The sequence below is a fragment of the Ursus arctos genome, chromosome X (genome assembly GCF_023065955.2).
Source record: "Ursus arctos isolate Adak ecotype North America chromosome X, UrsArc2.0, whole genome shotgun sequence".
Classification (NCBI taxonomy): Eukaryota; Metazoa; Chordata; class Mammalia; order Carnivora; family Ursidae; genus Ursus; species Ursus arctos.
Window position 1 is genome coordinate 2,030,683 of NC_079873.1, and position 144,179 is coordinate 2,174,861.

The following is a 144,179-nucleotide window of genomic DNA, read 5'->3' on the forward strand; positions in this document are numbered from 1 at the left end:
ACTATGCCTGTGGCTTGTAAAGTACGCCGCGTTGCATTGCCCTGAAAGTATGTGTTTTTCATTTATATAAATAGCACTGCACTATAAATCTCATTCTGTTTCTGAAACACTCAACAAAATGTTTTTAAGACCTCGTCATGTTGCCAAATTTCCGACTACTCTGCTGTACATCTCCAGGCGGCATGCGCTGACCGTGTTTTATGAACTTTACGTGCCGATGGTTACCTAAGCCGCCCTTGATTTCGTAAAGGCATGTGTAATACGCTGGATGTGTCACACACGCTTCTGTAGGAATTTCTCCGGGATATATACCCAACGAGGGATACTGCTGGGTCATGAGATGTCTACTTACTTAGCAAAAATCTAAAATCTGGCCGGAATGCTCTTCAGAACGTCAACCCCAACACTAATCAGCACTGTCAGGGCAGGAAAGGTTCCATTTTCTCATACTCTGGAGGCAACGAGGTGTGTTCTTGTTTTATGTAGTTTGCAATCCCGATTTTTTTTTTTTTCTGGTTCATTTTCAAGAGTCGTACCTATAATCTAGATAAGACTTCCTTCTTTTTTTATATTTGGATATTACAAATAATTTCTTCCATCCTTTCAACCATACATTAAACTTCCCCATGATGCCCTTGACACAAAGCCTTCATCTCGATGGAGTAAAATTCCTCTTGTGATTTCTGTTTTCAGGATCCTGTTTAAGACATCTTTGTCCACTCTAAGGCCAAAGGACATCCTCCTTTATTTCCTTTTACCTTATTTGAGCATCAATATCTAAGTGTTTAAACCACCTAGAGGTCATCTCTGCAGGCACGGAGAAGGTGGGGATCCAGTTTTGTCTTCCTTTATATAGTGAACCAGCTTCTCCAACACCATCGTTTCAACAATTCTCCCCTTTCCTTACTCATGCACAAGGTCCTACTTCTCAAGCATTAAAGGGCCATTTCAAGAAGGCGCTAATTTGGGGGAACTCCCCTTCTCCCCATCTTTCTTTTGCTGCCCTCACCACCAATGCCAACACATTCGTGCTGCTTTGCCATTTAGGGATACCATACTAGTGGGACAAATCCCCACTCTTCACCTTTTCCCTCACGATGGACTTGGCTCATTTCAGATGTGTTTTTTGTTTTTTTTTTTTAATATCCTTTAAACTAGTCCAACAATCACTCAAAAATCAGCGTCTTTGCTGGTAGCATATTTGGATTAAACGTTAATTTGAGAAAGAATGTTCTTCTTTATGGTAACTTGGGGGAGGCCCCAAAGGAGAGCATGAGATGTAAGCCACGTGCGGGCACATTGTCGTGGGATGTGGTCCAAGGGAGCACACACAAGGAACAGAAGGGGCAAAGCAGAGGAGGACGCACCAGTATGAGGATGCATTACCGGTTTGCCCATCGCCATGATGGGACCCTTTGGGGTGGAACATCACGCAGAATGTCATGGTTTCGGCCACGGGTTGTACACTTTCTGCCGGGTCCAGGTATTACCTCCTTTTAAAGCCTTCCTCGCATCTCACCCCACCCCACCTGGTCCGTCAGGTGATGGTCTGGATACAGCACACACCACCTAACCGACAAGAAGGGAGTTGGGGGAGTTTAGGAGGTCTTTTTTCCTACAAATTCCCCACATCACCAAGCACTGCAAATAAGGACCATGTGTTCCGTGAGAGTTCTCTGAACATCGCTTTCCTCTCCAACAAGACGTGCCTTCCTCCTCTAAGCAAGGACTTCACAACTCAGCTAAAGTCACCCAAGTGCACAGATGGGCCAACCCTTTCTCACTCCTTGTTCTTCCCACGTGCCCGTATGGACAGCGAGGTTCTGGAAATGAGGTTTTGCTGGACTTCAACTGTTATATTCTCATACGGAGGAGCCTTTCATACTTGTAGTACCGCATCCTCCCCCCATACACAAAATACGCATTGTTACTAAGATACACGTTAAACATGACTTTGGTTTTTTTTAAATCACTCTGAAATCATACCACATTTTCCTCCAACATACAAACCTAGGACGTGTTCTCTGCCCTACACTATTTCAAAACAGCACAAAGACATAATCTTACTATTACCTTCCTCCCACAAGAGAGGTCTAGAGTAGCTTATTTTTCAAGCATGGTCCTGGCCACCATGGCATCAGCTAAGACCAGAAAAAGAACAGAGAGAAAAAGAAAAGCCAGAGCAGAGGGTAAAGTCCACAGAATTAGGGTGGGTGACCCCTCCCACGCCTATAGTTCGCATGTCGTCCTCCGTAGGATTTTCTGATTCCGCCTCCTCTGTCTTCTGTATACACCTGTTGCCAACACACTGCTCTCTGTGTCTCTAGCATCCTAAACCATCTGGTCACCTCTTAGCCTTCCTGTCATCTCCCTCCTTCTTTCCTTCCTCCCTTCCTCCTTGACCCACGTTGCTGAGCCTTCTCCTAACTCACTTCCGCCTTACAGCTCATGGCCCCACCTGCCAATAAAGTATCGTAAGTGAACACTCCAAAACCCCGTGTCCTCTGGTCCAGAAACAGCATAAATCTAAAGTAACCCAAAGAAGGATCTGTACCATTATTACTGGTCCAAACTTCTTCTTTTATTAATGGAAACCACGTCTGTGGGTTGGAGCCATCCAACCCGGACGTCTCCGTGGTGACCATAAGAAGAGACATACTCTGGGCTCGTCTGTTCTCTTTTCTAGAATCTCAGTAAAAGCTCAGTTGTCCTCAATGCTCTGTGGATGCACACAGTGTTATCTGCTGAAACACTCCATCTGCAAAGCACATTGTACACACCCTTTCTGCATAATGTGCGAGTTCTGCCACTGCTGGTGCACGCCTACAGAGTCCCCAACAACTACGCTGGGTGCTTGTCCACGCAAAAACCACCGCACTGAAAGCACGTACGCCTTTCTCATGTTGGCCATGCTCGGATTAAATATAGACTTTTGCCTTAGCTAGGTCACTGGTGTACCAATACGAAATGTCACAGCAAATGGAAAGCCAGCTGCTGAATTTATTAATTCAAAATGCTTTCCTTTGCCCAGAGAAAGAAAGCCCACCTGCATAAACACGAGAAGGCCAGCCAAGAACTGTTCGCAAATTATTATAAAGCGTTAAGGACAGGAGGAAGGGACTCTCGTATGTATTTTTTCAACACAAATTAATATGTAAATCCACGGCGCTGGGAGGACGAGTGTGAGAACCCGTGTGGATAGGGATCTAATGAAACATTTACGAAATCGCACAGAATACCTTGTCTGGTCGTTACTCTACGTAATGCCGGCATCATTTAGCGTTCCTTGTGGGTAGCAGGACGTGCTTGCGGAGAATGACCGGTCCTCACAGAAGTCCAAAGTATTTTTTTCTCTCCAACGTTAAGAGCTCTGCCAAATCTGGGATAAAAGCCAACCTGAAAAATTTTGCACTCTTAGCAAAAGAACTATCAGGGCATCCCGGGTTAGGATAAACTTATGGTGTCATTCTTTGGGCTGTTTTATAGTGTTTGTGAAGATTTGTTTTCTTGAAGTCGATCTTATTTAGACTTCTTTCTGAGTAAAAGCATATGGAGATCACAGCATGGTTGTCCATCTGTCACAAACAATTTGCAACAATGCCCTTTGTGCATGGCTGCCGCCGGTCGAGCGCACAAGAATACGGGATGCCCTCCAAGTACCAGTATATCCCAAATATTACGTGGGACATACTTACCCTCACCACTAATACATTAACCAGTTAAATTAGGATTTGGGGAGAACGGTGAATGATTTTTAAGTAAAAGTTTGAAAACATGAGTAATTTTGACAGTAACAGTATGTTCCATGTAAATTTGCGATATGTGTAAAAAATTATTATTTTCTAGTAAAAGTAAATAAATTTTTTTTAAATGAATAACTCGGAAAGTAGAAGTATGCCCCATGCCAATGTGGGACATACATACTTTCACTTTAAAATTATTCATGACTTACCCAAAATTCAAATTTAACTGAGCCGCCTATATTTTATCTGGCAAACCCAGCTTTATGAGCAGAAACTACAGCTTTTCTTTTTCTTTTCTTTTTTTTTAAGTAACAGATGATAGTATAATAACACCATCTTGGTGTTGAGAGACGACTTAAACATTGTTGTTCTGAAGCTACTTTTGGAAGTCAGACATGATGTTGTCTTAAGTATACGCCACTGCTGCCACCAGGGACAATTTGCTCCACAGGTGTCTGCAGCATTAGAAGCCTACGCCAGGGGCGCCTGGGTGGCACAGCGGTTAAGCGTCTGCCTTTGGCTCAGGGCGTGATCCCGGCGTTATGGGATCGAGCCCCACATCAGGCTCCTCCGCTATGAGCCTGCTTCTTCCTCTCCCCTGCTTGTGTTCCCTCTCTCGCTGGCTGTCGCTATCTCTGTCGAATAAATAAATAAAATCTTAAAAAAAAAAAAAAAAAGAAGCCTACGCCACTCACCACACGTGTGACCATCTCATTGTGCAATATGACAACAGTCAGCCATTGCAATTCTCCAGGAGAAAGCCCACAAAGAGAAAAAGGACCGGAAAAAAAAAAAAAAATCTCTTAAGGCAGCAAATGGCTGTCCCACGTGTTTGCACTTGTCAAGCCCTACAGTCCTGATACCTCGTTTCCTAACTCCTCCCTGCTTTGGATTCCCCTGGCCACTTCTGCCCAAGCTTGTCTGGGCTGGTCCCAGACAAGAGCGGGCTCAGAGCACCACTGTGTTCCATCACCGAAAGATACACTCACGGAAGACCCACCGGGTACAGCTTAAAAACGAACACGGTCTCATCCCCGCCGATTCAAATTGGGAAAGTGGCCTTTCATTCTCTACGACGGGATAAAGGGACTCGACCGGTTCCCAGCACCATGATGGAGCTCGAGGCATTTATGGAGAGAGTAATGCTGTAGGAGTTGCACACAGGCATTGCTCCAAAAAAAATATAAAGCAGAGTACAGAAGCGTCATGACTCCTGTATGATTCAGGAATCTGCTGTTTCTCATTGAATAAAAGTTCTAGAAATTCTGGGCGCCTAATGAGCATCCAAAGCTCATGCCTTTTGCAGAGTGGAAGGCAGTTACTGGGGAGGGTGTAAACAGCAAGGAGCGCCGTTGGGACTCTGGGCATTGCAGAGGCTCTGGATGCTGGGAGAAATTCTGGATTCTAGCTCGCTGGGTAGACCTGAGCTCGAGAGGAATGCAATCTGGAAAACATGCCCAACAATGCCCCTCCTGCAGTGGTTCCTGCGGGACGACGTGAGAGAGAGGGATTTGGAGGTCACCTTGTCCCCAGTGAGCCTGGTCGGCACTGCTGCCCATTCAAGGAGGGGCCGTGTCCAAAGAACGAAAGTGGCCAGAGGTTAGCTGGACACAAGCCAGGAGAAAATAAGACTTGTATCCGTTGGTTCCCAATGTCCTTCTTGGGTCCAAACAGAAATTAAATTACTTTTCAGGGTATTTCTGTGGTGGGTCAAGGAAATGCAATAAGATACTTGTACAAGGCTCTCAACAGAAGTGGTGAAAATTGCTTTTGGCATTAGAAGGGCCAGCTTTCTGGAACTGTAACCAATGAGAAATAGCAGATCCTTGAATAACGTAGGAGACACAAGGCTTATGCGTCTTTATAGTCTTTATGTAACCGTGTGTGTTTGAGTTGCTAAAATCACCATTACTGGAAGAAATATGGTTTCTGCCTTTATGGACCCTGAAAGCATTGGTAAGCCACCGTTAAGCTTAGGACACTATACATAATTATACGATCTACCGTTGATGTTGAAATTATTGATTAGCATTATATTGTCCTAGCAGCTGGGGTGGGGGAACTCTTTTCTCCCCATGGTCCCTTGGCGACAGCCAACACAACCACAATCAACCACCAAGACCTCTTCCGAGCAGTTCTGTGTGCGGATGACACACACACAGGGTGTTCCTCCTAAAATCACAGCTCCGGTCTATGCATCGGTCTGTACTATTTCCCATCCATTCGTGATCGTTGCACCGAGGAGAGAATGTCCCTGATGAACGTGTTTGACCTCATTGGAGATGAGGAACCAAAGATGGCGTCATGGACTGTCCCAAGCGGGGCTCAGCCTATTGCCGTGTCGTGCGGCTAAAAATTATTCATCTGAAGTTGTGCGATCATCTGTCCCAGCTGGGAAGAGGTTCGGCGGGACTTGGCTCACAAATAAAATGAATAACGTGGACCAGCTTCCCTAATGCTAGATGCACTGGCCCCATGGAAGACGTACGTATATTCCTGCATGTCAGGGAACATTAGCTCAGAGTCGAAGGTGGTGTTTTCACACTTGACCACGGCTATTGCCCTTCGTTGGAGGACGTATGTAACACTGGATACTCTGAAGCCCAAACCAGGGTCGAGTTTTCCCTCCAGGCTCTGTGGCGTGGCCCAAATACTACAAAAGTAAGAACACATCTTTCAAGCACATGCGTGGAGACTTGCCTTGGAACTGAAATAGATTTTTTAAAAATTTATATTATTTTTTAATTGTAATAGGCTCCGCGTCCAGCGTGGGGATTGAACTCATGACCCTGAGATCAAGAGTCACATGTTCTACCGAATGAGACAGCCAGGACGTCCCGACCTCAAATATATTTTAGAAATAAAAGGTGCCTTCCACTCCCGGCGCCTTTCTGTAATAAAATATGGGAGTTTCTGAGATGCCACGGGCACCTCCCTATAACCCAAAATAGAGTCTGAAATGATGTAGCTTGAGGCGTTTATGAAATAAGGAGACTTCAGGGGCGCCTGGGTGGCACAGCGGTTAAGCGTCTGCCTTCGGCTCAGGGTGTGATCCCGGCGTTATGGGATCGAGCCCCACATCAGGCTCCTCCGCTATGAGCCTGCTTCTTCCTCTCCCACTCCCCCTGCTTGTGTTCCCTCTCTTGCTAGCTGTCTCTCTCTCTGTCAAATAAATAAATAAAATCTTAAAAAAAAAAAAAAAGAAAGAAGGAGACTTCAGATCTGATAAGCCCTCTTAAAAGAAACCATGAAAACATACACAAGTAATAACTACTCTCCTTCCAATGAGCCAAAATGAAGAGGTACATGGATCCCCATAACTTGTCATTACCTGGTTGGTAGGAAAAAAAAACCGTTGCATAACGCACACGTGGGACGTATACTTATGTGGACGGAGTGTTTGCATAACTGTAATTCTGCAATTATTCTGCCGTAAGGGGACTCCTCTACGTGTTTCTAAGGAGTGTAATGGATCCTTTCCTGATGGTCTCCTTCGGCACGCGTGATTCTCATGCCTTCCGTATGCCTGCACCTGCCCCTCGGGGGACAGCATGGCTGCCAGAAGTCGCGCATTCCATCTAAGTCTTTGGTCGTGGAAGGCGCGAACAGTACACGTGAACTGTGATGACATTTATAGAGGGAGCCAACACTGCTGATGGCCAGGGATGTACAGGGCATGAGAGGCCGCTCCAGAAACGCCCCAGACACGGGGGTCTGCCCAGGTGGCCGAGCACATCAGCGGACGGTGGCGGTGTTGAACTGATGTTTTGTGGTCAAAGCCCAAACGACAGAGCAGTCACCGAGACTCCGTTAGAAGATTTCCTCGACAGCCTGCCTCAATTTCCCTCCACTGTCACCTGCTCCGTGTGTGTTTCCAGACCTTGTCTATGGATGTGGGTCCCACAGACACACACGGAAAAATGTGAGTTCCTACGCGTGCGCCCTCTTTACCCCAAAAGCAGGCGCTGTACTCGGAATTTGGCGAGCCACTCTTTCACATGTCGATATGTCGTAGAAATATCTTCCCCTGACCCAAAAAAGAGATCTTTCCATTTTGTTGTTGTTGTTTCTTCTTCTTCTTCTTCTTCTTCTTCTTCTTCTTCCTCTCCTTCTTCTTCTCCTTTTTTAACTACTATAGTTTACTCTGTATATTGGATGCACTGTGGTTTCTTTTCAAATACTCCCCTAATTTGATGGTTATTTCTGAAGCCGCTGTATTCTTGTTTTCGTTACTTTCTTAGTAGTTTTCAGAGAGAACAGTAAAACTAACCAAAGGATCTGATCATCCCGCCACAGAGAAATTTCTGTTGCCCTTTTGTTTCAGTAACAGATGCATGCCCACGGCCAGAGAACTCAAGCGTATGGATATTGTCTCTTTATCACGTTTGCCTTGCAAACAAAAATCACTGAGAAAAGATAACCCACAGGAGGGACAGATAGCATAGACAAACATTTTACACACTTAAAAGCAACATGCAGAAAGTAACATATCAGAGAGGGTGAAGTTGGTTCATTTAAAAATGCCACCGTTTTTTTTTTTAAGCCACAAATCAACATGAAATAGTGTTTGCCTACAAAATTGGCAACAAAATATTTTAAGTATAATATTCTATCACAGTGTGGGGAAAACGTTTTTTAAACGATTCACTGAGTGGAAACAAAAGGAATATTTTCTGGAGGTTCATCAGCCAATCTTGGCTAAAATTGGACAGGTATCTTATAAGGAGGACCTCCGGAGAAGGACGTGGAGAAGGGGTGGGCATTTCTCTATTTTATATGCGTGTGTGAATGCTTAAAGTTAAAATCCTGGAGGCAGGGAGACAAGGAACGGTGGGGAAGCCACGTGGGGGTGCAGGGTGCACGCTGACCCCGCCGTTCCTCCTCTTCCTTGCACGCGGGACTGTCTGTACCACGGGGAAAGCACACAGACCCTGAATGAAGCCCCGTGAGCTACAAGATACACCAGGAGGTGAGGAAGGGCAGAGACACTGTCCATGCTTCCCTGTCCCTCCAGGGGACACTAAACCCATCCAGGACCCATGCTCCCCCCATTCCTTTTACTTCCAGTGCTGGCTTGTTCGAGATCTCCAAAATGGGATGGTGCCACCTTGCAGGATTGCGTGAGCCAAACCGTTGGCAGCTTGCAATCCATTACGGCGGGCATGAGTCTTTACACCAAGGAAATGGGCAATGGCTTCAAGCGTGGGCACTATTTTCCCAGGGAGGAACCGGCTTACCAGCACACCACTGTGGGAGACCTAAACCGATCCGCAACAGAGCTTCAAGCAAAGCATATGGCGGGGTGGTGTGTCTGCAAGCCACAACCTGGTGTTCACGGTGCAAACGGGATGCTGGTGGTGGGGGTGACAGGCGCAAAAATGAATATGCAGTGGAAACCTGGAATGCCTCTAGGAAAAATTCTGAGCTACCAGGATGTTCTGAAAGTGAGCTAGTAGACCCCACAGCGTAAACACAAATGGAGGAGACATATGCCTTCCGCCGTCAGCATCTACTTAGACACAAAGCAGACGGGTAAACCTGAAAATAGGAACATGTGCAATGCAGAAATTCCACCCACTGCAACCTCCCTGTGGGTTAGAACAACTGCCAAGAAGGGCAACAACGTTTTTCAGAAGATCTGCTAATTTAGTCTTTTTTTTTTTTTTTAAGATTTTATTTATTTATTTCAGAAAGAGCAAGAGAGCACGGAGGGAGAGGAAGAAGCAGGCTCCCCGCTGAGCAGGGAGCGCCATGCAGGACTCGATCCCAGGACCCGGGGATCATGACCCGAGCCCAAGGCAGACGCGTCACCAACTGAGGCACCCAGGCGCCCGTCTGCTAATTTACTTTCAAATGTTATAGAAATATGCTGGGCCCACACGGGCGAAGGCACTTCCCAACACTACACACAGACTGTACTCAAAACACAAAGTGGCCGCCAATGAAAAATGAAATTAGTAAAAGTTTTATTTGGCATTCATAACCTAAAATAACAAGCAAGCCCCTCGCGAGGGGAGCAGTGGCCAAGTTCAGAAGTGGAAGGAATGGTGAAGAGTGATTTATGATGATTTCTTTATAACGTTGGCTCCACAACGTGACTCTACTTGAGAGCACATATTTCAAGAAAAGAGAAGCTAAGTATCGGGCTGGCAGACAGACTCACAGAAGCACACAGAGAGTCTGCAGTCTGACTCGGGTACAGTGGGAAGCCGGAATGTGGAAAGCAGGGAGTCTTCTATAATCAGCGAAAAGGCAGACTCAGGAAAAAGCATGGAGAAGAGAGAGAAGAGGTAGAGCAAAGGTCCTGTGGCAGGAGTCGCTGTGGGATGTTCTAAATGAGCAAAGAGTCCAGGGTTTCTGGAACTGGAGAGACCAGAGGGAGTCTGATATGCTGGAGGGCAGATTACAGACGGTTCTCCACATATTGTGAGGCTACTCTCTTTTGCTTGGAATGCAATGGGTAGGCACTCCAGGGTTGTGAGCAGAAAGACATGCACAGGAATAGCAGCCATCACCAATGAGTCAATGGCAGCTCAGGGTAGCTAACTCGCCCGCCATCTTGGCTCCAGGTAGGCACAGAACCTAGACTCAAACCCAGGTCTCTAACGGTCCAGGGTTCTTCCAACAACCCAGCCTGATTCCTGCTCACGATTCCCCACACTGCTCTTGTAAATACTTTCGGCTTTGCAAGAGACCTAATGCTGGCGATATTTAGAAGAAAAGTCCAGGGAACAGAATCCATCAGAAAATGCCCTTTGCGTGCCCACTGAAAAATGCAGACTCCACACGGGCATCTTCAACACCTCCTTTCGCCCCTATTGAGTTCCTTGCCTGCGGGCACTCTCTGTCTAGCTCTGCATTGGGAGCTCTCGTTGTATGAACTGATTTGCAATTTTTCTACCTGGTGTCTCTAGTTCCATCCAGCTGCAAGGCTGCACAAGCCGAGCTCACACTCTCGGTTTGCTGTGTTGGAGAGACATCTCCTGGCTTTCACAGTGTGACGATTCGAGCTCTTGCTCTGACACTAAGATCAATCGTGTTGTAAACGCTGAAATGAAGCTTGTTTCTCTCTTTGCTTTGCTTTCTTTCTGAGCAACCCTCGAATGCTCCCCAACGTCAAAATATTCTTTAAGACCATGGTTTTCCAAGAAACCCAGTCAAGAAATGGCCAGAAGAGGGGTGCCTGGGTGGCACAGCAGTTAAGCGTCTGCGTTCGGCTCAGGGTGTGATCCCGGCGTTCTGGGATCGAGCCCTACATCAGGCTCCTCCGCTATGAGCCTGCTTCTTCCTCTCCCACTCCCCCTGCTTGTGTTCCGTCTCTCGCTGGCTGTCTCTCTCTGTCGAATAAATAAAATCTTAAAAAAAAAAAAAAAAAAAAGGAAAGGCCAGAAGACATGAACAGACATTTCTCTAAAGACATACAAATGGCCCAGAGATACATGAAAAAACGCCCAACCTGAGTATCGATAGCAGTTTGAATCTCTATGTGGTAAGTAGGTTTTGTTTCTGTGCTATGTTTAAGACATAAGTGCACTGTTTAAAATTATCCTATTAGGCCTTAATAGTATAATATTTACAATATTAATTAAATATAATTCTATCTATATAATACTTAAAACTGTTTTTAAATACTTAATTTTAAATATTCAATATTACCAGCTTGAGGAGTGAACCGAGTGCCTCTTAAAAAAAATATAGAAAGATTTTTAAAAGTGGGGTTATCCATATGTATCTTGCAGGGCTAGAAACGAAATCTACGACTGTATTAGAACCCTACCATGAGGTTTATTTGTCATTATTTAAAGAATTTTTTTTAAGATTTATTTATTTTAGAGAAACGGGAGGGGCAGAGAAAGAGGCAGCATCTCAAGCACACTCCCTGCTCACCATGGAGCTGGACACAGGGCTCAGTCTCACAACCCTGAGATCACGTCCTGAGCTGAAATTAAGAGTCAGGTGGTCAACCGTCTGAGCCACCGAGGGGCCCCTTAGAGAATGATTTTTAAAGTGCAGAAGCCGACTTTCTGTTGGTGGGAATGCAAACTGGTGCAGCCACTCCAGTACGGAGGTTCCTTAGAAAGTTAAAAATAAAATTACCATATAATCCAGTAAATCCACTACTATTTAACCAAAGAAAACAAAAACACTAATTCAATGCACAGACCAATGCACAGAAGACAGGAATCGACAAATGAGATCAAAGAAGGAAAATAAAAGTATGGGGTTCAGACGCAAGGAGGTGGATAGTATTTCAGGGTCTTCCATCCTGACAAGCATGGGCTGGATTCTTCAGCCACAAAAGCTAAATCTCTGCTTTGAAACGGTGAACACAAGCAAAAGGAAACCCGCCAATACCTCTTTCCCCTTGGAAACAAGAACACACCCGTGTATCGAGAACTCCAAACGCCCATGCAGATGCTCAGCAAGGATCATGGAAGGTTCGTGCAGGGGCTGCGGAGTCACCAGCCGCCAAGAGCTGACCAAGATATTCCACTACCGTTAGGAAAGGAAATCCATCCAACTGGATTCCCCAAGCAGACTGTAAAACGTAATGGCAATATCCAATGACCATGGCAATGTTGACCCAAGTTGTAAAAAACAAAAAAACAAAAACAAAAAAGCTGGACCAACTTTCTGTCAAAATACAAATTTAGAGATTGGGAATAAGAGCTGTGCCAAAGAAAATATTACATAATGAAGGGCCATTACTAACTGCCCTATAAAATGCTCATGTGATGGCCCAGAAGGCTGCCATGTCCCACGTGGGATAATGGAAAGAGAGCCAGACAGCGAGAGAGGGAACACAAGCAGGGGGAGTGGGAGAGGAAGAAACAGGCTCCCAGCGGAGGAGCCTGATGTGGGGCTCGATCCCATAACGCCGGGATCACACCCTGAGCCAAAGGCAGACACTTAATGACTGCGCTACCCAGGTTTCCCCTGAGCTCTGATTTAATGTGGAAAAGTAAAGAGATTCGGAACAGGCAACTAGGGTTTGTGTAGAAAACTGTTTTTGTTACACAAAGCAAGATGCAAGAGTGGGTCATGCATTCAACTTGGGGGGTCCCTACTAGTACTAAAAATAGTAACTTGAAATAAAATGGTGCTCTATTTAGACATTAATAAAGCCATATTTGAGAACACCGCACATTAGCAGTATCGTAAGTTAGGTGTGTGTTCTCACCATTGGTTTCGGGTGTGTTTGTGTGGGTGGGTTCTGGAGAGTTCTGCTAAATACGCCACAGTGAGGGTTTGAAAATCACAGCTTATAGGATCTCATGTTAAGCCCCGGTGATGTTTAAGATTATACTCTGTGACTAAAATTTTTAAAAAAAGACAAGAAATAACAAGAGTCTGTGAGGATGTGGAGAAAAAGGAATCTTATGCACTGTTGGTGGGAATGCAAACTGGTGCAGCCACTCCAGTACGGAGGTTCCTTAGAAAGTTAGAAATAAATTACCATATAATCCAGTAAATCCACTACTATTTACCCAAAGAAAACAAAAACACTAATTCAAAAAGATATACGCACTCCTATGTGTTCAGCAACATTATGTGCAAGACCCAAGATACAGAAGCAGCCCAAGTGTCCATAAATAGACGAATGGATGAAAGAAGATACATCAAAAAGGATGAGAACTTGCCATCTGAGAGAACGTGCATGGACCTAGCGATCCATTTCACGTATGCTAAGTGAAATAAATCAAAGAAAGACAAATACCATGATTTCACTCGTATATGGAATCTTAAACAAATGAATTTAAAAAGAAAAAAAAAGCAGAAAGAGACCCATAATCGCAAAGAACGCACTGGCGCTTGCCAGAGAGGAAGGCGGGGGGAGATGGATAAAATGGGAGAAGGGGAGTGAGAGATTCAGGCTTCTGGTTACAGACTAAGTCACGGGGACGAACGGCAAAGCATAGGGAATATAGTCAAAGGTACTGTAATAGCGTTGTACGGGGACAAGATGGCGGCACACTTGCGCTGAGCATAATGGCGGTAACATACAGAGAAGCTGGATCACCGTATGTGCACCGTATGTGCACAATGTAGTGTTACACTCCGTGCCAACTCTACGCAAATAAATTAAAAAAATTTTTTTGAAGATATATTTGAGAGAGAGTGAAAGCTAGAGAGATCAGAGAGGGAGAGGAAGAAGCAGACTCAACACTGAGATGAGAGCCCAATGTGGGGCTCGATTCCGGGACCCTGAGATCATGATCTGACGCGAAGACAGACGCTTCACCAACTGAGCCACCCAGGAGTCCCTCAAATAAACTTAAAAAAAAAAAAATATCCTGAAAGCAGCAGATTTCCCAAATTCGATCTGCCAGGGCCACTCGCCTTAAGACAAGGGATGGTACAGAGCTGGGTCGGAGAGACAAAGGAACGCATGAGAAAGAAAAGGCATCTATCATCACGCCAAATTTGCCCATCCTGGCGTTTCAGACGTTTGGGTCATTATTTTCCTCGGCAAAACTCAGCACGCTGCAGAATGACCACAAGAACTGACATCCGTGAGGGGCGGGTGACCTTTGCGCAGTTCCCACTTACTGGACTGACCTTGCTTTTGAATCTTTGCCTTTTGTGGGGCTTCCCCTGCCCTTTTTCCAAGGCACTTGTTTGAAGCAGCCTGCACACAGATTCTGATTCATTATGAAGAATCGTTTTTCGGCCAGTGGCTTTCTGAGACATTGCTCCCAAGGGCACTGTAAGAGCTGGGTTTGCACCGGGCTTGAAGCCAGAGGCTTATAACGAGATACTAAAGCCCAAGTCTTTTCTCCATCATGTCCTTGAGAACGAAGATCGTTTCGGGTGAAATTCAAGACCCAGGTGGGCAGGTCCCCGCCTTGGCCAATTGTTGGCTGGGGGAGAGACAGAGAAATGGGGGGCTGTTGTTCGACGGGCATGAAGTCTGGGTTCTGCATGATGACTACGTCTCAGAGATGTGTCGTCCACACCATGCCTACCGTCAGCTACGCCAGAAAAGTGCACTGAACGCTCTGCTGAGGGTAGATTTCATATGCTGTGTTCTTTACGGCAACGAGAAAAGAGTTTATGTCACGTTGTAGCTTCACAGCATTTATAAGATGGTTTCTTGCATGGACTTTTGGAAGGCGACTGGCCCGTGAAAATAGACCTCGGATCGGCTGACTGAGCAGAGGTTAAGTAGATCGGTTTCCTACGTAAAGCAAAGCAAAGCATCAAAACCGAAATTCTCCCACAAATACAGTCATTGACGGTCTTCAGAGTCTGAGTTTTATACAGCATCTCGTGTTTTCATCAGAAGAACACAGAGAATCTGGTTCTTAGTTTCTTTAAGTCTTGTTAGTTTTATTATGGAAATGTCACATGGGTCATCGGAATGAGCAGGAACCAGAAGGTACTTAAATCTGAGCTCGGAGATGGACGAACTGTGGGATCTCCAATCAGTACCTGAGTCTTTCTCAGGCTCCATTCTGCTACCTTTCAAGTGGACAGATACCCTACACTTGGCAGTATTCTGAAGTATTAGATGATGACATGTACCCAGTACTGTGACTGCTCTACTGTAGGGTAGTTCTGTATTTAACTTCTTGAGGACACTCCACACTGTTTTCCACAGTGGCCGCACCAGTTTGCGTTCCCGCCAACGGTGCACGAGGGTTCCAGTTTCTCAACATCCTCACCAACGCTTGTTACCTCTTGTTTTCGATGACAGCCCGTCTAATGAGGGTGACGTGACACCTCACTGTGGTTTCCATTTGTCTTTCAAAGAGATCCCTGCACTCCCATGGTCACTGCGGTGTTATTTACAACAGCCACGATACCGAAACAACGAATGAGTGGATAAAAAAGAGTTGATACATACATACAGATCTTTTCCTTACTGTTTTGGGGGACAAGGTTATCAGATCCTTTTAACAAAAATGCAAAATGAGCATGGCTTCTGGGGAAGTGAGACCTGGATGAACAGAATGTGTGGTTTAAAAAAAGAAAGAAAGAAAGAAAAAGGAAAAAACCCTATGAGCTATGAGGGCATCCAAAAAAAGTCAAGGACACACTCCCTCGATCATGTCTATCAGTCCTTCAAGAACCCTCTGGTTTTCCCCCGAAATGTATACGCACGTGTGCACACACCCACCACTCCTTCTCCCAAACCACAATGTCACCACCTAAGCACCTACTCTACGGAAATTCTGGAGCCGTCCCTATCTGGAAGGTTTGGAACCAGACCCTCAGTTGCCCCGCCTGTCCCTGAGGATTCCCTCTTGCAAGGGGTTTCCATGAGGAGAGGTGGACAAGCTTGGTCACCAGGTAAACAGGCTCCTGTGTGACCCTCAGTCTGCTGGCACTCCTGCTACCAGGCTGTAGCACGTGCTGTCCGTGTTATCGATTACACGGGCTGACCTGAGTGATAAAGGCGGGATATTTGTAGCAAGCAGCAGGTGACCTGGAACGCCGGGTGTCAAGCTATGTGAGTAAAGAGAACGTGCAATCAAGGAGCTTATTTATGGACAGTGCTGATGACGGCACATTTTTTAACAAGCTGCCACGGCAATGTGCAAAGTCACCCTCAGGCACTGGATTAGAATCTGGCAAAGCATGGCCCAAGCAACAAATCCGGCCCCTGAACTGTGTTTTTGTTTTAATAAAACTTTATTGGAACACAGCTTGTCCATTTACATATCATCTAGGGAAGCTTTTGTGCTCCCGACAGACACTGTGTATCCTGGCAACATTGAAGTATTTACCATCTGGCACTCTGCAGAAAAAGATACAATGATCTTCTATCATATACTTGAAACTTGCTTAGAAGAAAGAATTTCAAGTCCTCATCACGAGAAAAATAAGTTCACGATTATGTGTGGTGATGGAAATTATTAACTACACTCATGGTGGTTATCATTTTGCAATATACACAGATATCAAATCATTATGTTGTTCACCCAAAACTAATACCGTATGTCAATTATACCTCGATAAAAAAATTAAAGATTAAATTAAGAGACACTGCTGACCCCTGAACTAGATAAACACAGACAAGCCTGCCCCATAACCAAAGAAGCAGACCAGCATCAGACGTCTTAAAAGATACAAAGTTTTATTAAACAAACCTGGAATGAATAGTATTATTACATAAATTAGGCAGCAGTACAATTTTCCTAGGGTATATATACAAATCACAGTGATTTTCATTGTGCAAGAATTGAAAGAATTAGCAACAGACTATTTTTTTTTCCACATGAGAAGCTGGGACAACCCCACAGGGATCCCAGCGCGGGCTCGCCGGGGTGCACCACACCTGCAAAGGCACTCCGTCTCGTGTCTGCGGCATCCCACGGCCGACCCGGGGCCACCCCGCCAGGCCGCCCGCAGCACAGCGCAAGGAAGAAGGAAGCTACGACCGTTCTGCAGAGCTGAAGAACCGCCTCAGAGGACAAGACGCCCTGAGTGTCAAAAGGCTTGAAATCCCATCTACTCACACACACATGTAATGACTTTTACTTTAAATTAACAGCGGCGTCCACCAGGGAAGAGCCGAGGGAAGCCCAACAGAATGCATGACAACACAATAACTTATAGGAAAGCATGACAGAGCGTTTCCCTTTTACTACGAAAGACTGCGAAGCCCACGGGGTCTGCAAAGCACACTTGATAGGAATACGCGACGCTTGGTGAAAACACCACTCCCGCACTCCACCGCCACCAACACACACACCAAACTACCCAAATACATTATTAACACAACAGTTCATGTGCTTGTCTTCTTGTTTTTTGGTAAGTGGACATCGTCCCCTGAAGGTGAAGTAAAGCGAAGGCCTTCTCGCCTCCGTGAGAAACACAGACACACGGTACAGGTACACAGGACTTGCCCAACGTGGTGGATGCACCACCAGAAAAAGAACTCGGGCGTCACATTCTCAGTCTCCACCATGGGAGCCGTCAGGGGCTTCTGTGAGTCTGTTCATTTTGGGATGTATGATCGATTGGTTGGGGGGAAAAATCCAACCAAGAATTTTCCCTGCACTACAATAACCAAGTAGCTAGAATGAGAATTTTGACGTGGTCATGAGATTTGACGCAGCCCGGAGCGCTCCCCAGGAGGTGGGCAGCCCTCGGTGCCCAGAGAGTGGGGGCAAACTGGGGTCTTTAGTGGATGGCACGGAGCCATGTTTTCACAGTTAAAGTGGTCCAAAATCTAGAGGCAGCTTAGGTCATACATAGAAATGGCAAACGCATCCCACATCCCGCGACTGTCTAGCGGTACTGGTGATTCTGTCGTTGGTAACAAGGAAGTCTTTACGTAGGGAGTACAGAATAAAACAGGACACTACCAGACGCTCATGGACAGGTGGGTGGGCAGGGATGGGAAGAAGAGTATGAAAGCATCACGAGGACGTTGAGCTGGGTGCACGGATCTTGCTGCTGGGCTTTGACGTATCGTCTCATCGACCGCAGAAATCGCAATGTGCCCATTGCCACACCAGATACGTTTATGCCAAGCAGGGTTCTAACGTGTGTTCTGCAAGAATTGGAAGCTGGCCAACGCAAATGGAGGACACGCTGTATGGCCAGCTGTGATTTAATTTCCTTCTTAACTTTGCAGATGTGTGTTCGAGCGGGTTGGTGACAATCCCCTTAGAAAAACACCACCCACCCCAACGTATTTAATTTGCAAAACATGCGTTTCCTGAGGATTTTCTTTAATTGGTATTTGTATTTACGAAAATATTGCCAACTCGTAAAATTGCATAGAACAAAAGAAGCCTATCTTTTTTTTTTCCTGATGCAAATTTTGCGAACATTTCCACGATGTTTCTTCTCATACGACTTTTGGACACAGGTATCTAATCAGATATCTGAAGATTTCAGAGTGTCCCCACCGAATAAACTCTTTTTCAATTATATATAGTAAGTGTCCCATGTGTCTGGGACTCCTTTTGATTAAATCAGTCTTTGCATTACATCACTCTGCTTAATTTAACAGTCCAGCCACGGGCCGTTAGCACATGGCGTGTGCCACCTCGAATATTGAAATGGCAAGGCTGAGGTTAACACCATCTGGTATCCTTGGAATTCCTTTTAGTTTTCAATTTGTTTTGCATGGCTGATGGCCGATGACAATGTTTTTAAAGAACCATGTGATGTGTGCATTCCAATGTTGGCGTGTGCGTGTGTGTGTGTGCGTGCGTGCCTATCTGTCCAAAATTAAGGCATTGCATTTCATGCTTTCTTGAAGCTATTTTCATATCCTATATAAAATCCGGGACAGTGAAAACTAAACCCGAAGATATGCATATGGGTCAGTGTGTCTACATACAATGTTTTAACGTGCTCAAGAAAGGTGTTTCATTTATTTTTATTTTTTTAAGCACAAGGCTCCAAAATAATAATAATTGACTTTTGTAAATCAGAGGATGTGAGATCTTTGCTTTCCCTCATGGGTTTATGTATCAGAGCACAGACACTGCCGATTTAGCCTTGTAATAGTCAATGATGAAACAGTTAAAGAACTTCATGCTGAACTCATAGCCCGTGATGGCCCCCTACTTAATGCAAACGGCACAGGGACTGCTTGGTACAGACTGAAAACACCGTTCTGTTGGAACGTCCGTAGGGCACGCCCTTTAAAAATGTCTTTTCTTTGAGTTACTCATTATAAAGAGTTTATTTTACTGAATCTTGTAGTACCTCTAACCTTACTCATTGAATGTGTATTTGAAGAGCAGGTCATGCATGAGAAAGAGGGAAATCTGGAGTGGATTTGATTTCAGGGTCTTTTACTGCCTGGGTGGGTACACATGTTCTCCATTCCACCTTCCACAATGCTGAGCCCCAGGCTTCTGGTTCCTGAGTGGAATCTGGCCAAGTCTGGTATGTGACTGCATGGTCTTTGACATTTTGCTGCTTAAAGAAATATATGACTTCCCCACACGGCAGCTCTCCACATTCACGGATGTGCTTACAGAAGAGAGGTATGAAGGGTTACATGGAAAGAAAAGGTCTTCCCAGGCACGGCACTGAAAAACAATGTCTACGATGGCCAAGAAGCCACAAGGTGACTCAAGAACACATGAGCTGGAGAAACCTCGAGAGGGTGTCCAGGTTTCCCTCTTCCCCGCACCCATTTCACTGAAACACCTCCCAGGGCATGCAGTGCTCCCATCCCCGCTGCCCACGGAGCTGGACTTTTTCAGGCCAACCACGGGAAGAAAGGAAGGGTACAGAAGGGGTTCTGGAGGTCTGTGTGTATGTCCCTCCGCAGTCACCAAAGGCTCTGGCAGTGAAGTGCACAGACATCCCTGCAGAAGGTCACAGTTGAACCCTACAACCAGACACATCACAGACGTAAGCAACTCTGTTAGTCCAGCTGAGTCACTGTCAGCAGAGAACGGGCAACCCCTTGAGATTCATGCAGCAAACTTCAGAATGAGGAAGAGAAGCACAAGACAAGGCAACGGATCATGGAGAGCAAGGACCCCTAGCACCTTTTGCACGCCCCATTTTTTGAGAGGACCCACATCTAGCAACATGCACACTGGAACCCACTCCACATCTGCCTTGCATTAAGTCAATCCCAAGGGGGAAGCATCTGCAGGATGCTCTTCGTGATAGCTTCACGATCAGGTCCAGAGAGGAAAAGACAAAATCTCAGCCACCAAGAAGTCTGCACAAGCCCGCCCTACGTAGGAGACAAGAGTGTGCTGGACACACCCAAACTGAACATTTATGAAGACAGAAACAAGAGAGATTAATTTTTACTTCGCTGAACACTGACGTCCTGTGGCTCATTTGCTTCTTACTTTTCCCACAGTGGAAGTTGAAAAAAAACCCAAAAAACCCATGTTTGCATGAAGGTCATCCGTGCAACTGAGCCAACACGGAAAGTTATTTGTTAGCTCTGCGTTTTGCTGGAGACAGAGCTCAACTGGAATTTTAATAGGTAGCCACCTGCTCCCACCACCCCCTAACGGAGTATGAAATTTCTGGATGCGACGCAGGAAACTTCTGGACTGCATTCCATTCCTTGAACAACGTTATTGGTATTCTCAGACTCAAATTCAACTGTCCTTCTCTTCCCTTCCAGTTTCAAGACCTACAGTCACCAGACACAAAGCACTGAAGAGGGCATGTGGACCACCGCGTGGTGTTTTCTTCACAAGCTACAAAATGCACATAAGACGATAAAAAATGCACACGTCTTATCCGTTTTAGCTTTTGTCCCCAAGAAAGCCAGATTCTTGGAAGAGCAATTTGGAAAAGAAAAGTCATAGGCTCTGCCAAGTATGAAGATTTACAACACGGCACAATTCCTGTGCACCAGTCATATGGTGTTTTTACACACGCGCAACACACGCACACACACGCCATCTGTGGTTATAACCAAACACGTTCAGTTCAAACTTATAAAGATAAGTCTATGAGGAAAACCAAGATATCAACAGTAGGTTCACCACACTAAGAGATAAGATAAAATCTACAACAAAACAATGATCCGAAAGGTCCTACTGTGCAGTAGATTTCCAGTTGCTTAATGATGCTTAATTTCCAGTTGCTTAAATAATGCCAGGTCCGTGACTTTGTACGGAGATCCAGTCTCTTTATATACATCCGGACTTATAGAATACGGAGATGTCCTCATCCTGTGGACACGACCCTTCTTCAGGGATGATGTGCAGCTCCTTGTCCCCAGCAGGTTCAAATCACCCTGTTTGCGGCATGAAATAAAAAAGGATTTTGTTAGTGTTCAGAAGAACTGGGTAAGTTTCGTAATAATCATCCTAATAATTGAAAAATAATAATACACACACAAAAACAAACTTTCCATTGGAATTCTTCTTGCAAAGATCCACAAGCGTGAATTCTAAGGGGAGGGAAATGCTTAATAAAATAATTAAGCAGTGAGATGTCCAGGTGATGCAGTTGGTTAAGCCTCTGACCTTCGATTTCGGTTCAGGTCATGATCTCAGAATCGTGAGATCAAGCCCCGCATCAGGCTCTGTGCTCAGCGTGGGGTCTGCTTGAGATTCTCCTTCTCCCTCTGCCCTTCCCACTCGTGCTCTCTCTCTCTCTAAAAATAAGTATACAAACCTTTAAAAAAACATTTAAGCAGTATTTTAATGGTGGGTCTCAAATGGGATATGATGGCATCACGCATAACATTATCCCATGTTCAACTATGCTGAGAGAGGAGACTGATTTCACAAGCAAAACCAAGTCCTGTCTCGATGTGCTTCACCATAGAACCTTCCAGCTAGATGGAAAACATTTCAACTCAAATGTTGAAGTCAAACAAAAACCAAAGTGTGAGGTCTGTCCCTGCCAGCCGTTCTGACAGTCTGCTCCATGGGCTGAAAAGATGGGAAAATTCACTTTCCAAAGACGAGCGGGTTAGTCATACAGCTATTAATCGGCTCTGGAGGGCAGGAATTAAGGTGCACCTGTGTGTCATCAACGGGAGACAATTTTACTTCACGAGGGTGCCTGGGTGGCTCAGTGAAGCGTCTGTCTTCAGCTCAGGTCATGATCCCAGGGTTCTGGGATGGAGCGCCATGCCAGGCGCCCTGCTCAGTGGGGAGCCTGCTTCTCCCTCTGCCTATCCCTCTTGTTCCTGCTCTCTCTCTCTCTCAAATAAATAAATAAAGCATTAAAAAATTTTTTTTTGCTTCACAAAGAAATAACCTTCCCGCGTGGATGGTCACACCTTATCACTCGGCGCTGAAAACGCCAGATCTCTGTCCCATGTTGTGTGCAAAATCGTGGAGACCGATTCAAATGTTAACAGTCCAGCTGCTCGAGCACGAGACCAGAATTCAGTGTCTTGGAACGAGCAGCAATGTGATCATGAAATGATTTCTTATTTCCCAAGGTTCGTTGAGAAGGTCATCAACAGTGAATGATTCCAGGTGCAAAAAAAATGCCATCGACGCGTACGTTCCCAAGGATACGCACTGCCTTGAGAAAGTTATTCCTATCTACGGAATGTGCTAAAAACATAGCTGGGGCACCTGGGGGATACAATTCCCAACCACGAATAGAACACTATCCACTGGGTACACGACAGACCCCATCGGACGGCAGCTTTGTGCTTCCTTAAGTAAATTTAATAGTATCTCTGTTACAAAAAGGTCCCAGTCCTCTGGCTTATCAACAAAGTGTCCTTCACCAGAAACCAAACCACGTCTTCCATTTCTTTTTTTTTTTTATATTTTTTTAAAGATTTTATTTATTTATTCGACAGAGATAGAGACAGCCAGCGAGAGAGGGAACACAGCAGGGGGAGTAGGAGAGGAAGAAGCAGGCTCATAGCGGAAGAGCCTGACGTGGGGCTCGATCCCATCACGCCGGGATCACACCCTGAGCAGAAGGCAGACGTTTAACCGCTGTGCCACCCAGGCGCCCCCAAACCACGTCTTCCATCATTTAAAGATAACTGGATAAAAATAACGTATAAAATATTATAGGCAAATCATTCAAACCTGAAGCAAACGAGGAGAACAGAAAATAAAACCTGAATTTAGAAACACCTTCTGTTTTTAAAACTCGTTAACTGGCCTTCACTAGGTTTGCAGAAGCTGGAAAAGCTGCAGCTAAAGAGAGTATTTTAAGAAAACCTCAGGAGAACGATCGTTATGTGTTGAAAAGACTAAAACCCATCAAGCAGACGTGTTCCTTTCACATCCACACGGCCACCTGTTTCTCTTATTGAATTTTTGCTTCCACAAATTTTTAACTTTTAGGCAGGTTTCTGCGTGGCAACAGCAGCCGAGAACAGGTTTCCAGTGCACCACGCCTCCCTCCCTGCGAGGGCTCTACCATGGCGTCAATGGGCACATGGTACTGACCAATTATTCCTCCTATTCCTCAGAAGTGCTGTTGGGGGGATAAACAGAGGCAAAAACCAAGAAAAGTCAAGGAGTAGACATATCATTGGCAATATCTTGCTTCTCTTCCTTCCCGCGATTTTTCTTGCCTGCGTGTCGTGAGGAGGAGACCCTGATTTAAGTGGTGGAGTAACCGAAAGGTCTTACTACCCACATTCAAAAATCCTTCAAAGTCATCAAGTCATAGATTGCACAGACACAGAGTCGTAGACTTCCAACGGTTCAAAGAAATGAGAAACTCAAAAATCCCTTCTTTCAAACATCCAGTGGAGCTTAGCAAATTCCACAGGAGGTGTTCACTGCTGGCATCAGTCTCTAGTGACAAGGGAACCTAAAAAAACCCTTCTGAAAATATTTGGTAGGTATCTACAAAGAAGCTGGTGTGGAACTGAGGGCTTCCAGAACGCAGGAACTCAGGGATTTTTAGCAAAGGGGCTGTGCCCCTGGAATGCGCAGACACACACGTCCCTCACAGAGGTCTCAGACGTAGACTGTGCCGCAGCAGGTGTGTCTGGGGAGTGGGGCGTTGGGCGCAATGCTGTCTCTGGGCCACACTGCATGTCTTGAGTAACACACCGTGGGGTGCTGATGAAGTGGACGCTAGGAAGGACTCCATCCAGCCCTGCCCCACTGCTGAGCCCCAGTGGATGAGGGAAGCCCCACTCCGCCAAGGCAACATGCCCTTGACGTGGGGACGCGTCACCCTCACTCACGCGTCATTACTAAAACGAACGGTTTACCTTCCAGATGAAGATTCCCGTCCTCAGAAATTCTTGAAGACTTCCAAATCCTTTGGCGACACTGGAGGGGCCGTGTTCCAGTCATTCTCCGGGTAGGCTTCGAAGTTGGAGGTATCGCCCTCGCCGCACAGCTTCGGCACGATGGGGGGCTGCAGGGCAGGGGCAAGACACAAAGCACAGTCAGAAGGGAACGGTGCGCACCTGGATGGGACGTGCATCCCTTATGTCTGCGACTTTACATAACCATAGGGGTGATTTGGGGGAAAAGAAGCACAAAAAAACAAAGTTGTCCTTTCTTTGTTTACTGAGGTGGAAAGTTTCAAATCGGAGATATTTCAAAAAAGGTTATCTGTCAATGGTGACGTAGGAGGAATGAACGGAGGAAGGGTGGTAGCCAGCCCTTGCTTCTAAATTCTAGACTGGAGAACCACCCAGATTCCTTGTTAATGCAGATCCCCAGGCCTGCTCAGGTCTGAGGGATCTGAAGCAGCTGGTCCAGTGGCCAGAGTTTGGAAAATTCCAGAAAGAGGTGAAGCACGACAGGCTCCAGTGTTGGTATCATCGATGCCAAGCCTCAATCCCGCATCAACGAAATGAGGTCACTGGCACTGAAGAGGAACTCAGCCAAAGGGTCCCGTAGAGGACCAGTCAGCAAATATTTTTGGTTTTGCAGGCTGTAGAATTTCTGTGCTGACTACTCAGCTCGGCCACAGCAGGGGGGGAAGCAGCCACAGACAACATGCAAATGAATACAGGTGGCCGTGTGCTAATAAAACTTTATTTATAAAAATAAACAAGGGGCTTTGGGAGGAAACAGAGGAAGAGAATAACTTACACTCGGTAATGCATACCTTCTAATATCGATTTGGTTTCTGAACAATGAAAACATATTATTATTTCAATTTAAAAATAAGTCATTTAATACAATGAAACACTTGAAAGCAGCTCATTGAGACATCGGTGGTCTGGGCTGAACCCTAGGTTCTGGGCTGGGGGCCGGGCATGAGCATTTTTAAAGTCTTTCCATTGGCTCTAAAAAGTGCAAGGTTGAGGGGCGCCTGGGTAGTTCAGTTGGTTAAGCGTCTGCCTTCAGCTCAGGTCATGATCCCAGGGTCCTGGGATCAAGCCCCACGTTGGGCTCCCTGCTGAGCGGGGAGTCGGCTTCCTCTCTCTCTCTCTCTACTGCTCACCCTGTTTGTGTTCTCTCCCTCTCTCAAATAAACAAATAAATAAAATCTTTAAAAAAGGAAAAAAGTACAAGGTTGAGAACACCAGTATTCAAGTCTCCTGTTAAAAATGCATTTCAATTCTGGGTCACCTGGATGGCTTAGTCGGTCAGGAGTCCAACTGTTGATTTAGGCTCAGGTCATGATGTCAGGGTCGCGAAATCAAGTCCCTCAGCGGCCCCACGCTCAGTGGGGAGCTGGCTTGAGATTTTCCCCCCATGCCCACATGTGCATGCTCTCTGTCTTTCAAATAAACAAACATCTATCTATCTATCTATCTATCTATCTATCTATCTATCCATATATTTTTTTTCAGTTCAAAGAAAGGTGACCTAGAAAATATTCTCCATCTGATCTACCACCATCACTGCACAATATCTGTAAGTGTTGGACAAACGCCTGATCTGTGTTATACCATTTACCATTCCCAATTAGAAACTGGGGGGACGGGACTCATCCTAGTCATAGTTCCAGTGAGGGACAGAGCCGGGTCTCAAAAAACCCAACTGTAAAACGTGGGATCTTAACCCGTTACCTCTAGGTGTGTCTGTGGCAGCCAAGATCTCCACTGAAAAGGGATCTTGGCTAATTAGCGATTTGAGATGATCAGCTGCATTATACAAATTAATTATGTATCAGAGTCAGACACTGCCCCTTGCTGAAGACAGGTAAAGGGCGCCGAGCTGACAGTCACCCACGTACGTATGTTGTACCTTCAGCTTCCTTTGTGGGACCGCCTCCCAATCCACAGTTCGGAACCACCGGTGCCGCTTCACGTCATCCGCTCCGTTCTTCAAAAGAAACAGGAATCATCAGCAGACAGAATTTCGCCAGGACAGGGAACAAAGCATTCCAGAGAATCTCTACTTTACTTAGTACAGAATAAAAAAATAAAATTAAATTTAAAAAGTGTGATATGTTTTTGAGTAATTGTGCCTGGACCGTGAGCTAGGAGGGGCAATGTAAAAAGGAAGGTGTTTGTGTTCTGTTCACCATCATTTATAGTAGAAACCAACCCTGTCATTACTACCCTGGGCCACACTTTTATGAAAGTATGACTATGGCTCAGGCTCCTGAGATAAAACGAGACAGACACATGGTCATTTCTGAGTCTGCCACCTGTTTTGGTCTTGACAGTTTTCTCTGGTATTTAGCATCCTCATCACACAGACCTGAAGACCAAGGTTCACTAAATGATGTAACTGGCTCAGTACTGCAAAGCCGGTAAGTCACATGACTAGGACTCAAACCATGATGCCCAAATTCAGAGATCTGAACAGCTACCCAGCAGCACCTTTCAATTATAGTACCAGTGTGTTCGTGTAATAGTAATGGTTTGTTAGGGTCTGTTTCATTCACAAGGGTGACACCAATAGCCAACTAATGGCATCGTGGTCTTTGAAAATCCCTCCCAGGTGTTCAGCCTTCCACCCGACCCTTCTTCTTCCTTTTTATGGCCCTTGGAGCAACTTTTTTAATCGATTAAATGTTGGGAGTTGTTAAGACAGAAACACATGAATTCTGTGACATAGGAAGAAGCCAATGGATCTGAATGTAACATTAAGTTTGTGAAATGTCACCTGGAACCTGTAAAGAAGAACTTATTTGGAAATAGAGTCTTTGCAGATGTGATGAAGGGAAGGATCTGAGATGAGCTCATTCTGGATCAGGGCGGCCCTAAATCCAAGGACAAGTATCCTTGTAAGAGACAGAAGAGGAGACACGGACACAGAGGAGAAGCCACGTGAAGACAGAGGCAGAGATGGGAGGGATGCAGCCATAAGCCCAGGGATGGCTGGAGCCCCAGAAGCTGGAAAAGGAGGAAGGACCTTCCCCTGGAGCTTTCGGAGGGAGCATGGCCCTGCCCCGCCTGGATCACAGGAGTCCTGCCCACCTGGATCTCAGGAGCCCTGCCCCACCTGGATCTCAGTGGGCCAGCCCCACCTGGATCTCAGTGCTCCTGCCCCGCCTGGATCTCAGCACCCCTGCACTGCCTGGATGTCAGGAGCCCTGTTCCACCTGGATCCCAGGGGGCCAGTTCCACCTGGATCTCAGCGGTCCTGCCCCGCCTGGATCTCAGGAGCCCTGCCCCGCCTGGATCTCAGACTCCGGTCTTTTGTTACAGCACCCACAGGACACAAATACACCCACATCAACAGAGGGTCCTGAGAGCTTGGTGGGAATCAAGCCTCACCCACGGTCTACTGTGTCTCCCAAGACCATAGCAGACAAGACCAATGCACTGGCCCATATTTAAGTTCCTCCATGGACGTCCACAGCTAGAAATAGCTAAGAAGACTTTCCCAGACTCACTTAGATTCAGTGGTGCCACAAGAGAACCAAAACATGCATGTAAGATATCATACCATTTATGCCACAATCTCAATATATTCCCCACCACATAAAAAGCTTGTGAAAACTATATATGATCTACACATTCTGAAATGCTTAGTTCACACAGAAATGTGCTCACCCACGTTCATGGCGCTCCTCACAAGAGCCACAAGGCGGAAACCACGCAAATGTCCATCCACGGGTGGATGAGTAAGCACAGTGGGGTCCATCCACGAATGGAGTGTGACTCGGCCATAAAAAGGAGCAAAGCACTCACACCTGCCAGCATGTGGACGGACCCTGAAACCGCGATGCTCAGTGGGGGGGAGCCAGACACAAAACATCACTCGTGGTGTGATTCGTGGACATGAAGGCCCCGAACAGGGGATTCCACAGAGACAGAAAGGAGATTAGTGGTTGCCCAGGGCAGGAGGGACGGGGGGCTTGGGTAACGACAGCGTAAGGGTATGCGGTTTCTTTCTGAGATGAAGGGAAACATTAACACTGACCGTGGGGATGGTTGCACAATCCTGCAAACACATTAAAAGCTGCTGGACTGCACGCTTTCAATGGGGAGGCGTGTGCAGTATGTGATTTACAGGTCAATCGCGTTATCGGAAAAGTCGAAATAAATAAGCAAAATACCGACATGTTCGAGACGATGGGTGAGTCGTCGACTCGTGGGGGAGAGAAGAGAGGATGGGGTATAGACGCAGGTGGATTTTGCATGCCCAGATACCCAGATTTGAAACTGGATCAACGATTACACAAAACTGCCATGCCTTTTATTTCTAGAAACAGAAACGTACGGTGTCGAGCGACAAGAGGGTCTAAGGGATGATACGTACGGAGACAAACACTGACCTTCATGTTTCCAAGGCGTCTGGTTCTGTCAACAACAAGCAATTTCCTAATGAGGTCTCTATTTGCGGGAAGGAGACAAAAAAAAAAAAGATGCATCTTGATACGGACCCAAGCAAAGACGGCATGTCAACAGCAGTAAAATCTGCCCACCACGCTACGCACGGGGAGACCAGATCGATTTCCCTTTTGCCTCAACATTTTCCCGCAGTTGTTTCTTCACTGATACTGGTTTGTACGTAATTTATGCAAAGCTGGGTTGGCTACACACAGGGACAGAGCAGAAGGGAAAAGGTTCATTAACTCATTGCGCAGAAAACGAGCCTTCCAACAGAACACGTGACAAAATTCTGCGCCTGCCCCAAGGATGGCGACATTTCACTTAAATTATACCCGTGAGGCTGTCCTTGTCAAAGAGAAGACGTCCGCTTTTACCAAACATGGATGGTCATGCTGTGCGCTAAAGGTCTACATATTTACGGGGTTCTGGTTGCACGCTGCTTGGTCTCCCATCACATCCAAATTTCTGTGACTCCCTTCAACTCTGCTGCTGTACCCACTTCTTCCTCCTGGACAGCAGCCCATGTCAGAATACAGGCCCATTAGGATTATGCCAGGTCTATCAGGATCTGACGGTTAAGGGGACTGTCCAAGACGTTCAGAAGAAAAGGTGAGGAAGTAAAAATCGTGTGTGTGTGTCTTACATACTATACAGAATACATTATGTGCAGTCATAGCTAGACTTCGAATATAAATTGAAATCCCCCAGACCAAGGAAAAGACCCATGGCTCAGTTTCAAAAGACCCATAACACAACTTCAGAAGACTCAGGTGTACCTTATCCCCCAGGGTGAGGAGCACCCCCGTGGACTCATGCCACGGCGTGCACTCTGTGCCCAGCTGCAAAGGCTGAGATCCCAAGGCCCGCGGTGATACATGTGAAGGTCCAGGGTCCCAAGATCCCCGGGCGCCGTATGTCTAGACTGTGAATCACTGAATACCACGCTCTTCAAACAATCCCAAATAACTATGGGTTTTTTCCTTCTCTTTCCCTACCATTTACACCCGTCATCCCCGTTAGTGCATATACTTAAAGTTGTCTATACTGGGATTCTAATAACGATGTTTTATTTAAAACGTAAAATGAAACCCTTACAAAGGGGCCATCTGATATGGCAAAGCTGTGTAGAACTCTAGGACTGTCTGAACTCTGGAAGGGCCTACAATCTGGGCACGGGTCCTGTGGCCACCGGCAATCCCTTGATTCACGGCGCCTGAAATTCTAGATCTTACTTACTATCCTGCCTGGCTTCTCGCTGACCCCTCTGGGACAGGAAGAAACCCTGGTATTTGCTCTACCAAGTTGGTGAGAAGCCCCAAAGCTCTGACGTCCTTTCAGCTGTGTAAGATCCCATAAGGAATCTCAGCATCAATCCAAAGAGACCCACGCCCAGGCAGGAAGGTGACACTGTCCAACGCCGAGGTTGTGTGAACAACGGAAGACCCTGAGAACGTGAGAGTCAAAATCCGACCGTCATGGAACCCAACGGCAGGGATCTGGATACGCAAGACTGCTTAGGGTCCTGCTTCTCAGCCAACTCAGGAAGATCCAGGCAATACCGTGGAGAAGTGAAGTTCTTCTCAACCACCATTTGCAATCAGCAACGACATCCAAGGAGCCCAGGTTCCTGCTCTGGCTGAGCCCCCCTGCTGGGGACATGGGGGTCCCAGGGCAAGAGAGAAGAAGAGCCTGGGGCTGCTAAGACGAGGAGTGTTCTAGACCAAAGGACAGCAGCGGAGTCACTGCTGGTTCTCTCTTCAGAACAAACTAGGAGGAAAAGAAGCAGGGGTAGCAAGACACCAGACGGAGATTGAATTTAGGTTTGTTGTATTCCCTTCTTTTCCATGGAACAGTGTAAACTTACTCAATATTTTCGTACGACCGACTTGAGCCCTTGCCATCAATGATGGAAGAAATGACCTATGATTTAACGCATCGTCCCTTCTCTGGGGAAACTTCTCTAGGAAGAGCTTAAGTCATTCCTTGCAAGAGGAAGGTGAATACATCCCCTGAGGTTCTGCCTAGACTAAGACCTTCAGGGGGTCTCCGCAAGGGGCTGATTTTTAGAAAGCAAGAGACAGTCCACCTCATTTTACCTGGAGCACGTGAACCAACAGCAACAGCTAAGCCACACCTGTATACCTCTTTGGACTGGATTCCACCCGTGTGCAACCAGAGCGAGGCAGATGTTCCCACCCCCTTGATTTACCCAGAATCCCAATGGTCTAAGGTGACCGCCAACTGGCCGATCTACCAGTGGGTGTGAGCCCAGTTTAATCCAAGCAAACCACTGGTAAACTGTTGGCATATACACGAGTAAATTTTTAAAACATCCATGTGACATAACGTCACTCAACTCTAATGGGATCTGGACCCTGGGGGAGAAGATCTATATAATAGTTTTCTTTTCTTTCTAGAGAAAATGAGCTTTTGACTGCTCGATCTCCCTTTGCACCTTACTATCTTACCATTCACGGGACAGAGTGCTCCCCGTTCTGAATGATTATTTTTAAATGGAACCTCGTTTTCTGGCTTAGTCTTCTAAAACTTGCCTGGTGTGTCAAACCTATCACCACCTCTGGCTCAACCAGCCAATGGAAACACTGTCTTCTACCTGGACGGAGAGCCTCTGGGGGGAGTGAGACGACCTTCACCAGTTAGAAAAGCAACTGGATGCAGCCAGTGGTCCCAGCAGCTGACCCAGTGTCATGAAATCAGTTTTCTCTGAACTCGCTGCCCATAGGCTACTTTAAAAAATAGCAAAGAGGGAGAAAAGTCTAGTTCTCGGCTAAATGCAATGAACCACCTTGTCATCAGCAGGACTTGGTGCACTCAGCACCTCACGTGGAAAATGCAGGGAAAGAACTAGAAATCATGGTACAAAAATGTCTACGAGGTGACCAGATGGACGAAGGTAACTGGAACGCCACAACCACTCTGAGATTTTTAAAAACGTAAGTTTTCTCTGTGCTGTCACCACACATTTAATGAACTGCACACCCAAAGTTACGAACATGGAAGCCGTGGAAAGTTCTCATCGCAGGTGCTCATCAGTCTCAATTTTAGCATGAAAAAGGAATTTAAGAATGAAAATAATTTAAGCAGGAGGAAAAAGACAGCCTGCTAAAGCCATCAGCACTCCTGCCAACCGCAAAACCAGCTAGAGGGGGTGGGGGGTTGGGAAGGACCCTTTTCGTCAAATACTTAAACGGCTCTCTTACTCAGTGGGATTAACAAACGCCTTTACTGGCTAATTCCAAAGGTCATTTCTCTCAAAACGCGTAAAATCTGGCCAAGATTCATGTAAAAGTTAAGTATCATTACAGTAGAATCACGACCCCCTTTTCCCGTCCTGTGGAAACGTCGACTGTATGGGAGACGCGAAGCAGAGCGCGTTAAGAACCCAGTGTGCCGTCCTGCTCGGCAGGTGCCCGCCCTGGGATTCCTCGTCTCGTGATTTTAAAAATAAACACCCCCGATGAGGAGGGAGACGGTTTACTTACTTTACACTGAAATCCAAATGTCTGGGGAAATCTATCTTGCCTGCAAGGATTTTTTGATAAATGCCAAATGGGTTGTCATCAAAAAACGGAGGAAACCTGTAAGAAAAATACACATCTATTTTTAGAGGAGAACAAGCACGGAAAAAATCCCTGCTTCGTAGCGGGCACCCTTTCCTCTGGACGTTCAAAATGTCACCCCCTTCAGACCACGAGTGAAGTTCTTCGAATTCTTCATACACAAGGACTATGCGGCACACAGTAGGTGCTCGATAAATGTAAGCAGGGCTAATGGAAGAGGATGGATTACACTGTGTCCTATTCCTTCCTTCCTCTCTCTCTCCCTCCCTTCTTCCCTCCCTCTCTCTCTTTCCTTTTTTGTTTTTTGGTTCAAGTAGACTATACGTCTACAAGCAGCCAGTATCTGAATCTCCAGAGTAGATGAATCCACGTGGGTTACACTTAGGGAGCTGGATGAGAGCTTGTACCTTTAGAACACAAAGACCTAGCAAATTACAGCCGGAAGCCTGTTTTTATAAATATTTATTGACAACGCTGCCATGCTCACTCACTCATGTATTACTGTCTACGGCACAGTTATCAGAATTAAAGACTATAGTCCTAACAGCAATTGCTGGAGAGGATGTGGAGAAAGGGGATCCGTCTTCCACTCTTGGTGGGAATGCAAGTTGGTACAGCCACTCTGGAAAACAGTGTGGAGGTCCCTTAAAAAGTTAAAAAATTGAGCTACCCTATGATCCAGCCATTGCACTACTGGGTATTTACCCCAAAGATACAGACGTAGTGAAGAGAAGGGCCATATGCACCCCAATGTTCATAGCAGCAATGTCCACAATAGCTAAATCGTGGAAGGAGCCGAGATGCCCTTCAACAGATGACTGGATTAAGAAGATGTGGTCCATATATACAATGGAATATTACTCAGCTATCAGAAAGAACGAGTTCTCAACATTTGCTGCAACATGAACGGCACTGGAGGAGATAATGCTAAGTGAAATAAGTCAAGCAGAGAAAGACAACTATCATATGATTTCTCTCATCTATGGAACATAAGAACTAGGAAGATCGGTAGGAGAAGAAAGGGATAAAGAAAGGGGGGGTAATCAGAAGGGGGCATGAAGCATGAGAGACTATGGACTCTGGGAAACAAACTGAGGGCTTCAGAGGGGAGGGGGGTGGGGGAATGGGATAGACCGGTGATGGGTAGTAAGGAGGGCACGTATTGCATGGTGCACTGGGTGTTATACACAACTAATGAATCATCGAGCCTTACATCGGAAACCAGGGATGTACTGTATGGTGACTAACATAACATAATAAAAAATTATTATTAAAAAATAAATAAATGAAAAAAATAAAGATTGCAGTCCTAGCATAGAAACCAACCGTCTTCTCTAATACCTTGAGATAGGGGAAAAAAAAAAAAATCTGAAATAAGCTCCATTAGAAACATACTTAAAACTGCAAAGAGCTAGAAAAATTACATAAAATAATAAATATATGCCAGATACCTACCTACATGCCCCAAGGCACAAGTTGTACTTTTGATATTTGCTCGGAGTGCCGAAGGCAAAGACCCTCAACTCAAAAGGATACCGCTAATTGGATCTTTTAGAAGCAGAACTTCTAATCCACTGAAATAAGCACTGGAAATATCTTACAAAATGGCGTTTTCATGGGATACCTGGGTGGCTCAGTCAGTTAAGTGTCCGACTCTTAGTTCAGGTCAGGTCATGATGTTAGGGTTGGGAGATCGAGCCCTATGTCGGGCTCCAGGCTCAGTGCAGAGTCGCCTTGAGATTCTCTCTCTGCCTCTCCCGCTACGCTCCCCGTCCCCACCCTGCTCATGGCCTCTCTCTAAATAAATAAAAAGAACGTTAAAAAAAAAAAGATGGCGTTTTCAAATGATACCCTGATGGGAGATGGCAACTTAACAGGCAAAAAAATTTCCTGTTGATTTCAAATCAATTTCTGATGTTTAAAAAAATAAACTAAATAAAAACAAAAAAACAGAATACAGTGAGTGGAATGGTGGTCTCCAGAAAGACATATCCATGTTTTTACCCTGACAATCTGTGTGTGTGAGTTTATTTGGAGAAAGAGTCTTTGCAGATGTGATTAAGGGAAGGATCTGAGATGAGCTCACCCTGGATCAGGGTGGCCCTAATCCAACAACAGGTGTTCTGATAAGAAACAGAAGAGGAGACACACAGACAGAGGAGAAGCCATGTGAGGACAGAGGCAGTGATGGGAGGGACGCGGCCACCAGCCCAGGGACACCTGGAGCCCCAGAAGCTGGAAGAGGCAGGAAAGACCCTCCCCTGGAGCCTGGGGTTGGAGCACGGCTCTGCCCCACGTAGATCTCAGCAGTCCTGCCCCGCCTGCATCTCAGGGTCCTGCCCCACCTGGATCTCAGACTTCTCGTCTCCAGAGCTGGGAGAGGATGGACTTCTATTGTAAGCCACCATGTTTTTCGCATTTGTCCTACCAGCTACTAACATACAGAACAGACACCTTAACTCTGCACATACATTATAGAGAAGTGAAAAATTGAAAAACTAAAGAACAGACTATAAAGTATAAAAAAAGGAAATTAATGGGAAACTTGAGGGAGAAGAGGTTAAGTGAACAAGGAAAATGGAAGACATTCAGTAAATGGGAAAGCGTCACCATGTGTGATAAAGGCACCAAAAAGCTTTTTTTCCTTACGAGACATTTCAGATCTTCACTGACGCACTTTGGGGTGAGCAGAGGCTTGGTGCTGAGAAGGGCACCGCAAGGAGAGCTGCTGGTTATCTGGGCTTCGTAACTACAAGTACTTTGGCCGCTGTTGGCTTCTAGAGTTACGAGCTACCACGTCCCGAGAAACCGCCCGGGCCAAGCTGGGGAGGAAAGGTCTATACGCAAAGAGACTCATCCAGTCCGCGCCAGCCGACTACGCCTTCAAGTTAACAGCTCCCAAGTCAACCGTTTCTGGTCGGCCAGATGCTGTGTCTGACAGTGGCTGGAGGAGTCGGACTCCGTTCTTGGGTGGCGGCCCCGCCTGAGGACAACGGGCTGCATGATTTCATCGGGGGAAATGCGCACGTTCACCAACGGCACGTTTAAACACCAGGAGAAAATGTGTCATACATACCTAAGAAGATTTATGGACAATTATCACACAAAGTGTTCTCAGGAAGCCGGCGTTACACGAGTGCTTCATGGGGAAGGTATGTCAGCAGCAGCGTAACGAGCGGAAAGAAATGATAATGAACGAGCAGGACCAGATCGTGCCCAAAGGAAGAAGCAGAGAGAACGGGGATCTGGGAACGAGCCCTGCCCTGGGCAGGTGGAAGGTGCTCTGAGAAATCCGCAGATCTCTGTCTCTAACCCAACGGAAGAGTCCCAGCTCCTTGACAAGCAGCGCGCCTCGTTATGGAAGTGAGCTGAAGATCTCCGCGGTCCCAGCGGCGCTCCGAAGGACGACGTGCTCGTGGGCATGAAGGAAGGTCAAGAGTTTCCTCTCCCGACTCCGCGCCAGCTCTGCCGCTTTTTCCATCATCTCCCCGTGATGACTTTTTCACATATCCGTTCTACCCACCCACACCTTCCAGGAGAACGGGCTGTCCAGAAAGACGCGCGATAGTGGCGGTAACGTCACGCTCCTCGTCCCCCTCTTGGACGACCGCAGGAGGGCCTGGCCTTGGAAGGCGGGCACTTTGGACGTGGGTTCAAGGAGAAGAAGAGAGAGTTTTTGGAGAGAAAAACAGAACGGGGAAGTGCTACCAGTTCACCGTTTCTGACGTCTTCCTCGAGGACCCCCTCCCCCGGGACGTGCGTAGAAAACGAAAAGCCTGTGTCCTTCGGAGAAAGTGGCAAGGACAAAGAGCGGGGATGTGGAGGGCAGAGTGTAGAGTAGGAAAGAGCCCCAGGGACACCCTGTCTGAAATGTGACCGCCATGATTCTCAATACGGTCCCACGGAACCCTGGGGTTCCACAAGTCTCTTTCCGGAGCTCTGGGAGGGTTTTTTTTTTTTTTTTCTGATTGCAGATCTCAATGTGGATGCATTTTTTTCTTACACCTCCAGCAACCGAGGCCTGGTCGCTGTGGGGAGGGGGGGACACCTCCAGCTGCTGCCAGGGAAACGTGGGCAGGAGAGGAAGCAGCTAGAGGGGGCAATGAGGAAATTCAGAAGTGGTCCAGGAGAAGGCTGAGTCTGGCAGGAACTACAGGGAGCCAAGGAATGCCCAGGAGGGATCGGCGAGGCTTGTGGCATGAGCACGGACTTGTGTCTCTCCAGAAATCCCTCCAGAAAGCCTTGAGCCCCCCCAGCTGGAAATGTGTACATGAAAACACATTACAGTGAACACACAGGTCCCTGCCTCGTATGAAATGCAAAGGTCAGCTCATAGTATCGCGGTTGGGAGTGGGTTCTAACGATTCATCATCCATTATTCTAAAACAGCCTCTAATATATTAGATTTTACTTCATTACTTTATAGTCTACTGCTAATCCTCTAGTGTATTATATTAGAAATACACTGTTGCTACAATTCTATGAGAATATTAGAAATATTCTACTTTGTAATATCCTAGTATAGTATATTCTAATATTTGAATGGATTACACCCTAATAATATTCTAATCATTCTAATAATTTTTACATAATAATCCTAATATAGTCACTCTAATACACCTTAATATTATATTCTAATTTTACTCGATTTTATTCGAATTTAATTCCAATTTATTTTCTTATATCCCATCAATATTATTTTCCAAACTTATACTTACTAATAATATCTCACAGTACTATATTCTATATATAGAATATATCCTACCAGAATGTACCGCAGGAATAGGGAAAAAACAGAGCTCGTGAATGTCCTCTATTAAGCCCTGGCCGCCAGGGTTCATTTATCGTTAAACAATGCTGACCTCTAGTGGTCAGTAACATTAAGGAAGGGAAACCTGCTGCAGGGCATCGGAGGAGAATCTGATGAATACGAGCACATAAATATTCACAACTGTTGTACCTTCTTGACGGATGGGCCCTATGCATGATTCCTGTTACCTTTCTGCTCTGCGTGGGACTTCACAAGCTGGGGTGTCAAGAAATTCGATTCTGTGTGAATTGCTAGACACATCTGGGTGAAGAGTAACGGAAAATACGAGAGATCAGATAGATGATAGATGATGGGTGGATGGATGGATAGATGGATGGATGGATGGATGGATGGATGGATGCAATAGATAGATGGATTATAGACAGATGGGTGGGTGGATGGATAGATACATGATGGATGGATGGACACACAGGTAGAATAGACAGATGGATGACAGATGGGTGGGTGGACAGATGGATGGATGGATGTACAGGTAGACAGAATAGATAGATGGGTGGTGGATGGATGGATGGATGATGGATGGATGGATAGGTAGACAGAAATAGATACAGAGATGGATGCATGGATGGATGGATGGCGGATTGATGGATGGATGGCTGAATGGATGGACGTGCAAACAGAAGGATGGATGGATGAATGGGTAGATGGACTGATAGGTGGATGGGATGGATGGATGGAAACACAAAACGGATGATAGATGGGTGGGTGGGTGGGTAGATGTATGGACAGATGATGGATGGATGGATGGACAGACAGGTAGAATAGATAGATGGTAGATACACGGGTGGGTGGATGGATGGATATATTGATGATGGATGGATGGATAACTAGATAGACATAGCTATAGGGATGGATGGATGGATAGACAGGTAGGATAGATAGATACACAGATACATACATACATACACAGATACATAGATATGATGGATGGTTGGATGGATGGATGGATGGATGGATGATGGACAGACGGATGGACAGACGGATGGACAGACAGGTAGACAGAACAGACAGACAGGTGATGGATGGATAGAGGGATTGATAGATGGATAAGTGGATGGACAGACGGATGGATAGATATGACAGATATAGAGAGATAAGTGATAAAAGATGACAGACACATAGATAATAGATACACGGGTAGATAGTTGATAGATAGATAACAGACAGACAAATACAGGTTTTCACAAGACTCCACTCTGGCCACAACCTCAATGCAGAAATACGCCTCTTTCCATCATTCTTTCCAACTGGAAGGGAAGGTTTCCAGGCAAAAAGCTCTGCTCTTGCCCTGCAGGGAATCAGGTGTGGAACGGGGTTGGGCTTTGGGTTCAGCTGGGAGTAAACCGCGAGCATCTTCCAAGCTCTCCCGCAGGAAATAAGCCAGCTGAAGGAAGAGGACAAAGGACAGAGCAGGGAGGGCGGAAGGAGGCAGAGGGGCCACACGTCCGAGAGCCACATGGCCGGCGTCCTGGCACCTCACAGACCAGCTGCCCGTCACTGCACCATCAGAGAAGAGCCTTTCCTCTGTAGGACCAGAAGGAATCCCCACGTCCATGATTTCTAAGTGGGGGCTGCTGGCTTTATGTTTCTGGTAGAGAACAGCACACCTGTCTCATGCCTCAGCCAGACTGGAGTATTTATGTAATAATCACGGGGATACCTTGATGCCTGTTCAACACCTCTGGTATCTGGATGTGGGGGAAGTGGAACCTGGAAAGCAAGTATGGGCACACGGTCTCCTTTCTAGCATAGGACTCATTCATAACGTCCTACACTGTATGCAATTTATTTATTTTTACCCAACGCATATGATCATTACTTAGCTTTCTGCATTGTTCCAAAACAGAACAGAAGATTTAATATTATATTATTATATATATAGGCACATTTAGGCAGGCGTGGAAGACAGGCACATTTAGGCAGGAGAAAGGTCCCAAATACCGGTGCTTCCTGTGTATTTTTGCTCTTATGAAAGCACACTTAACTGTGGGTCCCCACTGCCATGTTGGCACAGGGAAACCGGCATGGGGGGACACCATGAGTATTTGCCATCGAAAAGCACCTAGGTTCTAGAAGCAGGGGAGGGGAAGTGCCAGAGTATGCACTGATTCTCCATGGAAGCCCTACTCACCCCGAGTGCATTTCAAATATCAGGATGCCGAGTGCCCACCAGTCCACGGCTCTCCCGTGGCCTTTGCTCTGGATGACTTCAGGGGCCAGGTACTCAGGGGTTCCACAAAGGGTCCACGTCCTGGGGACAGAGAAGGACACGCACAGAAGTTAGCGGTGCTGGGTGAATGCATGCGTCTCAGAAGGACTGAAAGTGACAATGACGCCAGTGATCATGCCGAAGCCCCATCCCCACCCCGTGGACCCACCGTGCTGGGCAGAAACGCCGACATTGTCTCAAAGGACTCGTTCCCTTATAAACGCTCATTAACCCAAACAGAAATGAAGAAAAGCCCTCGGGATCACAGCCGTGCACCGTGGCTGCTGCTTACCACGGTTACTGAAACACAAGAACGCCACAGTACCTGTTTTCCTATAAAACGGCGTGGAAAAAAAACTCAAGAATTCACTCCCTAACCCCTCAAGAACCTACGTGTCTGCTCCATCAAGGAGCCAGTTCTGTCCTCCAGAGGCAATGCAAAGCTGCTGCTAATTGTCCTTTGCACCTGCTCCCAAAAGGTATGACGTGTTTTCAACGTTTCTGTGGGCTTGTGGTCACTCTAATCTCCCCAGTGGCTTCTAGAAATCCTTAGGTTAAGCAACATCAGGATATTAAGGGTTTACATGGAGCAGGTGGCTTTTGGAAAGGACCGTCTCTGCAGAAGAGGGGAGACTTGCCAAAAATTTAGCTTCTACCCTCACCCAGAGAACAGCAGGCTAGAAGTAATAAGGGATGCCGAGCCCCCCTCCAAACTTCACCCAGACTAGAGGATGGAGCTTCTGGTGGTCAGGTGTGTTGGGTTTTACTCTGGTCACCCCTTCCCTGTGCTGTCTCTGATCTGTCTGTTTCACAACAGGTATACGGACTTCCTTTCCTCTTGTCCTTAGAAGAGAATTCTCCTTATACTTAAAAAGAGGCACCACGTTCCATTAAAATTCACAGATATGTCACGTTTCTGCTGAGATTTCTAAATTTTACGCTCTATGGAAAATTCAAGACCGATTTTCTTCATTTTCTCCTGGTTCACGTGCCTTGGCATGGAGGCGACCCAGAACTCACCTGTAAAAAATACTTGTTTTAGAAAAGGTAGAGACTTCCAAGTATCAGATGAGTAAGTCCTGACATGTCATGTACAACACGGGGAGCAGTTAGTGAGACCGTATTTTACATTCGAAATTTACCCAGACGGCAGATTTTATGTGTCCTCACCATCCCCACCAAAACAGGTAACCAGTTGAGATGACTGGATGTGTCCATTAACTTGAGTGTGGTAATCACGTCACAATCTGTATCAAATCACACTATAAGCCTTTTTAAAAACCATATTATACAATGTAAATACGTACAATTTTTATCTGTCATCAAACTCATTAAAGGTGGTGGGGGAGAAGAGATGAGGACAGGAACACACACAGAGGGAAGACCACTGGGGACACAGGGATGGCGTCTACCCTCCAGGAACCGCGTGAGGTGACCTGAAGCCAGGACAGAGGCTCCTTACAGATCCTTCTTTCAGGAGCCACTGTGGGACCACAGCCCTGAGAAGGTCTTCATTCCCGAGCTCCAACTTCCAGAACCGTGGGAGAAAACCGCTGTCCGAAGCCCCTTGGGCGGGGTGCTGTTATGGCAGCCCTGGGAAAGGCACGTGTTCCCCACCACGCCGACCACGCACACACCTGACCTTCCTTCTAAAGCACCTGCAGGCGTGGCCCCGCACGTTCTGTATGGATAGAACGGAAACTAATTGATGGCAAGGAACAGCAGACATCTGAAATGACAACTTTGGAGATGGCCCTACTGATTTCCACGTCTGCCTCTTTGGATGGCTGACCACACCCCTCACCTGCTAAGACTCTGACAGATGAGAGCATGTCTCTAAGGCAGGCAGCAGTGGCTCAGAAAGAGGAAGCTATGGGGCTTCCATGAGTACGAAGTTCAGGTCCTCCTTGTGGCTTTGCTCCCTGGTTCGCAGGAAGGAAACAGTCAGAAGTGCAGACCACTTCACACCCATCGGGATGGATGGCTGTGAAAAATACAGGAATGTCAGTGAGGCCGTGCAGAACAGAGATCCTGCATGCACGGCTGGTGGGGATACAAGCTGGTGCAGCTGCTGTGGAAAACAATATGGCGGGTGCTTGAGAAGTGAAACCTAGAATCACCATATGATCCAGCCATTACGCGTCCCGGTATATACCCAAAGGACACAAAGGCAGGGTACTGAAGAGATACTTGCACACCCATGTTCAGACCAGCATGACTCACAAGGGCCAAAAGGCAGGTGTCAACCCAAGTGCCCACCAATGGATGAATGGATAAAGAAAATGGGATCCATTCACACCATGGAACAGGATTCAGCCTTTAAAAGGCAGGACGCTCTTGACACCTGCTACGACGTGGATGAACCTTGAGGACATGATGCTCGGTGACATCAGCCAGACACAGAAAGACAAATACTGTATGAAGTCAAGTGTATGGGGTCCCCAGAGCAGGGAAATGCAGAGACAGAAAGTCGATGGCGGGGCCAGGGGCTGGGGCAGGGGGATGGGGAGTAAGTGTCTCGCGAGGACAGAGCTTCGTTTGGGGAGGACGCGAAGTTCTGCAGATGGATGGGGGGATGGTTGCACGGCGTTACAAATGCATCTAATACCACGGAACCGTGTACTGAAAAAGGGGGGAGATGCTCCAATTTATCCTAAGTCTACTTTGCGATAAGCTTTATAAGAAGTGCAGGGACGGAAGACGCCAGGCAGAGCAGGATGTCCTCCAAGGAGGGAAGCTGCAAACACAAGTGTCTGAGAAACAAAGTCAAGATAAGGCAAGCAGGACCTCGGTAGAGGCTGGACAAAGGGTCAGTCTGGGAATTTGTAACCCTAGAGACAGCTGTGCCCGGCTGGTGCTGTATTGCCAGGGAGAAGAATGTCACATGAGGTTCTCCACTTTAGCCATGGAGACCTCGAGCATGCCTCCAGACCACCTGTGCTCTTCTGGCCAACTTACGGGGCCCTTCGTGCTGGACTCCCAGGCTGGGAGCACGCCCAGCTAGCTGGAAATCGAGCTCTTAGCTCCTATTAAAACCAGGTGGAGGTAGTGGCAGGTCATTCAATAGGCATCAGGTATAGCCTCTCCACTTGCATTTGGAAAGGTGAGTCTCTTTCTGGCTCTGCCTAGGGTAAGAGGCACAGGTGGAAGGCTGTGTAAGTTTCCAGCGTCTAAGCTGCCCTGGGTAGCCCGATACTTCTGCAGAGGAAGACCTTCCTGCAAACGGCCCCGGTGCTTCGTGGATGTACAGAGAGGCATAAACTGCTAGAGAGATTCAGACGGCGGCGGTAAAACTGTAAAGATGAGACAAACAGCCCCAGATGTTATTCAGAGAGCGCTGGTCCAGGCTGTGAATTATCTCCATGCTCCCGGTCTTCTACTCTGCTCACGCAGCAATTGGAGAGCAGCAAGGTGACACCCGATGGTCTCAGTGTGCTCACTGTTATCAGTTCCACCGTGGCGGGGGTAGGACACCGTGTGGACGGGATTCTCTGCAAAGTGTATATTTCCAACTGCTCATGTGTTCGTCTCCCATCGCCTGCCAGGGCATCTGTGCGGGGGCGAACTGTGTTCCCCCAAAAGTCCTAAACCCCAGAACCTGTGAATGTGATCTTACTTGGAAACACGGTCTTGCAGATGTCATCAAGTTAAGACGATGTCGTATCAGATCAAGATGAACTAACGCAGTTAACTGGTGTCCTTGTAAGAACAGGGACAGAGAAATCTCTCTCCACCACATGAGGACACAGCGAGTAGGCAGCCATCTAAAAGCCAGCAAGAGTCCTCACCAACAACCACGTTGCCCGGCACCCTGAGCTTGGACTTCCAAGCGCCAGTACTGTGACAAATCAATTTCCTATAAGGTTGTCAATCCTATCAGATTAGGACCCCACTCTCCTGACCTCCTTTAACCTTAATTACCTCCTAAAAGCACTATCTCCAAATACAGTCCCCTCCGGAGGGTTGAAGCTTCAACATATGAATTTGAGGGACATAATTCAGTCCATAGCAATGGTGGTGGTGGTGGTGATGGTGGTGATGATAGTAATAGTAATGACGGTAGTGATGGTGATGACGGTGGTGATGATGGTGATGATGATGATGGTCATAGTAATGACAGTAGTGATGGTGATGATGATGGTGGTGATAATGTAGTGGTGGTGGTGATGGTGGTGGTAGTGGTGGTGGTGGTAGTGATGATGGTGATAATGGGATGATGGTGGTGATGATGGGATGGTGGTAGTGATGGTGGTGGTAATGGTGGTGGTGGTGATGGTGGGTGGTGGTGGTGATGGTGGGTGATGATGGGATGATGGGGTGATGATGGGATGGTGGGGGTGATGATGATGATGGGATGGTGGTGGTGATGGTGGGGGTGATGATGGTGGTGATGATGGGATGGTGGTAGTGATGGTGGTGGTGGGGATGGTGGGTGATGATGGGATGGTGGGGGTGATGGTGGGGGTGATGGTGGTGATGATGGGATGGTGATGGTGGTGGTGATGGTGGTGATGGTGGTGGTGATGGTGATGGTGGTGGTGATGGTGGTGGTGATGGTGATGGGATGGTGGTGATGGTGGTGATGATGGGATGGTGGTGGTGATGGTGGTGGTGATGGTGGTGGTGATGGTGGTGGTGATGGTGATGGGATGGTGGTGATGGTGGTGATGATGGGATGGTGGTGGTGATGGTGGTGGTGATGGTGGTGGTGGTGATGGTGGTGGTGATGGTGGTGGTGGTGATGGTGGTGGTGGTGATGGTGGTGGTGGTGGTGGTGGTGACGGTGGTGACGATGGGATGGTCGTAGTGATGATGGGGATACTGATGATGGAGATGATAAAGTCAGAAGCACCTTATGTCTACTCAATGCTTACTATGTGCCTGGAACTGTTCCAAGGATGTACTTTGCAATTAGCAGATCCACCCATTCTTAGCAACAATCCTACAGAGTAGGAACAATTCTCACTTCACAGACGAGCAAAGCAAGGCATACCGAGGCAGTAACAATAGGCCCAAGCTGACCAGCCTAACACTAACATGGGCCAACTGCGGCAAGTATCCGCACAGCTCTCCTCTTCATTCCTCCTCCTTGCTCTGTGATGCTCCCCTTACTAAAGGCTGATGGTAACAGAAAGAAATTTGACCTGGAAGTCACAAGGGACAACCACTGGGCAGTTGTGGGGCTGTGGGCAAGTCATCTCCCCCTCAGTGCTTTGGATTTCTCATCTATACAGTGAAGATGTGGGGTGGATAACCATCCGTGGTATGAATATACCTTCGGGTCGGTCTTAACCAGTTCACACAGCAGACGGTCTAGTGCAGGGGGCCAGCCAATGTGTCTGCAAATGGCCAGATGGTGAATATATGAACAGCTCATATATTTTCATCGCGCAGAAACTAAATCGGTATTAAAAGCAATGCCCTGGGACATCTGGATGGCTCAGTCAGTTGGGCGTCTGCTCTGGCTCAGGTCATGGTCCCCAGGGTCCTGGGATCGAGCCCCGCACCAGGCTCCCTGCACAGTGGGAAGCCTGCTTCTCCCTCTCCCTCTGCCCCTCCCCTGCTTGTGCTCTGACAAATAAATAAATAAAATCTTAAATAAATAAATAAATAAGGTATGCATTGCTGTCCACGATAGCCAAACTATGGCAAGAGCCCAGACGTCCATGAACAGATGAATGGATAAAGAAGATGTGCTGTACACACACACACACACACACACACACACACACGTGCGCGCACACACAATGGAATATTACTCAGCCATCAGAAAGAGGAAATCTTGCCATTTGCAGCAACATGGATGGAACTAGAGGGTATTATGCTAAGTGAAATACGACAGTTTGAGAAAGACAAATGCCATAGGATTTCACTTGTATGTGGAATCTAAGAAACAAAACAGATGAACATAGGAGAAGGGAAGGAAAAATTAAATCAGACAAAATCAGAGAGGGAGACAAACCGTAAGAGACTCTTAAGGAATCAAACTGAGGGTTGCTGGAAGGGAGGGGAGGTGGATGGGAAGATGGAGTGACTGGGTGATCGGGATTAAGGAGGACACATGATTTAACGAGTACTTGGTGTTATATGCAACTGATGAATCACTAAACTGTACCTCTGAAACTAGTAACGCACTCTATGTTAACTGAATTGAATTTAAATAAAAAAAAATTTTTAAATGGTATGCATTGCCAAGTGTCACTCTCTTGCTCTATTTACTCCCAAGCCCCTCACTTACTCTATAAATAAAGTTTTATTGGCACACAACAACATTCATTTGTTTCCATGTTGTCTATGGCCATCTGGTCTCTGCTGCAGACACAGAACTCTGCTCTGTAGCATGAGAGCTGCTGTAGACAACACGTAAACAAACTACATAAGTGTGTTCTAATAAAACTTTATTTACAAAACACAAGTGGTGGGCCAGATCCCATGGGCTGCTGTCTGTTGAGCCCTGGTGTAGAGGAAAGAATATTTAGAGAGAGGGGTGGATTTCAAAGCCTGGCTCTCATCGAACCCTCAATCTTTTACAGCTTTGGTTTTCGTTTCCACGAAACAAAGGCCCTCACCAGTTTCACAACTTAACTGTGCTTGGTTCTCTGGCTTGTTGCCGAACTACGGGATTAAAACATTCTGACCCACGTCTTGGGCCGGATCATTTCAACTACACTGTCAGTACCAAGGTCAGCTATGTGCAGGACTTCAACGACTTGCTGCTCTGAATAAATGCAGTGGGGTTAGGTCAGAGTTTTGGGGTAAGCAAAGAGGTATAAGAATAATTCATAAAAACGAAAAACCCATGGCCTTAAATACAACTAGGAAAGTTTGGACTCATCGTTTGTTCTTCTCTCGAAAAAAAAAAAACAAAAAAAAAACCACGTTTTTAAATTCTGTCCCCCCAAGAATTCTTATAAGCAATGAAACCCCCACAGCAAAGGGCACCCCTCGAGGGGTCTTTAAATACTATTTCCCACCAACAGTGTCCAGAGTTCCTTAAAAACGTGGCAGACTCCAGGGTAGAGAGGAGACTCGTACAGGGACCCAGGGCTTCCTCTAGTCAATGAAAGCAAGGACGTTCTCAAAGCCAATGGGACGCTGGCAAGAGGGTACAGGTGGCAGCTCGAAGGGGCTCCTACAAAGATGGGACTATTGTTGCTTTTTTTAATTGAGGCAAAATTCACAGAACATAAAATCTGCCATTTTATTAATTGTTCTAAATTTATTTTTTTTAGTAATCTCTACATCTAACATGGGGCTCAAACTCCTGACCCCTGAGATCGACAGTTGTGCTCTTCTGACTAAGCCAGCCAGGCACCCCAAAATTTGCTATTTTAACGCAAGCCACTCTGTGGCATTTGGTACATTCAAAATGTCAGGCAAACACTACCTATCTAGGTTGAAACATTTTCATCAACCCAAAAGGAGAGTCTGAACCCATTACGTGATCACTCCCTATCAAGGGAGTGGTCATTGCCTATTAAGACGAGGGCAATTCAAGCATGGAGGAAAAAGAAAAACAAGATTGTTTTGAATTAAAACCACATGAGATCATGTGTTTTCTGAGTGTAACAGTATTTTTTTTAAAAAATGCTGTGGCCCCCTCTGAGGTCACTAAGGGCCCAGGTCATGATTCTGCAAACCCTTAAACGAAGTGAATGAACGAAGGGGAGACTTCCTGCTCTCATGAAGGACGGTATCTGAAGGTCACCCGATGGCTTATGAGGGAAAGGGGCTCTTTAGAGAAGAATTCCAGCTGAGAAATACAGAAGGACTGACCGAGGGAGGGCATCAGCATTTTGTCACTTCTCACAGAATGGGAGAGCCAGCAGCGCCCCTGCTGGCCCCTAAGCCCACAGGTCACACGGTGACAGTGACAGAGTAGAGACAGTGGGAAGAGAGGGCGGGCAGGGAACACTTGGACCCACATATGCAAGGACAAGCACCAACTGTATGCTTCTTGCTACCAGGCAAAAGGAACATCACCAAAAAACCCTGCACCATGTGTTTCTAAAATGCCAAAAAGGAAGGAAGGAACAGAAGGGAGGACAGAGGAACAAGGCAAAGGACACCATGAAGAAGTAACCCACCCAATCTAGATCACAGGGCTTCCTACGGGGCTCAACCCAGGTTATTCCACAAATGAATGGCATCGGTCGGGAGGGAAACTCGAAACGGGAACTTTACAGATTTAATGGAGCTAAGAGAGAAGCCAACCAAATGTGATGTACAAACCTTGGTTAGATCCTTGTTTACAGAGAAGAAAGAGACATTTTTGAGATGTGGGGGAAATTTGAATATTGACTGGGTGTTAGACGATCTTAAGGAATTTTTCCTTTTATTTTGTAAGATGTGATCATGGCATTGATGTTATTTTTTTTTAATCCTTATCCATTAGAGAGAGCAGGGTGGGCACTTTCTTTAAAAATAATAAGCAACGAGGAACCTGGGTGGCTCAGTCGGTGAAGCATCTGCCTTCGGCTCAGGTCATGATCCCAGGGTCCTGGGATCGAGTCCTGCATCGGGCTCCCTGCTCGGCAGAGCACCTGCTTCTCCCTCTCCCTCTGCTGCTCCCCCCCCCCCACTTGTGCTTGCTCTCTATCAAATAAATTAATAAAATCTTTTAAAAAATAAAATAATAAGAAACGGAAATTTGGGAGAGGTTAAAAGTCAAATAAGGTGGCAGAGCTTTGATGCCTACTGAAGCCGGGTGATGGGCACACAGGATTTAAGGTAAACTCTCCTCTCTGCTTTTGTGGGTGTTTGAGAACGTTAAGTAACAAATCGTTAAACACTGGGTACAATGTTACTTATCCCTAGCAAGAGGCCAGGCATGAAAATCCAAACAACAGCATTGAATGTCTCATCTAAATTTTAAAAAGTACAACAGAATAACGAAATGAAATGTATCGGACCTTTTGTTTTCATCATTTTAGAAAATGAAAAATAATCCTAATGTGTCCGTTTTTCTGTTACGCAGCCTATCTGCATAATAGCAAGTGTGTGTGCCGGATACTTTTGTGTAAGAAAAAGAGCTATCACTGTAATTAAACAAGAGTTCTGTAAGATTATGTCAGAAGAGGAAAAATTCAGGGGCGCCTGGGTGGCACAGCGGTTAAGCGTCTGCCTTCGGCTCAGGGCGTGATCCCGGCATTACGGGATCGAGCCCCACGTCAGGCTCCTCTACTATGAGCCTGCTTCTTCCTCTCCCACTCCCCCTGCTTGTGTTCCCTCTCTCGCTGGCTGTCTCTATCTCTGTCAAATAAATAAAAATAAAATCTTTAAAAAAAAAAAAAAAGAAGAGGAAAAATTCATCCGTTATTGAGAATGAAGAGTAAGCATGAAAACCGGAGTCACCGTGCGCAAACAAGCATACAATTCATAGAGTGGGAATCATATCGAATTAAAACATGCTTAACCACGCTGTACACCCTTACTGTAAAAAAAAACAGGAGAAGCACGCCTTTTCTCAATTATGTGTTCAAAATATTATTGGAGATGAGGCTCTCTTTGGTTCCATGTCTTTTGTAGTGATTCCTGGGGACGTTTCCTTCCATGTTTATGGAAAAGTCACGTCAGTTCTCAGAATCCTGACCTGGAAGGGAGTCCGTGCAAACACGCCCATAGGCACCAAGTCACCAATGCTGGCCCAGAAGGGAGCAACCTCACTCATCAAGCAAACCGAGAAAAACACATAGAAAGAAGGGTGTAAAAACGTTTTTGCAATCTACAAAACCATGACTAAAGAACGAAGTTCTTTGTAATATATCAGAAATATATAAAAAAATAAAATAAAATGAAAAATTTTTAAAAAGGAACATATCTAGATGGTAATGAAGCCTTCTTTTCCAAAGTTCAATGTCTTTTTCTTTTTTGAGAGCGAGAGAGAGAGAGAGAGAGAGAGAGAGCACAAGCACGGGGAGCAGCAGGCAGAGGGAGAAGCAGACTCCCCGCTGAGCAGGGAGCCCGATGTGGGACTCGACCCCAGGACCCTGGGATCATGACCTGAGCAGAAGGCAGACGCTTCACCGACTGAGCCACCCAGGCGCCCCAAAGTTCAACATCTTAAGTAAATTAATTGTTCGATGTGATGTATGAAGCCACATCGTGCATTTAATGCTAAGTACATAGACTGGATTCACTGCAGAGGAACATAGCTCGCCAAACGTATCATCGAGCAAATTTGCGAAATATTTTACATCTGGTGAGTTTGAATCAGACTTCCAAATAAGGGACTTAAAAAAACAAAAAAAAAAAGGGTGTACCATATACCACGTGCTACCAATAGGGGGCAGCCTCAACGTTAGAAACCAATTATTTTGTGTTAATAGGTCTTTGCCGCAAAGGTTATGGAAACGCACTTCATTTTCATGTGCTTTACTCTTAGAAAGGTAATAGGTGAAATCCTATAGGGGAAAATCAGTTTCAATTTAACTGCATTACAGAATGTTCCTAGGATGACCGCTTTCTTAAAAACCGCCAGAGAGATGAGTCATTTAGCATAAAACTGCTCCCCCACACAATCAAGGTTCTCATAAATGCAGATGTTTCCACAATACGGGGAATAGAATTACCACCTTAGCCAACCCCACGTCATCAGGAAATATATTTCTTTAAGTTTTATTTTTAAGTAATCTCTATACCCAGCGTGGGGCTCAAACTCATGACCCTGAGACCAAGACCCAAGCTGAGATCAAGAGTCGGACGCTTGGGGCGCCTGGGTGGCACAGCGCTTAAGTGTCTGCCTTCAGCTCAGGGCGTGATCCCGGCCTTATGGGATCAAGCCCCACATCAGGCTCTTCTGCTAGGAGCCTGCTTCTTCCTCTCCCACTCCCCCTGCTTGTGTTCCCTCTCTCGCTGGCTGTCTCTATCTCTGTCAAATAAATAAATAAAATCTTTAAAAAAAAAAAAAAAAAAGAGTCGGACGCTTAACCCAGCGAGTCACTAGGAACCCCTAAAAGTGTTATTTTTATTTAAGTCATCTCTATACCCAGTGCGGGGCTCCAACTCACAACCCCGAGATCAAGCATCACCTGTTCCACACACTGAGACAACGTGGCGCCCCTAACAGGTGTCGGCCTGTCCAGTATGCGAGCCAGCAACCACATGTACTTTTAGGAGCACTTAAAATGTACTAAGGAATTGGGGCGCCTGGGTGGCACAGCGGTTGAGCATCTGCCTTCGGCTCAGGGCGTGGTCCCGGCGTTCTGGGATCGAGCCCCACATCAGGCTCCTCTGCTGTGAGCCTGCTTCTTCCTCTCCCACTCCCCCTGCTTGTGTTCCCTCTCTCGCTGACTGTCTCTATCTCTGTCAAATAAATAAATAAATAAATCTTTAAAAAAAAAAAAAAATGTACTAAGGAATTAAGATTTTAATCTGCTTTTAATTTAAAATTAAATTTAAAAACCCATACTCAAAGGGAGTTACTGAGAAAGGTTCTGGTATTTCTGGAGAGCCTGGCACGTGAATGTTATTTTTCCAACTGTAAATGTTATGGATTAACATTAAATAAACACTAACGTTAAATAAAGATCAAGCATTTCTGATGAAAATATAGTACCCTAACTGGAATGCACCACACAGGTAAAACGGTCAAGGGATTTCAAAAACTTAGCAGCAGAAATTCATGTACATCCTCTCAATTTCTGCACTGATGATACGTTGAAATAATCCTATTTGAGATACACTGATTTACATAGGCTATATTGTTAAATTTTTACTTTCTTTTCTAAAGATTTTATTTTTAGGTAAGGTGTATGCCCCACGTGGGACTCGAACTCACAACCCCGCGATCAAGAGTGGCACGCTCTACGGACGGAGCCAGCCAGGCGCCCCCAAATTCTTGCTTTTTAAAACAAGACTTGTTAAAGAGTTGAAGCCATACGTGACATCTGTGTTCTGTTTGTCTTGGATAGCACTGCTCTGCAGAGAAATTTTAGGAGCAGTAATTACTCAATGTGTCCAGGGGAACAGAACATACACCTTGATCCTTCTCCGGGGAATATTTTAGGGCTGTAGGTGTGACGGTATCAGCAAAAGACAGCTCTGTTTCCCTCCGTCTGTCTGGGCACGTGACTCTCTTTCACGCCTAATTGTACCAAGAGACCAATGAGCCAACCGCAAATACAGGAAAGAAACCTCATAGTTTAGTAGGGGGGGAAAAAAACACAGCAAAATAACCCCAAAACAAAACAGAAATCCAGAAAACTAAGGCGTGATGTGACAAAGTGTCTACACAGCATACTAGAGAGTTTCAACACCTACCTTTATACCCTTCTTTCCTTTAGTCGCGTCTTTGGACTAAACATCTAGATTTGCATTCAAACCCCAACCTTTCGACCCCAAGACAAGCCCCCAGTGCTTCCTGGAAGGAGTACTCCCGGCTTAAATGCATGGGATTTAAAATATTAAGTTTTCCCTGAATCCTCTATGCAAAAGCTACATTGTTCCTAATGGAGGGAATACGCTCCCTATACATCCTGACACTGCAAGACCCGGGAACACCAACCTACACCAGCTTTGCACCAAGTCCATCAGCCTCTCTGAACTCGAATGCTGTACTTTCATACGTTATGTATTCTATGATTGCACACATGCTGTAAACGTTTTCCCAGTGGAACAGAGGGCAGTCTGGACCACTGCGTGAAGAACGCCAAGAAGGCATTTTACGCCCAACTACGTTACGGTTTCATTTTACAGGACTACGCTTGACGAGAGCAACGCCCACGCGAACGATGATGAGACCGTTTCCTCCTGCGGTGAGCCCAGTATCAGAAATCCACATTACAGAATTCAGCGGATACAGAAATCTGTGGGCACAGTTTTAGGTACCGGGCCTTCATTTACAGAGAAAAACACCAGAACAGATAATCTACTGGTTCGACAAGAGGACTTTTTCGGTGTTTTGTTATTCTAAGAAATAAAAAGCAAGAGAGGGAATTACTTTAGACGACCCCAAGACGACCTCGGGCATCATGTCTTCTTGTCCAAGATGGTGAACTGATTGCATCCAGTTCTGCCCCCTCCCAAAAGGCAATGAGGAATGACAGGAAGAAGTTTTTACAAAAGCGTAAATAAAGCGTGGGGCACCTGGGGGGCTCAGTCAATTAAGCATCTTCCTTTGGCTCAGCTCATGATCTCAGGTCCTGCGATCGAGTCCCATGTTGGACTCCCTGTTCCAAGGGGAGTCTACTTCTCCCTCTCCCACTCCCCTGTGCTGTTGCTCTCTCTGTCTCTAATAAATAAAATCTTTAATTAAAAAAAAGCATATTTCATGAGGATTCAGAAGCAGCAAAGAGACAGCAAGAGCAAAATTTCGGAAGCTGTACCAGGAGGCGAGCCAAGTGTTGACAGTGGTCTTCTGCTGAGAGCGGCAATAAGCTGGGGGGGAGGGGAGAGAGCTCCTTGACGCGCAGTATATGTACGTATATAACTCTGATAAAAAGAATACGTAATCTGAGATACAGCTCCGCACACCTGTCCACGGCTAGTATCAAAAAGGCAAGACGTAACAGGTGTTGGGCAGTACGTGGAGAATGGGGAATGCACATGCACTGTTGGTGGGAACGCAAGCTGGTGCAGCCACTCTGGAAAACAGCATGGAGGGTCTTCCACAAGTTAAAAATAGAGTTACCCCACGATCCACCCCATGACACATCTGGGTATTTATGTGAAGAAAATGGAAACATAGTTGCATGCCCGTTCTCACTGCAGAAGTATCTACAGCAGCCAAGACATGGAACCAACCTGTGTCCATTGGCAGATCAACGGAGGAGGGAAAGGTGCTCTCTACGTACAACGGGCTACGCTTCGTCCTTGAAAAAGGACATCCCGCCATTTGCGACAGCGTGACAGACCTTGAGGCCAGATGCCAAGAAAGAGAAGTCGGGCGCCAAGACAAGCACGGCCCGAGCTGACTTACATGTGGAACCCCAACACAACGGAATTCGCGGGAACGGGGAGGAGAACGGCGGCTGCCCGACGCGGCCACGGGGGCCCGCGGCCACTTACTTGTCGACCAGCTTCTTGGCGAAGCCGAAGTCCGTGAGCTTGATGTGACCCTCCCTGTCCAGCAGTATATTCTCCGGCTTCAGGTCCCTGTAGACAATCTCCTTGGAGTGCAGGTACTCAATGGCGCAGACGATCTCCGCGGAGTAGAAGAGCCCCGTGCTGCTGGAGAAGCGGCCCCGGTTGCGCAGGTAGCTGAAGAGCTCGCCGCCCGGCACGAACTCCATCAGCATGTAGAGGAAGCGCTCGTCGTGGCACGTCCAGAACCTGCGGGACAGCAGCGCGGGAGTGAGAGCGGCTCCGCGGTTCCCCACGCACGCATGTCAGCCAGAGACACCTGCTACGGTGTGGGGACGAACGGACGTTACACATGTCGTCTACGTACACGGGAGGATATGCATGCAGAGGAACGGATGCTAAAATACACAGGTGGGCAGGTGTTAAAATCTGCTAGAGATAGAAGTTAAGATACGGCACCGATAAAACTCAAGGGGCACCTGGGGGGGGGGGCTCAGGTCATGATCCCAGGGTCCTGGGATCGAGCCTGCTCGGCAGGGAGTCTGCTTCTCCCTCTGCCCCTCCCCCTGCTTGTGCTGGCACTCTTTCTCAAATAAATAAATAAAATCTTAAAAAGAAAAATCTTGGCCAACAGGCTGAATTGCGTCCCCCAAAACTGTATGTGGAAGCCCTAACCCCCAGGGCTTCAGAATGGGAGGGTATTGGGGATAAGGTCTTTGAAGAGGGGATAAGGTCTTTGAGGAGGGGATAAGGTCTCTGAAGAGGGGATTAAGGTACAATGAAGTCACTAGGGTGGGCTCTGATCCCACAGGACTGGGGTCCTTTTAAGAAGAGGGGATGAGGACACAGATTCACACACAGAGGCAACCACATGAGGACACGGGGAGAACACAGGGTCTACACGCCAAAGAGGAAGGTCTCAGGAGGAACCAGCCTCGGCCCCACCTGGATCTCAGACTCCCAGCCTCAACCCCGCCTGGATCTCGGACTCCCAGCCTCCAGGACTATGGGAAATAAATGTGTGTTATTTAAGCCCATCAGTCTGTGGGATTTGTTCTGGAAGCCCGAGCAAATTCATGCAGAGTGGACACATCTTTGGGGATCACACCTGGTTTGGCCCCCCGGCCCTATAATCAAGACTGGAAATATACAGTAGATGGACGGACTGCTTCCCAAACACGCGCCAGGGTAAGGTGGCCATTAAAAATGTCCAAGTCAGAACAGGCTCACCAGCCTTACAAAGGCATTCGGAGCTCTGTTACTGGAAGGAGAGGTGGGATGGAGGGAGGCATTGCAGAAGACGCCAGGTACTGTCTGTTTTCGAGAAGTCTTGACAGAAGGAAACAAAACACACACATTGCAGGGAGATCAACGGTGATGGAGGAAGGATATTTTCTCGTAGAGGAGACGCGCGGAGAAGAGAGACAAGCTTTGGAACTACGCCCTGCGTTTCTGAGAGGATGCTGTGTTTCTGAGAGGACGTAGGACATATGCATGTGATACAATCAGCCCTAGGAGACGTCCCCCAGTAAAAGCCACCCCACAGGATGGGCGACGCGCAGGACGATGTTAAGCACGGCCACGCCATGGTAGTCAATGCTGCAAGGCTCCCTCTTGCATCTTCCGTGATCAAGACAATATGGTGCTTCCCTGCACGGCTGCCTCCCCATGAGCCGCGTCCATCTGGGCTTCACCAAAAGTACAACTGTGCCCAGAGAACTGGGCATCCCTGCGGGACAATGCTCAGGGCACCGGCTCTACCAGAGGGTCTCACCTGCTGAGATGGGCCATTCCAATAAAGCATTGGGGGACACAGCCTGCCACGACGTGAAGAATAACTCAAAGGAAGATCGCAAAGGGATAAGCGTATGCAGTGGTCAGGACGGCAGGAGTTAAGGCAAAAAAATAAAAACACGTGATGGAAGAGAGGAAAAAAATCCCAAACCCAGAAATGAAAACCTCGACTATGGTCAAGGAAACCATTTAAAGAAGAATGTGTGGTTTGCTGATCATGGTGTTTCTATGTATTAGCAGAACACGGGTTGTGTATACAAAAGGCTTTCACAAAATGCACGTGGAAACGTGCAGACCCTTTGCTTAAGGATGCCGTGCGGGACGACACGGACCCACAAATGGGCTTTGCACAAATGCCGTCCTCTCTCCAAGCTGCCTACCAGAAACGCAACCACGGGGACCTGCCGAAGGTCCCTGTTTTCAGTTACTGAAAACTGCATCTGTGTCCTGCTTCCCCTTCTCGCTTCTTGCAGCCCCGGAGGCTCAAGATTTGTGGTACGGAGGCCGGACGGATACAGGAAGCAGGAACGGTGTTTTGGGGATTTGGGGGTTGGCTGTCACTTCCTGGAGAAACCTTTACAGTTATACAGACTCTCCAGCCAGCCACGTTTCTTCCTATCATTTAAAGCCCGGAGGAGTGTTTCCTTGCGGCCCCATGCTCTATTTCTTGATTAGTATGGTAAGAACACTCCTTCCCCTGATGCTTCAATACAGATGCTCAGTATCTCAAATGCATATGGCGGCCACACTCTGCTTTCATGGGGCAACTTGGGATCCAACAACGACTTCACTGCTCGAGTGGGAAAATATAGTCTAGGGTCCAAATAACACCGGAGGGGTGAAGTTGTAGAATGGACCTCTATGTAGGCTGGTGACGTTCAGGATTTCTCTGGAACAAGAGGAGTGGCCAACTGAGCTAGAACTCACCAGAAGACAGGACTGGTGTTCCACAATTTGGGGGCAGCATGGAGACCCTGAAACGACCCCAAACGGTCAAAACTATCCAAGTCACAGCACCCGTATTTTCCACAACTTTGTTTCATTTCATCGGAAAAGTAGGAAAATATGCAGAAACCTATCTCCCTACCACTCAAATGCGTAAGTCTGTACACGCACACACATGCACACATGTGCACACTCGTCAATCAGTATGCACCCATTCTTTGTGTATCTTCTACAGCCACTCCTACTGATCCACAGCCAGGTTAATCATCTACGCAGATCCCTTCTCAGCTCTTGAGAACAATGCATCCGCCATGTTGGAACGCAACCTAATTGCACCCTTCAAAGGCATGGGAGATGGTTCACAATGGGGGAGATTACAACAGGGCCAAGCGAGTCAGCCTGTAAGGAATGAAAGAGAACTTTCGGGATTAATCAACCAAGTGGAATGTATTAACCCCCAAGACAGTATGGGTGGAGACCAGGAGATTCGGGCAGGAGAAGTGGGTTGACGATCTCAGAGTCTGTCACCCAGGTTCCAGGTGAGTTGAATTTCGGTCATGGGTACCTTTATATATCTAAAAACTGGGACTTAGTGTCTATCATTCTGCTCCCAATTCCAACACATGTTGGTCTTTTCCCCACACCACCGAGCAAGTCTGTGACACCAGCTGGGCGTCCTATGACTCAACTGAATTCTGACACTGTCTATACCTGGAGACAGCAGAAGATCCCACAGGGTAAGGGTGTAGCCGTACTACACCCATCCAACACACACATTTCAGGTGCCAACCACAAACCCTGTGCTTCCGATAGGGCTGCTACAGGTCCCAGGTTCCAAAGACGCCTCCCCCGGTTCCATTAATCTGGCAGAGGGCCTCACAGAGCTCATGTTACTCACTGGATTACTGGTTTGTTATGAAGAGCTGTAACTCAGCAACAGCCACATGGCAGAGACGCATAGGCTGCGTCTTCTCCAGGTTGGCCACTCTCCCCCAAATCTCCCCGAGCTCACCATCCTGGACATTCCCAAACCCTGTCCTTATGTGATTTCATGGAGGCTTCATCCCAACGGCAAGGCTGATTCAATCACTGGCCAGCAGGGATTAACTCAGCCTCCAGCCCCTCTGGCCTCCCTGTAGATCTGGGGTGGGACCGAGAATGCCAACCCTCCAATTACAGGATTGGTTTCCCAGGCAACCAGCCCCTGCCCTTGGGTGTTCTCCAAAAGTCACCTCATTCACATAACAAAAGGCACCTTTGTCACTCCTATCACTGCGGAAATTCCAAGGGTTTTAAGAGCTCAGCGCCAACTGACAAAGACCAAACATCTGTTTCTTCTTACAAATCACAATATCACAGCAACAAATGTCACACACAAATGACTTGAGTGGGGAGAACTAGACCCATACACATCTGTAGCACATTTGTTGCAGAAATCTCTCAATAAAACCCACCAAAGCGTCAACAACAACCTGAAACGGGCATTATACAGTAAGTGGGCTGTCAATCCTAGGTACACACACCCCACTCAGGTGGCCACGGGTCACCAGCACCCTTGAGAAGTAAGGGCTTTCAAATAAAGGTACTCCACGAGGACTCAAAAACCGAGACTATGAAAAAAAAAAAAAAACAACTCGTGAGGGCCCAGGTTCCCCTGTCTTTCTTCAAGTCAAATAAATATCCTAAAGGAAAAAAATTCCACGGGTACATTTTTCCTTCAAATTTACATGAGCAAGACTTCCCTTACACGGAGAGAATGTGTACCGCATTGGGCGTTATTAATAAGAACCACAACATTCAAGGAGACGCTGACGTTACTATTACGAAAACATTTATAAGCATTAAGTCATCACTTGGGGCTTGTGGGGGGAGAGGCGGAGTCTGGGTGGCCATAAATGAATTAAAATCTGAGTTCAGAAAATGAGAAACAGGACTGATGGCATCAGCTAATGCGCTGGCTAGTTCATTCCCATTCCCTGCAGGACTCCGTCCCTTGCATGGAGTCTAGAAACAACAAAAATGGAAGGGCAAAAAGCCATAAGTGGGTTTGTCACCAGTGGTGTGAGAAAAAGAGGCATTTCTGGATCTAAAATTCACTATGTCTTAGGAGTCCTGCTCGAGCACCACGGATCCATGACTCATGAAAAAACACGCTATCCAGCTCCATACTCAACTTGCTCTTTGCTCCATTTGCTGGGTAAATTTTTTTTTTTTTTAAGATTTAATCTATGAGAGGGGCGCCTGGGTGGCACAGCGGTTAAGCGTCTGCCTTCGGCTCAGGGCGTGATCCTGGCGTTACGGGATCGAGCCCCACATCACGCTCCTCCGCTAGGAGCCTGCTTCTTCCTCTCCCACTCCCCCTGCTTGTGTTCCCTCTCTCGCTGGCTGTCTCTATCTCTGTCGAATAAATAAATAAAATCTTAAAAAAAAAAAAAAAGATTTAATCTATGAGAGAGAGAGAGAGAGGAGAGAGATCACGAGCGGTGGGGGGGGGGGTGCAGGTAGAGGGAGAAGCAGACTCCCTGCTGAGTGGGGAGCCCAACAACGGGCTCTATCCCAGGACCCTAGGATTCTGACCTGGGCCAAAAGCAGATGGTTAACTACTGAGCCACCCAGGTGCCCTTACTAGGTAAATTCTGACCAAGGACCCACTCACCGTGCACCAGGCAACAAGCTGGATACGCAGCAACGGAAAGGGCAGCTCTTGTGTTGATGGTCTTGAGCCTTGCGGGCTCGATGGGGAGCCCAGTGTAAAGAGGAAACACAGGATGGCAGCAAGGAGTCAAGAGCAGGTGAAAGTCGGGACCCGCAGGCAGGATAAACCTCTGGTCAAAGAAGGCTGGCGGTGGGACATCCAAGAAGGCTGGAAACCAAGGCACCAGGCAAACGCTGGGACCTCAGAGATGTGACAGAGAGCTTACATTCCATCATGCACACAGGAAACCTCCCGTTCCCATGGGATCTGACAGCAAAGAACACTGCAGGCCAGTGTTCATGTCAGAAGGAAGCCCTAGGCTGGTATCCAGAGCGGACGCTCAGAAGAAAGCAAGGGACGCGGTGAGCTGCAGTGGCTTCTGTGAAGATGCCACCGGCTGGACAGATCTGGTGATGTGGTTTGGAAGAGGAAAGGGCAGGACCCCTGGCCGGAGTGTACACAGAGGCAAAGAAAAGCAGATCGAAAATGGAGCCCACGGGGCTGGAAGGGCCATTTGGGGACAGGGAAAGGAAGAACTGATTAGGGATAGGAGGTCAGGAGGAAGGTCAAGAATTGATGTTTGTACAGAAGGACTTTGAACTGCCTGGGAGCCATGTGAGTAGGACCGACCAGGAGCAAGTGGGACTCAGATAGCTCCGGGCAGCTGGGGAAGAAACAGCATGGCTTAGCTGGAGTCGTGAAGTCCAAACTTCCGAGCAAGGTGGTCATGGTGGACGAGAGCAGGATTTCTGGAGCACGTGCACGTCCATGCACACACCTGACCAAGAGCAACGTCCCAAATGTGTCCTCCCCAAAAACCCCCATAAGGGATCACACGTAGCTAAGATGGAAACAGCGGGAAGGGTGTGTATAATATGCTGCAATGATACCCGAACCCCGTGTGTGTGTGTATGTGTGTGCACACACACTTTTAAGGACACAAAGATCCGTACCAGACCATCCATGTGATGACCTGGTGATGAGGGAAGGTGGAAGGAAGATAGTTGCCTGCATGAGGCAACCTGAGAAAAGAAAAACCAGGAAGAGAAAATCTTAAGTCCCTCCACAAACAGGAGGGAAATGAAATTCGAGAACTGAAAATGCACTCAAGCAGTTAAAGCAGGGGCTCGAACAGACACGCACACTGCATATTCCTAGCAGCATTATTTATGAGAGCCAGAACATGGAACCAACCGAAGCGTCCACTGATGGATGATGGATGATGGATGGATGGATGATGGATAATGGATGGATGGATGGATGGATGGATGGATGGATGGATGGATAGGTGGATAGGTGGATGGGTGGATGGATGGTTGGATGGATGGATGGATGGATGGATGGATGGATGGATGGATGGCTGGCTGGATGGATGGGTAAGTGGATGGATGGGGGGTGGGTAGGTGGATGGATGAACAGATGGATGGATAAGTGACTGCATGGGGGGTGGATGGATGGGTGGATAGAGGGATAGGTGGGTGGACAGATGGATGGATGGATGGACAGACAGAATGGATGGATGGCTGGGTGGATGGATGGATGGGTGGGTGGATGGGGTGGGTGGAGGGATGGGTGGATGGGGAGGGTGGAGGGATGGGTGCATGGAAGTATGGGTAGGTGGATGGAGGGATGGATGGATGGATGGATGGATGAGTGGATGGAGGGATGGATGGACGGAGGGAGGGATGGATGGGTGGACAGAAGAATAGATGGATGGGTGGGTGGGTGGGTGGACGGGGTGGGTGGAGGGATAGGTGGATGGAAGGATGGGTAGGTGGATGGAGGGATGGAGGGATGGGGGGATGGTGGGATGGGGGAATGGGGGGATGGGGGGATGGGGGGATGGAGGGATGGAGGGATGGAGGGATGGATGGACAGATGGGTAAACAGCATGTTTATCTGTCCACGAACAGAATGGAATATGACTCAGCCTTGGAAAAGGATGTTCTGACACCTGTTATGATGTGGATGGACCTTGAGGACATGGTGCTGAGTGACATGACGGAGACACAAAAGGACAAATCCTGCCTGATTCCACGTATATGGGGTCCCTAGAGGAGTCCCATCCATAGAGACAGCAGTAGGTGGTGGGGCCAGGGCTGGGGACGGGGAGTTACTGGTTCATGGGGACAGAGCTTCAGTTTGGGGAGAGAGAAAGTTCCGGAGATGCTGGTGGGGATGATTGCGCAATAGCGTGAATGTGCCCAATGCCACTGAGCTGTGCACTTAAAAATGGGTAAAATGGCCAATTTTATGTTTAGGTGCATTTTACTACAAGGAGAAAATGAGAATTTTTGAACATATTCAAGAGTAGGTGTGAACCTATGAAGAGCAAAAAAACGGGCTGTGGCTTACAGTGACAAGGAACACACAGGATGTCTGGGCCCCACCTGCCCCTGACCTCAGCTCAGAGCAGTGCTTTCCGCCCTTAGCACTGACCCCTGCCTTTCTGTTTGCAAAGTCTGTGGCAGGGCTCCTACCGGAAGGTGTGAACTGACTCGAAAGTCCAGCCTCCTTCATTTAAAGAATCGGTCGTACTTTCTCCTGATGCTGCAGCAAAGTTGCTCTTCTGCCTTTACAACAAGAAACCGAGACACCGCCCACGCGTGTCACCCTATCGGCTCTTGCTCATCTCTTCGTGCAATTTGAGGCTCTGGAACGTTCCTTCTACTTTCCGACCTGGCTCTGTGGCAGCCAGCTCTGCCCCAAGGTGCCCTTGGCTTGCTCTATCCCTCACCCTGGGGTGTCCTCCAGTTCCTGTCCCCAAGGGTCCCCCGCCTGCCCTCGGTGGCTCTGACGGCCCCTGGCTGGTGGCTGTGCACTTGCTCTCTCCAGAAACAGCCACCTCTTGCTTCTCTGCAAATGCTTATCCACTTGATCTCCCACCCACCCTGCTAGGCGTGTGCCAGCCCGAATACACGGCCGTGTCAGCCGGGGACAGTGTGACCTCTTCCTCGTGATTCCTGGAACCCCCGTCCCCGGCGAGTGCACAGGGAGCCTAGCACACGTGCACCCGTGCTCATGCGTTCCCAGCCCCACACCCCCACGGTGCCCTGGCTGCCCCGTTTCCCACCTGCTTGTCTCCATTGCCCACCAGCACAGATGCTGCCGGCCTGGCCACTCTCAGAGTCCCCAGACCTCCGAGACATATTGTCAGCGTTTTTGCTTTTAAGCTTCACATGGACAGAAGTGCAGAGAGACTCAGAATGTGGTGTTCTTTCCCCCTTGACTACGAGGGCAACAAAGGAACAGCTTTGCCAACTACCCGACTGCAGACTAAGGGACACAGAGAGCAGACCCAAGCCGGTAGACACGGAGAGATGTTTGCTTTAGGCGATGTCAGCACTAGCCTGGCTCTGCTCATGTGCCAAGACGCACCGGGTTAGGGACTGTGGTGGGGTCCACGGGCCAGTCTCACTGACGGAGTAATGGCGCTCCTGGCTCAGGGGCTGGGTCCGGAAAGGGAGAGTGGGACCCCACGCACGCACACTTACTGTGTGGGTCTCTGATTCACCGCTGGCTCTTTCAGCCGGGGCAGCTCCGTCCGTCTGGGGGACAGCTGGAAATGCTCAGAGCTGTGTTGGTGGTCACAAGTGGGGAAGGATAGAAATCCTGGCAACTAACCGTGTCGACCAGACATGTTGCTCAGCATTCTAGAGTGCCCAGGATGCCCCCCATCAGAGAGGCACCCAGCCCCAGATGTCAGGAGCGCCTGGGCTGAGAAATCCGAATGAGCAACTTCATCAGGCAAAGTCTGAGCCCTGGAACCCATAGTAGAAGAGATAAAGGTGGACAGAGCCCTGCAGGAGGGCGATGCATTCCTTCCCGTCCCGTGGTGCTCACGTTAGCATGACAAGCAGGCTTCTGGAATGGCCCTGATAAAGCATGATCACCGTCCGTGACTGTCATTACCTGCACTGGAAGCCTGACTGATTCCCCCCGACAGCAGGCAGCACAAGACCCCGCAGCACACCAAGAGGTGCCATCCCAAATGTCGTTGCTCGGCGACCAGCGACAGTGGTCCAACGTCTTCGCTGCTCACAGAAAGCCACCGCCACCACCCAGCAATCGGGTAAAGTCACTAGGCTCTGCTTTGAAAATCTATCACCTGGTTACACCGTGGGTGGGATAGTGGGGGACACCTTAGCAAAACAGTCAACGTGCCCGTTTCCCGAAGAGCGGCTGTCTCGTGTGAACAGCTGCTTGCAAGCAAAGCAAACTCCGTCTCCAAAGTTTACAAGCACACACGGGATCATTTAGGAAGGGGAGTAAGCTGCTGGTGAAGAAACACCACCCTAGGTCCTTCAGAATGATGGGAACCAGTCACAAGCATCCAGAAGACACATGGCATTTTCTCATCTTGGAAAAACAAACCAAAACCAACTTGGCACGGTTAGGAGAAACGAGAAATAAGAGAGGGCTGAGATGAGGGAGGGACGTACAGCAGGACCAAGGAGGAGGACCGGCAGAGGGGTGGGGGATGCAAGCTAGTTCCCCGGACAGGTGAACTTGTCCTGGACCTCCTGCAGCCCCTCTGAGCCAACAGGGAGCGACCAGCCCACAGCACAGAGGGTTTGATGAAGACTGTGGTGGCACCATACAGAGCTGAACACAAGGTGTCCAAGACAAGGCAGTGACAAGAATGAGCCCTTGTCACCCAGAGGTGCATGGAAGGGGGCCTTAAAGATGCTGCCCAGAGAGGGAAGGCAGAGGAGCTGCCAGGAGAACAGAGCAGAGCAGGATAAAACTCCCCAGTCCTGTGAAAGCGGAAGCAAAGGTTTGGGAATCTACATAGACTTCCAAGAGAACACGGTGCGTGAAGGCTGGGGACAGGAGCAGAAGTGTGCAATGGGGTTTCCGGCCACGATGCCGCTCGGGATCCGGACTCTGTGGCTGCAGGCATCACGTCCTGCTTCATGAGCTGCCCCCATCACATTGGGCATCACATCCCTATGAGGGAATGGCTCTGCTCTTCTGCTCAAGCTTTCTTGCTTTTGCCCCTTGTGATGGCTAGTTTCATGGACCAACTCCGTGAGGCCCTGGTGCCCAGACACATGATCTAACAGGATCTCAATGGTGCTCTGAAAACTTTTTTTTTTTTTTTTTTGATGTGATTAACATCTACTGTCAGTTGACTTTAGGAGAAGTACATGAGCCGCCATGATATGGTGGGCCTCGTCTAATCAGTTGACAGCTTTAAGAGAAAAAACATGTGGGCACCTGTGAGGCTCAGTCAGTTGAGCATCTGCCCTTGGGTCAGGTCATGATCCCAAGGTCCTGGGATCGAGCCCCACAACGCACTCCCTGCTCAGTGGGGAGTCTGCTTCTTCCTCCCCCTCTTCTCACCCAAACTTGTGCTCTGTTGCTTTCTCAATAAATAAAATTAAAAAAAAAATAAGAAGAACAAAAAAACGTGAGGTTTCCCAAGGAAGAGGGGATTTTGCCTCTGGATTTGACTGCCATATAGATACTGTGCCTGAGTCACCAGCTCGCTGGGTGGTTCTACAGAGTTCAGAATCAAGACTGAAACATCAGCTCTTACCTGAGTTTCAAGACACTTGGCCGATCCCACATTTCTGACTTGGAAGCCCCTACAATCACATGAGTCTGCTCCTGAAATGGTCTCTGTTCTCTTCGTCTGGAGCACGGTGTGTCATGGACCCAGGATGCTCCCTCCCCAGCTCTGCACTCGCCATCCTTGAGTCTGAACCCCTACCATGTGCCAGACACCTTTCTAGGCACAGAGCGTGGGTCTGTGTTCTAGCAGGAGATAGGCAAGCAGGATGCAGGCTCACAAGAGATGGAGGGTGAGGGTCTGGAGAAGGCTCCTCTCCACGTGTCAGGGTGTAGGACTTCCCCGGGCTCCTTAGGAAGAACGTGACCAAGCCTCGCTCCAGTGTCCCTACACGCCGCCCTATCCTACATCTGTCTGCATATATGTCAGGTCCCTCCATAGCTTTAAGAGGGCCAGACTTCAGCACCTTTACCTCCCAGCAAGAAGCCCAGCACGTGGGAGGTGGGTAGCTATCCATTAACTACTTAATAATGCTGAATTCTCTATGTGATCACACACGTCTGGAGAGTCCGCCCATCACCTAAAGGCAAGGTACCAGAGCACACTGTTGCAGCTGGTACACAGCAGAGATACGAAAGGCCTCCAGGGGGGTCCACCCAGGCCAGGTCTGGCCAGAAGCCTCTTGGTGGAGTAAGCATCTGAGCTAGGAGGAAGGTCTAGACTGGAGATGAGAACTCTAGAAGCAAGCACTGGCATTGGCCAATGAGAGAAAGGGACTGGAGGGTGAGGATGGTGATTCCACCATGGGGGATGGCCAGCACGGAGGACCGCAACGGTCGGTCATGCAGAAGGTGGCAGTGGCCAGGAGACAAGTGTCCTGCCGTCCCTGACCTGCCTAGGCTGGTCACCAAGAGTCACGGAAGAGTTCCAGGCTGAGACACACGATCGTGTCTTGGTTTTAGTATTAGTCTCATGGCACTGCAGAAAGAGAACTTAGAGACACCATATGGGAAGCTATCTTAACGACCCCAATGAGGTACATCCTGAGCCAGGGTGGAGGAGGAGGCTATGTGGGGGGCCTCAGAGAGTCAGCGCGGAGTGGACAACTCATGCTCCTGCACATACAGGACCAGCCTGGCCTCACTGTCTGGACTTGAGAGGTGTCTCCCCAAGCAGAGATGGTGGCATGGAACTGGTTAGCGTGAAGCTGATGTCCCTGAGTTGTGTCTCACCAGGCCGGCTGCCCCATACAAGCCGCAGCTCCCATGAGATCTGCTGATTCCTACTGACAGTGCAGGGAAATTAACCCTCCCCAGATTTCTGTCTTCCTGGACGCTAACCGGACTTCTGGTTGACCCATCACCTTGTGGCGAACTGGGTTCGTGGCAGTCAACCTCCCAAGGCTAACGGTTTTCAACAGGGTGATGGTGACCTCTGGGGACACTTAGCAATGTGGAGACATTTCTGGTTGTCACAATGAACACTACTGGCATGTGTTGGGTGGTGACCAGAGACACTGCTCAGCACCTTATAGTGGCCAGGACGCCCCACATCAGAGTCATCCAGCCCCAGACGTTAACAGTGCTCAAGTGGGGAAGCCCTGCCTTAGCAGAGGAGATTCTCTCTATATCTATCATCTATCTACCTACCTACCTACGTATCATCTATCCATCCATCCATTATCCATCCATCATATTTATCTATCTATCCACACATCATATCTACCTATCAACTATATATGTCATCTATCATATCTGTGTATATCATCTGTCTATATCGAATATGTACCTACAGTTCATTTATCTGTCATCTATCTCATCTATCTATCCACCCTGTCTGCCTTCCTTCCTTTGTTCCATCCATCCATCCATCCATCCATCCATCCATCCATCTACTAGACATGTATCTTCCATCCTTCCATCAAATCTATCTATGTATTGCTATCTATCATCTATCTATCTCTTGCTCTACACCAGTGGTCTGCAACTGAAGACTATTTCAGTCCCTCGGAGAGTTTTTTGCCAATGTCTAGAGACATGTTTGGTCATCAGCACTGGGGACAGTGTGCTACTGGCACTGAGTGGGGGGACCACGGGGATGCTGTTAACTTTCCTACATTACACAGAGCAACCCCATCACAGAGCATGATCTGGTTCCCCAGAGTCAATAGTGCCAAGGTGTAGGACCCCTGTCCTGGGGTCAAACAACTCTAGGACACCAGCATTTCTATACACCCAAAGGGCAAGGAGCAGACGTGGGAGGCTGGTGTTTGGGCAGACCCCAAGCCTCTGTCCCAGGGAAATCTTGATTTTGCACCCCAGATGGTAAGTTACTCAGCCCTTCTTAAAATTATCTCCACGGGCTGAGGTGGCCTTTGGAACGACTTTATCCCCGAACAGAACGTGTTCTCAAATGTGCATTTAATGAAAGCCCTGGTATCGTCTCAAAAACACAACAGCAGCAGTTCATATACTGCACTTGGGTACTGACACCGGCACTGCCGAGTCCACTCAACTCCAACTTCAAACTCCAAATAATCGTTGCTCAGGTCAATACCTGGAGTCATCAGCGTTCTACGTGGCCTCAAGAAACACAAGCAAAACATGCTTCCTGTTTCCAGAATCGTATGGGAAGCAGATGTTGGGTGAAGTGACCTCCATTCACATGATAACTGCACAGCTGGGGGATTAAATACATTCTTCACTGATGGTCTTTTCCCACTAAAATGTGTCCTTCGTCATGGGGACCTGGACACCCTGTGGCTCCCATCAGGATATAGTGTGCTCTCCGTGCTATGTTCGGAGAACTTCCAGAGCCTGATTCCACTAGCTCAACTTACACCCAGTGTTTAGACAACCTGGTGACTCCAGTGAGAATGCACAGAAAAAACCAAGTGCTGGAAGTATATTATAGTAAGATCCACGTGCTCTCAGAGATGTACTCTTAGCAAGTCACTAAGTAGGTGTGACCGCTGAATCATATCCTCCCCAAATTCACATGTTGAAGCCCTAACCCCAGGACCTTTGGAGATGCGGTCTTTAATGAGGTCATTAGGATGGGCCCTGATCCCGTAGCACTGGGGTCCTTATAAGAAGAGGGGAGGAGGACACAGACATGCACAGAGGGACAATCACAGGAGGACACAGGGAGAACACGGGGTCTACACGCCAAGGACAGGGGCCTCAGGAGGAACCAGACCTGGCCCCGCCTGGAACTCGGACTCCCAGCCTCCGCCCCACCTGGATCTCAGACTCCCAGCCTCCGCCCCACCTGGATCTCAGACTCCCAGCCTCCGCCCCACCTGGATCTCAGACTCCCAGCCTCTGCCCCACCTGGATCTCAGACTCCCAGGCTCTCCGGCCAGGAGAGAATAAATGTGTGTTGCTTAAGGCCTGTACTCCACGGTACTGAGTTACGGCAGCCCAAGTGAACAAACCTATTTTCCATAATTTTTGGGATAAAAGTCACCTGGAAATTTAGATCACTATTAAGTCTTGAAAGGACCCGTTATTGATAATAATTTCCCTAGATCCTGAGCATTTCTGGAGAGCAGACATGACACCGGGCCTCATTGTATGCACAAACTCAGTACTGTGGGGGGAAAACCAAAAATTGATCAAAATCAGTAGACAGATTTTTAAATGAGGTCCTGCCACACTTCCCCAAAACCCGGGAGTATAATCCCTCTGAGAAGACCATCTAATTGTTCCTCACATTCCACGTAGATTTAATGATGGAGGAACATTCCTGCTTCTCAGCCACACCCTTCGTGGACCTTGCCGTGTAAAAAGACTACATTCAACTGTGACCTGCATCCGATTTCTGAATCGCAAAGTCCATCCAGAGCCCGTCAGATGTCGACACATGGTCATTGTGTCTTCTCAACCTCAAAGACATTGGCTTGCGACTCCCGTCCTTTGGAAGGAAGCCCGAGACACGTGACCACAATTTGCCAATATCGTAAAGGAGTCTAGGTCTCCCGGGAGACAGTATTTATTTAAAACCCTAGCAAGCTAAAGGTACTCCCCAGAATCACTATTTTAATTCCTCCAAGAGACAAAACTAGACGCTTTCCTTAATTCCAGAGGAAGAGCTAATGCATACGTGTTTGTAAGTGCTGTCCCTCCAAATGAGGGAATCACACGCGGTGAGTGAGCGGTGCGGAGTCCCTGAATCACTGGCTACTTTTGTTTCCGTGACTTGATACCCTGAGACGCACCTGACCCCTCCTTATCGGCACCAGATCACCTGCAGCTCCAAAAAAGGAAAGTAAAACCAAAAAAAAAATTCAGCCTATTCCTTTCTCCTCCTCGTTAAACATGCAACAGAGTAGGGACTCTGGGTAAGACGCCCTTTGGGGCTCGGAGGATGGGAGGGCTCCCCCCGTAGCTTAGAGACGTCCTTCACGGAGTCCGTGTGCACGGGAGACGTTCCAGAGCTGTGACAAAGGGCTCCCGTCTCTGTGTGCGGACAGGTGTATCAGAGAAGAAGGGCAGGAGCTGGTGTAGGAGGAGGGATGCCCGGTGGGGAGACACACAGGAAGGAGGCACTGCAGGGGAGGGGTGGCCCGCGAGAGACGGGGAGCGACAAGGAGGACGGCACCTGTCCCCTTCTACCGCAGGTGGCTTTCCGAGATGGGACGATAGGTGGCAGGGTGTAGGGAAAGAGAGCCTACAGAAGGGAAACCCAGAGGTCAGCCCACGACGAGCCCTAAGTGGCTGGGGCCGTATTCTGGGTACTTTGCCATTCCCTGTGTATCTGTAGGTACAAAGGAAGGTCACCAGACAGGTATAGGGGGAGGACCACCACGGGTGTAAAGTGAGGAATGCCTCGGAAGGAAGCAAAGATGCCATGGCAACACCAGGTGGGAGGCCAGGGTCAAACATCAGGGCAGAGACAGGGGGCCCCAGATCAGGCAGGGGCTATGGGGTGGGAATGAGAAGGAATGAAAAGAAAATGGCGGAAGGGAGGCTTGACCCTGGTTGGAAGGCACCCAACCCACACCGTGGATGGGGAAAGAGAGCCATATCTGGGTAGAATGGTCTTACCCTGTACTAGCAAATAGCGTGGGAGGACAGGGATTTATTCGTTCAGTGCGGGACACCCTCAACTGGACATGTGTGTGGTGCATCTAAATGGAGACACGTAGTCGTCCATGAGAAACCCAAGGGGGGGCCTGCATGAATGAGGCTGAGCGGTGACTAAACAGGCTCTCTGGGAGCTGGTGACTGTGACCCAGATGGGGACGAGGGGAACAGAGCATCTGGTGGGACCACCCACTCGTCCAGGAGGGGAGCAAGGCCCTGGGGCCAGCAGTCATCCCAACAGCACCTACCTCCCTGGACCCGGGCAGCCTGAGGGTCGGCTGTGACCTCACTCCACCCCGCCGGGGATCTCGGAGAGGGGAGGACCGAGAGAAGGCCGTGGGGAGGGACTCACAGCTTGACCAGGAACGGGTGGCTGACTTCCTTCAGCACTGACTTCTCGTTGTGCACATGCTGTTCCTGCTTCAGCCGGATGACGTCGGGGATACTCATCACCTTCAGGGCGAAGAAATGCTTGGCCGTCTTGTCCTTGACCAGCTGCACCCGTCCGAACGTCCCGGTGCCTGGAGGGGGAGACGGCACACGGGGCTGTATCAGGACCGTCAAAGAAACCGTCAGCTTCGGCGCTCCCAACCCTAGCATATGGCGGGTGAGAGTACTGACGAGAAGCGCTGTTCTGGAAGTTTCAGGGGAGGGTACTATGACGCACTCATCGACAAAGACGATCGCCTGCCTGTGAAATGTCTGTCATTGGAGGGAACGCCGGCCATCGTGTCTACAAATGAGCCATCGTGGAGACCACGTGCATACACACGCACACATACAAGGACAGGTGGAATGGGAAGGTACGGCGAAGACACTGCTTCAACGTGGCTTGTCTCTTCGGGATTTCTAGAGAAAGGCAAAGATATCGGACACGCGACGCTCATGAAAACGGCTCTTTAACACGCTAATACTTGCTCCAAGCGCTTGGATTTTATTTAAAATTTGCTAAGGATTGGATAATGGGATATATCCCAAAATGATATGGGAAAAGACACCTATTCGGGTAGGCTATAATGGATAAAAGGCTGAGACTGGGGTGAAAGTTAAAAACTGCACCCACGACACATATGCAAGGGAATCCAACGCTCTTCTGTACCCTGGTGGGACATTTCCAACCCAGATGCGTCCTCTCCCTCTGCCGCCGAACTGCCTGGTCCTCTGAGCCTCGGTGTGGGCCACAGGGTCCACCTTCCACCCCTCACCCAGGCTGGCAACCACTTCATGCAAACATGAGATCAAAGATCCAAAGGAATTTTATCTGTGGCTACAGAAGAGAGGTAAAGAAGGGGGGCAGAAGAATGGAAACGTGTACGTGTGAGCCTCGGGGTACCTGGTGCCCAGTGAGCTTCTAAATGGCGGCTGTGACAGCATGGAACACGGTGACCAGTTACGGTTCTCCGGTTGGAAAAATGGCAATGAACACAGTAAGAGGGAGGAAGGAATCGGGGAGAGCTGGAGAAGACAAAGGACGCTCTCCTCCCTCCCAACACAACCACGCAGCCACGGACATCCTTTCTTCTTGCACAGGGTCTGCACCCATGCACGATAACATGAGAAAGAGCACGGGGTCAGACTTGAGCAAACACGTGTTGTTGTAGCATTTTCTGTAAATGAGAATTGCCGAGCTGTGAAATGAATCTCCTGGCCTCCTTGGGCAGCGCTGGGGGCGCGGGCACGATGAGTAACCTTGGCTTCTAAGTGGCGTTTCCAATCATGAATATTTTACTCTAGGAGCTGCAAAGAGGGAGCGGCGAGAAAACCGAGAAAAGTGCTGTGTAAGAAGCAGCGAACGACGAGGGGTAACACATTTGTCAAGGACAGGCTCATCGGAAGGTCACGGGGAAGCAAAGACAGAATTGTAACAGGGTAAGGCAGTCGCGTGTTAGTCCCAACCAAGTCCCAACCGGGAGGCATGGCAGGGGGAAGGCTGTAAGGAGGGAGAACTGGGCGAGTTCAGGTGTCTTTACGCAGACACTGATGTTTCCACTGGGTCAGGTGCACACAACGGGGACACCAGCATCTGGTGGAAGGTCTGCTTTTATTCCATCTGTGAACTGGGGCAAACACATGAATCCCTACGCTTCTACTCTTCCTCTCTCCAACAGGACGGACTGCAGGGCGCCCTGCGAGTCCTGCCACGCCGTCAGGTTCTCGGGACGGAAAGGCGGCCATGTGCCTTCCTCCTTCTTCCCCTCTCTGGTACCCTTCTTCTCGATCATCTTTCTCCACGGCCCCCCAACCCCGAGAAGAAGCCCCTTCGTCATTGGGTTGCATTTACCAAATCATAGTTTGTCTTTTCAGCCCTAGTGTTGGACCTGCAACTGGACGTTCCCCGTGCCTACGTGAAGGACAGCACCGACCATGACTCAGAAACTCCAAACGGGTGACTTATTCACGGCAGCCGGAGCCTGAGCTTCCCTGGGGGATGCGGGAGTCCCTGGACGCCACGATCAGATGACAGGACCACACCGGTCAGCAGTCTCATTCAAGGTGGACGAACCCAGCTGCAATTTTCAGCTCTGCCAGCTGAAACGCACAGGACGCAAGACGCCATTAATGGTGCTGCCTGTAAGGCACTGAGGTGGTGGGAAGAAAACGGGCAGAGATTGACCCACTTGGTGTCCAGAGGCTGACCAATATACACCCCCGGCTCTCGATAAATCCCTTCAGAAAGTCCATCTTTTAGCTTTGTTGCAGGTAAGGACCCATCTCTGACCAGTAAGACACACCATGGGATAGTACTCAGCCATTAAAAAAAAAGGAAAGGTTCCTGCCATTTGCAATAACATGGATGGACCTTGAGGGCATTATGCTGAGTGAAATACGTCAAAGACGGCATCATCTCACTTATATGTGGAATCTAAAAAGGAAAAAACAACGCATAGAAAAAGAGTTCAGATTTGTGGTGACCAGAGGTGGGATACGGGAGTAGAGCAATTGGATGAAGATAGCCAAAAGGTACAAAGTCCCAGGTGTTAGATACCTAAGTCCTGGGGATGTGCTAACATGGGGATGTGGTGATAACTAAGTCCTGGGGATGTGCTAACATGGGCATGTGCTAACACTCAACCTGACGCCCGCAGACAACACAGCTCTATGGTATATTTCAAAGTCGCTAAGACAGTAGCCTACAAGTCCTCATAACAAGAAAATGAACTTTTTTTAAACTATGTGAAGAGACGGATGTTAACTACATTGCAGTAATTATGTCAAAATATAGAAGTATTTGTCTAGTCACTATGCTGTCAATCCTAACTCAATAAAACCGAAAAAAATAAATCTTTACCCCCTCAGCGTTTCAATAAAATAGCACATGCAAAGCCCATCACACAGCATCTCAGTCGAGGTAATAAATGGATTTTCCATCAGTGTAAAATGAAAGTCAATTTCGTAAATGTTCTATGTGATAGTGGTTATGTAACTCTACGCATCTGTCAACGAGTCATCAATGCCAACACTTAAAATGCATGAATTTTGCTGTGTGGATATTTTATCAAGAACATTAACCGCTGCCCCGGCCCCCGTCGAAAAAATTTAGGGTGAGATCGATTTTTTTTTAAAGTACGCTCCATTAAACAGAGCTGACATGCGTTCGTACTCCTTATTCTTTGGGATACGAGATGCAGACGTCTATCAGCCACTGACGGAATATGGCAGAACATATGCCGCGAGGAAAGGATCCCGCGAGGAAAGGATCCCGCACCAGGCTATGGGGACTCGGGACAAATCTGCTACAGGGAGACAGAGAAGGGTCAAGGCTTCCACTCCCACTTTATCATCATCATTCCAAAGTCTGACGCGCGCAAATACATCTGAAGACGTTCCCGCAAACATGCCGTTGAAGAAACGTCATCTGAAAAGAGATGCTATGGGGTCGACCACCTTCTGAGTCAGACTCTCTACCCAGGGGGCACAAAGCGCTCTTCCTTAGAGAACCACAGGAAAAATGTTTCTGTAAGTTTAGCCGTTTGACAGAAGTGTTCCAGTCCAGTCAACACACCAAGTTTCAAAGTATCAGAGACCGCCATTTTTGTTGGTCCAAGTTGGGACTGGACTGTAACTTGTGGCAGTAGGTTTTGTAGATCAAGTATGTTTTACGTACCTTTGTGATTAATCCCTGGGCCCACGTTGGCTGGATAAAGAGACAGATGAATGAATTCATGGATACACCGATGGACAAATCCACGTAATAGAAGTAGCAGTAGAGTATCTCTTGCCTAAACCAGTGGCGGTTCTTTTGTCAATGGGGGTAAAGATACAGAAACCCAGAGAGACTTCCTGCCTTTGGCCCTAAATATCTCAGATTTCACAGGCAATGGAACAGAGAGCATTTAAAGCACCTCCATATATTTGTAAAAAAAACAAAAGCAAAAACAAAAACAAAAACAAAACACATACAGTACCACCACTGCAATCCAAATAAGGTCCACACAGGCGTTAACGGGATCACAGAGAAGCCAGGTCCTGGTTTTATGCATGTCCTCTGATTATGGAAGCTATCATCTTGGGGTGAGGACACATGGGGACTCTCCTTTCTACTATTTTACAATGACCTGTGAGTCTTAAATTATTAATAGTCACACTGTTTCACACAAAAAATTTTAGAAAAAATCACCTCTATCTTACACCCTAGTTGAGTATCCTGTGTTATCATCTGCAAGGAGCCCTATCACAGGGTGCCTGCATGGCACAGTCCGTTAAGTGTCCGACTCTTGGTTTCGACTCAGGTCATGGTCTCAGGGTGGTGAGTTCTCACCCCACATAGGGCTCTGTGCTTAGCGTGCAGTGTGTTTGGGTTTCTCTCTCCTTCTCCCTCTGCCCTTCTCCCCACGTGTGCACTCTCTCTAAAAAATAAATTAAATTAAAAAAAAAAAAAAAAAAAAGCAGCAGCAGCCATATCACCTAATCCCACAGATGTAGGATTTGACCACAGATATTTTGCTAAAGGCATCAGTAAAAAGGTCTCTTGCTCCAAAGTCATCTGTTCAGTGATTATTTGGAGGTTCAGTGATTGTCAGAGGTCACCTGCCTCCTTTTCTCTTACCGAGTGTACCTTTCCCTTTGCTACCATAAAAAATAAAAATAAATTAAAAAATTTAAAAAAAATAGGAAGGACAGGATCCCAAGCCAGCTGCTATGACTCTTTCCCTCCTGGATAGTTTCTTTTAGATCTCTTTAATTTTTTTTAACTTTTACTTGTTTTTTTTTTCCACCACACATTGTGTACTGTTAAATTTAGTTCAATAACTTCACTGTTTAACAGCAGCAAAAAGAGGCATTTCCTGTAGTTTCCTATAAAAGACTCCTCGTGATGGCCTTCCCGCTGTCCCTTTAAGTTTTTAAGCAAGTGGCACTAATTGTCAGATCTATCCTCGCCATGGCCCCTGAGCCTGAGTGAGTGCTGGTCACCGCGAAAAGGAAGAAACTAGAAAGAAATGAAATTCCGTCCCCACTGACACCGCATACTCCCGGGGACAGAACTGTGCCTCTCGCCAGCCTCCCTTCAAGCAGAGTTTGCCCACAGACGGGCGCCCCACAACGTCCTCCGCTGTCACGGTACAACTAACTACAAACGGGAGAGCCTCTCAGTTCCTAAGGAGCTCATCATCAAAGAGGCACACGCGAACCACACCACACCACGGGTCCCAAAGCGCAGTCAAACCTAACACAGGATTTTAAACACCTAATCCACGACCTCCCCGTTTCCATGCTGGGGAAAAGGGCAAGAAAAGAATAAGGAAGAGGTAATAACAGATCCCAACTAAAGAGCCCCTGGCAGGCCAGCCCACACAGGTAAGAGTGAACTACTACCAGCTGCAATTATAGAGAAGTATTCACATGGAATCACATAATTACATGAAGCCATTTCTATTCAAACAAAGACAAAGATGGCGGTGCTTGGGAGGCTGAGTTGGTTAAGCATCTGACTTTTGATTTCAGCTCAAGTCTTGATCTCAGGGTCGTGAGGTCAAGCCCTACATTGCGTTCCAGGCTGGGCGTGGTGCCTGCTTAAAAAAAATGAAATGAGAAAGTAAACACAAAGACAAACATGTTTGATTTGATCTGAATGTGTCTGTATTCAAGACTCCAGCCTCCTCCCCAAAGGCACACCCTAAATACAAAATCCCACTTCACATATGTATGTAATCCGGATACAACAATGGGGCTTTATTCTGTGCCACGGAATGGACTCTGGGCAACAGAAAAACCGTGTTCCCTGATCCCAGGGCAAGAGGAGTCACAGAAGGAGTTAAAGACAGGCACACAGTCAGATGATACCTACACAGATTGAGGGATGGATGGATAGACAGATGATAGATAGATAGATAGATAGATAGATAGATAGATAGATAGAACGGATGGATGGATGGATGGATGGATGGATGGATGGATGGATGTTTGGATAGATAAATAGATAGATAGATAGATAGATAGATAGATAGATAGATAGATAGATAGACAGATAGATAGATTGACGGATGGATGGATGGATGGATGGATGGATGGATGGATGGATGGATGGATGGACAAATAGGTGGGTGGGTGGGTGGATGGACGGATGGATGGATGGATGGATGGATGGATGGATGGATGGATGGATGTTTGGATGGATAGATAGATAGATAGATAGATAGATAGATAGATAGATAGAGAGATGGATGGATGGATGGATGGATGGATGGATGGATGGATGGACAAATAGGTGGGTGGGTGGGTGGATGGATGGATGGACCGACAGATGGATTGACTGACTGATAAGATAAATGAGACAGATAATAGATGGACGGATGCATGGAGGGAAAGGTAATAGCTCATAGATGGAGACAGAGAGACACATAGATCATAGGCAAATGACTGACAGATGGTTGATATAGATGAGATAAATAATGGATGGATGGGTGGATGAATGGACAGACAGACAGACAAGACAGCTACTACATGAACAGACACAGATACAGAGAAATAAATAGGTGGTTGATGGATACATCGATAGATGATAGAGAAGATAAATGAGATGGGTAAGAGATGGATGGAGAGACGGACAGAAAAACACCAGCTTATAAACAACAGACAGATACTAATTTACTTTTTAAGGCTGTTTCCCAAACAGAAAATAAAACTTCATCGAAACCCACTTGGCAGTACACGTAATTTCCTGCTTCATGTAATAACAGCCCCCACAGCGTTGGGACAGTCAAAACTACTCCTGAGAGTTATGGCAGACCGAGAAAAACACAAGAAACCCGTGCAAGAGTGAGCCCGTGTCCACCCATCCTGGAAGAGCCTGCGCTCAGCACTGCATGCGTGTTTAGAATAACAACATGCAAACGACAGCACTTGAAAATACCAGCTGTCACTGCTAGGAAGGGAAGTGAGAATGGCTCCTGACACGCAAGACGGACGACACAGGTCTGGGTTAAAGACCCATGCAGTCCGCCATCACCCCGTCCGGCAGCTTTTCCTAACCTGCAGGGTCTCCCGAATTAGGATGCTCTGTGTGCTATCCCACGGGCATTCCCGATGCTAAGGAAACAGGCCGGGCAAGTTCCAGAGGAGGGAGGGAGGGAGGGTGTAGGAGACCCTGTCCCCCCTGAAATGCAGGAGAGGGGATGACCAACAGGCCAATGGTGGATGGAAAATCTCCGGGAGAGCTTCCTAGCTGGGATACAAAGACGTGGGAAAGGCACGTCTTCGAAGGGGGCACCGCCAGAAGTGAGCAGAGCCCCCCTGCCCTGCCCGTTGCTTGGCCGGCCACTGTGCTCTTCACTGGCTTTCCAGGGAACACGTTCCTTCCTCCTCCTTCCACACGGACTGGCATGACCACAGCCCTTCTTGCGTAAGTAGCTACCGAGGGGTCTGGACCATGCTTCAGACCCAAGATTGCCTGAAAATCATACACTCCTATCCTCATCCCCTCGTGGCCCTGGATTCAGCAACTGTGCATGACCTGGAGGAAAATGACACAGCCTGCCTTCACCAGGTGCTTGATGTGGTCTGAAGGATTTCAGCGGACTCGTAACGGGAGGCTGGTACACAGCGGGAAGGCTCTCGGACTCAGGTGACTCACCTGGACATCCTGAGAAATCTGGCAGGAGGAGGGGTCCCTTCCCACCACCCACCAGTGCACACTGCACATGCCAGGTGTTGGCGAGCACCCTCCTTTACCTGGAACCCCCACCCTCCGGGACTGTAAGTTCTCCAGAATCCGTTCTCTCCTCCGTCCAGCTAAGACCAAGGTTTTACATCTCCTGCACTGTCTGGATGGGTGAAATTAGCTTGGAAATGTTTAAAGCAAGTAAAAACATGCAATGCCCGAGGAGGCCAAAAGTATGCACTCTGTTGGTCATTAGAATGTCTATCCCCTCTTCATAGAGAGAGTTGCTCCTCTGTGTTGAAAGGATGTCTGCAAAAAGATACAGGATGCTAAGGGGTACTGGGGGGTCATGGGAGAAGACAGGGGACAAAACCACAGATGCATTTCACAGTATAATTTTCACAATTTTCCTTTATCTGTGAACCATAGAAATGTTTTATCTACATAACAGCGAAATTTATGTGAAACGGATCAATGAAATGAAATCAATGCATTTAAGGAATTATGGAAAAATACAGCGGATGCTTGAATAACGCGGGAGTTAGGGGTGCCGACCCCCCATGCAGTCGAAAATCCGCGTATAACTTTTGATTCCCCCAAAACGTAAGTATTAACAGCGTACTGTTGACCAGAAGCCTCACTTATAAGAACTGATTGCCACAGCGTTCCTATGTTCTATGTATTATTTGCTGTATTCTTACAATAAAGTGAGCTAAGGAAAAGAAAGGGTGATTAAGAAAATCCTAGGGAAAATACATTTACAGTGCCAGACTGCATTTATTGCAAAAAATAATAAAATAAAATCTCGCATCCTTAATCCTTTAGAGGGGCGCCTGGGTGGCTCAGTTCCTTAAGCATCAGCCTTCTGCTCAGGTCATGATCCCAGAGGTCCTGGGAAAGCCTGCTTCTCCCTTCCCCACTCCCCCTGCTTGTGTTCTCCTCTCTCTCTCTCTGTCAAATAATAAATAAATAAAATATTTTTTTTTTTAAAAAAAAAGAGTCAGGGGCGCCTGGGTGGCACAGCGGTTAAGCGTCTGCCTTCGGCTCAGGGCGTGATCCCGCCGTTATGGGATCGAGCCCCACATCAGGCTCCTCTGCTATGAGCCTGCTTCTTCCTCTCCCACTCCCCCTCCTTGTGTTCCTTCTCTCGCTGGCTGTCTCTATCTCTGTCAAATAAATAAATAAAATCTTTAAAAAAAATAAAAATTAAAAAAAAGAGTCAACTGTAATCACTGTATCACAATGCATAAATTTATCATTGTAAAACTCACTTATTTTCTTTGGCATTTCCCCCTCCTGGTAATATCAGAAAAGATTATAAGCTACAATGTATGAAATAATAAATGTCTAACGCGTGCAATCCTCCTTCAAAAAGCCAGTTTTTAAAATTCTTGTTGTGCACAAGTATAATCAGACTTCTGGTTTATGGGAAAAGGGCCCTTAAAAAAAAAAAAAAAAGTGTGCTGGGGCGCCTGGGTGGCACAGCGGTTGAGCGTCTGCCTTCGGCTCAGGGCGTGATCTCGGCGTTTTGGGATCGAGCCCCACATCAGGCTCCTCCGCTAGGAGCCTGCTTCTTCCTCTCCCACTCCCCCTGCTTGTGTTCCCTCTCTCGCTGGCTGTCTCTATCTCTGTCGAATAAATAAATAAAATCTTTAAAAAAAAAAAAAAGTGTGCTAATTCTGTGAATGAACAACACAGAGAACGGGACACTTTGAAAGGGTGAATCGTATGGCCTGTGAATTCTATCTCAATATGCAAAAGTTACAGAAAAGAAGAGTGCCTTGGATCAGCTCAAGAAGGTTCTTTTCTTAACTTGGAATATTTACTTCCAAGATCAGCTGAAAACACTGGATGCAATTCAAGTCAGCCCTGGGTGGGAGGGGGGGCCGTTTTGTGAGTCTGCTCGTCTAGACAGCTTTTTGTTTGTTTAAAACAAATAACTCCCTGAAAATTTTGCTGAGGCAAGCAACATTCCGTTTCACACTGTACAATTTTAATAGATAAAAGCAGAACTGACATTTTGGAAGCACAATTCTCCTATTTACAAGTTATTTAAGGAATGATCTTCTCTCCTGTCAAAGATACAGAACGGATCATCGTGAAGGAAGAAAGAAACTCAGGAAGTTCCCACCCGCCCCCAGCATGAGCAAAAGTCCCACAAGGGAAACGCCTGGAATTCCTGGCTCGGCTTTGGCGTTCCTGTAAGCACGGAATCTGCAGCTCTGAATGTCACTTGGGTGAGTCCTCACCAAGAAGAACAAAGGTGGGTCTTCATACATTCCCAAGAAAAGCTGGCCAGGCTAAAGACGCAGCCCTAAACTGCAGCCAGGATGGGATGGAATGTCATGGTCACCCCCAAAATGTACTGCCTTTCAGATCAGGGTTTCCCAACCTCAGCACCGCTGACATTTGGGGCTGGATGACTGTCCAGGGTGGGGCGTCCTGTGCAATGTAGGGTGTTGAGTCGCGTCTCTGGTCTCCACCCACCACATGGCAGGAGCAGCCCTACACCCCCAACTGTGACAACCAAAAATGTCCCCTGACCTTGTCAGGTGTCTACTGAGGAACAGAATCACCACTGGTTGAAAACCACTGCCAACTGACTGATAGATGACAGATACACAAACAGATGATACATGATTGATAGATGACAGAGGATAGACAGATGATGGATGGATGCATGGAGGGAGGGAGGGAGGGAAGGATGGTTAAATGGATGATGGACACATGGATGGATGGACAGATTGATCGATGGATGATGGATGGAGGGAGGGAGGGAAGGAGGGAAGGATGGATAAATGGATGATGGACACATGAATGGATGGATGGATGATGGATTGATGGAGGGAGGGAAGGATGGATAAATGCATGATGGACACATGGATGGATAGACTGATGGATGGATAAATGGATGGATGATGGATGGATGGATGATGCACAGACGGATGGATGGATGGAGGGATGGATGGACAGACAGATGAGAGAGAGAATCTCTCTTGCTAAGGCAGAGTTTCCTCCACCAGATGCCCTCACCCCAAATTCCAGTTGTGACCATCAATAATGCCCAGTCATTGCCAAGTGTCCAGTGGGGGCAGAACTGCCCCCAGTTAAGACCCACTGCCCAGTTGAACTTTCCGTGGGGCAGGAACCTTCTCCATCCTGCTGTCTGCTACAGTAGGCACGTGCTCCCAGGGGGCTTCTGAGGATCTGAAATGCAGCTCCTGAGACTGGCTAATGAGACAATATTCTTATTGTAGTCCCTGGGGCTAGCGGCCACCATCTTGGACAGCTTTAAAGTTCGACCATTCAGCTCACACTCAATTCTTGTTATCAAGGGTCAACCGCTGTCTTTGACCACAAATGAGTTAGGCAGTCCGTGGCATGAGTACGACCTCATTCTCTGAACGAAGACCCAGTCAATGTAACGAGGTTGGGCATTCTTTCCCCCGCTATTGGTATTTGACTGTGTGTCAGGTGTCCTACACGACTCCGAAGCAGCAATGAACAACGTAAGGCTGGTTCCCTCATTCGCTGGGGTTAGTTACAACTGGGCCGGAAAGGCAGGCAGTAACGACTAATTATAACAGGTATAATAACATCGATGAGCTCATTTGGGTTTAATGAGCTCAGTCAGGTTTAATGACTTGGTAAGACAGGTGTGTAGAGGAAGAAACGAATGGACCTTACTCGGGTGTCAGGATCAGAGAAGACTTTTTTTTTTAAGATTTTATGTATTTATTTGAGACTGAGTGTGGGAGAGAGAGCATGAGCAGAGGGGAGAGGCCAAGGGAGAAGCAGACTCCCCTGCTGTATAGGGAGCCCGATGCAAGACTCTGGGATCATGACCTGCGCCGAAGGCAGACGCTTCACTGACTGAGCCACCCAGGCGCCCAAGACATTTCCTTGAGAGGGAGTCAAGTTTCAAATGGAAACTGGAGAGCTGGGCAGACTGAAGGGTAGTTTGTAGGGTGATTGGGAAGAAGTAAAGGCTGTGAGGCAGAAGCCACACGGAGCACTGGAATTTTGGAGGAGGGAGGAAACACTAGGGAGCACAGCAAGAGAAGGGAAGGACTGTGAAACCCTTTGAGTGAGCTCTTTATGCCAAGGGCAGCAGGAAATCACACGATGACACCAGGAAGTGCCTGTGTGTGTGGCTTTGGGTTCTGCATGCTTTTGTTTTGTTTTAAAGATGTCCCTGTTGTGAGAGAAGCCAGTGGGAGGAACAGCCAGGGCAGTGTGGGAGTTGTGGTACAAACCAGGACAGAGGTCAGAGCCAAGGGTCAAGAGCAGGGGTGACAGCGAGCTGCACAGTCAAGAGGACAAGCAGGGCGGGGCCAGGAGAGGGAGGGTGGACAAGACTGCAGGGGTGGATGTTGGCATCTGAGCAGTTAGTGACCAGAAACCCTAGCAGGTGTGCAAGGGATCTGCTGAATTGTCTGGTTTGGGGGCAGAAGGTCCAACAGTTCCACGTGGCACGCTGTGGACACACTGAGGACAAAGGGTGTAGTGGGTTGAATTGTGTCCCCCCAGAAAGGTATGTCCATGTCCTGAACCTTACTACTGTGAACGTGGTATTATTTGGAAACCTGTCTTTGCACTGTGGATAAGGTCAAAGATCTCAAGAAGAGATCATCGTGCTTTAGGATGGCCCTAAATCCAAGGACAGGGGTCCTTGTAAGACACAGAAGAGGAAAGACTCAGGCACAGAGAAGCAGCCACGTGAAAAATGGATGCAGAGATGAGAGGGCTGCAGCCACCAGCCCAGGGATGCCCAGAGCCCCAGAAGCTGGAAGAGGCAGGAAGGACCCTCCCCTGGAGCCTTGGGAACGACATGGCCCTGCCCCACCTGGATCTCAGTGGTCCTGCCCCGCCTGGATCTCAGACTCTGGTCTCCACAGCTGGGGGAGAAAATGTTTCTGTTCCTGTAAGCCACCAGGTTTGCAGGGATTTGTTAGGACAACTGCAGGAAGGTATGACAACGGGCCTCCTAGCTTCCAGGGAGCCATGGAACCCGCAACAGGCATTGCTTTGGAGACACTGCCCTCCAGAGCTCACTCAAGAGAAAGGTCTAGATATGAGCTGTGCATGTGGGAGCCAACACCTCCACGGTGATAACTGAAGTCACCAGCATGAACAACAGCACCTTTGATTTGGGGGAATTTTCTTTTTCAATTATTTAAATTTTCAGCAATTCTATTGAAAACTGTTTCTGTTTCACTGTCACATCCTGTTTTTGTTGATGGGAATGGTATCTTCTCAAACTTCCCTGAACACAGGACTCATAGTAAGAGTTATTTTTTAAATGTCTCCTGTGTTCCTCTTTTTGTTTTCATCAGTGTTCTCTTTAGGCGCCCTGAATTATCTGCTTTTCCTGGGATCACATGTCTTTACTTATCTCCATGCCTCACACAGTGTAACCTCCCGATAAACACCGGGTTTGCGGTCTCTTCCCATTTACCAATGAGACGGATACCAGAAAGAGTGACTCAGAAAGTTTCCACGTGTGAGTGAGGCTGGGGGCTCTGAAAGCATTAGGAGAACTTAGTCCTGGAGCGCGCAGAAGCTGCCTGCTTCCTCCGCAGTTGTGTTTACCCAAAACCCTAGGCAGCCCTGAACATCTGCTATCAGATCCTAGTTCCTTCTTGGCACCTTAATTACAATCCTTAACACACTGACCTTTTCTTACTTATCTGTATTAGTAAGCTTCTTGGAAATGTAAACTGCATCCTATACTTTTTATGTCCCCCAAATAAAGTCTGCAGTCCCTTGCACATGGGACGTGCTAATAACCACTTTCCAAACAGCCTCAACGATGCCTCTGCAACGCTAACCCAAACCTACACCGCAATGGGGACATCCAGAGCTCCACAGAAGCAATGCCGTTAGTAGGATTCAATTTTGAACAAGGCGACCACTTCACTTGGGTGCAGTTGAGAAATGAGAATTCAAGCCGTGTTCTTGGGGCACAATGAGGGATTTCATTCTCTGAAGACTCCCCGGATACAGGAATCACCATGAATCAGTCACTGTGGGTGCTGCATCAAGACCCTCTTAGACTGGGGCATTGGTTTAAAGCACCGGTTCTCAAGCACCCTGATCTCAAGATTCTTTGGCAAGGTCTTCAGAAACAGATGGAGGACCGTAACCAATGTCTGTGTGCTTGTGGGCGTTGCTCTCGGGAGATAGTAACCATATTAGCAAGGAAAGCAGCAATGTCTAAAACACAAGAGCAAGCAAGGACACTCCAGTGATGGTCAGAGGTGATACCGTCCCAGCTCGGGGAGCTTCCGGAAACCGCCACACACACAGGCAAGAAGGAGAGAGAGAAGGACAGCTAATATCTTCATGGTACTATGAAAGGAGGCTTGACCTGCGAACTCTCTAGAAGGTTCTCCAGGAAGCCCATGGGTCCCCAGACCCCACCTGGAGAACCACCTTGGTCTCAGTGATGACCTCACTTGTACAACCCATCATGCAACCAACAAGCTCTCTCAAGAGGTATTAAATGGAGTATTTTGCACGTGGCACCATTCTGCAAACACGGCAAAGATGTAAGATGAGCGTTTTTTTTAGTTTCTGCTCCGCCAAGCACACAAGCGCTTTGTTCGTCAGGTTGTACAATGTGCCCTTTTCATTCTCGAATAGTGCTTACTTTGTGATCATGTCACAGCGCCATATATTAAATCCGGACATCCTCAAAGTCCTGAGCAAAGAACACGTTGGTGGACACATCACAGCAGATGTAGAAAGCCTTCCATTTGGTGTTTCCACTTCAAGCCACCACCTTTCCTCCAGGATCCAAGGCACCCTGGACCACATGATGACAATGTGCTTCCCTCCAACCATCTCCCTCCACCCTTCCCTCCCGCCCCCGTCATCCCCAGAGATATCCAGTTCCCATCGCTAGCTCAAACCTCCTCCTCCAACGACAATGGCACTCCTGCATCATCCCCCAGGAGGCTTCGGGAGGGAAGGGGCCTGAGGGTCCAAGAGAGAAACCAGAAACAATCCCCCATGTCCCTAGATTAGGGTATGAATCCATCATTCATCTTGTCACGACACAGGCCAGCCAGGTAGATATCAAGCACACTGGGATCCCAAGAAGAACCAAGAAAACAAGGAAGGGGTCCGTCTGCTATGTCCCATGCCTGACTCTCACCCAGCCGGAGCCACAGAGTATGTTCGCGATCCAAGGCACATTTACACGAGAGCCCAATCACAGCGGGTCACTGGAAAGTCAGACCTATTTCGAACAACTACATGCCACCCCTTTAGGAAGTCAAGTTCAATGCCAGAAAAAATAAAGTCAATGAAAACACAATATTCAGTTTCTTCAAGAGTCCTGATGAGCCACTCACCCTGTCTTACCGCCTCCTCCCTGGGAAATCTGCCTTCCGTCAAGCATCCATATTCAACACCACTGCTTTTCGCTGTACTGAGTTACTCCTTTGCTGAATCGCTAATCTTATAAGAATCCTGCTTTACGTTTTCCTATCACCATGTGATGCTCGTTACAGGTACGAAGTCTTTTCTATGCTAACAAATTAAGAGGCCTTGCGATTGAGACCCATGTCGGGCTCCCTGCTCAGCGGGGAGTCTGCTTCTCCCTCTCACTCTGCCCTTCCGCCTGCTCCTCCTATCAAATAAATAAATAAAAATCTTAAAAAAAAAAAAAAAAAGAAGTAGGTTTTCACCTCCATAAAGGTCAGGAACCCCCACATGGTGATGCAGGAGGTGAAGAATCCAGAGCACGCAGCCACCTATCAAACCTTCACGCTGATGGTTTTGCCGAGAGCACGGCGTTCTCTAGTTAACTCCTAGACTGCACTCAATCCACACTGCACTGTCACTCAACTTTTCCTTTTTTATTTTTTTTAAGATCTTATTTATTTGAGAGAGAGAGAGAGAGCACAAGCAGGGAGAGCGACAGAGAGGAACACGCATGCTCCCTACCGAGCAAGGAGCCCAATGTGAGACCCTGGGATCATGACCTGAGCCAAAGGCAGACGCAGCACCATCTGAGCCACCCAGGCGTCACTCAACTTTTCCTTCTGAAGGAAGACAAGCCCTCGGAACTCAGAGCAGCCGTACTGAAATGCAGCGCATTCACCGGACACGCTTCTAGAGCAGGTCGCTGCTGACTTGTGTTCTTCACACTCAGGTTTGTGGCTTGTTCAGAGAGGAAGAGGCAGTCAAGGGTGTTGGTGACTTGGAGGAGGGGAGCCTGAGCTGCACCAGTACCAGCTGGGACAGAGAGACAGAAACCGGTGAGGAAGCCACGTACAAGAATCCACGGGCCCCAAGCATACGACAAACTCGAGGCTGAACTCCCAACTCCTTTGGGCTGCCCCGAAGGCGGCTGGAACACAGAAGGGATGGATGGTGATTTCTCAGCTATTTCTCAGAGTTTCAATGTCCTTTCTTTCACGGCTCCCCCACCCTACACTCAGAATGGTGCTCACAACAAGACAGTTGAAGAAAGAAGAGTGAACAACACGAAAGAGCTACAGAGAGAATAACATAAACCCAAGTACGAGAACACACATAACACTTAGAGCAATCCAGAAGGCTGAAAAAGCAAGAAAAAACTACAGAAGGAAAAGTCAGGGAAAGAAAGACCAGACCAGCAAGCAGAAGAATGACCGAAAATGAAAGTAGAAATCAGTGAAATGAAGAACAGGAAATCGACAGAGGAGAAAGAAAGAAAAAAAAACAATCAAAGAAAGACGACTCTGGTTCTTTGGACAGATCAATACAAGTGAGATTCCAAAATTTGTCATCAGAATAAAATACTGAACTATTTAAGGATCGAGCAAAGAAAAGCTTTCCTAAGTCAAATCACCTGACAACTAGACCCGACTATCTGGGGAACAGGGAGTCATTACTGATTTATTTTTCTACATCGACTACTTTTTTCTTAAGGAGGAATGATAAGGGAGTCCAGTGCCTGCGAAGAGGACATCCTAGGCAGTCTGTCTTCTTCATGCCCTTCCTGGATTTTCCGAGCTCTGCAGAATGATTTCCTCCTCTGCAGTTGTCCCCAGACATTCAGCTGGCTCAGTATCCTCTTGGGGGACTGCCCAGTGACGCGCCGCCAACGTGAGCACGTACGGCCACACGCATGCACGCTCGGGCACACACCCAGCCCCGCTTCTGGCTGCCCTCCCCACTCAGATCCCAGGGGCCCCAAGCGTGACAAAGGCCTTCTTTTTCTCCAGAGCCCCGGCGCTTGGCCAGCCACACCCAGCCCCACATCTGCACAGCCCTTTGTTCTGTGGAGTGGCTCCCAAGATAATGATCCAGCAGCATGAAATCATCCACCAAATTAATTGTCAACCACTTGAAAAGAGCTCTCTGGAGGTTGCCCGGCGAACCTCCTTGATGGGCTGCTTCATCACAACTATTTGCAAACCAACCACCTCAAGACAAGGACCCAAATGCCTGGGCAGGACACCTGTTCAAGACCACGGTGACACCGGGTGTGACTGCCTGGTGGGACCTTGTGCATTTTAGCAGGGAGTCTGTGGGGCAGCCTCTTTCTTCTGTTACCTGCCGGAAAAAGCAGTATGGATTTCCAAGTGGAGAAGGGGGTAACCAAGGTCAGCACAGAAGACATTGTGTCCAAGGTGGATGTCTCTCTCAAACACGGAAATGCCCAGTTAGGTAGGGTCCCAGACGCCCAGGATCCAGCCTTGGCAGGCTGCCTGCACCGAGCGGGATGGGAAGGCACAAACAGGTGCTGGAGGGGGCCACTGGACACCTGAGCTGAGCTAAGGGGCCAGAAGGATCGTCCACAAGTGTCCTACACGAAACTCCTACACCAGGACACAGGATGCTCAGGGCCGTGCCCAGCCTCCCACCCTGAAGAATCTCCACTTGGCCTCCTTGGAGTGTACGGGGAGGAAGAACCAGCTGTGCCACAGGAGGAAGGAATCTCCCCCCTGGAACGAGCACTCCCTTCCACCCTCAATACAGGGGGCTCCACTGGGGTGAGCCTTGCAAACTCAGGATGCTTCAATGGAGAAGTCGCTGGACAACTTCAAATGCATCAGTGGCGATGTGTCTGTCACGTTTTGTCCGATTCAGATGTACTCCAAATGCCAACTGGACTCCCACCTAAGTGCCCTGATGGTAAAGCCAAAGTGTACCATCCAGTCCACCCCGCCCAGCGTACAATCGGAAATCCCTCCCCGTGAGAAGCAAGGGAGAACGCTCCCGGAATTAGCTGCCTAGAAGCTTTCATAGTATTGGCTTTATTATCCTTGCACGAGCTCACTTGGAAAAAAGAGCCTGCCAAGCTTACAAAAGAAAAAACGTGCATGTGTTATTGAATTAATCAGCAAGGTCAAGATTCCCTGCAAACAATCACGTGTCTGTGTTCCTTATCTGGCTCCTCCAGGTGGACACAAGCCCTGCTTCTGGGATGCCATGTGGCCACCTGGACAGAGCTCCCAGTACCTGGTCCAGAGCCACCCGTCCGACCGTGCATTTGGGGCTGGACTCAAGCTTCCAGAAGGTAAGGCTGTCATTCCAGCTTTGAGCCATCCCACGTCCGGGGCTCCCTGTAACATGAGAACTGGTTCTGCACGCCCCGCGCAGAGGATGAGTCCCAGAGGGAGGGCAATGAGTCCTCGTACAGGGTTCCAGCCAGGTAGAGGAGGGCACAGATGTGAGCTGGGCAGTTAACTCGATGAATCCCTTGTCTTCCCCCCTCTTTGTCTCTGTCTCTCTCTCTCTCTCTCTCTCTCTCACACACACACACACACACACACACACACACACACACACACACACACTTACAGCCACGTGCATAGCAAATCAGAGCTAGCATCTCTCCTCCTAATGGAAGAGCTTTTTATTGTTAATGTGGTTTGTCCGCAGATGGAAGTCAGTGCAGCTGGACAAGGGCACAGCGGGGCTGGAGTGCAGCCACCTACCCCACCCCACTTTCTTAACCCCACTCTCAGAAGCCACTTCTAAGGCAAGGCAAGCACAGCACATGACAGGAAGCGGGTGGCGTGCACAGAATAATGCCTTTTTCCCAAAAGACGTTGACATCCTAATCCCCAGATCCCGTGAATACGTTGAAGGGAGAACTGAGTTTCCAGGTGCTACTTACAGATGCTAAGTACTTGACTTGAAACAGGGAAATGATCCTTGGTCATGTGGGTGAGTCCTTACAAGGACGAGAGAGGGAGGGGAGGAAGAACCGGAGACAGAGACATGGCAGCATGAGATGGACCTGACCCAACTGTGCTGTCCTAGAGGACGGATGAAGGCATCGTAAGCCAAAGAAGGCAGACGGCCATCTAGAAGCTGTAAGAAGCAGGGAGCCTCTGGAAGGGAACGCAGCCCCGCTGACCCTTGATACTGACCCACTAACACTCACCTTCAGACTCCTACCTTGCAGAGCCGTGGGATTGAAAAAATGTGTGTTGTTTTAAGCCACTAGGCGTAGGATCATTCATCAGAGCCGCCGTAGGACAGTAATGTGGGGACAAAGTCCACAGAGGGAGCAGAGCAGTAGAGCAAGTGAAGATAACCTTGCAGTGGGCTGCCTCTGCGACCCTGCCTTGAGCCCCAACTCCCTAACCCTGGGGCTAGCACAAGGTGTCCTGTGCAGGGGTGGGGTGGGGCGAAGGCTCTCAGCAGCCTCAAGACAAACATAGCCAGAAAGGCTCCAGGTGTTCCGAACGGAATTAGCTCCAAATCCAGGCAAATACCACCACCATCCATCCCTGAAGTGATGGACCTCCACTATGCTTGGGAATGGATGGTCGCCATGATGATGGTGGTGATGATGGTGGTGATGACGACGATGATGGCGACGACGGCTTTGGTGAGGTGTGCTTACTGCCTGGCTGATGCCCAGAGGACAGGAGACACAGGTGCTCAAGGCTGAAGCTCCGCACTCATCCTCAAAGGACGGAGAAAAACACAACACGCACCTGCCAAGGTATGTGGAGAAGCACATCCTAGCAAAGGACCATTCAGGGTCGGAGCCCTTCACGGATGCCTCCTCAAGGACTGTGCGGGGAAAATGGCGGGATGGAGAGCCAGGTGCACATGCACCCTGAAACTATGCCCCATTTAGTGACCACAGAGATGGGAGCAAGAGTGGCCAAGAGGCAGGGTTTCTGTCCCAATCACTCAACCCAGGAACCTGAGCACCAACCCTATACACTACGTTGGTTCTTCAATGCTCGGAACCCTGTTCCTGAGCAGTGACGGGGGACCAGCCTCCAATAGGAGAAGAATAAGAAAGGCGGGTCATGAAACAGGGATGAGGTAATGGGTCAGAAAAAGGCTTAGAGGACACTAGACTCTCGGGGGGTCACTTCTAATGGGTGTGGGGTTTCAGTGTGGGGAAACGCTAAAGTGTTGGAAGTGAGGGTCGCAAAACAGTGTGAATTACTTAATGTCACTGAGGTGCACACTTCAGACTGGTTAGAATGATGAATTTTATGTGATATCACTACCATAAAAAAAATTCTTAAAAAAAAAATAAACAGATTTAGAAAGACCCAGCGTGGTCACCCAAGGTGACTTCCTAAGACATGGAGAGACCCGGTTGCATACACCCGGTCACACAGACATCACAGCAGATGGGATGCAGGGTCGCCCTTCTCGGTGGAGCGTGAAGGAGATCCGCGCAGTGCCCCGGGAAAGCCACTGGAACATGTGGCATCTGGGAACCAGGAGCTGCACACAGCATCCCCGGGAACGAGCAACACCTCTCATTCACAGGGGCTCTCCCTTTTCCAGGAAGAAAGAATGCCCACGGCCCAGGCAGAGGTCTGGGAAAGGTGCTACTGCAATGACCAAAGAACGAGTAGAGTTGAGGGGTTGTGGTGGGCACTACTTAAGTCCTGACACCTTTATGTGACAGTTACCAATGACCAGAGAGAAGGAAAGGGCAGTGGGCGGGTGGTGATGCATGACAGGACGGCAGGGAGAGGTGCTGCCAGGACAAGCAGAGAGCTGATCTTTACACTATCACCATAGTCTTCTGTCCTTTGCCACAAAAGGATCCTGCTTTCAGCCCTCCGAGCGGATGAGCCAAATCCACCCGGGGTGACGCTTCAATACTGCATTATGGGAGCTCCAAAGGGATGGAGGTATCATCTGATGCATTAGAAGTTTCACAGGTGTCATGGGCTGAATTGTGTCCCTCCCCCACAGAAAATTTACGTTTACATCCCCATCTCCAGGACCTCAGAACGCGGCGATCTTTGGATGGGGTCTTGAAAGTGACTAAGGTAAAATGAGGTCACTGAGGTGTGTGGCCTGATCCCACAGGGCTGGTGTCCTCCTAAGAAGAGAAGATTACGACACAGACACGCACAGAGGGAAGACCATGTAAGGGCACAGGGAGAAGACGGAGTCTACACACCGAGCAGAGAGGCCTCAGGAGGAACCAGCCTTGGCCACGCCTGGATCTTGGACTTCCAGCCTCCACGAGTGGGAGAGAATAAATGTCTATTGTTGAAGCCGCCCCATCTCTGGCACTTTGTTTCTTTAAAGCAAACTCACAGAACAGGATACACAAAATGTCGTCTTATCCATTCCATGAAATATTAGTCATAAGAAAGAATGAACTACTGACACATACTAGACATACAGATGAAACTCAAAATCAGGCTAAGTGAAAGAAACCAGTTAAAAAAGGTTCTACACCGTATGATTCCATTCTTATGAAACGTCCAGAATATGCAAATATACACAGACAGAAAGTAGATTGGTGGGAGTCAAGGGCAAGGGGAACAGGGAGTGACTGCTTGATGGGTACGGGGTGTTCCTTGGGGACTGATGGAAAGAAGGGATGCTTACACACCGTGGATGTGCTAAATGCCCCTGCATTGTTCACTATAAAACAATTCTGTTATGTGAACTTCAAAGAAAAAGTTTTACGGGTGGCAGAAATGATGATGGTAGAAATCACGCTGACGATGGGAAAAAAGTGGTAGGATGTGGGCGTGTTGAAGGGAAGGTGGTGAGGAAGGTGGTGGTGGTGGTGAGGACAACGATGATGGGGTTGGGGATGATGGTGATGGTGGTCATGACGGCCATGACGGCCATGATGATGATGGTGGTGTTGGTGAGAAAGATGGTAGAAACGATAGGATGTGGGTGGGTGCTGAACGGAAGGTGGTGATGAAGGTGGTGGTGGTGGTGATGACGATGATGATGGGGTTGGGGATGATGGTGATGGTGGTCATGATGGCCATGACGGCCATGATGATGATGGTGGTGTTGGTGAGAGAGATGGTAGAAACGATAGGATGTGGGTGGGTGCTGAAAGGAAGGTGGTGATGAAGGTGGTGATGATGACGGGTTGGCGATGATGATGGTGGTGGTGATGATAGTGATGGTTAAGATGATCAATATGGTGGAAAAGGTAGAATGTGGGCAGGTGCGAGGGAGAGGCACTGATAAAGGTGATGGTGATGATGTGGGGATCTTCTCTCCCAAACACTGCTCCATCCAAAACCCTTCTTCCGTTGCCTGATGGCAGTGCAAGTTTTCTAATTATTCAACCCAAACACCTGGGAGTTACCCACGACTGTTCTCTAAGTCACTGTTACACACTGAATGTCTGTGTCCGTTCCCCTCCCGACATAAAAATTCATGCCTTGAAGGCCTAAATCCCAGCGTGACTGTATCTGGAGATGAACTTCTAAGGAAGTAATAAAGGTGAAATGAGGTCATCAGAGTGGGGCCGTCATCCTACAGACCACTTGTAAGAAGAGACGCCACAGAACATACCCTCTCTCCGCCCCCACCCTTTCTCCTTGCACAGACATTCAGGGAAGCCCAAGCAAAGACACACACATGATAGGCCCCACACAGAAGCTCTGCGTCGTCCCCTCTGTGCTTGCTCAGTCCCACACCAGCCACAGTGACCTTCTGAGAGCTTCCAGAACATGCCCGGTGGGCTCTGAGGTGGGGCCAGCCACCTGTGTTCGGACAAGCCCTCCAGGGAATTCTGCTGAAGCTCAAGGCTGAGAACCAGCCACTGTGCTCACTGTCTTCCTAGGGTGTCCCCATGGCTAGCCCCCTCCTCATCTTCTGGGACTTGACCAAACCTCTCCTTCTGGGAAAGGCAGACCCCATAACCTCCATAACCTCCCGCACATGTCAGCATGCCCCTACCCCTCCTCGGCACGCAGGTGCTCCAACCCGCATGGCGCTGCTCTGTTCTTCCCCCACTTCTGACAGCCTTGAACCAACCACCAAATGCACGTGTCACACCCAGTACCCACTATCCACCTCTCTCGGCGTAACGTAAACTCCAGATGCAGGGACCCCTGTGTTGAGTTGTCTATTACCTCCCACAGCCAGAGAGCAGGGAGTTCAGGGGCAGCTCCACCGATATCCACCACAAACAGGGACAACTACCGTCCTGAGAGGCCGGGGCCCAGGGATTTCCCACCATCGGGGACTTTCAGGCTTTCCGGGAAGGTCCCTGCCCAACGCAGACACGCCAACCACCCATGTATGAGTGAACACGTGAACAGACGATGGCAGTTGCCCTCTGTGGCACACACGCCATGCCGAACACCACGGTACAACCCATCAGCTCCGCAGTGAGGCGCTGCGACGTCATCGTGAGCCACGTGTTCCTGGGGGATGGGACGATGAAGGGATGACGCCTGCTCGGAGACACACAGCTAGCAAACAGCCCTGCAGATGTCTCTGCCCCCACTCTGTTTCGTTTCAGGGGAAGAGGCACGAGCGCCGTGGGAGAGGAGGACGGCACAGGGCAGGGGACTGCCGAGCTGCCGACAGCTGGCGGACTGTGCAGAGAAGGGGGGCAGAAAACCCCCAATGCAGCAGCCGACTCCCCTCGTGGACATCCTTGTGAGATCAAGGGAGATGACAGTCCTCTGCCTGGTACCCTGTCTACGATCACGACAAAGCCCACCTCGATTACCCAGTACTCTGCTCCCCTTCCCAACAAGAACAGCATATACAGAGTTCAAAGAAAAAAAGGAAAACATGAGTCTCCAAAGGGTGGTGAAGGTCATGACGTTGTGGTCATTTGAAAAAACCTTGGGGGAAACACAGAGAGCCCCACGGTGTCACTCCCAGAGACTGAAAGTGGTTTTCAGAGAAATCGTACCACGTTCATCTCTCAGAAAGAACACTGTGGTCAGAAGCCTCATCACTGGTGATCCCAAGGCGGCCACGCTGCTGGCACCCAGCCAGGACACGTCCATGTCATGTGTTGCCCGGTTCTCCCAGGTACAAAGGTGGCCTCCCGGGTTGTCCCCGGCTGAGGAGGAACTCACCCAGGAAGCAGATCTGAGACCGCCATCACAGTGCCGTGTCCCCACCCATGTGGGTGACGCAAGCAGGGACAAGGAGGGTTGTCCCAGACAGACACGGGGAGTGAGGTGAGGTGTCCTCCCCTGGGGGTTCTAGGACAAGACGAGGGAAGTCTGCTGCTGGGGCAGCCAGCACCCTGTACCCCAAAGGAGGAGTTCAGGAGAGGGAAGTCAGGACAACACACAACGAGGAGTAAAACCGAGTATTATGGACGGAATGTGTTTGTCGTCCCCCCCCCCCATTTCATACGATGAAGCACTAATTCCCAATAAAATAGTATTTACATATTCAAGTGGGTCTTTGGGATGTGATTAAGATTAGGTGAAGTCATGAGAATGGGGTCCCTTATGATGAACTTAGTTCCCTTATAACAGACACCAGGACGCTTGCTTCTCCTGTCTCCCTTCCCACCGTAGCAGCACACAGCCAGGTGGTGGCCATCTACAAGCCAGGGAGGGCGCTCACCAGAACCCATCCATGCTCTGGCATCCTGACCTCAGACTTCTGGCCTCTAGAGCTGTGAAAAATAAAGCCGTGTCGTTTAAAAGCCACCTGGTTCATGGTATTTTGTTACAGCAACCTAAGGTGGAAACGGATTCAAGATGGCGCCCCTTGGTCTGGCCATGCGGGAAAGCCTGGCTTTGCAAAAGGGGGGGGGACAAGAGGAAGTAGACACCGTGTGCAGGCTTCAGCTGGCTGCTCTCTGGGGGGAAGGGGGTGGTTGCAAGGGAGCAGAACTAGAGGTAGAATTAGAACAAGTTCCTGGCGGTGTTCCACCCAGCTCTGGGGATGGCCCTCCTCAAACAGTGAGTTACGGATGCCCTGTCTTCTGAAATGAACACATCGCTCTCCTGTGTTAACCACACCCACGTGCTATCTCTAGGATCAGGCCACCCGTGGAAAGCATCGTACAACTTGTAGCTGGATGTCGGGCACCTCCACGGGTTTGGGGAAACCAATTCATGGAGCTAAGGCACCATGGTCTAAAGCAGCCTACAAGTCAGCTCTGCAATCCCGTGGCAGGTGTATTCGTTTTCTCATTAGGTGTCCTAGGGCAGCCACCACGTAGTGGCTTAAAACAATAGGAATTCATGCCCTCCCAGTTCTAGAGACCAGGACTCTGAGATCCACATGGGGCAGGACCACTGAGATCCAGGTGGGGCAGGGCTTTCAACCCCTCCTGAGGCTCCAGGGGAGGGTCCTAACTGCCTCTTGCAGCTTCTGGGGCTCCAGGCGTCCCTGGGCTGGTGAGCTGGTGACCGCGTCCCTTCCATCTCTGCCTCTGTCCTCACGTGGCTTCTCCTCTGTGTCTGTATGTCTCCTCCTCTGTCTCTTACAAGGACACATGCCATTGGATTTAAGGCTATCCTAGTACAATGAACTTCATCTCAATACTTAATTACATCTGCAAAGAGCCTATTTCTAAATAAGGTTCCATTTGCAGTTCTGAGAGGGAGGACATGAATTTGGGGTGGGGGACTCTACTCACCCCAGGACAGCAAAGGCTGTGTGCATGTGTTTGCTCATCTCTCCCACTGTCCATTTTTTATTCCTGGTTTGTCCTCATCTGGTCTTTTCCATCCCCTATTTCCTTTCCACGGGTGCTTTTTCTCTGCCCTCTTGAGGGGGGAAAATCTGGGCTCTGCATCTTCCCATTGGACCCTCGCCCCCTTCGAGATGGCAAGGGAAAAAGAAAAAGCATTCGTGGAAGGAAGCACACAGAATCGGTAAGTCCATGGAGACAGAGTGCAGAGTCCCGATCAGTGGGGGCTGGGGGAAGGGGTTGAGGACTGACAGCTCACGGGGATGGGGTCTCCTCTGGGGAGGTAAGAAGAATGTTTCGGAAGTGGATGGAGGTGCTGGTCGCGCCAACTTTTTCAATGTACGAAACACGGCTGGACGGCTTGCTGAAAAATGGTTCGTTTTTTTTGTTACGGGAACTTGATCTCAATTTTAAAAAAATGAAGGGGAACAAGGTGTAGGACTTCGGTCCCTGGCCATACTCTTTTTCTAATAGGTCATCCGATTTTTGAAGTTCCCGGAAGGCGGTCAGATGGAAAGTGTGGGTCACGTGCATTCACAAGTTACCGGCGACACGCCCGTGAAGGATGGACGGGATCAAACGGTGATCTCGATTTTCTGCGTATTGTTAAGCAAGAACCACTTCCTCATAATGGCTTATGTCAACACCGCCCATAGGACGGACCGCTTGTCTAGGAGCACGGCAACACCACACTGCTTGCAACTCCACTCCTCGTGGAGCTGTGCCGGTGTGATGTTTGGGGGTTTGGTAAGAGCCCAGGTTAGAGGGGGCGAAACCAGGGCCAATTTGGGGGCAACTGCCCGTGCAGGAGACACTCCCGCCACTATCAGGAAACCGATTCGGAGAACTTTACAAACCGTCTGTAATTAAGATATTCGTGAAGGCAGGTCTCCTCAGGATTAAGGAACTACAACTTGCCCAATGCATTACGTGCCATCGGAAATAACAGGTGTGAAGTGGGAGCCTCGAGTCTGTGCTGAGGGAATGAGTTCTGTCCTCAATTTGGGGGTGTTGGCTGAAAAACGGCACAAGATAAAAAGGCACAGCCCGGCAGCCACACACACCCTCAAAGCACAGCCTGCAAACACCAAGGAGCACGGGACATGGTCTGTGGCCTCCCAGCACGACTGTACCGACACGGACATCCTGGCTGGGCTTGCTTGCACTCCTTTCCTGCTCTGAGTCCGTGTTTCTCTAGCTAGGAAATCGTAGTTGAGCCCAGACACGCCCCAACGTCGCTCCCCTGCTCTGCAACGCCATCACCAGATTTGGCAGTAACGCAAGCTGAGATTTCTTCCTAACTGTCCGGATTTCTGGGCAATCGGATCCTCTGGAGCGCTAACACACGCCCTGTGTCCAACTTGCCTCCTCCTTCTACCTCCAGGGGCTGCCCCGGGGACTCGGCCGTCCCTTTGCAGCAGGGTCTTGAGCTGAAAGTACCTCCCGGACCGACAGACGGGCTGTCTAAGAGCCACTCTGGGCGTGCCTAAATCAGGGAGAAGCACAGGTGTGCTCACCTGCCGTGTCCTGAATACCCACATCCCCACAAACCGTGTGTGTGCGATTCTGACTCGGCATTTCTGCCCCCTCGGGAGCCTCCCCTGCGTGCCCAGCTCACAGGCAGACGTGCAGAATGAACACCATGAGGGACACAGCAAGCCCCCCCCCCACATGGATGAAATGCAAGTTAGAATTGCACACAGTCAAGGGCAGAGCCCAGCGGCACCCTTCCACCCTGACTCCTTCTGGATACAAAGTCCCAAGGCGCAGGGAGGGTGCTGCTAAGTAAAAGCAAAGAGAGGTTTGGGGTGTTTGCGTGCTGTGGGTCTGCTCTGGGTGTGGGTCAAGGAGAGCCGCACTGCTCAACTGGGAACGTGCATACAGACGCCCCTGGACCACGCGGGACCCCTGGGTGCCTGGCTGGCACGGGAGACAGCGAGGAGGCCAGCCTGTAACTGCACGGGCAGAGCTCAGACTGAGCCCTCTCGGGAACCCACTGCACCTTACAAACCGTCCTCCGGCTGGTGGACACTGTGGCTCAGACACATGACTGGGACGGCTGGGGAACACTGAGGATTCCTTAACGCTGAGTCTCTGTCTCTTGCATACACACCTGGGTCTGTCCCCGGTCTGGCGCTCCCTTCACACCCTGGGGGCCCACAGGAAGTTATCCTTGGAGAACAAGCATCCTCTTCATCAAGAGGCAAAGACCAGTGGAAGAAGTCACCCTCCCCTGCACACCCCTCTCAGTCCCCAGAGGAGGAGACATTCTATTTTTAAGGACAAGATGACGGGCTGGCCACCCCGTGCCCACTTGGCAGTGCCCACAGGACCCCACGTGACTGCAGGCACAACAATAGGTCACGGGGACGGCCCACCAGCCCGCCCACACCCTGCTGGCCACCAGCCCCGGCACCTTTGACAACAGACCCATGTGTGTGCCCAAAAGACAATTGGTGGTTCTGTGTGCCAAGACACGGCGGGTCCTTCACCAACTTTCCATTGTTCACTTGTATTTCCACCTACTCCTGGTGTCACCCCACGGGTTGGGTTTCTGCCCCACCGTGCAACCCTGCAAAGCACAGCCTGCCTTTCAATCAGCCCCAGCGTCCCGGGGCAGGGGGGCGGGGGGGGGGCAGGGGAGGGAAGGAGAGAGGGACACAGAGACCGACGGAACGGAGATGAGGAGGTTAACAGGGACAGAGAGGAAGCCTTCCCTCCTTCCCAAATCAGGTTTCCTGCAGACCCCTCCCTCCCGCCGCGCAGGGAGACCGGGCACGGAAAAGAGAAGTGTTCCTCTCTGCGGACGGTGGGTTACAACGCCAATGTGGCCGTGCCTGTCGGTCTGATTAAACCCTAGGGCATGACCTTGAGCCCCGGCTTCCTGATTCCCTGCCCAGCTTCCTCCTTTCCAGAAGAGGGGCAGGGGACCCAGGAAAACTCCCTGAACACCCCCAGCTCCCCCCTCCCCCCGTGACATGCAGCTTGTCTCCTTCCCCACTTATCTGACAAGCACCCCATCTCCTAAACCCCGTGAGCAACAAAGAGTCGCTAAAAAGCCACAGCGGGTCGTGCCCACAACTCGAACCCAGCGCCGACCTGGGGCGCGGATTTTCTAGCCCAGTCACGGCGGCCGCATAATATCCTAGAGACTTTCGCGATTCAGGGGCGCCAGGCGACCTGGAAACTACATGTCCAGGTGCCCAACTGCGACCACAATCAAAGGGGAGAGGACAAAAGGAAATCAGTGTGTGATCAAGAATGCCAACTTCCAGCGGCACGAGACGAAAAGCACGCGCGGTGTCGGGAAATGGGTAATCCATCTCTAACGCCGTCAGTCCCCCCCGCCACGCCCGCCCCCGTTACGCCCCAGGACACCTGTCCCCGCCAAGCCCCTGGTGAGGTCTAAAGTCTACGCGGGAGCATCCTGACGCTGGGCAGAGGGAGGCCGGCCAGGAAGACTTGCGCAGGTTCCTCTGGTCGCCGCCTCTGTCCCTCGGGGCCCCTGGCTGCGAGGGCGGGCGAGGCGCCCTATATGACGTGACCCCCAGGAAGTTTTGTGACGTCCAGTGGCACAGGCACCAGGGGGATTGGGGTAGGAGGAGGGGAGTTTTAAATCAGGAGACTCCTGGGGCACGGGACAGGGAGCCGGCAGTGGGGGAGGCTCGCGGGAGCTGGGGGTGGGGACACCTTCCAACTCTGGGAGCGCCCGAGGGTCCTGGGGCGCACCGCCAGCCGGCGCGGAGACCCTGAGCAGACGGGACCGGGCAGGACGGCTCAGGGAGGCGGCCGGGCGACGGCACACCGGCCCTTTGTCTGACGCCTGCGTCCCGGGCGGCGCCGAAAGACCCTGCGGGCCGGGTCCCCGCGCGCCCTACTCACCCACGGTGGCCAGCGTGTCGAAGTCCTGCAGGCGGTAGGCTGGAGGCTCCGGCGAGGGCGCCTCGGGGCTGGGGCAGAGCGCGGGCGCCCCGTCGGGGGTCTCCCCACAGCTCTCCCGAGGATCGGGGTCCGTCGCGGCCGCCTTGGCCGCCTTGGCCAGCCCGGGCGCCTCCATGGGGGCGCGCTCCAGTCCGGGGCGCCGGGCCGGGACGGGGAGCGCGGAGGTCCGGGCTTGCCGGGACGCAGCCTCGGAGGGCGGCGCGGCGGCGGCGGCATTAGCGGCGCCCACCCATGCGCGTCCCCCGCCTCCCGGTCCGCGGCCCGGCGCGACTGGCGGAGCGGCGGGGACAATGGCGGGGCGCGGGGCGGCGCTCACTGCAGCAGCAGCAGCAGCAGCTGGTGGGAGTAGCCGGCAGCCTCGGGGGGCGGGCCCGGGGGCCCGGGCGGCGGCGGGGGCGGGGGCGGCGGCGCGGCCGAGGCGGGGGGCGCGGCCCGGGCTGGCGGGGGCGAGGCGGGGTCCCGGCCGCGGGCGCCCGGCTCCCTGTTCATTCCTCGTGGCTCGCGTCCGCCGCCACCCGCGCCGCCGCTGCGTGCGCGCTAGTTGGGGGCCGGGCGGAAACGGCCTGGGCGGGGCCACGCGCTCTCCAGCCCGCCCAGGCGCCCGCCCGGGCTCGGCCCGCCGACGGGCGTGTCGCTGGGGCCCCCGCGCTCCGCCCCCGCCGCGCCCCAGTCCGGGATCCGAGAGGCCGGCGCGCGGGGGCGGGCGGCTTGGAGAAGGTGGCCGCGCCCCGTGCGCCGCCGGGGGCGCCCCGGGGGAGAGGTCCCCAGCCGAGCTCCCCGGGGGACGCGCGGGCCGGCCACCGCGCTCGCTGCGCCCCAGCCCGGAAGGGTGGGAGGCGGGGCGCGCTGGGGACAGGGAGGGCGTGGCTCCAACAAAAGTAAAGTTAAAAAATCAAACTGAACGGGAGCGAAAGGCGGGTGAGTCGCTCCGCGGGCTCTTCGGTGTCCGCGCGCCCCCGAGGACGGCTGCCGGGTTTAGCGAATAAAAACCTGGCCCGTGTCAGCTTCCTGGTTTCTCGGGGGGACCATGGTGATGCAAAACGCTAGCTGGGGGGGGGGGGGGCGGGCGCGCGAGTGCGCTGGACCCTCCCCCCGCACCCCTCGTTTCTGGGCACCTTCCTGCGAATCCATGAGTATTTCCAAAGAACCATTTTTTAAACACAAGGAGACACAGGTTTAAGAGAGAGGACGAGCACCCCCACCCCACCCCCCCAAAAAAAAAAAACAAAAACGCAGCACGTGCCCCTGGTTGGGTCACTGGTTTAAACCCAAGTCGCACAATTTGGAGAAGAAATGCAGGGCGCCCCAGATCCATTTGAATTTCAGATCCACGAGAGTCCCACCCCCCCCCCCCGCAGTGTATGTCCCAGGCCATATCTGGATATACTTAGACAATAAATGAGTAGCGCGTATCTGAAACTGGAATGTTCACTGGACGTCCTCTCTTTTATCTGGCCACCCTGTCCCCGGGCATCCGGTGAAATGCGGGCCGGGAAGGGGTGTTCCCAGATGAGGCCCCGCGAACCACACTTTGAGCTCCAAAGAGAGGACATACTGACTCCACCTGGTTTGAAGGCATCTCGGCCATTCCGCGCTTGGACGCGGTGGGGGGGTGTCCTGCCGCTCAGTCCTGGGGTCGGGGAGGGGGCGGTTTTTTACAGACACCAGGCCCTGTCTGCCTGGCTTGGCCAACTGGGAGGGGGCCACAGGAAATCAAAGCCTGGCTCTGGGTGTGGCTTTCTGGCCCCTGGCTGTCAGCTTTGGGCCAGCGTTCATCTGCACATTGTGGGTGGCATTTTCCCCGGGCATTAGGCCTGCTGTCTTTGCTTGTTGCCAAATCTTGAGCTGGAATGTAAAAAATGCGTGCCCGGAGCAGGCCGTGTGCACCGGGTTGGAACAAGGAGGCGCTCTGGCCACCAGGCCCTGCCGAGCGATGGGGGGCACCCTAGACGGTCCTCGGGGGCACGTCCCCGTCCCCCTTGCCACTGTGATGGTCCTAGGTGACTAAGGTTGGTGGTCAAGGCTGGGTCCATTAGGAGCATGCTTTTCCCTTCCAGTTGCACCCAGGCAGAAAAGGGTCACAGACAAACTTTGAGAATTAAACTCTGGGTTGCAGAGTGGATGTGACTCCTCCCTCTCCCATCGGTGAGCCTGACCACAGACCTACGTCTTCCTATAAATATCCTGGGCAGGTTTTGCAACACCTTGCTGTACAAGCCAGCTTTCATCTGGAAGGATTCATAAACATTCTTCAGAAACCACAGCCTATGACTCGAAAGGCAACACAGAACAAGAATCCTGGTAAGCAAGGCGTTATAGGGCTATGACCGCCTTTATCATCCTGCCGCATTCCCTTGTGGTGCAAGGGATGTACTGAGCTCAGGAATGCGGAAAGAAACAATCCTGCCTCCTCCCCGAGGGAGCAGAAGGTCAACACCCTCACCTGTGCAGGTGTTAATACAAGAGAAAAAAAGTAGTCAGTGACGGCGGTAGCAATATATATATGTATTGCTCATTTGGAACCCAAATGTATGTATTTGCATATATCATGTGTGTGTATATATTATATGTACAAATACATATATATTACATACAGATACATGCATATATACAAATATATATTATACATGCGAATATATATACACCTGTATGGGTATATATATATGTGTGTGTATATTGAGTGTGTAGACAGTCCTCTCTCTTAAAAATTAAAAAGTATACTGTCACCTTCACAGGGTTTACAATTCATACATATTATATATTATATACATTAAATCCTAATATATTCTAGAATATAGATCCTAATATATTTTATTCTGTATATTCTAAAGGACATGTTCACCTGCTTTCACAGACTTTACAACTTATATATACATAAATGATATATAGATTATATATTTATTCTAACAGTCTATGATATATTCTTATCGATTATATATTATATTCTAACGCCCTATGATACGTTATATTCTAACATTCTATGATGTAGTCTAATCTGTTTTCTTATAGATTTTAATATATTTTTATAAATTCTAATATGTGTTCTAAAAGGCATGTTTAGCTGCCTTCAGACTTCACAATTTATATACATAATATTAGACATCTATTCTGAGAGTCTATAATGTATATTCAAGTATATTTTATTATAAATTCTAACATATGTATATATATATTGTAAAAGACATGTTCAGGGCCGCCTGGGTGGCTCAGTTGATAAGTGTCTGCCTTTGGCTAAGCTCCTGATCCCGGGATCCTGGGATGGAGTCCCACATCAGGCTCCCTGCTCTGCGGGGTGCCTGCTTCTCCCTCTGCCTCTGCCCCTCCCCCTCCTTCTGCTCTCTCTCTGACAAAAAAAAATAAAATCTTTAAAACAAATAAATAATGAAAAAATAAAAAATATGTTCGGCTGCCTTTGCAGACATTACAACTTAAATATATAATATTAGACGTATATATTATATTCTAACATTCTGTAATGTATATGGTAATATATTTTATTGTAAATTCTAATATATATAGTCTAAAAGACACGTGCAGCGACTTTTACAGACATTACAATTTATATTTACACGCATATATTTATGTGTGAAAAAATATACATATTGTTTTAAATTTTATTCATTAGAGAGAGAGCACGAGCAAGGGGAGGGGCAGAGGGAGAGGGAGAAGCAGACTGTCCATGGAGCTAGGACCCCAACATGGGCCTCCATCCCAGGACCCCGGGATCATGACCTGACCCCGGGATCATGACCTGAGCCAAAGGCAGACACTTCACCAGTTGAGCCACCTGGGCGCCCCTATATATTTTGAGTTAAATATATCTGTGTGTATTGCACTCAGTGAAATAAACCCATACTTTGGAAATTTACATGGTGGGTTTCAGTACTTTGTTCCAAGAGGCCTTCCCAGGGCTTCTGGAAAGAGATCCTTCCAACAATTCAGCAATGCATTGACTCTGGACTCAGCCAGGGATGGAAGTTGGTTTTTTTTATCGCTGCATGCCTGAAGTTCTGTCCGCTTAGGATTTGGTCTTTGGAGGCAGGCAGAAAGTTCTGGTAGGTGTGCACTTACAGGATTAGGGTCTCAGACTTCCCTCATTAGATCTCCCCGTAATGCAGATAAAGCCCTCTACTGGTTGCCCCTTGTGTCGTAGGGATAGAGCAGGGGGGTTTTCCGTGGTCAGAGTGTTTGCTCCTTGTTTCCCAGACGCGCTGTGGCAAGGGCAGGCCCTGGGGCTTGTGTTTTCGTGGACGGCCGATGAACGTTTTCTTAGCAAGGAGTGATTCCAAAACAGAGTGGCACTCACAGTTCCCAGCTTCGCAGTCGTGTGGTTCTCATTTGTTCCTGGTCACCGGACGGCCCCGTGGTGGGTCTGTGTGCGTTTCATGGGTTAGGAATTCATGGTAACCTAGTTCGTGGGTTACGTTCTGGGACAATGCTGGGCGCTTGGGCCTCCACGCATGGAGCCAGGCCCACCGTGAGTCATCAGAGGTGATGACACTTATTTTATAATTATATGTGGTAGCCACAGGAATCCGAGCCTTCCTCTAGTGTGAGCCCTGGTGTCTCACCCCCATGCAAAACAGCCCGTGTGGGCTCGAGGTGCCATATTTCCATGCAAAGGGGACCTGCTTTCCAAACCCCTCCAACCTCACTTGTTTCAGACCTGCCCCAATCTCGCCCCTCCATAAAAAAGACTCCAAATAAAAAAGGGAAAAAATGCCTTGACCCAACACGTGTTCGAACCAGGTGAAGCTGACCTCGAAAAGCCCTGTCCGGTGATGCAAACAACGTCTTCACCATGGAGACACCACACGCAGTTTGCTGGGTGGGGACCTCATGAATTCCAAGAGGGCTGAGAGCAGTTAAGTCATCCCGGGGCAGAAACAGGAGTCCTCAAATAATTGCAGATTGAAGTAAGATCAATGAGTCATCAATCACCAAAGTCAAGCAAAACCCTGAGGCTCTCTGTCTGGCCAACTTAAAAGTTTGAAAATCTGAACACATCCCAAGGCAGACGGACGTGATTTTTCGTGCACGGAGCGCTGACTTCTAAAAGTAATAATGATAATGCCTCTAAACGTGCCTATTTCCTCGGAGGTTTTTCTTGAGCGATGTCAAAGAAAACCATATAGGTTTTGCATTGACGGGGGTATAGCATTGCCTGGGCCACACCAGCCTATAATTAGACTTTGCTGAGTTTACTCTGCACCCAAGATATGCATGAGAATTGTTGCTTCTCAGACGCTGGAGAGGTTTATGGGAAATGTATTGAATGCACACGGTTGCCTCCTGCTTTGCAAAATGCAAACACATCCCCTGACCTTATCACTGGGGTCAGAGGAGCTTTGCCACTCCTTTTGGCTCCTGGGTTAGTCTCGGAAGCTTTTAAGTAACTCAGGAGCCTGAAAAAGTAACAAGAGAAAAATGGTCTCCAATGGAGTTGTGCGTTTCTCCAGCCACGGTAAATGAGACGCTAGTATGAAGCGGTTCTGTGGGATTAAATGGTATTTAGATGCTCACTTGTCTGGTCTTTAAAAATGCCAGGAAGATACCACAAGAAAAGAAAGTAAATTCTGGAAATACAAGGAGTCAAGGGGAGATAAAATCAGAACAATACAACTCGAAGAAGATCCCTGGGGCCAGTTTTCCAAATCGCGGAAGGGGACGTCGTAAACTTGTCAGAAATAGAACGACAGGGGTAGATAGAGGAATAGTTTCGACTACCCAAAAATGTGAGAAAGCTATGGAAATATAAACAAAATTAAAATACGTTGATGGGAAGCGTGCGTGGTGGATAAAGCCAAACTGATATCTGGTCCAAGGGCATGAATGCACAATTAACACTCCTGCAAAAAAGGCATAGTGGGGGTCGTTCACACAGCGAGAAAACACGTGGCTAATAAGTAACAAAGAAATGTATCGAAGCACAAAAGTGGCCGCTGTTTTTTTGTGTTTTTTTTTTTTTTTAATCCAGCTAACGTTAGAAAGATGAGCTATTCCCACAAGGACAAGAGAATTCTTACACACTCCGAGTGGCCATGTCCGTGAGTGGAACACCCGACACTGTTAGAAGGGATCGTGCATTTCGGTCTCGTCATTTTACGTGCGTGAATTTATTTTTCAAAATTAAATGTGGGATTATATGGACAGCTTTCTGATCACCGTCAGCGATGGTTATGGGCTGAATCGTGTCCCCCCAAATTTGCAGGTGGAAGCCCTAAATCCCCACACATGAGGACACGGGGAGAACACGGGGTCGAGACGCCAAGGAGAGAGGCCTCAGGGGGAGCCAGCCTCGGCCCCGCCTGGATCTCAGACTCCAGCCTCGGCCCCGCCTGGATCTGATTCCCAGCCTCCGGGACGGTCAGAGAATAAATGCGTGTCAGGTCAGTACTGTTACAGTGACCCTAGGAAAGTAATACGCCCAATATTCAAGGCAGCTTATATGATCGAGAAAAACAGAGATACGTTCAACACCCCAGATAGAGGGCTGTGTCTGCTTTTATGTTGTTCTGTTCGTGTGCGGAAATCTTTATACTCCTCGTAAATAGTAAAAAAAGGGGGGGGCGTTATGATTACATTTTAAGTAATATAGGCAGTCATCCAAATGTTATGACACACTCCGATGTTCCTTGTCTAGCAAAATGACCTAAAAAAAAAGTAGGAAAATGTCAAAAAGGCTGTGTGTGGATTTTGAGAACCTTTGTAATTTTTTGTCAGTGTTTCACACATTTTTTTATAATGAGGAAGCTGACTTGGGAGCATGAGAAATGATTTCCTGGGAGATACAGATGGAGAGGTTTGGAAACTGGTTTTGGAGGTGTGACCGATTGGATTGAGAGAGTTCTGTAAGGTCTTGCTAGGACACCTGTGCATTTAATCTTCATTTCCAGGACGGAGGAAGGAGGACATCTCCCGGTCTTATCTTCGAACCGGATCATTTCAGTTAGTTATCAGTACTTATCCCGGCAGGACTCGGAAGGGGGAAGTTGAGGAGTCTCGAAGGACTCCAGGGAGGTGTGAGCAAAGACAAAGTCACACCCTGACCTTGCCGGGAAAAGCTTGGCGAGTAGGAGTCCTGAATGGGTCAGCATCAGCCCACGGAAACACAGGTCACAGCCTGACCCGGGGAGGTGAATGATTTGTACGGAAGAGCCAGTGTGAGAGCAGGGATTCCAAAATTCTGAGAATAGGAGACTTGTCATCACATGGGAACTTGGGTTTCCTGTGATAAAGCCCGGACTTTAAAAATAGTTTGGTATTGCGGCAGAAAAAATCTGGAGCCCGGAGGGCACCTGCCATTTGCATGTGGTGGAGAGAGCAGGGCTTACCCAGGAAATGTTATGCAAGCAGGTGGATGGTGATTTCAAGTTTCTAAAAAAGAGGATTGGGTCTGCGCTCCTTCGTGCCAAAATCAATTCTGTACGTGTCAAGATGAATGTTAAAAACAAAATCACGGACTACAAAATGACAATAGGGACTTTAAAAGGGTAATAATAAAAAACGTGCAATAATAACTGCATTTGTAAAATACATATATTTTAGGGGCACCTGAGTGGCTCCGTTGGTTAAGCGTCTGTCTTTGGCTCAGGTCATGATCCCAGGGTCGTGCGATCAGCGGGGAGACTGCTTCTCCTTCTCCCTCTCTCCCTTCCCCCTGCTTGTGCTCTCTCTCTGAAATAAATAAAATCCTTAAAACAATAAAAATAAAAAACAAAATATATATAATTTATAGTATACGTAATTTATAAAAAATATGCATCATTTGGGGACAGGGAGAGTTTTCTAAGAAACCATAAAGGAAAGGCATTTTGTGTTTGTATTGTCTAGGAAAAATATATACATACTTTTATATAGACGTGTGTATCTATATACAAAATATATATGTTACAATATAATATATATGGATACATAGTAGACGAATATATATGAACATATATACAAATATAAATCTAAGTGTATATAAACATATATACATATATATAACCCTAAATATGTATGAAGCCATGTGCATATTTATGTGTGTGTATGTATATATTTATGTGTGCGTTTATAATCATTTAAATCATGCATAATTTACAAGGACATAAGCTAATTTTAAAGGCAAATGTTAGCGTGCAAAATATCCATGTGGCCTTTGTGCCCTGGATCTTGATAGTCACGTAAAGGGCTGATGCTTTTATTTCTGCTACCCTGGGAGGACTGTCATTAGGGGCTTGAGTCTGTGCCCCCAGCTGGTCCTTGGGGTAGGACGATGGGGCTTCAGGGTCTGTGCCAACCCCCGAGAAAAGTTGCTCAGCCTCTCCCAGTGGAGGAAGGAGGTTTAGCTCATGTCCCTTCCTCCCACGTGACGGGAACCATACACAGCACCCTGTGTAGGTTGGTTTTCAGGACAGCGGGCCCTGAGGCACCCTACAAGTGAGAGGATCCGTGTGTGCAAACGTTATGGAAGATTATCAGGAAGTGAACATCGGGGGGTCGTCCCATGCACCTGCCCCCTCTGGGTGTGTTTGGGGAAATGTGCCCCGGGCGTGTGAAGGCGTTTGGGGAAGACGGCTCATTGCAGGAGAGTTTGCAAGAGCAAAGGCAGACCGAGATCCCCGTCTCCTGGGGCTCAGATCCCACTGGGGAGCAATGGACAGTGAGCATTCAGAGGCGGTGAGAGGATGCGATGAGGGGGCTGGAAACACAGAAACAGCAAACTGGGAGGGCTGGAGGGAGGGGCGCGTTGACAAGGCAGTAATTATATGTTTTCACTCTAACCCTATAATTACATGGGTATAAGTGTATGTTAATATTTTATACCATATCATATATACGTGCATACAGAGATGTACGATTATTTACCTATAGATATGGGCGTGTATGTGCGTACCTAGTAGGTCTTCCAGAGGGGGTGGGATTGGAGCAAAGACCTGAAGGAGGGACGGAGCCAGTGAGCACGTGTGTGGGGAAGGGACAGAGACAGCGTGGCCCAGCCACAGAGGGTATGGCCCTAGCAGCCCTTACGATGACTTTGCCTCTTCGTCCCGGTAGGGTCGCCAGACTGAGCAAATAAAAATGCAGAGTGAGGGGCGCCCGGCTGGCTCAGTCCGTGAAGCATGAGACTCCTGACCTCGGAGTGGTGAGTTCCAGCCCCACGTTGGGTGTAGAGATGACCGATGACTTAAAAATAAAATCTTAAAAACAAAAATGCGGGATGCCCAGTGAAATTTGAATTTCACATAAACAATGTGTGTGTGTATGTATAATATAATGTATAGTCAAGATGAATTTGAATTTCAGATAAACAATGTATATATAAATATATATAGGTAATATATATAATATACATATAGTATATATATACTTAATATGTACATATTAGCATAAAATATGCATATATATGTATATATATTAGCATATAATATGTCTCCATGTAATATTTGGGACATACTTAGGTTAAATGCCAAGATGAATTTGAATTTCAGATAAACAATGTATATATAAATATATATATGAGATATATAATACATGTATAATATATATAGATAATATATAATATACATAAAGTATATATATATACTTAATATGTATATATCAGTATAAAATATGAATCTATATATATATATTAGTATATAATATGTCCCCATGTAATAGTTGAGACATACTTAGGCTAAATGCCAAGATGAATTTGAATTTCAAATAAACAATACGTAATTGTTTTAGTATAAGTATGTCCCATTCTGTATTGGGGATGTACTTATGCTCAACACCCAGCTGAATTTCAATTTCAAATAAACAATGAATAATTCCTTTATTCTAAGTATGTCCCACTTGGGACATACTCAGACTAGGCTGCCAGTTGAATTTGAATTTGAGTGTATGGCCCTTGTAATCTTTGGGACGTAATTATACTAAATGTTGAGATGGATTTGAATTTCTGATAAACAACAAATCATTGTTTTATTGTAAGTATGGCCTGTGTAACATTTGGGATATACGTACACTAATCACCGAGTTGAACCTGAATTTCAGATAAATAATGAACCATTCTGTTATTGTAAGTATATCCCATGCACTATTTGGGTTGTACATCTATTAAGGGCACAGATGAATCTGAATTTCACATAAACCACAAATAGTTCCAATAGGATAAGTATGTCCCATGCAGCATTTGGGCGTCCTTACACTAAAAACATCATTCACGGTTTAGCTGCCATTTGAATTTGGCTGTCATCCGGTGTTTTATTTGGCAACCCTGACTCCAAGCCACACGCAGCACCGTTGCCAAATTATAAGCAGGAATGTCACCTGCCAGGCTCAATTTTAAAAGGATCCTTGCAGGGGCGCCCAGGTGGCTCAGTCGGTTGAGCGTTGGGCTTCGGCTCAGGTCATGAGTGTTGAGTGTTGATTTCAGCTCAGGTCATGATCTCAGGGTCATGGGATGGAGTTTTGCCTTGGCCTCTGTGCTCAGTGTGGGGTCAGCTTGGGATTCTCTCTCTCTCTGCCCCTCCCCAAGCTTGCACTCTTTCTCTATAAATTACATCTTTTGGGGGCACCTGGGTGGCTCCGTTGGTTAAGCACCCGACTCTTGGTTTCGGCTCAGGTCGTGATCTCAGGGTCGTGGGATCGAGCCCCGCATCTGGCTGTGAGCTCAGCATGGAGTCTGCTTCAGATTCTCTCTCTCTCTCCCTCTCCTGCTGCCCCTCCCACTCGTGCCATCTCTCTCTCAAATAAATAAAATCTTTTAAAATAATCATGATAAATAAATAACATCTTTAAAAAAAATAAAATAAGAATAAATACAAGGATCCATGTGCCTGGTGGGTGGAGGATAAGCTTCAGAGGCCCAGGCTCGGGGAGAAGTCCATGGAACGTTGGGAAACCCTACAGAGTGTGGGCTTCAGCAGAGCCCCACTGATGCATGGCTCGGGGCAGGTGCTCAGATACCCAGGCACAGACACGTTTCCTATTTCCTCGAGGGATTTTGCTGAGGACCAAAGCCTCAGTGGGATGCTTCTGGGGTTCTGCAGAGACAAATTGTGGAGGCACGAGGAAATAATGAGCAGTAGGGCAGTGCAGTTGCCTCTGTAAGATGCCCTTTTGGTGGGTAGTTGAGTTCTGCAAAACCCAGAGGCTATGCACCAGTGCAGTGAACCCTGATAGACACTGTGGGTTTGCAGTGCGAATGTGCTCGTATTGGTTCAGTAATGGTAAGGCATGTACCACAGCTATGGTCGATGTAAGAGGGGAAGCGGGGTGCAGGGCCAGGCGGACGTGGGAACCACATGCCTCTGTGACCCCGAAACGCCTCCAAGCAATGACGTCTATTTATTCTGCAAAATAAAAAATAAATCGAGCCATGCCCTTCCAAGAGACAAGATCATAGCCATAAAAAGAAATACTAAAGGAAGGTGATCTGTACGTGTGTATTTGAGGGAAAGATATCAGAGTCATTTTGACAAGAAGCACCTTGCCTCACAAGATGTGAAACCATATGCCGCTCTGGGGGCTCAGGAACGCTCCTTGCAGACCGTCCAGAAGGGATCCCCGAAAGACAGGGCTTTGGGATGAGGAGGGTAAGTCAATCCAGGGTGTTGGGAGGGATCACATTAAATTCCTTGTGTTTGGTTTGACTTTCTGAACAGATGTTCCTTTGTATCAGGTGTTAAAATATGTTAATTGAAAAAGTAGCCTACGGGGTGCCTGGGTGGCACAGCGGTTAAGCGTCTGCCTTCAGCTCAGGGCGTGATCCCGGCGTTCTGGGATCGAGCCCCACATCAGGCTCCTCCACTATGAGCCTGCTTCTTCCTCTCCCACTCCCCCTGCTTGTGTTCCCTCTCTCGCTGGGTGTCTCTATCTCTGTCAAATGAATAAATAAAAATCTTAAAAAAAAAAAAAGTACCCTACAATACAATATACTAAAATAAAACAAAAATAAGACAGAACAAAATAAAATAACACAAAGCAAACTAAAACAAAACAAAATAAAATAAAATAACACAAAATAAAACAAAGTAAAATAAAACAAAACAAGAGAAAATAAAGTAAAAAATAAAATAAAACAAAATGAAATAAAATAAAACAAAATAAAATGAAGTAAAATAACATAAAACAAAACAAAATAAAATAAAACGAAATAAAGTAATATAAAACAAAACAAAAGAAAAGAAAACACAACAAAATAAAAGAAAACAAAACAAAATTAAATTAAATAAAGTAAAATCCATTAGTTGTGTTGGCTGCCAGGAGAGTAAAGGTCATGTGTTGGGTACATGGAATCCCCTCTGCGGTCATCTCCAAGACGTGCTGAAGGTCATACAGCGAACGAGGGCCCAGTGCAGTGACAAAGCAGGAACACAGCCCCGGCAGAGGAAAAGCAGCTCAAAGGGCATCCCACCCTGGCAGCTGGGGCAGTCGCCTTGTTCGGAGTGAGCTGGACAGTTAGGGAGTCAGGGCCAGGGTCCCCAACAAGGGAACATGCAGTCGGGACAGCTAAGATCCAACAGCACTGACATCCTGTTTTGCACCTTAGACAGGACCCCACTGACATTCTGCTTTGCAGCCTTTGCAGAAATGACTTCTGCAAAATGTCCTAAAACAAGACAATGAACCACAAAGCATTTGTCACTGTCACGGGCAAGGGGCAGTGAAGACCTAAGCCCCCAGATGTCAGCAAAAAAAGAGACCACAAGCACATGGATGTGAACCTAATAGGTAGACAGATACGTGACCAGAGCCCTGACTGGCACAACTCAGCACACCCCGATTGCTTAAGAAAGTTCCGCAAAACTTAGAAACTCCAGGGGCAACCCTCTTGGGTTCCCTCCCTCTCCGGGAGCTTTGTTCTCTTGCTCAATACACATTGCTTTGCTGCCCACCACTCTTCATCTGGTCTACCTCTTCATTCTTCAAAGCAGCATGACCGAGAACCATGGGCACTCAGGGGACACAAATCCTGTAACAACCTGTTTACCCAGAGAGATGCTATCCAGCTCATCAGTGCCCAGCAGAGCTGACAGCACATCCCAGCACAAATTGTTCCTCCAGTGCAATCGTATTTACGAAGCTGATGGAGGCCGAAAAGACAAAGGGAAAACGAAATCCAAACATGAAGCCTCTGAGAAAACCGTGTATCCCCACATCCGACGGAGGGAAAGATCTCCCCACTCCAATTTTTTATGGCTTCTCGGGTATAATTACACCAACCCACGTGGGGCTAAAAATTATGGGCTATGAATCTCTCATGCCACTAATTACTGTTTATTTATTTTTGGATTTATAAGCGCAGTTCTCACTGTACGATGCCTTGAGATATGTAAGGTCGAGGGAAAAGAAAACGAGCCGGTCATGTATTCCTATGGAACGTACTTGGCTGGTTTTAAAGATCATGCCCGGCTTTGCTCTTGGGCATGAGTGCGAAGGACGTCACACTTGGTTTCTGCCCGCCGGGATCTGGGGCTGAGGCTACGGACCCACAGCTCCCCTGGCAACCTTTGATGCATGGAGGTTCTTTGGTTTATGCTGGAGCCGAAATTGCTCGGTTGAAGCAGACAGGTCAGAGCTGCTTTGGGGCTGCAGAAATGATCTGTGGAGCCGTCCACTGGGGTCCAAGTTCCCACAAGAAATTAGTCTGGGAAGAGGGAATAAAACATATGTGATTTTGTTTTGAGATCCCGTAGGAAGAGCTCAGCTGTCCAAGATGAAGGAGGTGGTCCAATAGCCCAACGACCCCAAGAGTAAGGACATCTGCATGCCCACCGCGGAGAGCCTTCTGACTGCATGCACACGGTTGCATGAGGTGACGTGCGTGGGTCACCGTTCCTACAAGGGTCCAGACTAAGCCCCCCTGGGAGGCTGAGACCCTGACCGCATCTTGCAAGAGGACGTCCCTGTGTCTGAAGTATTGTTCTGCTCAGAAGGGTACAGAGTGTCCTTGGGAGAAGATACAGAAGTGGTTTGCTTTGTTTTCTTTTGACGTGAAGCTGTGCGCCATAATTAGGCAATCAGTGTCACACCCAAGAAGTCTCCTTCAGAACAGCCTTAGGCAATCAGGTCAGAGTCCTGAGTCGATGCAGACAATAATAAAGAAGAGAGCTCCCCCGTAGCTGGAGGGAGAAGGAGACCGTCCGTAAGCTCACGCCTGGAATCAGACCCCTCCGATACGGAATCACGAAGGATGCTTCATGCGCCTGTCAGTTGCGTTTACTTGGGGCCGCCCGCACCCACAACGGGATGATGCACGTACACAGTAAACAGCAGCTCTTTCTGCAAGACGAGTGTTGGCTGTCGTTTGTTTGGAGTTTTGCCGAGTGTGTTGGAAGAAAGATGATGTAAGCGGTGCAGATAAGTTTGGGTAAATACAAAGAGAAAAGACCTTCGTGGGAGAGGGACGTTCTGTGGTGTGAGATCCCTGAGGAATACAGACCTCAAAACACATTTAGGGATGGATTTAGGGTGCCGTACAGAGATGTGTGGAAACGAAGTTCACTGTACACTGTGTGGCAGAGCTCTAACTATTAAAAGTGAGGGGCCTCTGTGGGTTTGTCCCGAAGACGTGCAAAGGGACTGAGACTTCCCAAAGATGGACAAGAGTGTTCTGTGACGTGAGCTGCGGACTTTAGGGGACACTTATCTGTCAATAGATCCGCCCTTTTGTGGGAGGACGGGGGACATTTTGATGCAGACCACACAGCCATCTTGACTGGGGGGTGTAGACCTAAGTACCAGGATTTGAAAATGCGTCTGGGAGGTCTACAATTCCTAAGATGTCACCATGAAGGAATCTGAAAGCATCAGGATAAATCTGAATTCCCAGGAGGGTTCACCAATCCTGGGCCAAAACGTGGAGATTCGGCCATATTGTTGCAAGGTCAGTGGACGTGAGGCCCGGATCTCGTGTATCATAGACCATGTACTTAGTTGAAGGGTGACACACCCTTAGCCCAACACCTCCCACAACAACAAAAAAAAGATGTGCCCACCTGGACGTGGTAATAGGACCTTATGTGGAAAAGGGGTCTCTGTAGATGTCAATAGGGAACTTGAAATGAGATCATTGTGGATTAACGAGGTGGGCCTAAATGCAGTGATGCATGTCCTAATATGGGAAAAATAGGAAATGCACACAGAGGAAGAGCAGTGTGAAGGAGGAAGCAGAGACTGAGGCATCTACAAGTCCAGGGCAACCCAGCACCTCCAGCAGCCATCAGAGACTCAGGAAAGCATGGGAAGATTCACCCTCAGAGCCTCCAGGAGGAACCAGCCCTGCCCACACCTTGATTTTGGACTTCTGGCCTCCAGAACTGAGAGAGAATCAATTCCCGGTGTTTAAGCCCCTGGCCCATGGTGCTCTGTTTTGGCAGCCCTGGCAGGCGAAGACACGGGGTCAGGGTAAGCCATCTCAGCTCCTAGGGGAAGGCATGTAGACCCCACTTCCTAATGGAGGAGTGGTCAGATAAGGAGGTGTGTCCTGGGGCATGTCAGGTCCTCTCTGGGAAATAGGGTCAGCTGTTCTTTCACACGCCCGTTTTCTGGGGGGCAGGGGAAAGACAGGTCTCGGTTTCTTTGAAGTACTCTGACTCTACCCCAAAAGGCGTTCAATCAGTGAATACGCATAAGTCTGCACAAGGGAAGCAAGAACCTTCGCCTCATCCACTTTCGGGAACATCACCTCCCGGATTTCTGAAAGCCACCAACACCCAGACTTCTGCCAACCACTGGCCAACCCCACCCCAAACACTTCCTGTTTAGGGTTGCAGACAAAGCCAGATGCCGGTTTTACCCGACCTTGATGTGTAAACAGGCGTGGTCTGAGGGTTAGGGGTTTGGGAGGGGCTCATTGTGTTCAGGCATTACAAACACAGTTTTAAAGAAAACACATTCGTTTATTTAAAAATTCATTAAAAGTTGTTTAGGGACTTCCTATGTTATTTCTCATGTAGGGTATACAGTAGATGAGCTTATGACCCATGTGTGTTTAATGCATCTTGCTGAATTAATTCCTCCCTAGTGTTTAGCCCAGGGTCCCTCAACCTTGACACTATTGACATGTGGGGGCAGATAGTTCTTTGCTGTAGGGGGGCTGTCCTGTGCCTTGTAGGGTTTTGAGCTGTTTCCTCTGTGTCCTTTCAGTAGATGCTAGCAGATCTCCCCACCCCCGGTTGTGGCAACCGAAAATGTCTCTTGACATTACCAAATGGCCTCCGGACTGAAAGGATATCGTCCCTGTTTGAGGACCACTGTCTTAGCACAATTTGTAAATTTTATTCAACACAGATCATACACATAATTTATATGTGTGGGGGAGTATATACGTGTTTGGGTAGATAGATGATAGATACATAGATAGATAGATAGATAGATAGATAATAGATTGATAAATAGATGTAGATAGAAAGATAAACAGATATGATAGATACATAGAGATAGACACATAGATAGGGAGATTGAGATAAATGTATGCAGGGAGGGATGGATGGATAGATGATTGATGATTGATAGACGACAGACAGATAAATAGATAAGACAGATAATAAGTAGATAGATAGAAAATTGTGATCTAATTATATATTAGACATACTTTCATAGATAGAAAGGCTCTAATTTACTTTTTTGAATTTGGCTACAATTGCCATTGAAAGAAAACACCCCCAAGGTTGATTGGTTTCCATTTAATCTTAAAAGAAATAATAATCTTACAAAGTTAGCAAGTAGCCAGGAATCTGTCCTATGACAAAATACCTGGGTAAGCACTTTACAGTTAAAGTGTATAATTGAGAATGCAGACCAGCATGAGCTGTGAAACTCTTGTTCGCTTGTGACTCCATGAAGAAAACTCCGTTCCGGGAAGCTGAGATTATATTTGTATAGAAAGTAGGATAGCGAGAAGTCCAATGCAGACATCACAGTGATGACAAAAAAAGAAAAAATCATGTCATGTTTCTATTGCTCTGTAAGCATAAGGAGTTGTTTTTATGTTAGGTTATTTTCATCTATACCCGTGTACGTAGCATGATTACAACATCGCAGCTATGGGAATTTCTTGCCTGGTGTTCTTCAAGAAGCTGTACAAACTTTGGGGGCTGGTTCCTCTAAGATCTGTGTATGATCTGTTCCTCTATGATCTCAAACTCATATCGATAATTCCTTAAAATATAGCTAGAGTAATGCAGAAACTAAGAACACGTCCTTGAAAGCAATCCACCAATGCGGTTTTTCTCCGGGAATTAGCAGGTAGAAAACCCCGAAAGTCCTCTTTCCAACATAACAATTTGCTGCAAATATATGTTGCCTCCGTGGTGAGATGAGTTTGTATAAATGAACACCTTAACATTAAGAGGAAGCAAGATAATGAATAGTCTTCAGACTGTTTCGACGTTGAGGCTGAGACTATATGCTCAACGTTTAAAAATGTGTGAGGTAATCACCCTGTTGCACCGGTGGACACAGCTGTGTTTTTCAGTGTGTGTGTCTGTGTGTGTGTGTGTGTTTATAAACTAAGGACCCCTGTCTTAGCACAATGTATAATTTGTATTCAACACAGATCATAGACATTATTTATTAGTGTGGGTGTGTATATATATGTTTGGATAGATGATAAGTAGATAAATAGATACATAGATATGTAGATAGATGTAAGCATAGATAGATGTAGAGATGGATGGATGGATATTTAGATAGATGATAGAGAGAGAGAGATAGACAGACAGACATGATGGATGGTTGGATGGATAAGTGGATAGATGGGTTAATAAATGGATGGGTTAATGGATGGATGGATGGATGGATGGATGGATGGATGGATGGAAAGACAGATATGGTGGATGGATGGATGGATGGATGGATGGATGGATGGACAGATATGGTGGATGGATGGATGGATGGATGGATGGATGGAAAGACAGATATGGTGGATGGATGGATGGATAGACAGATATGGTGGATGGATGGATGGATGGATGGATGGATGGATAGACAGATATGGTGGATGGATGGATGGATGGATGGATAGACAGATATGGTGGATGGATGGATGGATGGATGGATGGATGGATAGACAGATATGGTGGATGGATGGATGGATGGATGGATGGATGGATGGATGGATGGATAGACAGATATGGTGGGTGGATGGATGGATGGATGGATGGATGGATGGATGGATAGACAGATATGGTGGATGGATGGATGGATGGATGGATGGATGGATGGATGGATAGACAGATATGGTGGATGGATGGATGAATGGTTGGATGGATGGATGGATGGATGGATGGATGGATGGATGGATGGATAAGTGGATAGATGGGTGAATAAATGGATGGGTTAGTGGATGAATGGTTGGATGGATGGATGGATGGATAGATAGACAGATATGATGGATGGATGGATGGATGGATGGATGGATGGATGGATGGATGGATAGACAGATATGGTGGATGGATGGATGGATGGATGGATGGATGGATAGATGGATGGATAGACAGATATGGTGGGTGGATGGATGGATGGATGGATGGATGGATGGACAGATATGGTGGATGGATGGATGGATGTATGGATGGATGGATGGATGGATAGACAGATATGGTGGATGGATGGATGGATGAATGGTTGGATGGATGGATGGATGGATGGATGGATAGACAGATATGGTGGGTGGATGGATGGATGGATGGATGGATGGATGGATGGACAGATATGGTGGATGGATGGATGGATGTATGGATGGATGGATGGATGGATGGATAGACAGATATGGTGGATGGATGGATGGATGAATGGTTGGATGGATGGATGGATGGATGGATGGATGGATGGATGGATGGATGGATAAGTGGATAGATGGGTGAATAAATGGATGGGTTAGTGGATGAATGGTTGGATGGATGGATGGATGGATAGATAGACAGATATGATGGATGGATGGATGGATGGATGGATGGATGGATGGATATCAGTTGGATGGGAATGACTTCATTGAGAGGGAAAGTCAAGTTCATCCCATGGAATTCTAGGCTTGTCTAGATGGAGACTCCAACGGGATCATGTGTCCAGGCTCTACGTCCTGGGTGTTGAGATGGTTTGTGCCTGCAGTCTTGACAGTTACTAACAGGATTGCTTATTGCAGCATGACACGGTTGGAAACATTTATTCATTCTCGTTCATCTGCCTTTTATTGACCCTGGAGGTCCTTCTAAGACACCAACATGAAATAAATTGAAAAAGCGTCCCCAAATTCTATGAGCCAAGCAACATTGCTGCTTATATTCATTTAATATTTTGCTTAAACATATTTTTTAAAAGGAAGAAGCGTAAGGCTTTCAAGTTCAGCATTGAATAATGGTTATTATGTTGATAATTGTAATAAAACATTTTTCAATTATTAAACAGTGTATAATTGAAGTCTGTGCTATTTAAGACGTGGGTAAGTGAGGTGTGTGGTGTGGTCAGTGTGGAATTAACCTCTAAAATTAACACTCCTTCCTTGACTGAAGATTGAATTGAGACATACTACTATTTTAACCCCGAGTTGAGGCTTTATCCCCTCAATTTTTCTGAAATTATTGGGACTTCAGTCCACCATTTAAAAAATATTTTTAAGACACTCTCTATTTTTGTTAACTTGAAGAAACGTTAATAGCCCCGTGGAGACTGTGTTCTAGGGAATGTGGACACCCCCAGGTAATACGGAGATGGGTTTGCAGCCCAGCTTTCCAGTTACATATTGATTCAACAGAACCAATATTAACGGCTATCCTGTTAAGGAAAATGATTGTGTTTTTAAAAACTAGATTACCAGATTAAGAGAGTCCTTTCCATTCTGAACGTGCTAAAATGATATTCATAAAATAATTTTGACTTTTATGAAAATATTCTCCACATATTGAAATGGTATCTTTTTCTTGAAAGTGTATTTGCTCTCTTCTATACAACTGTCTGGAACCAATATTTTATTTCTGGGGAGTTTCAAGGCTCATTCAAATTATTTAATAGGCAAAAGACTATTTAGGGGAAAATTCTGTGATTTCACAAAGCGGCATGACTGTCTATTTTTACATAAAGAAATACATTCGTGAGCTCTGCTCAGACTTGCTTACCCATATTACAAAAGCGTATTTGCAAACCCAAATGCATTTCCTAAAATACAGTTTGGATATTTGAGTGGAATAAAATGTTTCCACCAAATCAAGAGGCAAAGAAAAAAAAGTCTAACTTGTGCATGCTTAAGCATTAAATGCTTTAAGTATTTTTATACGCTCCATTTGGAAGGCAGCTTTATGAGTGTGGAGTGGTCTTTGTTCTCTGGCAAGTGCTAGAGAAAATTGCACGAGTATTTTATCTCTGGATGGGAAGGTCTAAGGCACAGCACTTAGCCAGAAGTGAGCACAAGGAAATTACAGATGGCTCATTTCCCCAGAAACGACAGTAATCTTACTGCATGTGAAATCACTGCTAGGCTCAACGCTATGCACAGCGGGGGCTAGATGACTCTCTGCTGTGCATGGTAGAGTGCTGAGCCACGTCTCTGATTTCCACCCTCCAGGCACCAGAAACACTCCCTCCCCCATAGCTGCAACCACCAAAATATCTCCAGTCCTTGCCAGTCTCCCTGGGAGCAAAATGGCCCCGGGGTTGTGAAGAATTGGTCTGGAGACACAAACACTACAAAGTAGCTGGAAATCGTCAGCTCTGATCTTCGCTGGGCTACCTCGGCTCTGCAGGGTGTGGGTTTCCAAGTTTCTGGTTGGGCTCATGTTTCTTGCATGCGTGTCCAAGCAGGTGAAGAGGCAGAGGGCGTCTGGGGCATGCTTCTGTTCAGAAGACCACAAGCCCCAAAGTCACCAGACCCCCCGGGGCTTCATACCTAAACTGTCTGCAGTTTCAACCTGTCCCAGAGATTAAATCTGGGGGCACCAGGGGGCTCACTCAGTTCAGTGTCTGCCTTTGGCTAGGGTCATGATCCCAGGGACCTGGGATCGAGCCCCACATTGGGCTCCCTGCTCAGTGGGGAGTCTGTGGAACCTTCTGCATCCCTGCACCAAAGGAAGATGAATTAATGCACCTGCCCATCCCTCTGGGGGAAGGCGATCTTGCCCGGACACAGGCCTTTCCTTTATTTTGCTAATTACGTCCTTGCCCCACTCTCCTCCCTACAGAAACCTTCTAGCTTGGGCCTCTCTCTACTTGCTAGGTGGGACGCTGCCCCATTGGTGAAGAGCTTCATGAAGTCAACATTTGCTCCCTTGAATTTGTGTTCTTTAACATCTTGCTTGGGGCAGCGATTGGGGGCCAAAGAGATAAGCCAACTGGAGGGCCACAGCGATAACCCGTACTGTGTCACCCGTTCATGCTTCTTCGGCCGTGACCAGGAATGCGTTCAAACCCAGTATCACGGCACAGGAGTATCTACTACACCTGCCCAAAGAATTCTGGCGCCATTTGCAATGGGTGCGGGGTGGGAGCCTCCCCAGATGACCGGTTCTCAGACAGTAGCTGGGTGTCCAGGAGGCACCTGATTTCCAACAGCGTTGGCCTGGAGATGGAATGAGAAGGCTCCTCTTCTGGAGACCTCGCAGGCCGATCTCCAGTCCACATCGGCACCTGAACCAGCTCTAGACTGGAGGCTCCCATGACTCCCTCTTTGGGTTCCATTAATTTTCAGAGTGATGCAGGGAACCTCGTCCACTCGGTAGATTACCCACCGGTTTATGACAAAGGAACAGAGGATATTAGGATAACGAATCAACTGCTGGATGAAGAGACTCGTAGGGGGAGGTTTGGATCAAAGGAGCTTCTGTCATCTTGGAGCTTGGGGTCGGTCACAGAGCCTGGTGGAAATGTTCTGTCTCCCCAGCCTGGAAGCTCACTGAACCCCATCCTTTTGGGGTTTTATGGAGGTTTCGTCGTGTAGGTAGAATTGATTAAATCGTTGGCTATTGGTAAATGATTCAACCTCCAGCCCCTCCCCCATCCATGGGACAGAAATTTCTATCCCTTTAATCCTACTGTTGGTTTCCGTGGCAACCAGCCCCCATCCTTGGGGGCATTCCAAAAGTCACCTTGTTCACCTGACAAAGGATACCTTCCTATCTTATCACTTAGAAATTCCAAGGGTTTTAGGAACTCCGTGCCAGAAAGTGGGGGTGGGGTGGGGAATGAACACCAAAATACGTATATATTTCATAGATAACAATATCACACCTGCTTTTGTGGGAGCTCCTTGAGAGTCTCACCCACGGCAAGAGTTACACCCCTGCGATTCGATCAAATGAAGGGAGTCAAGGACTGGGAACAACGACCCAGCCCCTGCTTGTTCCCCGGTAGCACTCAGTAGCTATTGATTGAACACCAATAAAAATCAATGAAGACAAAAGTCCAGGAATGAGTGCATGAATCTGGGGGGAAACCATCATGTTAGAAGCATCATGAAAGGTACCTTTCTGCCCTATTCTGGTTTGTCCCATGCTGTCCTTAAGCTTTCTTAAAAAAAAAACCAGCTTTATCAAGATACATATCACATAGCATACATGCATCTGTTCAAAGCGTACCATGGAATGGTTTTTAGTACTTGCACAGATATGAGCAAGCATCACCACGGCCCAATCTAGAATGTGTTTTATGGCGTCAAAAAGAAACCCCACACCCTTGAGCTACCACGTCCCAAGCTGCACAAGCCCTAAGCAACCATTTTTTTTTTAAAGATTTTATTTATTTATTTGACAGAGAGAGAGACAGCCAGCGAGAGAGGGAACACAAGCAGGGGGAGTGGGAGAGGAAGAAGCAGGCTCATAGCGGAGGAGCCTGATGTGGGGCTCGATCCCATAACGCTGGGATCACGCCCTGAGCCGAAGGCAGACGCTTAACCGCTGTGCCACCCAGACGCCCCAAGCCCTAAGCAACCATTAATCTGGGTTCTATTCGATGTGGTTTTGGAATATAGGTGAGGTTCAGTGAAGTGAGGTCTGGAGCCGACGGGCAGGAAGGAATTCTTGAGGCGTCGTTGGGGCAAAATGGTGGTTTATTAAATAGCTCGGGGACAGGACCCGTGAGCAGAAAGAGCTGCTGCCCCCGGGTTGTGAGGGGTGGCTGATGATCCACTCCAACGGGGGTTGGAGTTGCGGGAGTTTAGGAAAAGGGAGGTTTCAAAAGAACTTTCATCTGCTCAAAGGACCGACCTTGCCATTGTCAAGTGAAGGTCGTTTTTCCCTCTAGCAAGGCATGAACGTGAAGACGGTTGGGAGCTTCCTGGAGGAACATTACGCTCTGGCCACTTCAAGTATCTGTCCACGGGCTGCACGTTATAAGGACATTTAACTGTATCTACATTTCCTTCTGGAAGCTAGGGTTTGATAGAAATGCTTTGTTCTTGTAAATTGCTAAGACTTTTGTAGACGGGGGGAGACTCAGGTCCTGCAGGATTGTGGTCTCCACAAGTTAACTCTGTTTTTCCTTAGGGCAGCCAGGAGTGCCGAGCCATGTCGCATGTATCCCTCCCAAGGGGTGGGAGGGTTGTACGGCGTCAGCTCCTGCTTTGCCCTCAGCTTGCCTTCTGTTGCCTCCATACTGTTTTTATAGGTCTTCCGATTCCAGGCTTTCTTATGAATACGCACCGATCGTACGCGGTATTTTGTGACTTGCTGTTTTCCGCTGAGCATTGTGGTTACAAGGTTCATCCACGTCTGTAGCAGGGGTCAGAGCTTCATCTCTTTTTCTGGGTGAGTCATATTCCATTGTGTGCATGGACCACATGTTGCTTATCCATCGTTGATGGACGCTTCGGTGGTTTCCGCTTTTGGCTCTTGTGAATCAAGCTGCTGTGAACCTGTGTGGACAAGCTTCTGCACGAACCTATGTTTCCATTTCTGTTGGGTTTATCCCTGGGAGTAGAATTACTGGAACACACGGGGTTTGATAGATTAGGAATCTTTTCTATGACGTTCTGGGAGGGTTTCTATGACCTTTTGTCCCTTGGAGAACTGCAAGATGAAAATGTCAAGAACTGACGTGGATAGAATATATCTTGGTGGCAACTGGGCATTGCCAGCTTGGAGCCAAGACTTTCTTTGGGAGAGGACTAATTTCTCTTGTCTGGGCGAGGTTGTGTTCTTGGGGGGGGGGCATTTTAATAAAATGTCTGGGTCCTTTCATTCTGTGCCGGGCGGCGTATCAAGGGAAGAAGAAGAAAAAAGTAGGTGTGGAGTTCGTGGAGACAGAGAAAAGGAAAGTCAGGAAGGCATGGGGCCGGCCGTCCAGGAAGGTCAGTAGGGGTACAGAAGATAAGGCACGCGGAGCCCACCCAGTGCCGGAGCGAGCCTGCACCAGCCATGAGGACGAAGTAGAACGATCCAAGTGAAATGAAAGAGGTCGGGGTGACAGCATCCAGAAGAGAGCTTGACCTTAAGTCAGGTAGGAGTACGTCCTTACCTACTCTCTGGCCTCAGGTGGGTGTTGGCATGACCCTTTCAAGGCGCAGATGTGGAGGCAAATTCGGACTCCAGGTCTGGCTTCCAGATGTGGTTCCAAGTGTGGGTTCTGGATGTGGTTCCAGGTGTGGGTTCTAGACGGCGGTCCCAGGTGGGGGTTCTAGGTGTGGTCCCAGGTGGCGGTTCTAGGTGTGGGTCGGAGGTGTGGTCCCAGGTGGGGGTTCTAGGTGTGGTCCCAGGTGGTGGTTCTAGGTGTGGGTTCCAGGTGTGGGTCGGAGGTGTGGTTCCAGGTGGGGGTTCTAGGTGTGGTTCCAGGAGTCAGTAATAGTTGTGGGTTCCAGGTGTGGGTCGCAGGTGTGAGTTATACATGTGGTTCCAGGTGTGGGTCGTAGGTGTGATTTCAGGTGTGGGTGCAGTGCCATTAGGCAAGAGTATTTGCCAATACTTCACGAAAAGGCAACTCGGAAATCCAGAAGCTGTCCATTTGGGCGAACTTTCAATATGCCTGCATTTCCATGTCTGCATCTCCATCTGCATCGTAGCAATTCTGCCTTTCCTTGTGATGATGGTCCAGAACGGATGCATCTGAATAAAAAGCCCGATGGAACTGATGTGGGCTTCATCCCGCTCCTCTGGCTTTCCATCGGATTCAAAAAGAATCACATTCTCAGAATTCATGGCCTCAAGGATCCAGTTAGACAGAGAAGGGACGCGGGGTCCACTGGGGAAAAAGCCAGCAATTGAGGAGCAAAGCCTTGTGGGCCAGGCCCTGAGCACTTTGAGGGATTCTGTGCTTTGTGGGCTGCACAGGCCTAGAACCAGGGACTGCGACAGTCACATTACTGGCCGCGAGCAGGGAGTGGGTGCGTAGATCACCGGTCGACCTCAGAGCCCGTGAAAGGTCTGGATCCTGTCTTCCCAACTTCAAAACCACAGTCAATGATCAGAAACAGGTTATAACATTGCATCCCGCAAACAGGAGTTTTTAAACCCATGCAAGCTTTAATCCATGTTTTATTGGATTTATTTAGAGACAATTTGTGTTTCTTGTCTGCAAGGGAGCCGCTAATGAAACCCATCGGCTGAGGCGAGGCCCACTTGTGGCCACGCCTCCCGTGCAATGACCCGGGTGTCTCCAGTTCTGGGTCATGCACCCAATTAATGCAACTCCTGCTTGAAGTCGCGGCGGCCACCTGGGTGGGGCGCGCTCAGAGCTGTGCCCTCGCCACACCGGGCCGTGAGTCTCTCGGGGCTTCCCAATGTTTCTGCTGCGGGCAAACACCTGGGAGGCTGTTAAAAATAGCCACACCCCAGGCGATTCAAATTCCAAAGAAGTGGGGTGAGGTCCAGGCTGCTGTGTTTAATAAGGTCCCAGGGCGATTCTAATACACACAGAAGTGTTAGGAACCCGCCAAATTAGGCCATCTGCTGCGCTGCTTTGGGTTTCAGTTTTGGGATATTTCACCATGGAAAGAGCTTCTGGAATAGGGTTTGCTTATGGGTTCCTGACATCCTGTTTTTTTTGAATGTCAGGGGCTTTCTTTATCAACGGTATGTTATAGATTGAATCGTGTACAACTTTCTCCCCGCAAAAATTTTTGTAAGTTGAAATCCCAACCTGCAGTAACTCAGAATATGACCTTATATGGAAATAGGGTCGCTGCAGATGGAATAAGTTAGGGTGAGGTCATCAGGCAGCCCTCTAATGCAATGGGATCGGTGTCCTTATACAAAGGGGGGCATTGGATACAGGGACACTCACAGGAAGAAGCCCGGGTGAAGACAAAGAAGGAGATTTGGGGGGGGGGGGGGGAAGCGTCTGCCAAAGCTTGTCTGCAAACCAGAAGAAGCCAGGGAAAGGCTTGGAACAGATTCTGTCCTAACACCTCCAGAAAGAACCAACCCTGCCAACTTCTTGACTTTGGACTTCTACCTGGAAGCAGTAAATTTCTGTGTTTAAACCAGTCTGTGGGATTTTGTTATGGCATTCCGACAGATGAATAAATACAGTTTATTTGTGCAAAAGTATTGTTGGGAGGCACAGACAAGCACCTGGGAGGAAAGGCCAGAAAGAAGAGGGTCAGTGGGATAGTTATCCTGTCCCAGCTCTGGAGACCAGAATTCTGAGATCCAGGCAGGGCAGGACCCCTGAGATCCAGGCGGGGCAGAGACATGCTCCGTCCAGAGGTTCCAGGGCGGGGTCCTTCCTGCCTCTTCCACTTCTGGGCTCCATGTGTCCCTGGACTCGTGGCCACGTCCCTCCCATCTCTGCCTCTGTCCTCACGTGGCTTCTCCTCTGTGTCTGTGTCTCCTCTTCTGTCTCTTACAAGGACCCCTGTCATTGCATTTAGGGCCCCCCTGATCCAGGAGGAGCTCATCTCAGATCCTCCCCTTACTCACATCTGCAAAGACCTTGTTTCCAAATAAGGTTCTATTCCCAGCTTCTGGGTGAACATACATTTGGGGGGCCACCCATTCAACCTACCACACAGGGCCATCTTAGAATTTTGCTGGCCATACCCACTCTCTTCAATGTTTCTGCTAACAAGGAGGCACGGAAGTTTTTCTGCAACGTGCATTTCCACGAAAGAATAAAAGACACGGACACTTTTTTCAAACAGACCCGCATCAAGTCCTACTTCTTGACGATTTATCTATTTGCAACCAACCAGACCCTCAAGCCCTCTGCCGATTGCTGTTCTCATGCTCCGTGTCTCACTGGGATAGGCCCTTCGAAGCTGCGTGTCACTGCTGAGTACCTTGGTTTATTCGGAAAGGAGCACGTTTGGGGTGAGGAAATTGCCGACTGGGGGCGGATTTATTTAGTATCTACACTTTCCAGAGAATGGGCTGTGTTCTGTCTCACCCTGCCAAGCAATTACTTGGTTTTCATACAGATTTCAACGATTGCTATAATTATGCTAAGTGTCTAATGCAGCGCATAATAAAAGTGCCATTACAAGTCTATTGACTATATAATCAGAATTTTTCCGGATAAAGGGAGCACATTCTTTGCAAGGAAAGGAATTCGTGGTGTTTCTCTGCATTAAGAAAGGAATTACCGTGCTGTTAGAATGGTTTGTGGGAGGAAAAAGAGGGGCTTTGGTTTGGTTTGGGTTTTGTTTTTTTTTTGGCTTCGGGGTCCTTTATTACGCTGTTATTCACCGAGGGCCGACTGTGGACGGGAAGCTGGGCTTGAAGGATAGGAACGTAGCAGGTGTGGTGCTGTTTCTCAGCTAAAATACACCTCACTGCTGGGGCTTGTATGGCTAACAACAGGACTCCTGTTTTATTTTTATTGTTTTTGATATTTTTTATTTATTTGAGAGAGAGAGAGAGCACAAGCATCGGGACAGGCAGAGGGAGAAGCCGACTCCCTGCTGAGGAGGGAGCCCGACATGGGACATGGGGCTCCATCTCAGGACCCCGGGGACCGTGACCCAAGATGAAGACAGGTGCTTCACCGACTGAGCCACCCAGGTGCCCAGAGCCATACTATTTAATGCAATGCTTTTTTTTTTTTTTAAGATTTTATTTATTTATTTGAGAGAGAGAGAGCACATGAGCAGGCGTGTGAGGCAGAGGGAAAGAGAGAAGCAGACTCCCGGCCGAGCAGAGAGCCCGATGCGGGGCTCGATCCCAGGGTCCTGGGATTATGCCCTGAGCCGAAGGCAGATACCCAATCGACCGAGCCCCCCAGGCACCCCTAATGCAATGTTTAAAAAGAATAAAAATGGGTGAAATAAATAAATAAAAGCACGATGAGCAACAAGTCAACGCTTCAAAGAGACACAGGATCGGTACCCACAGAGGAGGCTGAACCCACAGAGGATGGTCTCCCTTCCTCTTGCTAGGGAGGCAAATCCGGTGGGTGTCCAGGCTCGGAGGACCTTCCCTCCTGCTGCGTCAGCCCAGGAATTTCCCCAGGGAGACTGAGTCCAGCTTCTCTTCATTGGTCTCTGCCCAGTCCCCTTCCCGCTGCCCTCTGTCCTCTGCCCCATCAGTCCCCCTTCGAAGCCAGCACGGAGCCCGCACCCCTGTCGTGCGCCCAGAGGAAGAGGGAGCCGTGGAGCGTCTCCCATGAGCTCTGTAACCTGCGTGCAGAGCTGCAGAAACGAAGGCTAATTCCCTTTGGGAGTGTTTTCCAGCTTGGGTCCCGCTGGTGCTATTTTGGGTCACTTGGCCACGTGGTGACAGATCCTTGCAGCATGGAGCTGGAGGCCCTGATTTCCATCTGCCTGCTTCTTTGTCAAGGAATGACAAATGTCCCCCGCCCGTTACGGGACTCGGGGCATCTTGTCCCTGCTTCCAGCTCCCCTGCATGGATGTTTTCCTGAAAGCATAACATGTCCCTTCTTGCCAAATGCACCGCGGGGAAGGTAGAACAGAGTGGCCTTCACATGGGACAAATGTTTATCTTTTAGACCCGACGCGCCCTTGTGTTTGCAGAGACCATCGCGGTTTCTTAAGAACACATTGGCACGTTCCATTTTTGACCCCGTGGTACGCACATCAACGGTGCTGGAGCTTTGTGTGGGCAGCCGGTGTCCCATGGCAGGTCACTCTGAAAAGCTGGACAGTGTTTATGCCAGTCAAGGAAATATGGCACAGATGAATGAGCTAAGAAGTGACTTAAGAAGTCAGAAGGAGGGGCGCCTGGGTGGCACAGCGGTTAAGCGTCTGCCTTCGGCTCAGGGCGTGATCTCGGCGTTATGGGATCGAGCCCCACATCGGGCTCCTCCGCTATGAGCCTGCTTCTTCCTCTCCCACTCCCCCTGCTTGTGCTCCCTCTCTCGCTGGCTGTCTCTATCTCTGTCAAATAAATAAATAAAATCTATAAAAAAAAAAAAAAGAAGTCGGAAGAAGACCAAAAGAGCACACACAAAGAAATTGGAAGCTGCAGAGTTTACTAATGTGGGAGACAAAGACAAGAAAAATTATGAAATTTCCTGACTACCTACAGCCCACTGAAAAGTCCTTGAAACAGGCAGAGTGACCTTTCTCTAGGGACTCAACCGCCTCCATGTGAATACTTTGCTAAGGGCAAACCAGGATCCTGTAAGTCCACTTTAACATATAAAAATTCCTTTGGAAACTTCCTTTATCTCGAAACCCACCAAGATACATGTCGGCAATCATCCCCCAAGCATATGACCCATGGATACACATCTGAAGGGTCTCTTGATGAGGATTTTATTAGATAGTATTAAATGACCTTTTCCCAACAATAGCTAGCGTCTTCAAGGTCCTAGAAACCTTGCTTCCAAACTCCTTAGAGACTTAGACTACCCCTAACCCCCTCCCAATTTGAGCGTATATAATGGGCCACTCCTCCTGACCCCAGTGCAGCTCTTTCAGTCCATGGGTCCTGTCTCCAAGCTTCAACAAAACCACCTTTTGCACCAAAGACGTCTCAAGAATTCTTTCCTGGCCAATGCGTTTGAACGCTAGTGTTCTTCCCTACATGATTTATTATATCAGGAAGCAAAATGAAACACAAGGAATCAATGTGGCCGAAATGAAAATAGTTTAAAAAATGTTAATCACATTAATTCTATTTTAAATTAAAATTTAGTTTTAGAAAACTGGCTTTCTTTTACATTTCCCTTTTAACAAATCGGTTTTATTTTACATAAAATTTTAATTTGTAATAAAATTGAAAATATACTAAATAAAATAGAAATAGTTGAATCAACAAAATTGTGGTGATATTAAAAAAAAAAAAAAAGGAGTGCCTGGGTGGCTCAGCCAGTTAGGGGCCTGTTTTCAGCTCAGGTCATGATCCCGGGGTCCTGGGATCGAGCCCCGTGTTGGGCTCCTTTTTCCGAGGGGATTCTCTTGTCCCTCTCCCTTCACCCCTCCCCCTGGTTGTGCTTTCGCGCTCGCTCTCTCTCTCTCACTCTTGAATGAAAAATAAAATCTTTTTTTTTTTTATAAAAGAAAAGAAACAGGAAATAGAATGTGCCAATGAATCATACCAAGAATAAGTAGGAGACATAACTTCAGACGTCGTCTTGTTTACAAGGAAAATGAAGTCATGTTATGAACGACTGTTCCAATTCATTAAACTTGGACATAACAAATTTTACCAAAACTGATGCAAAGAGATATATAAGAGCTGAATAGTCATATGGATGTTAACAAAAATTGAATCAGTGGTTAAACAACTCCCCACCGGGAAAATATCAACGGCATGTGGTTTCATCAGGTAGCTGGAAATTCCAGTATTATCTGAATTACCCCAGGCAACAGAATAAAGAAATAACATCTCCATAGTATTTTATGAGGCCGGAAATATTTTTGCACCAAAACCCAGTAAAAAAAAAAAAAAAAAAAAAAAGCACGGGGGAAAAATTACAGACCAATTTTCCTCTTTGTGAGCAAAAATTGCATATTTCAAAGCAAAGCATTGGCAAAACAATTTCAGTAAGCCATTCAATGGATTTGGGTTATGTTGGGAATGTAAGGTTCAACGTTGGTCTGTGATTATGCATTAAACATTACCAGATTAAAGGACAGAACAAAACAAACAAGGTCTTTGTATATCAACTGATGAAGAAAATCACTTTGATAAAATTGAGCATCCGAGGCTCCTGGGGGGGCTCCGTGGGTTAAGCGTCTGCCTTCAGCTCAGGTCATGATCTCAGGGTCCTGGGATCGAGCCCTGCATCGGGCTCCCTGCTCAGTGGGGAGTCTGCTTCTCCTTCTCCCTCTGCTGCTCCCCCTGCTTGTGCTCTCTCTCTCAAATAAATAAATAAAATCTCAAAAAAAAAAAAAGAAAGTTGAGCATCCATTCATGATTGAACAAACCAGGAATAAATCCAAACCCCCTTTAATCGAAGAAAGGCTTTCTCCAAGTGAACTTACTGCACATCCTACTAAATAGTGGAATTTTGAAAGCAGTCAGAAAGTCAGAAACAATTCAAGGATAATTGCTGTCTTCGTTTCAATCCGACATTGTCCTAGAGACCAGCCACTACAATCCGACCACAACGAGAGAAAATAAATACAGTGCTGGAAAGAAGGATGATATTATTTGCAGACGGTATTTTCTGTATGTATATAAACAATTTCCCCCAAAAAAAAACTTCTAGAAAAAACATAGAATTAGTAAGAGTTAACTGAAATTTATAAATCATTAAATAAAGTCAATTTCATTTTAATACAGGAGCACAAGATTATTTAGTGTAATGTAATAAAATAATAGTATATAATATTAATATATCAGAATATATAATTTAATATCATATAATATGTAACTATAATATGTTGTATATTACAATGTATAATATATAATATATAATTATGATATATTGTGTATTAAGATATACAATATAATAATATATAATTATATTGTATATTAAGACATACAATAATTATAATATATTATGTATTATATAACATAATAAAGAATATGCAACTATAATATGTTATACTATATAATATATAATCTGCAACTAATATATTAAAATGTGTAATATGTAGTTATGATATATATTATATTATATAACTATATTATATAATATAAAATATGTTTTATAATATAATTTAAAAAACACAATTATAATAACAATAATGGGATTATTCTACCAAAAGAAATGTCAGAACAAATGAAGAAAACGCAAAGCTCTTCATTTAATGTGGTAGCTACAGGCATCACAGAAGAATATCCCTCAAGAAACCTAACATATTCAAAGTTTGAAAAATTTGGTAGCATGAAGTTGCATAAAGATGTGGACACTCTCTCTTTCTCTCATTTTAGTCACAGTTACAGCCATATTTTTTCCAAAGCTTGACAACTTGACTTTATAGTTGATAGGCAAGGGTGCCTGGCCCACTCAGTGGGTAGAGCATGCAACTCTTGATCTTAAGGTCATGAGTTTGAGCCCCATGTTGGGTGTAGAGATTAATTAAAAAATAAAAAAATCTTTAAAAAGTAAAATAAAATAAATTTATAAGCAAATAGGTAATACTGATGAAATAAGTTTGAGGAAGAAAAATCAGGTGGAGACTATTCCTGCCAACTTTCCTTCCAATATCAACTTTCCTTCCAAGAAGCCATAGTCTGAGTTCAGTGTAGCATGGGTGGTGGCATTGAAGACTGTCAACAGGAGGCATTTGTTGTGTGACAGGGTCGATGGGAAAGTAATGATCTGCTCAATATGGTCCTCGGACAATGGGTTATCCAGAGGGAGTAAAACCCAGCTTTAAAACTCTAAGCTATCCAAGTTAAGCAGTTAGGTATGAAAGGCTAAACTTAAACCCTTAAAAAAAAAAAAAACATGAGCACATGCATTTATGACCTTGTGTGATGGCAGGATTTCTTCACCCAAGACACAGCCCAAGGAGAAACCACTGAGCAAAGACTGATGTGGTTGACTCCATGAAAACCAAGAATTTGTTTGTGTCAAGACACCAACAAAAGAGTGAGAACACGCGGTATAGACTGGGAGAACGCATTTGCTCTAAAGAATCAACAGAAGCTTAGTGTTTATTGTACATAAAGACCTCCTCCAGGTCAACTTGGAAAACCACAGTGTTGTAGAAAAATGGGTAAGGGCGTTTCAAAGAAGAGGACATCTGAATCACAATTAACCAGAGGAAAGTGGCTCACTGAGCCTTGGTCAGCGGATACAAAATTAAAACCACATTTGCCATCAAAGAGTTGCAAAGCAGGGCACACACGTGGAGGCAGGGGATCTCTCATACTCTGTAGACGTAGAAATTGGTACAGCTACTTGGGGGAAACCACGTGGCATTACTTTGGAAAGAGGAGCCATTCTGCCGAAGACTTCCCCTTAAAAAGTCTTACAAAGGAACCCCACACAAAAATGCTTATGGCATCATTATCCATAGTAGCAAAAGATGGAAACCAACCAAATGGTCATGGAGAGGAAAAAGCCAATGTGTAAGTAAAGCCCGTGATATCCAGACATCGGAGTAATAGACAGTAAAGACAAGTCGTGAAGTTAAGAACAAATTGAGACAAAAAAGTGAAATTAATGGAATACGGCTAAGTCCTTCAACAATGTAATTCTCACAATGTTGGAGAGATAATCACGATGGATGAGAAAATGCAGCGTAATGACATTTATTTAAAGATAAAAAGCATGTGCACGATATAATTGGCAGATTCAAGATGAGGTCCATGTGACAAAACTGTACATAAAACTAATTAATGATCAATGTGAATTCAGGATCTATCATCCTTGAGGGATTGGGAGGGACACACAAGAAGTTTACAAAGTATAGAGGATGTGTGTTTTGCTTTCTGTGGTGTTGGACGTGCGTGCTCCTTTTACAATTCTTTGACTCTCTGAAATATTAGATAATAGGGAAATAATTCTATCACCTGACTCATTTATACTATGTGGCAAGCATTTGTCAGCGATTATGACATCACAGCCATGCAGCACGAGGTCAGTCAGAATTTCAGAACTGGAGCAGACCAGGCGTGGAGAAGTATCCGTGGAGAAAGATACTTCAAAAAAATTATAGTTTGTGGCAGAAAAGGTTGAGAGGCAGCTTTTTCTCTCTCTTTGTGTCATTGTCTAAGTAATGTATCCCACATGTGAGTGGACATCTGTCAAATGCGTTGACTTTGATCTTTCTCTGGGCAAGATGTCAAGTCGACTTCATGTCATGCGAAGCTCTTCTAAAAATACCTCAACTTTGTGAATGTGAAAACAATTCACCGTTCGTTTGATAAGTGCATGTTTCCATTAGTTTTGTGTGTTAATAAGGTAAACCCGCATCTCAGCTAATTCCCCAAACAGGACGTATTGCGTGGTCTTGGTGGAGCATGCGTCTTGGACATTAAAGCAAGTAGAGTGTGCTTCCAGGTCATTGGAAGATCGCATTAGTTCTTATTTTTTCCTTGTACATGCTCAATGTCTAAAATTGATTTTTATTGAGTAAAAATAATAAAAAGGGAATTCGTTTCTACTTCTCTTTTCCTCTCCAATTTGGTTCCCATGGGTCTTCCTGGTGCTGGGCTGGGGTGGGGTGTGGGGGCAGTGTCTTGAGGTGGACTCTTTTTCTGCAGGTGCTGTACAGAGATCTGGGAAGCCCAATGGCCATCCCCCTCCTCTTGGGTCTGTTTCTCTCCTCCCTCTCTTGCTCCAAAATCTTGTAAACCCTTGGTGTCCCTCCAGGTTTTCACCAATTCTCTTATCAATCAATACATCGATTAAACTTTACATATCATCAAAAAAAAGTGAAAAACCAAAAAATGCACATTTCTGTTCAACCCTCTTGAGTCCTCACAAGTGATACCGCCTTTCTTCCGTTTTTTAGAAGACAGTTACTGCCACATCCTGTTGACTTTGCTTTTATCAGACCTTTTGAATTTGAACCTTTCTCTCCTTATCTCTGCCGTCAATCTTCCAGGCCGGACGGCCTTGGGCTCCCACCCTGTGCTGGCTCACCACAACCATCCCCTGGGTTTCTCCTTGCACTGTAACACGCCCTGACCGTAGCACGCACGATCGCTTTTCTTAGCTATTGGAAATACGGTCATGTGACCATTGACCAAAGCATCTGGGTTCATCAGTGGAAATACCTCCATGGGGCATCTTGTTCGTGGTCCTTGTAGATGGAGGCACACGGTCCCCCATATTCACCATGACAGTAAAAGTGTTGACCTGTGGTGTAGACACACCTGGGTCTTGAGCTCAAGGAGCTCACCACCTGCACTGAGGATGGGTAGGGGTGGGTATACAATTATATCCCGCTGTGGGAAGTACTAAGGCCAGGACAGAACAGAGTAACAGCGCTCCCTTCAGTGAGGGTTTCATCAGATGCAGAATGTGATGGATTGCACCTGTTCTCTGAAGGCCCCTGTCTTGTCTGTGTCCCCAGGAGGAATGAACACAGCGGGCATTTCAGACACTACCAGGAGCTCTAACGAATGATGGTAATGGTTCACTTCCCATTCCAGTTTTGTTTTTTTTCTTTTTCTGTCTCTATTTACTCTTTTTCTCCCCAAATGGTTTGTAGGCACTTCAGAGAGGAAATTAAACACACACACCCACCAATTTTTTTTTTAAGTAGACTCCTTGCCCAGTGTGGAGCCCAACCCTGGGCCTGAACTCATGACCCTGAGATCAAGACATGAGCTGAGACCAAGAGTTGGATGCTTAATGGATTGAGCCACCCAGGCACCCCAACAAGAATTTCAGTTCAATCACAAGTATTAAGGGCTTATGGTGTGGAAAAGTCGGTGTTGATCTTAAAGATACAAACATGTGAGGCCCTTTGTGATAAGACAGTACCCCAGACGGGGCAGCTTACACAACCCCTTGATCTTCTCATGACGCTGGAGGCTGGGAGTGCGCAGTCCAGGTGTGGGCTGGGCCAGTTCCAGAGAGGACTCTCTTCCTGGTGTGTAGGCGGTATCTTCTCCTTGTGTCCTCGTGCGGCCAATTCTCTGCACACGCCAGAGGTGGAGGGAGAGCGCTGTGCCTTCCTCTTGTTATAAGACTACCGTCCTATGGGATCAGGGCACCCTCCTTATGTCCCCCCTTAACCTTCATTACTCCCTAAAGGCTTCATCTCCAAATAGAGACACACTGGGGGTTAGGGCTGCCCCGTATGTGTTTGGAGGGACATGAGTTAGTCTATAGCAGTCTTACTTGGAGTTCTGTGCTGATTCCCTGGGACACGACAATTCTTAAGAGTATCCTCATACAAGAGCAAAGTGAGCACCATAAATGTGGCAGAAAGGACCACAGACCCAGAAGCAAGTGCCCATAAGGTGGCCCATGCTACCCCAGCCTCGGCCTACCAGTGGGTGTGTCCCGCTACTCTTATTGCCCTTGGAGTGGTGGGGTCCCGTTATTTTTGGGGGTTTGTATCACTGATGTTAAGGACAGTGACTGTGTTTATAGTCAATGGCCATATACGAAGCAAAACCCTTTTGAGGACCAAAGAACAGGTTCCTGTCCACATCTCAAGGTCCACATGGGTTTTAGACCCAAACACTCAACGGCGTTCCAACCAGCCATGGATGACCTAGCAGAACCCCAGCCAGCGTGACCCGGCAGCATTTGGGTCTTTGGAGGAATGCCAACCAGCCAACCAACCAACGGAGCAAGTCTACAAGGAGTGCGTGTCCATTTTCCAGTGTGTCACATTAAGATACAGACATGTCTCCAGCCCAGGACAGAGCCTGTGACCAGGACCCGCCTGTGTGTCCACGGGTTGTCTCTGGAGGGTGGCATCCATGCTGGGATTCATGTCCACAGACAGCGGCTGTCCTCAGGTTTAATCCACAAAAGCACGTGCACGGAAGAGCAGAACTGGGGAGCTGGAGACACCGATGTGGCGGTGGGCAGAGACGGTTTCCTCCCAGAAACACGGCACATCCCGGCCTCCGCGTAGTTGGAAGCAGACCCGTGCCTCTGAGGACGCTTCTTCAAACACTGCACAGGAACTCTACGTGTGTTACCCTTTGGAAAGACGGAGATTCCTCTGCAAAAAAGTAACTCATCTTTCTTTTTTTAACTTGAAGGATCTTGAATCAGGGAAAACAACGATGACGTCAAAGAGGATATATTTAGTTGTCTGTCCTCCACTTCCAATTGCCTATGTTTGAAGCTAAAAACATGAGCACTGTTTCTAGAGCAAGGTTCTAAGCATCGGAATGGGATTCTGTCCCCACGGGGCGGGTGGAGCAGCTGGCTGGGGTGGGAGCCACCTGGACCTGTCTTTGCCACCTGCACTGGGTAGCACCTGGGTTCATCTCTGTCTCTTGGGATGGGCCCCTTACGTCTACCCTCAAATCCTTCCATTCTGGAATATTTTCTCAGACTATCCCATTCATCATTCCCACCTTCTGCCTTCTCTTTCTTCTTTTCTGAAACTCCTATTTTTCAGATATCAGGCCGACTAGATTTATCTTGTTTCCGTGTTCCGTTTTCTGTCTCTTTGTGTTATTTCTTTCCTTTTTTTTTTTTTTTCTGGACGAGCTGCTTATTTGTCATGATTTATTATCCAGACATTGCTTTAATGCTTGTTTTTGCCATGCTTTGTAAGTTCCAAGAGTTCTTTCTTGTACTCCGCTTTTTTAATACTTCGTAGTATATTTCATAGCGAATGGCTGTTCTTAATTCTCTGAGAATTCCGTGTTTTATTTGAAGCTTCTTCTGTTGCTTCCTCGCGTCTTTGTGACTCCCATAGAGTTGCTGTTTTTCTTTTTGCATCTGTTTTCCATATTGGAGCCCTTCCTTAAATGCCCAACAATTCTTGGCTGCTCATTCTTGGGCCAGGGCCTCCCTGCATGTGCAAGCCTGGCCCCCCGTGGACATCCGTACTTGGTGACAGCATACACACATGACCATTTCTGGGAGACTTTCATATTTTCCTTTCTCGGGAACTTTTCTCTTGGGTCAGTCACTTCCTCCAGAAATGTTTTCTGGACACCCAGTAGGAGGAGGGGACGGGGCATTACAACATGCAATATGCAACCTTTCTTTCTCTTTCTTTTATTAGGGGAAATTCATAACATAAAATTTACCATTACAAAGTGAAAAATTCAGTGAGGATTTGACACAACGACAGTGTTGGGCAGCTACCATCTTTATGTAGCTCCAGAAAATTTTTATCACTTCACAAACCCGGGTTTTAAGCTAATTGAAGTAATTGTTCCCTGTTCCCCAGACCCTGCCAACTGACTAATTATTTTCTTGCTCTATAAATTTTCCGGATGTTTCTTTATCCTTCTTTAAGATGTATTTATTTATTTTAGAGAGAGAGAGCTGGAGCAGGGGCAGAGGGAGAGAAGCAGACTCTCTGCTGAGTATGGAGTTGACTCAGGCCTTGATCTCATGACCTGAGCCGAAATCAAGAGTCAGACCCTTAACTGGCTGAGCCACGCAGGTGACCCTCTGGGTGTTTCATATAAATGCGATCATGCACTCTACTCTTGTGTGTCTCACTTCTCCCACGGAGCATCATGTTTTCAAGGTCCGTCCACAGGGTAGCAGGTGTCAGAGTTTTGTTCCTTTTCATGACTGAGTCACATTCCATCTGTGGATGGACCACATGGAGTTTATCCATTCATCCACGGATGGATACGTGGATGGTTCCACCTTGAGCTCCTTGTATTTAATGCTGCTCTGAATGTGGGTGTATGTGTACTTGCTTGAGGCCCTGCTTTCAGTGCTTTGGGGGTATCGACCTCAGAGTGGTGGGCTTTCATTCCTTGTAATTTTCTCCATGAGACTATCTTGGCTTTGCCCTCAGCTCTTCCTGGCATCTATGAATCCACGTCCTTACATGTGTGTCCCTGATTCCCAAGAAACACGTTCCATGGAGTTGCCAAAGTTGAAAAGATGTGTTCGTTCACCTGGCTGCAAGGAGCATGGTGGGATTTTCAAGCAAATCTCCTGCTTTCCGCCCAGCCTCTGTCTGCAATTTGTCCGATTTTCCAGAGTTCTGGAGCTTATTTTTCGTTGCCTCCCCTGCCTGTCGCTAGATGTTCCTTGTTCTCATTACCTTCCAGCCACCAAGGCTGTCACTACCAGCTCGTCAGCCATAGACTTTCCAGAAGTCATGTATTATCCATTCTCTCCTCACACATTCTTTCCGTCCTTGGTTTCCTCTTTAATGTCAGCATACGTAGGTTTTGGAAGATGGAGGCAGACAGACGAAGGGAGAGAGACAGAATAAATGACTGTCTTAAACCATCCATATTCAACAGCAGCTCCCCATTTTTCTGTTTATAAACCTGCATTTCCCATAACTTCAAACAGTTGAAGTGGACAAGGGCACCTGCAAGGTTCCACGCACCCCGGCATCGCCAAGCCCAGTGCCTCACAACATCAGCAGTCGGAACGTGCTCCTTGGGGGGATGGGTTAACCTTCAGTGTCAGACTTCATTAGCATCAAGAGGTCCAAATACTGCTCCTACTATTCAGACGTGCAGCAGAGAAAATGAGAGAAAGTAAAGCCAGGTTGCCTGTACGTGTGAGAGAAGAGGAGGTCAGTCACTTCACAGGAGGATGTCTTGAAAATATTGCAAAGGAGGAGAGCACCCAAGGGTCTACATCATGGGGAGAAGGGAAGGGCATGGCAGAGCAGGAGGGATACAGAGAAGGAGCCTACGATAACGGACAGTGGGAGACAAAGGCTCCATACAAAGGTCGAGAAACAAAAAGGGGATTGCACTTTGGCACAGAGACACCAGAAATCCCAAGTCGACAGTGAATGTTGTCAGCATTTGCGGGGGAAATGCCCAGGGCTGCACCATCAGCCCAACAATGCCACGCGATGGGCTCAACTCGAGTTGGAGGCTGGCGGTCCCTCAGATGCAGAATGCCTGCCTCGGGGCGGTACCTCCCACACACCAATGCTTGGAATGTACTGGAAGATGCAGTCTGAGAAAACAGAGAGAGGAAACGTAGGGGAGACACAGGAGTGAGGAAGTGGGGTAGCCACCAGGGGAGAGAGGTCGTAGGGTCCTTGGGGAATTCTCAGGATGGCAAAACTAACACCCCATGCTCAGTGAGTGAGGCATTTCATAATGCACATGGCTGTGTAATATATTACATGAGATAATATAAAATAATATATTACATTACATGTTAATGTACACCCATTTTCCAGCCAGAGGAAGTGAGTCACGGAGAAACTATCATGTGTTCGATCTCTCACAATGGGCAGCCAGGACCCAGACCCATGTAGTTTGAGGATGGAAATTCCCAAAAGGACAGCTGGGGAGACCCACATGGACCAGGCGGTCAGAGGGTCCTGGGATGCTGTGTTCAAAAGAACCCGTAGAGGTCCTGATGTGCTTGTGTCTTCAGAAGGGATTTGCAGTAAGTCAGGGATGACAGTAAGAGAGGCAAGCAACAATAAAAAAAGACGCAATTACAAAGAGTACTACTTAAAAGCAAAAGTACTGAGCCCGGCTGGCTCAGTCGGAGGAGCACGCAACTCTTGATCTTGGGGTCGTGAGTTTGAGCCCCACGTTGGGCATGGAGCCTACTTAAAAAACTAAATAAATAAAAGCAAAAGTACTAAAAGCAAAAAAAAAAAATCGTAGAGTATTAGTTTAGTAAAGGTTGTGATGTACTTTTTTCAGGAAGATGGATATTAAGCGTGTGTACGTGTGCGTGCTGTACGCACAGGCTAGATAAGATAGCATTTGGGTAAGAAACCAAAAACTGTCATCTACCAAACAGGAAGCGAATAGACACCAGCTACATATCACAAAAACAAGAGATCTCTGAGTAAATATGTTATTTCAGCACATAAGATAAAGGTGAGAAAAAAAAATTAAAGAGAACATCAACATGGAAGACAAGACATCTGTTGGGGTCCTCTTTAATTTTTTGGACTTTATACATATGTCCCTTGGGTAAGAATAAAAATTAAATTTAAGAGTAAAAGGAGGCAAATTGTAGGTGAACAAGAAAGCGTCCCAAGTGCCTGTGTAAGTGGACCTCGTAGGCCATCGTGAACACAGGGGTTTGTAGGTCGGGTACCCAGCTCCGTCTGAATGCTCCACAAGTGGACCCTAGACAGACGCCAAGACTTTGATTGAAATCAGCATCCAGGAATGCTGACGTCTCTCTGACGGGGGTTCTAGGGGGAGAGAGCAGGGCCATGTGCTGTGAAAAGTGTACTTAGTTCCTAACATTGAGTCCTCAAGATGTGGTGAGTTTTTCCCTCCCCTCCCTACCTCTCTACCTCCTTTCCTTCCTCCCTTCCTTCCTTCCTCTTTCCTTCCTTCTTCCCTTCCTTCCTTCTTCCCTTCCTTCCTTCTTCCCTTCCTTCCTTCTTCCCTCCCTTCCTCCCTCCCTCCCTCCCTCCCTCCCTCCCTCCCTTCCTTCCTTCCTTCCTTCCTTCCTTCCTTCCTTCCTTCCTTCCTTCCTTCCTTCCTCATCCTCCTTCCTTCCAACAGAAAATTCAAATATACAGTATAGGACTCAATATTACCAAGAATGGATCCTATGGGGGGAAAATTATCACGACTCTATACAAAATAGTAACTCACTTATTCCCCCCCCCCCATCGTGTTGCCAAACACAATGAGTTGTTCCTGGCATGCTCCTGCGTGATGAGTGTGGTTTTCATGCCGGTTCATGCCTAGCCTGCTTTTTGTGCTCAATGATGTTAAGTGTTTCACTTCTTCTCAAAGACAGATGCACTAACTAAGATCGTGAAGAGAAGTCATGTGTGATTTTATTCACTGTCTTGGAGCTAAAAGGCACTGGGGACATGTGCGTGGGAGTTTCAGGGAAACACTAAGAAAAGACAGTGAGACAGACCTACTGTCCATGTCTAATATACCCAGGGAGTGTGAGGGAATGAAGTTCTTCAAGGTAATAAGCACAAAAATGGGACGGTCTCGTAAATGTAGTCATGGGTCTCTGCTTGGATATGTTGAGTGTGGCAAGATGTATGGATGAGTCATCCAGGCTTAGCAATTTACCTTCCTTGGGGTGGGTTATGGGTTATGGGTTCTGTGTCAATGGAATGAATCTAAAAGCTATTTCCCTGTTCAGAGAATCTTGGTCTAGTGATTGTACAGTGCCCACGTGGTGTCCATCCTGGAAGACCGGGTTGTAATAAATGATAATGATGATGATGATGATGATGATGATGATGATGATGGCACGTGGTACTTACAGAGCTCACCCCGGGCACATCCAGGTGCCAGCCTGCTGAGCACATAGCCCTGCCAGGAGGCAGGCACATGTTTCTGAGCCTAGCTGAACAACTTGGAACATGAGTCCACCTATGGGGACCCTCCTTCAGTATTTCCTCTGGGTCTTTTTTCCCCAAAGACATGACCTGTGCCAATTTGGGAGACAAACACTGCCTTCTTTAGACTGTAGCCAAGCCTGTCTGGGCATGTGCCCCTAATAGACAGATCTGCATGAACCTGAGTAGGTTAAGGGTGATGAGAGTGTAATGGGAACTTTGGAACAAGCCTGTGCAACCCTGACCCGGAAATTCCCTAAGGCCAGTCATTTATGGTACTGAGGAATCTGCTAGACATTTCTTTGCTAATTTCCTGCAGTTTGGTCTGTTTTCTTGCTACTTAGAAGTGAGGGTCAATGAAAAGAGATTAAACCAAATGTGTTCAGTTTTGTAATAAGTCTGGCAAATGCTAAGGAACAGAAGTGCAAAGAAAGGAATGGAGCAGGGCTTTCAGATTTCCCATAAATTTTATTTCTATCAGTTGTCATTGTTTTATGCACACACACATATTCACACACACAAATATAACTTTCCACCCATCCATCAATCCACCCGTGCAACATCCATCCAACTACCAACCCATTCATCTATCCATCCATCCACCCATCCATCTCTCTGTTTATCCATCCATCCATCTATCCATCCATCCATCCACCCATCCATCTCTCTGTTCATCCATCCATCCATCCATCCATCCATCCATCCATCCATCCATCCACCCACCCATGCACCTACCCATGCATCCTCCCACCCATCCAACCATCCATTCCTCTTTTATTCTGTTTGCATTTATACACTTTGAGGCCAAAATTGAGTTCAATATTCTTTTTCTTCTGCTTACCAGGGATGGTGGCCATAGTTCACAACGCGTCAAAGCAACCACCTTTCCTCTCATGTAAGGCATCTCATTTGGCTCCTTGGAGCTCCTTCACCACTGATTCTGAAAATCCACCTAGCTCTCCCAGCTTCTGCCCCCAAAGGCACATACCCAGCCTCTCATGCCCAGGAAAGTGCATCAGGATTTCTGTTTAAGAAAATGTTCTCTTCTTCAATGCAGGTGTGGTTATAAACAGCAGCATTGCTTTTTTTTTTTTTAATTGAATGTTTAGGTTTTCTTCAGACTGTCAAGGTTAGGAAAACTGGCCTTGGAATCCAACCGACCTGGGGTTAGATTCTGGTCATGCCTCTGTAAGAAACTCTGATTGTTGTGAAACCAGCATGAGATCGTTTATATAAAAAGCTTACCATGATCTTTGGCATTTACTAGGCCACCAATAATAAGGACTATCAAAAATGACAATAATTAACAATAGATTTTCTTATGTTTGGTACACTGAAAAAAAAGGAACAAATTTTAATAATAATGAATTTTATGTTTGGCACATTGCATAATAATAATAATGATAGCAAATTTTATATCTGGTACACTGTATAATAATAATCATATATTTTATGTCTGGTACCTAGGAAATAATAGTAATTTACTAATTTAAATTTATGAATAAATAGCAATAATAAACCAATGAGATGTATTTAGAATATATTTTATGCATTTTTCATAGTTGCGTATGTAACCTAATATAAACCAATCCTGTTTTGTTGGGTGTTGCAAAATTTGGCATCATTTCTGGTCAGTTGTGGGAAAAACATTGAAAAAAAAAATCAGCCCCTGATTTGCAGATGACTGTGAGGAGTCGTGGGAATGTTAGATTATACCGAATGTGATTGTGCAAAGTACTCAGAGGAACTGTGTTACTCAGATCAATTGTGAGCTGCTTGACACCTTCCCGGTTTTTAAGAAATGTTTTTAAAGACATTTTTAACAAATGTTAATTAGCATAGGTAATTTACTTTGGGTTTCACAACTATGGAAGTTACTTGTTTGTTTTCCCAATTTCTGAGCTCCTTCAATGTCACTGAAACCCCTATTTCGCTTATGTGTGGAAATAGAGGAGACTGGTTAAGGGGTATTGAATCATTTTAGATAAATATCCTTAGTGTGTGTGTTTTTTTAAAGTATTTTGTCATTCTTGGATAGAAAAAGATAATTAAAACAATAGATACATTTTTTTAAAGTACAGGAAACACCATTTAGGAAGTTTAAGGACGTCGTGTGTTGAGCACATTTTCTTTTAAAGTACGGGGAGACTTTAATTTAAAGAAAAAGTGGAAAATATTTAGAAATACCAGCATTTGCAGAGAATTAATGTATTTGCCAAGAAATAAGCCTTTTAGCATATCAGTTCATTTGCACATTGGCCTCCAACTTCTGAGCATCCCACGTGTTTCTGTCTTTATTGAGGTGTGATTGACATCTAAAGCTCTATTCTGTGTGTGTAGCATGACGACTCAGTATTTGCATATATTGGGAAATGATCACCCCAGGTAACCCAGACCACATCCGTGAGCACACACACATGTGATTTTTTCTTTCTTGCGGTGATCCAATACATTCATTTCATCGTTAAAGTTTCCCCAGGGCAAATCAAGGGATCTTTCCTAGCAAATTTGCTGAGCAAGAAGATTACTTTTATTTTTAAGCTTTATCTGACTTTTTAAATAATAGGTATTATTTTGGGGGCGCTGATTCGGGTTTCTAGAAACACTGAGCCGAGAGTATGGAGTGTTTACATACT

General features: G+C 47.7%; 1 protein-coding gene and 1 long non-coding RNA gene across 2 annotated transcripts; one reads left to right on the forward strand and one right to left on the reverse strand.

Moving 5' to 3' along the window:
- Nucleotides 1-16,807: 16,807 nt before the first annotated feature.
- LOC113240773 (protein kinase cAMP-dependent X-linked catalytic subunit) lies at nucleotides 16,808-99,744 on the reverse strand. Its single transcript, XM_026478181.4, has 9 exons — nucleotides 99,362-99,744; nucleotides 69,862-70,030; nucleotides 53,459-53,722; nucleotides 39,374-39,493; nucleotides 32,334-32,429; nucleotides 28,773-28,830; nucleotides 26,288-26,365; nucleotides 24,349-24,497; nucleotides 16,808-21,432 (listed from the first exon to the last, which is right to left on the reverse strand). The coding sequence occupies exons 1-8, from the start codon at nucleotides 99,534-99,536 to the stop codon at nucleotides 24,372-24,374; spliced, it is 1,086 nt and encodes a 361-aa protein (XP_026333966.2). The 5' UTR covers nucleotides 99,537-99,744; the 3' UTR covers nucleotides 16,808-21,432; nucleotides 24,349-24,371.
- A 1,362-nt stretch (nucleotides 99,745-101,106) lies between these two features.
- LOC125281160 (uncharacterized) lies at nucleotides 101,107-108,648 on the forward strand. The gene is made up of 4 exons (XR_007188249.2): nucleotides 101,107-101,722; nucleotides 105,399-105,527; nucleotides 105,633-105,810; nucleotides 108,461-108,648. It is a non-coding gene; the product is annotated as an uncharacterized LOC125281160 (long non-coding RNA).
- Nucleotides 108,649-144,179: the final 35,531 nt, after the last annotated feature.

Coding starts and splice junctions, on each gene's coding strand:
- LOC113240773 (XM_026478181.4), bottom strand. CDS start 99,536: ATGGAGGCGCCCGGGCTGGCCAAGGCGGCCAAGGCGGCCGCGACGGAC. Junction 70,031..99,361: donor CGACACGCTGGCCACCGTGG/GTGAGTAGGGCG, acceptor CTCCCCCTCCAG/GCACCGGGACGTTCGGACGG. Junction 24,498..26,287: donor TCCCACAAAGGAAGCTGAAG/GTACAACATACG, acceptor CCTGCCCTGCAG/CCCCCCATCGTGCCGAAGCT.